At 37.9% G+C, this 110,153-nt stretch overlaps 6 protein-coding genes across 12 annotated transcripts; 4 read left to right on the forward strand and 2 right to left on the reverse strand.

Moving 5' to 3' along the window:
* Nucleotides 1-10,601: 10,601 nt before the first annotated feature.
* On the forward strand, nt 10,602-11,447 carry LOC141902170 (MAM domain-containing protein 2-like). Its single transcript, XM_074789810.1, has 4 exons — nt 10,602-10,745; nt 10,857-10,956; nt 11,135-11,266; nt 11,374-11,447. Exons 1-4 carry the CDS (start codon nt 10,602-10,604, stop codon nt 11,445-11,447), a joined length of 450 nt encoding a protein of 149 aa, XP_074645911.1.
* Nucleotides 10,714-16,271, forward strand: LOC141902172 (MAM and LDL-receptor class A domain-containing protein 1-like). Its single transcript, XM_074789811.1, has 20 exons — nt 10,714-10,745; nt 10,857-10,956; nt 11,135-11,266; nt 11,374-11,609; nt 11,683-11,773; nt 11,996-12,094; nt 12,248-12,483; nt 12,573-12,669; nt 12,855-12,986; nt 13,151-13,386; nt 13,465-13,555; nt 13,739-13,870; nt 14,027-14,262; nt 14,349-14,448; nt 14,639-14,770; nt 15,019-15,254; nt 15,333-15,423; nt 15,663-15,791; nt 15,878-16,113; nt 16,191-16,271. Exons 4-20 carry the CDS (start codon nt 11,466-11,468, stop codon nt 16,269-16,271), a joined length of 2,499 nt encoding a protein of 832 aa, XP_074645912.1. The 5' UTR covers nt 10,714-10,745; nt 10,857-10,956; nt 11,135-11,266; nt 11,374-11,465.
* A 6,520-nt stretch (nt 16,272-22,791) lies between these two features.
* Nucleotides 22,792-30,886, forward strand: LOC141902173 (uncharacterized). The gene is made up of 6 exons (XM_074789812.1): nt 22,792-22,906; nt 23,250-23,323; nt 23,526-23,640; nt 28,892-28,948; nt 30,458-30,625; nt 30,879-30,886. The coding sequence occupies exons 1-6, from the start codon at nt 22,855-22,857 to the stop codon at nt 30,884-30,886; spliced, it is 474 nt and encodes a 157-aa protein (XP_074645913.1). The 5' UTR covers nt 22,792-22,854.
* A 4,498-nt stretch (nt 30,887-35,384) lies between these two features.
* Nucleotides 35,385-67,336, reverse strand: LOC141902901 (CD109 antigen-like). 4 transcript variants are annotated; one of them, XM_074790835.1, is made up of 35 exons: nt 67,222-67,336; nt 65,301-65,590; nt 63,812-63,980; nt 63,403-63,473; nt 63,054-63,105; nt 60,977-61,050; nt 60,669-60,708; nt 60,328-60,412; nt 59,776-59,902; nt 59,118-59,348; nt 58,226-58,417; nt 57,642-57,812; nt 57,053-57,241; nt 56,553-56,702; nt 55,868-56,005; nt 52,049-52,097; nt 51,820-51,951; nt 51,189-51,297; nt 50,791-50,911; nt 50,130-50,243; nt 49,562-49,678; nt 48,519-48,647; nt 48,224-48,395; nt 47,570-47,758; nt 46,989-47,067; nt 45,781-45,970; nt 45,112-45,210; nt 44,407-44,581; nt 43,541-43,776; nt 42,430-42,591; nt 41,735-41,797; nt 41,214-41,362; nt 40,676-40,850; nt 39,621-39,726; nt 35,385-39,168 (listed from the first exon to the last, which is right to left on the reverse strand). In XM_074790835.1, exons 2-35 carry the CDS (start codon nt 65,559-65,561, stop codon nt 38,984-38,986), a joined length of 4,701 nt encoding a protein of 1,566 aa, XP_074646936.1. In that variant the 5' UTR covers nt 65,562-65,590; nt 67,222-67,336; the 3' UTR covers nt 35,385-38,983. The 4 variants fall into 4 exon arrangements, with proteins under 4 accessions (XP_074646936.1, XP_074646938.1, XP_074646937.1 ...); XM_074790837.1 differs by lacking the exon at nt 67,222-67,336 and adding an exon at nt 66,974-67,043; XM_074790836.1 differs by lacking the exon at nt 67,222-67,336 and adding an exon at nt 66,687-66,775.
* A 242-nt stretch (nt 67,337-67,578) lies between these two features.
* LOC141901369 (ubiquitin-like protein NEDD8) lies at nt 67,579-71,903 on the forward strand. The gene is made up of 5 exons (XM_074788565.1): nt 67,579-67,689; nt 68,608-68,625; nt 69,677-69,706; nt 69,806-69,888; nt 70,699-71,903. The coding sequence occupies exons 1-5, from the start codon at nt 67,672-67,674 to the stop codon at nt 70,787-70,789; spliced, it is 240 nt and encodes a 79-aa protein (XP_074644666.1). The 5' UTR covers nt 67,579-67,671; the 3' UTR covers nt 70,790-71,903.
* Nucleotides 71,904-73,471: 1,568 nt separating this feature from the next.
* On the reverse strand, nt 73,472-106,068 carry LOC141901958 (uncharacterized). 4 transcript variants are annotated; one of them, XM_074789563.1, is made up of 29 exons: nt 106,000-106,068; nt 103,536-103,734; nt 102,222-102,391; nt 101,785-101,857; nt 100,971-101,038; nt 99,806-99,928; nt 99,355-99,514; nt 98,222-98,376; nt 95,697-95,867; nt 94,974-95,194; nt 94,530-94,704; nt 93,947-94,152; nt 89,677-89,773; nt 89,085-89,211; nt 88,701-88,911; nt 88,069-88,144; nt 87,081-87,224; nt 86,710-86,982; nt 84,970-85,124; nt 83,618-83,765; nt 82,764-82,898; nt 81,878-82,057; nt 79,968-80,201; nt 79,409-79,555; nt 78,417-78,518; nt 78,233-78,340; nt 77,843-77,946; nt 76,973-77,146; nt 73,472-76,169 (listed from the first exon to the last, which is right to left on the reverse strand). In XM_074789563.1, exons 2-29 carry the CDS (start codon nt 103,690-103,692, stop codon nt 75,650-75,652), a joined length of 4,614 nt encoding a protein of 1,537 aa, XP_074645664.1. In that variant the 5' UTR covers nt 103,693-103,734; nt 106,000-106,068; the 3' UTR covers nt 73,472-75,649. The 4 variants fall into 4 exon arrangements, with proteins under 4 accessions (XP_074645664.1, XP_074645667.1, XP_074645666.1 ...); XM_074789566.1 differs by lacking the exon at nt 106,000-106,068 and adding an exon at nt 104,589-104,704; XM_074789565.1 differs by lacking the exon at nt 106,000-106,068 and adding an exon at nt 103,995-104,505.
* Between the last annotated feature and the right edge of the window lie 4,085 nt (nt 106,069-110,153).

Raw genomic sequence — 110,153 nt, forward strand, 5'->3', positions numbered from 1 at the left:
ACTCTAGACATACGACACTTCGTCTGGACTTAATGCACCAAAAGACTTTTGGCGTTGCCGTTATCATGGCATATGTGTCGTTTGGTTTCATCTGAACAAGGAAAATTCATACAGGCTAGGTATTTTCAAAATCAAAATTATGGCTGGTTTAGCAAACATGATTAGCTACCCCACATTCGGGCTTCAAATAATTGATTCGGAATTTATGTTGTTGAATGCCCTTGATCAAATTCCGGTTTCCCCATATCAATTTCATTACAGACTTTACAAAGGATTTTATGTACACCAATGTTCAAGGGTTAAGTTTTGGAAGATATAGGATTTAGATTTTGATGAAGTTTAAGGTAAAATGATTTATCTGTTAAGGAGATGATGGGTTTCAGATATTACCAGAAAAGCGATAAAGGGTACGACAAGTAGGATACGATAAGCAGAAATCCCTGTTCATCAAAAGATAACAAAAGGGTTTTCTGTAATCATTTTGCCCAATGCCAACGGAGTTATTGACGATTTTTCGACTTGAATCCTAGAAGGTGAAGATTCTCTAAACTAACACTGTTTAGTTGGACAAACTATAAAGCAAGTAATTTCTATTTATTGGTGGTTTCTCGGTATTATCGAAATGGAATCAGTATTAAAACTAAAATAAAAGTTCGAAAGTATATTGTAACAATACTGAGGAAATAACAAGATTTTCAACGAAGTAGCAGAAAATACCAATAATTGAGAACAATAGTGTTTTCAGCGAAATCAGCCTCTAATTAGACTTCTTGGTCTATTGGCTTACGTGTCCCAAGTCGGCCGTCATAGATATTTCAGCGGTTTCGTACCCATAGAAGACAGTTACAAGCAGCTTATTATACGGTTGTCAGGTTTCCCATCTACTCATTTCGAAACTGAACTCGAGCAAATATGCCTTGGTTTTTATGACGGTGGCGTTGACAACTGTGTCTACAAGCGTTCTAATATTAACACGTGGGTGCGCTCACAAGGGCATTCATCATTTACAGACCCTTGGACTGAGGTGTAATTACTGAAATACTGATTAATCTAATCATAAAAGGAAACACTTGATACGTAAGTGAGTTCTTTTCTTGGGTAGAATGTCATGATACTTTTCCGCGTTAGTTATTTCAGCTCTTCATTTTAGTTTAACGAAGAACATGAAGATTGGTTTGTTAATACTTTTAGCTCTTATTGCTGGTGGTAAGTACATAACCGCATCAAACGGGGCCCCTCCCCCAGACATTTTGGAAAAGACAGTGTCCTTTTTGGTTTCTCGGTACCTCTGCCCCCACCCCAAACAGAAAATTCAAATTCTAGGTATGGTGCACCTTTTTACACTTTTATGCTACACGCGTCATTGCTCAATGAATACATTTGAATACAAGAAAAATGGAATCAACGATATATCAAACGTTTTATGCTGTTCCTTTGAAATGAGATGACAGCTTACCATCATGTTAAATCCACAGATACAAATGAAGAGTCGAAACGTTTCCTTAAATCGACATTATCCTAATAGTCATCTTCAGAAATTCGTTACAATGAAATATTATGAAGGTTAGAATTATGCTTCTTAGTTTTGAATAACCGCATTCACCTTCATATTTCTGAAATTAAAACTCGTGATCCATTTTTCATTCTACACATTTCTAAATAGACATTTTGCAGCACTCTTTATTGACAACTCAAGACTCTTTTATAAAGATGTTTTCTTAATTGGAAAACCATACGTATCACTAGGTTTTTTAATTCATGAATCGAACTTTCATTTATTTTTCTTAATTTCCTTATCGTACGTATTTCTGTCTTAATTGATTTGATTTGGAATGTACTTATGATTAAATGAAAAAAAAAGATTTAGCTTTTTAAGCAAATGGGATGAAGTTATTCAAATTACTAAATCCCCGAGTTTCTGAAGTCTCGTCTCATCAAAAATAGCTGAATTCGTTTTTTCGAGAGGCCAAGATTGTGGTACAGATATACAGGTCCTAATTTCATTCTTCACTATTACAATGACTAGTTCCCGTCACCTGTTTATCAGCGCTACTTGTATTCAGCAATTCTTCGCATTCGATGTGACTGCTTGAGTGCATCTGGTGCACACACTTATGACGATGATGAAAATAATCTGCATAATCTGTATTTGTCAAAATTACAGGACCTATTCTCATTCTTCGTGGACACAATGACTAGCTCCCATCACCTCTAAATCAGTGTTATTTGTTTCCAGCAAATCCTAGCGTATTGTGTGACTGCTTGAGTGCATTTGGTGCAAACATCTTTGACAATGCTGGAAATAATCTAGAGAATCTGCAACACTCAGAATGACAGATCCTATGCACACTATTCATAAACACAATTACTGGTTCCCATCACCTATTTATCACCGCTATTTGTATTAAACAAATCTTCGCGTATTGTGTGTTTGCTTGAGTGCATTTGGAGCAATATCTTTGACCATGCCGGAAATAATCGACAGAATCTTGAACACTAAGAATGACAGATCCTATGCCCATTATTCATAAACACAATTACTGGTCCCCATCACCTATTTATCACTGCTATTTGTATTAAACAAATCTTCGCGTATTGTGTGACTGCTTGAGTGCATTTGGTGCAAACTTCTTTGACAATGCTAGAAATAATCTACAGAATCTGCAACACTCAGAATGACAGATGCTATGTCCATTCTACACGAACACAATAACTGGTCCCCGTCACCTGTTTTTTCATCCTGCTTGAACTGAATGCTCCCGTCACCTGTTTATCAGTGCTATTTGCATTCAGCAAATCTTCACCTACTGTTTGACTGCTGGGATGCATTCGGTGCACTCACCTTTGACGACGATGGAAATAACCTGCAACTCACAGAAATACAGGTTCTAATTATCATTCTTCACAAACACAATCACTGGTTCCCATCACATGATTATCAGCACTATTTGTATTCAGCAATTCTTCGTGTTTTGTGAATATTTTTAATACGAGTGCATTTGATGCATACACTTAAACAATGCTTAGATAAAAGAATGCATGACGCATTCTTCAGCTGATGTCAGCGATTCTGTTGTGTATTTAAGGTGGTGGAATTCCAAAGCAGACTGTCACACTCAACGCTGAAAAGTGACAACGATGTATTTCCACCAAAGTAAGTTTCATAACCATTTTCTCGACGAAGAAAACTGGTATTTACATTGAAGTCGAATTCGTTTCGAATTTGTTGGTTCTCAGAATATTTCTGAGCACTGGTATCAAGAGGATGGTGTCATAATGAACTTTTACTGTAGGCCCTACTGATCTATTTCGTTTATGTGCTCAGACTATTTCAATTGTGTATTTTTTTCGACGTTGAACAAGGAATTTTAGTTTATTTTGTGGGATCTTTACAATCATGTAATTTTTTACAATTTTTCAGGTTGTACTGTCTCGTGCATAGTCCTCCTACAGATGTTCATCGCTTCGTCCACGGCGTTTATCTATTGGCCTGGTAAGTCCATTCTTTAACTCTTTTTGCACATTTTACGTCAAATGTAAATGGGGAAATACATGTATTATTAATGTATTATAATAATCTAGCTCTATTATCCTGTATCCAATTCCTTCAACAATTATATCGATTATAGTTAATTTCTCAACTAACTTCAAATCATAACGATTTTTACGGAAGCGCCGACAGTACATGAATTTCAAAAAATACTTGTGGAGATAAACTATCTTGGAATAGACTAGTTTTTTTCATCTACAAATAACTTAGTTCCGAGTTCGCTAACGTAAACACCGAACCTCATGATGGTGTAATAGACCAATAAAGGAATTGTGGCCAGGGTTTGTATTGGCATAAGCTTCGGCGGGACGAAATCAAACCCTGACAAGCGAGGATCCAGGAAGAAAGCCACTAAATATTTGGATGGATATATGAAAGCTGTGGGTACTGGAGTGTGTAATGGGTATTGTAGTGTGCTCTAGGTGCATTTGTGGCCAGCACACAGATCACATTGTTCAATAGGGTTTGGTCCAGGACTCGCGAGATTTTCAACAACACGGAAGTCACGTGTAATAAATGATGACTTGAATTGCATGGCTACCTACCACCCCTCATTATTGTTGGAAAACTAAACGTTCCGCACTGACTAAAAATTAGTAATAATAATAAATAACATTTTAGAAATGGCCAGAATTTTAACTTAGGTTCTATCTCATTTTTATTTTACAATTGCGATTGGTATAATTTTTTTTAAACAGCCGTTAAGGCTTCATGTTTCGTCTGCAATTCACTGCAAATAGTTACGCAACTACGCACATTTCAGTGTTTTTGGCAGCTATACACTCAATCGGCACCGTTCGTGACTAGCTTCACTGCGGAATTATCATTACTTAACATCGCCATATCACATCATCAACTTATATTGTGCCTTAAAACCCTAACAGCCGAAATAATTGAAATGCACACACGATTTCTATCATTGAAAATTGAGAGAGTGGCCGTGTTTGTGTTCTGCTGCTTCGCGTAAATCCCGCGGGGTGGCGCCACCGCGCGGAGTGGGGCCGATACGTCAAGTAAACTGTTCCGCTAGAATATCGTTGTGACTTTGGTAGACAAACTGTCACCCTCATATAAGTCACACGAATAATTAAGATAAACATATACTTCTGAATATGGAAATAGTGATGATAGTTTAAGTATCTTACTTTGATGAAATATTAAATCTTGAAATATTTAATATCTTATTTAATCAACAGGTCAGACTAGTATTTGTATTCATGGTAATTAGCTCTAGTCAGTGCTCATCAATGATTAATTTCTGTCAATCATGTAACCAGGGGCCAGTTTTATAGACTGGTATTTACTTTAACCAGGGGGCTAACTCAATTTGTTTTTAACTGGATTAACCCCGGGGTTAATGGCTGGTTTTCACGAGCGTGAAAACAGCGAAAACTTGGCCTCGACCTGGAAAACGCGAATATAGGTAAAAATGTCCCGGGGAAAAATGTTCCCGGAAAAAGATGTCCCATAAGGAAGAAAAAAAAGATGTCTTGGTCTGTCATTACTAATTTAGTGAATTTCACATCAAAATAACACCAGAGAACAAACTTGTTAATTGTGTAAATTGCACACTAATCATAAAAAAAGAATTCATCGAGTGACCATGAGAAAGGCCTAGAATTTTGGCATCAGTCAATTTTGCCTATTGAGAATATGTGAACTCATTACATGATACTTCAAATTTAAGAAGATGTTACAATTATAATACAAAAATTACATCTAAGTAGAGCTATTATTTGTAATCAAATGTCAAAATTGCTGTCAAAATATATTACCATGTTTGTTCCCTGGTGTTATTATGATGTGAAATTAACTACCGGTACTACTAAGTTAGTAATGATAGACTGGGACATTCCGGGGACATTTTTTTCCTGGGACATATATTCCAGGACATTTTTTCCGAGGACATTTTAACTGTATACCGGAAAACGCGGCAGCTGGGAAAAGCTACTGCAAAATCTCTCAGCTGGAAATTGCTGGCTGGAAACCGCTCGTGAAAACCAGCCTCAATGGATTTAATGATTTTATTTTATTTCCTGTCGAAATTGTCTTGATTATTATTAAATAGTGTCACAGTGACACAGGATAACCAAACTGCTGCAAAAGCTTTAATGAATTTTGTGTCAATGGACGTCATTTGGCCGGAACGATTCCTAATTCACCTAAATATGTTACTGAGTATTTGAGTAACGCAAGAGATCGGAGTTCATTTTCCTGGAAACTGTAAAAAGGCTTATCAAGCCTTTTTACAGTTTCCAGGCGCCATTTTTTTGGGTACCCGCCGGGTCCGCATTGTTGAATTTTTTGTCCCTATTTTTCTCCGGTTTAATTTTTTTATTTCGTTCATATCTCTGGATTTGATTAAGATGGAAACAAAGTAGAAATATCGATGAACTCGGCTGATAATAAACTTTTTTATGATATCACTCATTTATAAAGTTAATGCAACAATGTGCGCTGGTGAAGTTATAAACATTGATATCGTCTTCCCGATAATTCAACTTGAATTATTGCTCATCTCATTCAAAAGTTCGTAATTCTTACAAATATTAATCTACATTTTTGAAATTTTCAGGATCAATAGCCATCTATATGTGGTCTTATATACGTTTTACCGTTTTCAATTATCTTTATTAGTTTTTAAGTAATTGCGAGTCAAACTTCCAAAACACGTTTTCTAGAGTATCATGTGTGCATATTTATATCAAGAAATTTGCCAATTTAACCGGTCCTACATTGTTAAAATCAAAATTTTCAGTAGCTATGGAAACAAGGGCACCTAGTTATTTGAAAAAAATGGTAAATAGAGATATATTTCTAGTAACACAGGGACAGACTACGGGTTTGGAGGGTCGGTAGTCCGGACCCCTGCTCCTTCCCATTAAGATTACCATCTTTGTCAAGACAGTGATCGCATAAAACTTACAAATCTAACACTCATCCTCTTGCAAATTAAATTGTTTTGGACGTATTTGTTTCAACACCGAGGGGCACCCTACTCACAGCCTTAAACCACGGAAAATGTCCTTATTTTTGGACCCCTCTCCCAATCATCTAAGATAGTCAAAAAAGTCGAAATAAGTCTTAGTGTCAGGCATTTAAGTTTCATTGATCTCCCGTCTATATTATATCGTTTCACAGTATATTGCATCAATGAAATATGGCCGTTGGCAGGTGATTCTGGAGCCAGTTGCTCAAAAGTTAACCATCAGAAATACCATGGTGTAATGGCGAGCACTCGGTCTTCAGTTAAATACCGGTACCCGATTTACATTTTTGAATTTTCAGCAGCAGCTCCACACAAATGGAGGCAGCCACGGCCGTGTCAAACTTGACGCTTGCAAACCGTTGGATCGGCTTTGCTTTTTTGAGAATGTTCGATGTTCGATCTTTATTACTGATCGTGACAAGAGCTGGAAGGTGTTTCAAATTGAATTTGAATATATTTGGCTTAGTCGATTGTGTTGGAAAGATTGGAACTTTGGAATATATTAGTAAGGAACATAACTTTCGTTTACTTTCTGTCAAAATTGATCTCGTGTGTTTGATAGTTGTTTTGAGATTTGGCACGAATTCCAAGTCAGTTTTGATCACACAAGGTCTGTATTAGCCCACTTCACGTAAGTAGCCATGCAAATTTGCGACGGCAATGCGACGCAGCATTGAGACTGTGGTCCTCATACATGTGCCACATAATGTCTGACTTTCACATTTGCAATCGTATACCCGTACGTGCAGTTTTGGAATCGAATGAAACACGTTGGACAAAATGATCTGTTGTGAACCTAGGTAGCTGGTTAAAGCAACACCTGGGTTATTTTGTTTATTTTGACAAATCCTAGAGAATATATATCTTTAATAACCATTTTTCAAAAACCTAGGTGCCCTTATTTCCATGGTTACTTAATAAATTGATTTTCAACAAAGTAGGGACCGGTGAAATTGTGAAATTTCCTGATATAAAGATGCACCCAGGGGACCCGGGAAAACGTGTTTTGGAAGTTTGACTCGCAATTACTTAAAAACTAATAAAGATAATTGAAAACGGTAAAACGTATATAAGACCACATATAGATGGCTATTGGTCCTGAAAATTTCAAAAATGTAGATTAATATTTGTAAGAATTACGAACTTTTGAATGGGATGAGCAATAATTCAAGTTGAATTATCGGGAAGACGATATCAATGTTTATAACTTCACCAGCGCACATTGTTGCATTAACTCTATAAATGAGTGATATCATAAAAAAGTTTATTATCAGCCGAGTTCATCGATATTTTTACTTTGTTTCTATCTTAATCAAATCCAGAGATATGAACGAAATAAAAAAATTAAACCGGAGAAAAATAGGGACAAAAAATTCAACAATGCGGACCCGGCGGGTACCCAAAAAAATGGCGCCTGGAAACTGTAAAAAGGCTTATTCAACCACTGCTAGCGAGATAGAAAACCGAGCTGAAATGCAAAGGTACATCTGGTTCTAATACCAGAATAATATATCTTTCTCGTGTCATAGTCAGTATTTATTACTTCCATAAAACAAATATTTCTGGTTGGAATTTCAACCAAGAAATATCTTTGATTGGTATATCTAATATTTTGATTGGCATGTTGATTATTTTGAGTGGAATCTGGACCAGGAGGTAATTCTGGCATTTCTTATTGGCATGTAAATTATTTTGAATAGTATCTCTCATTCGACTTTTTAAAAGTAACATTTTTTTAGAGAACTTGATTTATGATAGGGAAGTGTATAATATTTAAGAAAGAATTCTGAAATATCTAATTTTGGTGAATTTGCACCAGGAAGATAGATCTAGTCTTCGTGTGTATTATTATAATATGACGATGACGGCATCGTTACAAAATTTTTCAAAAGGTTCTGAAATCAGTAATTGATTTGAGAGCATCTCAAAATTTCTATAGTTCCGTCAGTTAGGATAAGTGTCTAATTGGTTTTAACCCCGCCCCCCTACCCTCCCCCCCAAAAAAATACCATCAGCATCTAAAAGAGAGACGGTTCAATCTACTGCTTGTAAGATATATATATTTGAAACTGCAATTCAATTCAATTTATCTCGCACCGCTAGTTCAGCAGTCGTGATGAATCCGCGGGAGACCTTAACCCCTTCCGCGAGTTATTCTAATTGAAGTAACCATCGAAATTTTGAGATGCTCCCTAAACATGTTCTTAGTAATAATATCAATTTCTATTGTTCCGTCTTTATCTAAAATACTTGGAAAATTTTGACACTAGTGCACTAACGTACTTACGAACTAGATATGTTACTCAAAGGGTGAAAAGTCAATTTTGTTTACCGTTCATCATCAGAATTATTTTGGCCTCTCTTTTAGGACAATTGGCTGCCGATTTTGAAAAGGATAACGGAAGGTGGATCTCGCGGAGAACAACTGCATGGACGAGACGGTCGGGCAAAACAGTATATAAATTCGGTCCAAGTGGAGATCATACGACTGGAATAGGTACGAAAAGTTTCAAACTCACACAACACCTACCATACACCCCTAACCTGCCTTGATCTCTGAGAATATGATGTTGACGAGATTGTTAAGTTGAAAGTGGTTATACAATTAAACTGTAGTAGATTTTAATAGTTAGAAAGTTAAATAGTGTGCAGTTGAATATTTACTCTCCTTTCAGGAATGTATCTGTTTGCCCTAGGTGGTCAACGCAAGCTTGAAGCAAATACCATATCACCGTCTGACGCCTGCGTTATGAAATTTTATTATCACATTGGTTCAAAAACTGGGAAACTAGAAGTTACACTCAACCGAAAAGTTGCATTTAATATATCTGGTTATCGGGGAAATAATTGGAAACCGGGATCAGTTAACATTGCAAAAGGAAGGTCCAAAGTACGTACTCAGCGCAGTACCCTAATATTTCTTTAGATTGTTTATCTTTAGTCATCAATTCCAAAATGTATTTTCTATGTTTTTTCAGATCCAGTTTGTTACTAACCAAGGAGTCACTGCTTACTCCATTATAGCTATTGATGACATTACATTTACTGCGGATTGCAATGTGGCACCAGGTTTGTTAGGAGGAAGTTACTACACAAATACAGCCGATCGCAATGAAATAGCGCAAATTTTCGTTGTAATCTAAAACTAATTACCAATCACTGACTCCTTCATGTAGCGCTATCTCGCGGGTCCAAAGATATGATAATCAAAGAGTAGGTCTTCTGCAATTTATATCATTTCTATTACGTAGGACTATTGACTAACGATTTTGAGACAGATTACGGAAAGTGGATCGCGCAGGGAACATTACGATGGACGAGACGATCAGGCAGTACACCATCTTCAAACACCGGTTCAGATGGAGATCATACTACTGGAAACGGTACGAGCAAGTTCGAACTCATAAAACCTCATCCATATGCCCCTCACCTCCCTCAATCAATGAGAATATGAAGTTATGGATATTGTGAAATTTTAAATTGGCGGTCATACAATTTAATAGAATGGTAACAAGCAGTGTTCAATATCTACTCTGATTTCAGGAACATATTTGTATGTGATAACATCCGGGAAAAAGCAAGGATATGCAGCCAGTTTTTCAGCATATACCCATTCAGTGTCTAATGCTTGCTTCATGAACTTTCATTATCACATGTATGGATCAACGATGGGGAAATTAGAGGTTAAACTCAACAGAAACGTTGTATTTGATAAATCTGGTGATCAGGGTAACGAATGGAAACATGGATCAGTTGCAATTGGAAAAGGAAACGCGGCGGTATGTACTCAGTGTACAGCTTAGAATTTTTGATTTAACATTGACCAACAATCTGAGTAATTGTCTGTATTTGCAGATCGACTTTGTCGCTACTCGGGGAAGCGGTGAAAAGTCTGAAATAGCTATTGATGACGTTCAATTTACTGCGGGATGCAGCCCGACAGTGTCACCAGGTTAGTTTTACAAAAAATTTAATTTTCGACACAAGTTAAAGATGAAGACAAAGGGAGGTGATCAAGCCATTTTAAAAGCAAATACCCAATCAGCATCTGACGCCTGCACCATGAACTTTTATTATCATATGTATGGTAATTCGATGGGAAAATTAGAAGTTAAGGTCAACGAAAATGTCTTATTCAATAAATCTGGTAATCAGGGATATTTTTGGAAAAAGGGAACAGTTCCAATTAGGCAAGGAAACGCCGCGGTACGTACTCAGTGCACACCTGTCAATTTGTCAATGTTTGTAGATCAAAATTGCCTTTTTGTAGATTTTACCAACAATCTGAGAAATGTATTTTGTTTGTTTTTTTTTCAGATCCAGTTTGTCGCTACTTGGGGAAGCGCAATTTGGTCCGACATAGCTATTGACGACATCGAATTTTCTACGGGATGCAGCCCGACAACTGTGGCACCAGGTTTGTTACGTACTTTGAATTTGCAACACAGGTATAGCTATCGCGATAAGATACCGTATTGAAAATGATTGTTAGAATCTGAACCTGTCGCATTTGAAAAAGGACTCTAACGAATCCAAAGATATAAGCAATGAGAACGACTAGTCATTTTGTCTGTAATTCATTTTCTATTTCATAGGACAATTGACCACCGATTTTGACAAGGATGATGGAATGTGGATATCGCAGGGAACAATACAATGGACGAGACAATCAGGCAGTACATCGTCTTCAGACACTGGTCCGAGTGGAGATCATACGACAGGAAATGGTACAAAATCTGTGAGAATATGATGTTAGCGAGATCATTGAGTTGAAAATAGGTGGTTTTACAATGGTATCATGATGAACGATGTTCAATATTTTCACCCATTTTAGGAACGTATGTGTACCTGGAAGCTTCCGGGAAACGCGTAGGTGATCAAGCCAAATTTGAAGCAAATACCCTATAAGTGTCCGACTCCTGCTTCATGAACTTCTATTACCACATGTATGGTTCAACTTTGGGAGTATTGGAAGTAAAACTCAACGGAAACGTTGTATTAGAAAGATCTGGAGATCAGGGAAACGAGTGGAAACAAGGATCAGTTCGAATTGCAAAAGGATACGCCGATGTACGTATTCTGCACAGAGCTAATTATTTCAACTTTCACTGAATATTTGAGAAATGTCTTTTATTCTTCTCAGATCAAGATTGTCGCTACTCGGGGTAACGGTGATATGTCCAATATTGCTATTGATGACGTCAAATTTTCTACAGAATGCACTACGACACCAGGTTTGTTAATTTGAAACTTTAACACGAGTATAACTGATTGCGAAAAGATATTAACCCTTGCGATTAAGTGGTTTGAATCGAATAACTAATCACGTTTGAAAACAGACTCCTTTTTCCAACTGGTTCGAAAACATGATAATGAAAATAGGCCCGTAATTTTATCTATAATTATTTTTATTCCTTACGTATGACGATTGACTACTGATTTTGAAACGGATGCAGGACTATGGATATCGCAAGGAATATTAGAATGGACGAGACGATCAGGCAGTACAGCATCTTCAAACACCGGTCCAGATGGAGATCATACTACTGGAAATGGTAGAAACAGTTTCTAACTCATGTTGGCCATACACCCTACATCTCCCTTAATCTCTGAGAATATTAGGTCAACGAAATCGTCAACTAGAAAATATGTGGTTAAAATGGTATTACGACAAGCAGTGTTTATTGTGATATATACTCTCATTTCAGGAATGTATGTATATGTAGAAACTTCAGGCAAAGATCCTGGTGATCAAGCCAGTTTTGGGGCAATTACCCAATCAGCGTCTGACGCCTGCTTTATGAGTTTTTACTATCACATGCATGGTTCAACGATGGGGAAACTAGAAGTAAGACTCAACGGAAAAGTGATATTTTCGAAATCTGGTGATCAGGGAAACCGATGGAAACGTGGAACAGTTGTGATTGGACAAGGAAACACCAAGGTACGTCCTCGGTGAATAGCTTTGAATATCCTTAATTTGTTTATGTCCTACCAACAATCTGAAGACAATGTACTTGGTCTTTTTTTCAGATCGAGTTTGTTGCTACTCGGGGAAACGGTTTTATGTCCGATATAGCTATTGATGACATCAAATTTACCACGGGATGCACTCTTACCGTGACACCAGGCACGTTAGTTTCAAGTTGGGACATAGGCATATAGCTGACGGCAATAAGATATTGAAAAGGGTGGTTAGGATCTGATAACTAATCACGTTTGAAAACGGAGTTTCCTTTATGTTAAGGTCCAAAGATATGTTAATTAGATTAGACCTAGTTAATTTACGTCCATAAATCATTTTCTATTACGTAGGACAATTGACTACCGATTTTGAGACGGATAACGGGAAGTGGATATCGCTGGGAAGGTTGCAATGGACGAGAAAATCAGGCAGTACACCATTTTCTGGCACCGGTCCAATCAGAGATCATACAACTGGAAATGGTACGAACAGTTTCTTCCTCATAAAACATCGTCCATACACCGCAAACCTCCCTTTACTTATAAGATTATGAAGTTAATGAGGTTGTGGAGTTGAAAGTAGATGTTCACACAATTAAATGGTATTAAAACGAGCGGTGTTTAATAATAACTAACTCTCATCTTAGGAACGTATGTGTACATGGAAGCTTCCGGGAAACGTGTAGGTGATCAAGCCAAATTTGAAGCAAATACGCTATCAGTGTCCGACTCCTGCTTCGTGAACTTCTATTACCACATGTATGGTTCAACTATGGGAGTATTGGAAGTAAAACTCAACGGAAACGTTGTATTTTCAAAATCTGGTGATCAGGGAAATCAATGGATACAGGGATCAGTTCAAATATCAAAAGGATACGCAACGGTACGTACTCTATACACAGCTAAATGTTTTATCTTAACTTTTACTGAATATTTGAGAAATGAATCTTGTTTTTCTCAGATCGAGTTTGTCGCTACTCGGGGTAACGGTAATAAGTCCAGTATAGCTATTGATGACGTCAGATTTACTTCGGAATGCACTGCGACACCAGGTTTGTTTGTTTGAAGTGGTGACACGAGTATAGCTGATTGCAATTAGATATTGCAAGTATTGGTTTAAATCTAATTACTAATCATGTTAGAAACCGGACTCCTTTATCTGGCGGGTCCAATATTATGATAATCCAAGATAAGGCCTAGTCAATTCAATCTTTTAATCATTTTGTTTTGCGTAGAACAATTGGCTACCGATTTTGAGACGGATACTGGATTATGGAACTCGGAAGGTATATTACAATGGACGAGACGATCCAGCAGGACACCATCTCCAAAAACCGGTCCAAATGGAGATCATACGACTGGAACTGGTACGAGCAGTTTCTAATCGTCCATCTACCACCCCCTAACTTCCCTTAATCTGTGAGGATATGAAGTTAAGGAAATTTGTGAAGTGGAAAGTATGTGGTTGAAACTGATATTTATCACAAGCAGTGGTCAGTATATATTATATACTTTCATTTCAGGAACCTATGTATATGTAGAAACATCCTGGAAAAAACCAGGTGATCAAGCCAGTTTTGGAGCGATTACCCAATCAGCGTCCAACGCATGCTTCATGAGTTTTTACTATCACATGTATGGTTCACACATGGGAAAATTAGAAGTAAAACTCAACGGAAACGTTGTATTTTCGAAATCTGGTGATCAGGGAAACCGATGGAAACGTGGAACAGTTGTGATTGGACAAGGAAACACCAAGGTATGTATTCAGTGTACAGCTTTACATGTCCTCAATTCGTTCATCTTTTACCAAAAATCTGAAAAAACTATTTCATCTGTTTTCAGATCGAGTTTGTCGCTATTCGGGGAAGAGGTGTTAGGTCCGACATAGCTATTGATGACATCAAATTTACTACGGGTTGTACCCCAACAACTGTGGCACCAGGTTTGTTAGTTTAAAGTTGCGATATAGGTATAGCTGATCGCAATATAATACTGAAACTGGTGGTTAGAAAACATGTAATAACTAGTCATGTTTGAGAACGGGGGTCTCCTTTATCAAACATATCCAAAGATATGATAATCAAAGAGAAGACCTAGTCCATTTCAGTTATAATTAATTTTCAATTACGTAGGACAGTTAACTACCGATTTTGAGACGGGTAACGGAAAGTGGATTTCACAGGGAACATTACAGTGGACGAGAAAATCAGGCGGTACACCATCTCCTGGCACCGGTCCAAGGGAAGATCATACTACTGGAAAGGGTACGAACAGTTTCTTACTCGTGCAACATCGTCCATACACCCCTCGCCTGCCTTTATCTGTTATAATAAGTCGATAATGGATTAGTTAGTTGAGAATAGGTGGTCATTCAATTCAATTGTATCACGACGAGCAGTGTTCAATATGAACTCATATTTCAGGAACGTATGAGTACCTGAAAGCTTACAGGAAAAAGCTGTCTTACAATGGTATCATGATGAGCGATGTTCAATATTTTCACTCATTTTAGGAACGTATGTGTACCTGGAAGCTTCCTGGAAACGTGTAGGTGCTCAAGCAAGGTTTGAAGCAAATACCCTATCTGTGTCTAAGTCCTGCGCCATGAACTTTTATTATCACATGTATGGTTCAACTATGGGGAAATTAGAAGTTAAACTCAACGGAAATGTTGTATTTTCAAAATCTGGAAATCAGAGAAATAAATGGAAAAAGGGATCAATTAATTTAACAAAAGGAAACGCCGTGGTACGTACTCAGTACAAAGCTCACATTTCTTCGTTTTGCTTATTTCTTCCTTATTGTATTTTACATCTTTTTTATAAGATCCAGTTTGTCGCTTCCCGTGGAAGAGGTTTTGGGTCCGACATTGCTATTGATGACGTCAGATTTACTGAAGAATGCACTGCGACACCAGGTTTGTCAATTTGACCTTACGACACATGTATAGCTCACCGCAATGAGATTCTGAAAATGTTGGTTAGAATCTAATATCTAATCACGTTTAAAAACGTACTCCCTTAAACAGGTCCAAACATATTGTGGTTAGAATCTGATCTAATCTAATCACGTTTAAAAACGGACTCCTTTATCCAACGGGTCCAATAAGCAAAGAGCTTGTCCATTATGTTTGTAATTCATTTTTCTCTCACGAAGAACAATTGACAACGGATTTTGAGACGGATAACGGAAAGTGGATTTCGCAGGGAACGTTGCAATGGACCAGACGATCAGGTGTAATATCTACAGACACAGGTTTAAGTGGAGATCATACAACTGGAAATGGTACGATTAGTTTCTAACTCACACAATATCATCCATACCCCTTACTCCTGTTGAATAGTATTATTCAATATCTACTCTCATTTCAGGAACGTATGTATATGTGGATACTTCCAGAAAAAGTCCAGGTGACCAAGGCAGTTTTGGAGCAAATCTCCAATCTGCTTCTGACGCCTGCACCGTGAAATTTTATTATTACATGTATCGTTCAACGATGGGAAAATTAGAAGTTAAGGTCAATGGAAAAGTTACATTTTCGGAATCTGGTACTCCGGGTGGTATATGGAAACAGGAATCAGTTCCAATTGCGAAAGGAGACGCGGTGGTATGTACTCAGTGCACAGCATAGAATTTGTTTAAGTTTTACTAAAACTCTGAGAAATGTATTTCTTGTATTTTCAGATCCAGTTTGTTGCTACCCTGGGAAGCGATGATAAGTCTATCATAGCTATTGATGACATCTCTTTTTCATCTCACTGCTAACGATCTATCTATACATATAGATACGATATGTATTCAGTGCATATGATAGATAAATACAATATCAAACATATGTAATATATGCGCGTGTCTTATTGTTCAATCACTGAGTCTCTTTTCAATTTGCCTTTCATGTCTAACCCTAGGTGAACTAGCGAAACAATATTACGATTCTCATGACGGCTACCCAAAGTTTCCAAATCCCCATTTGATTTTTTGGCAAGTCTTCACTCATTGGGCAAACTATGTACGTATATGTCTTTGTCAGTTCTCCAAAATCGTACATTGGACTATCGCTAACACTTGACTATTCCAACTGATCATGTATTAGCACAATCTAGTTACCAGTTATAACCGGACATTATGAAACCTAAAAAATGTTAACCATTAAGCGTCATCTTACAAATCACAACCGTAAATCGATGTGCAAAACGTCACAGGTCTATACACATACAAGCGATTTGGCAAAATATTATTGACAAAGATGTAGAATGTCCTCCTGTGATTATATAATGAGGCTTATTTCAACGTCGAAATATTATATTGCATTGAATATCATGAGAAGGCGTATTGTAGGAGTGATGGATGCATGATTATATCAGAAGCAGCAGGCATAAATAGAAATGATAAGTAAATTGGAATATTCAGTAAAAATTGCGGATGTATAAACGATGTGGAAGTCTGATATAAAAGTAAGACCCTAACATGGGGGTGCTGGTGGAATGACGAAGCTACCTACGATCTGTGTATGGCCGGCGTGAATTTTATCGGCGGCTTGAAGCGGTCAATATAAAAATGTGTAAACACATTGACATCGATATTAGGGGGTAATTTTGCAGGTTACATGAGAACGATCCCGATAAGCAATTTGTAATAGCATAGCTGTCGTATACAGCTCCGCGTCCTCTGATTGCATGTGTATCTGGTGACAATTCAATTCAATTCTTTATTGATCCTTATGTTAAACATTACATATAAAATTCCAAAATTCAATAAAGTTGATAAGAAAATACAATATACAGAACAGAAGTTACAAATTTAGAAATAAGAAAATACAACATACAAAACAAATGCGTAATTCAAACCGTATTACATAAACAAGTTATTTCAAATGATAATGTCTTCTTCAACCCACACTCAGGGGATATCGAGTGGCAGCCAAACCGACTGGCCTAGGCCGCACGATATGCTCCAAAGTCATGATGAAGCAGACATCAGGAGAGCTCTTTCTCCAACCATTTAGGCTAAACAAAAATGATACCTTGTTTCTCCGCAGCGGCCGGGTCATTTTTGTAAAATATGATAAAATTTATAAACAGTTCATTTCTATAGCGGCCGGGTCTGTCATGGTAAAATTGATCACGATTTAAAAAAAAGTAATGTATAGGGTAGATAGGCGGGCGGCCGGGTCAACATTTAAGCTCAGCAGAGCGGAGAAACAAGGTATCAATTTTTTTTAGCCTTAGGCAATTGAAGTTGCAGACCAGCTTTTAGAGGCAAAAGTGAATGAAGTCGGTCGCAAGTTATCATTATTGACAATTTTCAATAAAAAAATTTAAACCACTATTTACAGTTGAAGATCTTTATCGCCTACCCGATCGCCAAATCTCATAATTCCCCAAATTTCTTACAACTTCGATTTAAAATTCTGCAATCCCACATAAGCTTATCCCCATTTTTATCTACATTTTTTCGCGATTTCAAATGATTTATTAAAATTAATTTTCTTGTTAAAACCTAAATTCATTGATACATGCACGGTTTATTATTTTCTATTCTACATTCGCTCTTAACATAAATTCACTTCAAAGAACATATAGTACGCGATCATTCAGTTTCCGAGATTTCAAGAAAACGAAGAGGATTCTAAAATTTCTAGATACCTCCCCCTGCGCAGAAGAAATCATATTTTAATGAGTTGGGTAAGCTGCCTGGTGACAAAATGCAATGAAATCGAAACGAAGGTACCGTAACCAGGTATTTAAATGAAATGTGTTAAAACGGAGTCGATACGATCAAGTCTTGTGGTTTAATAGAGCCGATCGTTAATAAACCGCAGATAAGTTACTGACCAGTGGGTTCGTTCCTTTCAAACCATATGAAAAAGATTTTGTTCTATTATTGTTGTTGGATTAAATCAGTCATACTATCAATCCATAAGATCGTTGAGACTCAGGTGTCGTTTCGATCTAACGCAGAGATATTTTCCTCAACTAAGGTTTTATTTTGACATCAGTAAAAATGTTTCCAAATGACTTACGTTTTCAATGACGTATACAATTATTGGGAGGGTAGCTGGGATGCCGTAGAAAGAGAACAATGAGAACCTACCACCTTGAAATTAGGCACAATTGAAGGACACAGCATTAGTTTAGTTAAGGGAGTTCAAGCAGAATGCAACCCATGAAATATCGGAGTTAAAACATAGATTAAAATCACTGGAAGATAGACTTAATCAAAAACACGAATAGAAATTGGGTCGAGCAATTAGAAAAATTCAAACGAGATTTAGGAGAAATAGACAAGCGAAAAACACATCATACAATGCACAATGCGAAGGAACCTGAAATTACTAACAGTATCGATCGTGAAAACTCTGAATTGAATGTCATACAAGACATAATAAAGGTATTACGACTTGAAAGAAAAATCCACAAACCCCGGCATGTATAACACGGTTAGGTATTTGATTTGAACACTTTATTTTTCAAATATAATTTACAGTATAGTGTACAAAGCATAATACAAAATAGAGTAAATTAGACCTGGAGGGGCCTGTAGAAACTAAGGAATAGTTTGTATAAAACAGGTTCCTCAAAAGAGAAAAGAAAAAAAGAGAAATGCAATAAAGAAATAAAGAAATTAAAGGTAAACGCAATAGGGATTGTGAATTTAAGAGCACAGGAATAACTCCGATACAAGAACAAAGACGGCAACAACGAAAAAGAGAGGCATGTCATATCATCAACAAAAGGCTGAGAGATGAGGAAGGTAGCACTAACGAACTGAGAATTGGTACCGAAAAGCCCGAAATAAACAGTATATTGAGAAATGTTGTCAGGTATCAACCAGACGTTACGTCAGATGATGAATGGATTGACATTTTTCGATCTTAAAATAGGGATTGTCCCCATTATTTATCTATTTGGCTGGTAAATTTTGTTTGATTTTTCGATTGGGTGTCCCTTACAGACCCACCACACCTGCCGGGAGTGAAACAGGGGGTTTGATTTTGAAATCGGAAATCGAAGTACAGATATAGATGTGTGATCGGCGGTCGAGTTAACAGAATATTTTAAAATCGAAGTACATAATTGGAAATTCGGTTCCGGTTCATCCAAACAATCTTCCATTCAGTCTGAACCGGCAAGCGACTGATTGGGATGAATTTTCCTGGCTGCCTAATTTGATACAATGAGATTCTGGAAATAGCTATATTACAAGATCATTTTGTCCATTTTTATATTTTTTTGGTAATTTTCTACGTGTAAATAGTCTGATAGATTATTGTGGTTTAATTTGTTTTTCTCGGGTTGATGTTGATGTAGAAGTCCTCTAAGTTGATGATCCCGCGTGTTGACTAGATAGGAAGAAAGCACATTTCGAAACGCAAATTTTCCAGATGAGAGTATGGCCCTGGGGTATCCGAAGTGTAGTTGTATGACATCGACGGTGCAGCTCCAATGAGGATGGGTTTCTCCGTCAAGGGGTGCGCAGTTGGTACTTCACATCTGGTGCAACGCAAGTGAATAACGAGCGGTTCCTCAACCGAGGAGACTGAATCTACAGCCATAACTTTGCCATCCACACCACAGAACAATCAGGAAACTTAAAAGCACAGAGAGCGCTAGTATTTTCAACAGCAACAACAAAAATTATTTTATAGAAACTTTTATTAGACAAATCGTTGCGTCGTTACGTAGGAGTTATTTGAGACGTTACGTAGGACTTACGTACTTCTTTACCGGTACGGTACGACACGATACGATATGATGACATGTCAAAACGGGACATAACCATTACTCTGAAGTCCCATTTCTCCGGGGTACCATTACTCCAAAATTGCGTTTATATACCCCGGCATTATGTTATTGTAAAAATCAATAAACATTTTCAGAGAGGTAATTTCAGCGCCTAATGGAACATTTATTATTACTGTTTCCTATATCAGGCCTAGCTTTCCTGATAAAATCTGAGTTTATTACTACTTTATTGACTCTCACAAATAACATACCCGTAGCATTGGGACTCCGGGGTAATGGGATCGAATTCAGAGTATTAGGACTTCGGAGTATTGGGACTTCGGGTTAATGAAACTTCGAAGTAATGAGACGACCTTGTCAAAACTCAACGCAAAAAAATTACGGAAAGAATCTACTTAATGCAAATAGAGATACATAGAGATGATCAATTGTGGAATGTACGAAGTTTGCAAAGATTTCGTCAATGCCAAATTCACCCTTGCGACGATAAAACTAAAAGACACATTTTGGCATTAATAATCGAAAATTCCAATAACGTTGGACCGTAAATCTTAACAATGGTTATTCTCCCCATAATAAACATATCTAAATTCCTTTGTTAACTGGTTAAACTCAACTCGTGATTTCCCCTTTGATCCTTTGTTCCTCTTGTTATACGTCGCTCGTCAATTAAAATCAAAGTCTCTCAACTTGTCTTCACTATCGTTTTGATTTAATATGAACCCCCTAGTTTGTCTCTTTACTACTGATTCTAATTTACAATTTATCTTCACGCTTGCTTCTCTTTAATCTGTTTTAGCGTATAACTGTTTCTATGCTAATTTTCCTTTAGTTAGTATCATCTCTGATTATTTAAACCAGTCTATTTGTCTCTGGATTTTAAATATATTTCATAATTATGTTGTAACTCAGTATTCCTGAAGATGACTATTATATTGGGAAATAGTCGAAACGTTGAATAAACTACTAGTTTCAGTTACGTTTTCGGAATGTTTTTTTTTTTCATTATCATTGTGGGATTCTCCCTACATTATCGTCTCAAGGCGGATATAGTGTTTTATCAATCGGGAGTACACCCTATAGTTAGTCTTCTTGGTATTTAGGCCTACGCACGTGGCCCCCGAGTCAGTCGCCATATATTTCACCAGCTGCTTCGTACGCGTTTGTGACGGTGACAAGCAGCTGATGTTTCGATTGTCCTCTTCAGACATTTCGAAAGTGAACCTGAGCAAATATATTTTTTGGTTCTCATGACGGCGATATGAACAACTGTGTGTACAGGCGTTCAAATATGAACTCGGACTATCATAGGGTGCTTTCACAAAGGAATTCATTATTTCTCGATCCTTGGACTGAGGTGTGGTTACTTAAACACTGAATAATCTAATCAGAATAAGCGGACACTCAGTGAGTTGTTTTCTTATGGGTAGATTGTGCTAATACTTTTCAGTATCGATTATTTTCGCTCTTCATTTTGTTTTCATGAAGAATATGAAGACTGGTTTGTTCATACTTTTAGCTCTTGTTGCTGGTGGTAAGTACACACACAACGCATTAAGATGCAATTTCAAGCTCTTTGGTATTACGCGTAATTTGCTCGATCAGTCACATTTAGACCGATGGTTGCTTGTGGTTGTAGCTCTTAAAAGGTGACAGCCATCAAGCGGAAGCTTTGCATTTTATTGAACTACCCATACCCTCTTTTTATCCCCACCTCGCTCAATGCCATCCTCCAAATGACCCAAGTTCGTCTGAATAGAATATATATTTTACAAGTTGTTTATCCCGCTCCGCTCCTACGTATCATTTAGAAAAAGGGAAATCATCGATCTATTTCACTAATCTATGAAGTTCTTTTGAAATGATGATAACATGCCGTCATGTTAAACGATACGTCAAGCGAAGAGTCGAATTATTGTTTCCGTTAAGTCCACGATGTGCAGTCATCTTTAGAAATACTTACCTTACATTGAAATTATGAAATAGAGGGTTCGATTACGGTTAGATAGGCCTCAGTTAACCATTGTACATGTTATACATTTGAAAAGAAACATTTTGTGCATATAATATCCAGCCATACATTTTTCTACAAAAATTTATTGAAATTTTATTGACAACTTTCTTCCAGTTTTTGCTTACTGTACATTTGGTGATACACGCGTTGGTAATCATTGTTGAAATCTGCAGAAAAAAACCCAATATAATGGCCGTGTAACCCGTTCACGGCGACGGCGATATCGTCGGTTGACTCAAACATGTTTGATATTTACGGGCGTTTATTCACCCCGCCGAATTCGCTCGTCTACCCGCATTTGACCAATTCCGTTGATAGGATGCATTTTGGATTTAACGTGATGTGTTAATCCTTATAACGGTTCGATCGCTGCGTTTGCCCACTCGTATCGGGTGTATTAATTTGCAGGCGTAAACTGTAACACACTGAGTCAGTGAAATATGTTTTCATCACCGGTAACCGGTAGGCCTATGCGATAATTATTACTATCGTCACTCAACAAATTAACGATACTTCCCAACGAAAAAAAATGGAGAACCTACGTAGGCCTATCGACATTGACTGGTGACCCCACAGAGACTTGTGTATAATGCCTGTACCCTGTTTAGTGCGTCGGGTGAGACCACACCTACGAGTTCTGCGTATGTTACCATTCATAAGCCGTTAATTATTTTTAAATTAAAGCTGAATTGTAAAAATGGATGAAAAAACGATGGTGTATTAAGACTGCACTGTTTCCCTGGTCTTATTATGACCAAACTAAGGTATCTGTTCAAACGATCAAGAGAAATATCCCAAAATGATGACGCAAAGCTTAAGTGGAACTGGATTTAGAGTCTGTGTATTGCAGATTCCTTCCATATCGATATCAAACCACATAGAAAATAGTACCTGGGTAGACTAATATCTGTTACACCCACAACCTTGTATAACTGGTTAATTCAAACGAAGAACTGCTGGACGGAAATCAATTCTATTCAACAGATATATTAATTCGGCGTGGGGTCGATACTGCTCAACTGGCATACAAAGAATATCAAATAACCACTGATTTTATGGTAAGTGCTTTAATGGACATCTCACACCTCCCTGGTTCTTGAAAACAAATGAACTTGCGAACACTATTTGCAAAAACTGGCCTGTCAATAAAATCTTTATCGGGTAAGATTACTTCACTAATTATTATTATGATATAAAGAGGATTATCAATTATTTTTCATGAAACTGAACTGAGCCCAGATGTTGATGCTATATTTGCAGAAAAAACGATTGGAACACAGATCACCATTGTTTGGCAGTGATGCTGATTGTGTCGGTATAAATAACGACGGGAGTTGGAGCTATATTCGGTGTCATAGCCCACTGTCTTTACTCTGTATGTACGACGTTTAAAAGATTTATAATGATCAAGATATAAGAATCAAAGCAAAAAAGAATCAATGATATTCAAAATGTGTCAGGGATATATTTGTCTATAGTTATTTCGATTTTGACCATCTCTTTTGACCACTCATTGGCTGAATTATTGATTGGCCACGTGGTCGAGTCAAACTGGTAATTCAGTGAGTTAAATTGTTTTCCTAGCAGATTCGTTCTCTAAGTGGAGAATCCAACACTGATATGACGAAAGATGATGTCCGAAAAGTGTCCTTACAGCTACTAGTTTATTGATTCAAAGTTTCGACTATAACCTAATAGCAACAATTCATAAATACTAAGTCCTTACGAATTTTTGCTAATATTCATCTTCAGGAATACTGAGTTAACAAAATGTTGAAATATTTATATATGCTACCAAGAAATAAGGGACAATTTAAGTTATTAAGATTGAAGTAAACCAGGGGAATTACAACATAGATTAATTGCAAATTAAGGCATAGCAAAACGAGTGACGTTGAATGAGTATAAAGAAAGTTAGGCGTGAAACAAAGGATCACAGGATACATAAAAGTTTAACCAAATTGCAGAGATATTTAGAAATAAGTTGGTTATGAGGGGAGAAAGCATTATTAAGGTTGACACAGTTTTCAGAATTTTCGAAAATCAAAATGGATTCTGAAATATGTCTTTAAAGGAAACATGCGGATTTCGTCATATCAGTGTGGGATTCTCTATTTATCGTCACAAATCGGAATAGTGTTTCTTTAATGGTAAATCGTTTCTATGTTTGAATTCTTTTCGAGAGTCACTAGTCATCCATAGAGTGTCTAGATTTTTAAGGCGACAGTTCTCTGATTGTGTCATATTACTAGGCCGCTTTAACAACGTTCCTGGCCACGTTTTGACGCGATATTTTTGAACTAGTTAACTCGATATAGACGACGAGGACTGGAATATTTCAGTTGCAGACGATTTTCTTCTGCACTTAGTATATGTCTGGATTTGATACAGACTTAACAAAAGTGAGTTGATTCTACTGAATTATACACGTTATACATGTATATATATATATCAACTTACCCATACCACGCATTTCATTGGCTATTGAAATAAAGACTGATGACCGCTGAGATGCAATCTTTCCACCCAAGGAAATCTTGGACAGTGTGATTAAGGGTTTGCGGCCAGGGTTTTTGTTTTGTACATCTCCTGGTGTAAGATTATTACAGTGCTGGTGATTCGGGAAGCGTTCTTCTGTACATTCTGATCCAAAATATGACCAATGCATCTAAAAAGATGGGTAAACAGAGTTTGGCAAAAAATGGCCGCCTGTTAGCCATCTTGATTTTGACAAGACCAGTTTTTTAGCTGAAGATTTGACGAGGGTAGATACGTACGTGTATAAATAAGAAACCTGTCGGCTGGGCTAGCTCCGTTGGGTTTGATTCATAGCAGTAGAAAGAGTGAAGATCGGAAGAAAATCGAAGGACTAGCAGTGATTGAAAACAAAAATACCTAGTCAGATTGGTTCAAGACAATCCATCAGATCGAGAAATGTCTCCACAACTTCCGAAAATAACTGGATTCAATCAAAAGCCCGTTCCTCATGTTTTGCAATAGTGGATTCATAACTTGTACCAAGTTTTAGAATATCTGATGTCCTGTTACGCTATTTCTGTTAAAAGAACTTAAATTCATAAAGATAGTCAATGTCTATAGGACATAAGCCTACTACAGGAGGTGATTAAGATGATGCTGATGGTGATGCTGAACAAGGTGATGGTGGAGATGGGGTGGTAATGTCGACCAGACATCCAGGCGACCAGTTACCCAGTCGACCAGTGGGACAGTCGTACAGTCACCCAGTCATCCAGTCATTCGGTCATCCAGTCGACAAGTGGACCAGTCATCCAGTCACCCAGCCTGTTTACAGTCGGTGGGTCATTGATTCACGTCAAAATAAAGAACCGAATCGCGCTATCAATGTATGGAATATGTTCCTACACCGTTGCACTATAAGTTGGTATTCTTCACTTTGGCCGTTATTTCCATTCACTTTTCGAGTATAAATATGCCGAAACCCATCACGGAAAGTGTCTGTAGGTATAAAATTGCAATGTACAGCCAATATTATTTTATTCATATACGATATCGTTTATTTTGATAGTTTTCTTCACACAAATGCTGAGAAATATTCAAACAAGTATATCTGTCCGTTATTACAATGTCGCATCAAACACAAACATCACTAAACCAGTCAACGAAGCGCAGGACAAAATAATTCAATTAGGATGCAAAGTGATGTGATCAGTTATCAGATCAGTGAATTAATCATAGCCTGGTTGATGTTAAATAGGAATTCACATCGTCTCTGTTAATGATACATAGGGAGGGGGCTGTCATCGCATTTCTTAACATTGAGTTTTCCATCAAATGACCACGCACTTTGCAGGATTTTGCTTTTTTCAATTTGAGGCGACTTTTCAGCATTTGATATCTACACTTGGTGAGGTCTTCATCGATGTACACTTTTTTGAGGGCCGGGATATCTCTAGAATAGACGTTCTTTCTTCCGTGTGGGCGCTATAGGTTGAAAGCTTTACGGCTATATCTTTCTTCCGATCGATTTTCCGATCGGGTGCGACCAACCAATATCAGTAATTTTGAGAATCGACCCAATTTTTATCGCCGTATTGTAAATCAACTATCTTTTATATTTTGTTAACTATACAAATTATTGTGGAGAAAATAAATCATATTTATCATTGCCTCGTCAGTTTCCTATTGTTAAAATTGAAGCCCTGATATCTACGGCTATGTTGTTGCTATACTCAACCTGGTGATAGAACAACTGTTCATCTTTCATTCGATGGAAAATATCCTTGAAAAATGACCTTCTTCATAATATAAAGAGCTTCCTAAATCTGCCTGCTCAGTGACGATCTGAACCGTCCGCCATATTTTATTCTTTGGCCTTAACAACTGTAATATAGACCAAACTGACCCACCGACTCCATTTAATCGAGAACTAACTTGAAAACCCCTTTTGCCCTCTTCTCTGCCATCTGTTAGTCCGATCCTTATGCTATGAGACCCGAAGAAGAAACCGAAATATCGTGGGGCCCAAGCCCATAGCTCTTTTTAAAGTCAAATCTTCTAACTCCATCTTGTCGGTTGAAATGTGTTGGTTTGTAGAAACGCTGGTGGTTGTCTAGGTTGTCGTTTCTCATTATCCTCGTGTTTTTCGGTCGTAAGCGGCTATCGATGCACGGAGTTGAATGCTCTCGATTGAGCGTTGAGAGATCTCGAATCAAATCTCGATGGGATTAGAGACGCTTCTAGCTTCACGCCTGGGGAAAAGTCTTTGATTGTATGTACTGTCCATCCTACGTACGTATATCAAACTTGAAATCACTGACAACACCGGCGGAAATCTAGCACTGCTGCGAATGCCTTTACAAATGCCAAGGATATTAGCCTTCGTGACATCGTTCATAACTTAATAAAAAGGATGTTTCTGGGAATCTACAAATCATGGTAACGTGCAGTCGATTAAAGATCTGGTGATTATTAGGTTGCGCAATGTGGAAAGTCGGATTGAATCGTCCTGACTTGATGTAAGTAGCCTGCAAAACATTGCAACTTACTATCGATCACGAGCGATTGCAATTCATATAAGATGTCTTTAAATTTGTTTTTGACGGATAAATAAAGAGTCCTTGGTTATCACATATGAAGAAAATGTTTGATGATTGCTGTTTAATCTACATTTGGAAGCAGCAACAAAAAAGTTTTTAATAACCAATTAAACATTTCCGTGACAAGCACCTTCAAGAAACCGTTTCTGCCATAAGTACTTATCCGATACACACTAATTTTGGGCAATATAACAATTATAACCTTAGTGATTGAACTTGGTGATGATTTAATAAGTAGTTTATTTGAATTTGTGTTCGGGTCTTATGTTTAACCTGCATATCAATTTTCAAACTTTCATTTAGACAGAGCCGATAGAAGTTGCCCCGCTTATAATTAATTGCTCATATAGTGAATGTAAGGTCATTTTCAATGAAATTAGAAATTGATTTTTAAGCTGCCAAATCCGAAAATTATCAAACATGTCATCGAATAGATATAAGATTGGCATTTTCACTCGCGGTGTTGTCATATCGCGGAATCACGGATTCGCGGAATTTTCCAAAAACACGGAATTTCTTCACTTTCACTACAAATAGTACCGTCACCGGGTTTTTTCTCTTCACAAATAAAGGAGTTCAAAAAGGAAACTATTTTGTAAGTTATGTATCATTCAACTTGTATCAACTTTTCTGGATACATCACACTCGCATAAATCACAATTTAGATGCACGTCTCGCATAGAAAAAATCTAAAGCCAGAATGCATAATGTCTATTCATTTCCGTGCGATCATTTGGGATATTTCTCTTGATAGTTGAACACATACCCAGGTTTCCATTTTCTCGTTGGGAAGTACCGTTAATTTGTTGAGTGACGATTGTGATAAATTGTCACAGGCCTACCGGTTACCAGTAATAGAAACATGCGCGCGGTGCCTTGTCCGAAAAAGGGGTATTCCCGTGGAATAACCCGGTAACTATTCATAGTGAAAATGAGGAAATTTCCACATTTTTGGAAAATTCCCGATTCCGTGATTCCGCGATATGACAATTACACCGTCTCACTCGACGTATGGTGCAGATTTCGCTGAAAATGTATTAACTAATGAGAAAAATAGATTCAAACTCAATCAAAATGTAGAAGAAAATTGAAGCGCAGTAACCCCGTACCACTAGCGATCCAGATGGTTCATCGCTGAATCCTCGCTTGCCATTGTAGCATTGCCACTATTCCATTGCCCGCAGGTCCGAGTCAGCCCTACAAATGTTTAATCAGCTGCTCTGTAGACGTGAATAACAGCGAAAACCAGCTGGCTGTGCATGTAGTCGGTTTTCACTTTTCTGGTATTTCAAGATGAACTGAGCAAATATACTTTGGTTCTCATAACGGCGATGTTGACAACTGTGTCTACAGGAATCCAAATATTAATACAGTCATAGGGCGCTTTCATAAAGGCATTCGTTATTTTCAGATCCTTGGACTGAGGTGTGATTACTGAAATACTGAACAATCTAATCAAAAGAGGTGGACACTAAGTGATTGGTTTTCTTATGGGTAGATTGTGCTAATATATTTCGGTGTTAGTGATTTCTTTGCTCTCCATTTTAGTTTTTACGAAGAACATGAAGACTGGTTTGTTCATACTTTTAGCTCTTGTTGTTGGCGGTAAGTACATTGTACAAGCGGCTCGTGGTTTGTGTCTCATTAAATTGGAAAATAGGAATTCGATCTAGTCACTGTTTCCTTCGAAACGATACCAACTTACCCACAATACAAATGGAAAAATAGAGCCCCGAAAGTTTCTTTGAGCTTGTAATCATGAATTACCAACGATATTAAGACAACCCCAGTAATTAAGTAATAAGATGTGATACAAAGTTGGGTTATACACATCCTCGCTTGCCAGGGGTCCGGTATCACTCCCGAACTCGCTTTCACCAGCCCCCTGGCCTCAAGACGCGCGATGTCATTACTGGCGCTTTTGCGCGTGACGTCATATATCAACGCGCGACAATACTTCCGCGTTCGCTACGTGTTCGCTGATTGGTCTATTTACCGGGAAATTCCATAGATGCCTAATGTCGTTTGTAACAAGCGCTATGATTGGCCCGACCGGATTCTGGTCGTCTAGTAATGACTCCAACGACTCGTGAGGTCAAGGGGTTCGGCGAACAGCTTTAGCGTAGTGGGTTGGAATCCCTTGACGGGTGAAGATGGGTTATACATAGAATCAGATTCAAAAGAAACAAATTTGAAGTAGACCATACTTGGGGAACTTAAACCTGTATAATACACGGTCATATAAGTGATGTAAGTGATTATGCAGTCAAGCTCACTTAATTCTATCTCTTGGAACCGTGATTTCTTCTACGAATTAGACATTATACGGATTATTCTTATTTCGTATTTTCTATGAATTATGTATAATTCGTAGAATTAACGATTTATCTATTCGTATAAACTACGAATTAAAACCTGCTATTCGTTGTTTAGACTTTGGCGGGGAAATGCGTCGCGTGGCGCGGCACGCTCAGTGGCTGACGAGTAATTGATAAACTTTCCTATCACCGCCGGCCGGAACAATGGGATACAAATTACGCGTCGCATTTTCAATTGCTTTCAAGAAAAGGGACCGCGAAATACTGCTACGATTTACGAATCATCCGATGGAAATTATATGGAATAAATAAGGGAAAAGTCTGGACCTTTTATTTTCATACGAATTAGGTAGTTATACAAATTAACCGACGACGCCGTATCAAACGAGGTTGACTGTATAAGGTGGACATCATTAGATAAAAGGAGGGACAATCTATGTATGGTATTTATAGACCCTGCTCATAGACCCTGCTTATATAACTCATAGACCCTGCATTTTAGAGTCCATTGTTGTGTCACGGATTTCTCCACTATTTTGTTCTCACTAATGCTGTACCGCTGGATCTTCTATGTAACTGATTCCTTTCGCTGTAGATATTAACTACTAACACTTCTACCTGGTATTCATTCTTCATATTTCTGAAACTAAAACTCACGATCTATTGCACGTTTTACACATTTCGAAAGAAATATTTCATTCATGATAAAAGGCGAAGATTCGGTCTTTGTTAACTCATAAAAGCACGATCTCTAAACCAAAGCACCTATGATTTCGTATGAACAATTTTTTTCCAGTTTTTGATGTTTGTGAAGCTGTCTGTGAAGGTCGTACGCGTGTTGGTAATCACTGTTACGGACTTATCTACAGAGATGTAAATGACCGATCGCCAAATTGTGGTTGGCTCCATGCCAATGCAAGACTCGCCACCATTGAAAATTATGCTGAGAATGAGGGCGTAAGAGGTAGATATATATCTATAGTAATAAATCTTTATTACAATCAATATCAATGGCGGTAACAGGACGAGGATGGTTATTACATATATGTACGGTATTTTCTTGATTTTTGGCATTCGTGAGCTGAAAACTATTACGTACATGCCCCCAATCATACCCGAAAACATATTCTAAGTATCTGCGGCGCTGTGTATGGGCATCATCAACATCAGAGGTTCAAATACTCTGCGAATGTGGAGAACATTTTTTTCCTTTTCAGCTACATAATCTGTTTAGGTCTACTTCCAATTTTTCGGCTACGCCGTTGCCTCCACGCACGGGAGATCCGAGTGTTTCTCCTTGGCAAAGTGATAAATTCGAAAATACTCTACTAAATCCATGGGCAATCAATCAAAAGGTTGGTGGTCCTGCTTCGAAAAAACTCAGCAGTTTCCACGACCATTGCATTAGTAGTTAAATTCAAGCTGATTCTGAAGTATAGTTTTATCGCAATAATGATAATGGCCGAAACTATATAGGATCTAATGGAATTCAAGATAAAAAACTGTGCAAATATGGCCGGACCAAAAACGTTGGACCAGGCCAGAGTCAAATTTTAGCATGAGTCTCATTTATGATTGACTGTGAATCGCACTGGTTCCGGAAGTGACTCAGTCACTTCGCTTTGTTTGAGCATTGTTTAGTATCGAGCGAGTGGTTTGGGCCAAATTTGATTTGGTCATGATCCGGGCCGAATCGTCTCCGTGTGATCGCAGTTTAATTAAACTAACAACCTTGTATATTAGCTTGCATGGAAGGTGGTTTAAGAACCGAATTTTACTCACAAATTTAACTTCTGGACTACGGGTGAAACTCATTTCATTCAACAGAGCTCATGGTTATGTTCGAGACCCAAACTGCTCAACTGGCATACAGAAAAAATCAGATAACCAGTGATTTTATGGTAAGTGCATTCGTTCTTCGTTAAACATCTCGCGCCTCCCTCGTTCTGAAAACGAATAAACTCGCGAACAACACATTACAAAAATAGCCAGTCTACAGAATCTGATAAGATATGACCGGGCTAATGTCTAAGAACTCATCTCCAATGGCACGTGAGCTTCAAAACTTGCAACGAAGGCCATGAACCCTTTCGTATGCAGAGACCAGTCTTAGGTTGTTTATGAACCTCATTTGCGAGTGCAGAGCGACAACAGCCTCAGATTCTCAGGTGTCTGCTTGTTACCAGCACTGGCTACAGGCGGGTAACCCTCTTGCAGGCAGGAAGCCAATATTGGGGTAATCATGCTCCAAGTTTTGAGCGAGCCTCCAGAACAGACCTTCACTATCAAGTACTGTGACTATTGTGTCTTCCTGCTTGATTTCCGGGTAATTTTTAACCCCCCTCCATATGTACGCCCTCTGTACGTTTTTATAACCCCCCCTTGCGTAAATACTTTATGAATGACCCCCTGTAAGATTGAATTTTTCACGATCCATGCATGGTTTAAATGAGGCAAAATTCACCAGCATTCGATCCGAGCACTGACGACGACGAAATGAAAGTACGAAAGTAGGGAATTCCCGGGAAATCCTAACAAATTTGTGAAAATCACAGTGTGTTTCGTACCTACTTAGGGCGTTCGATTATCCCACTCGGATTGCTCCGAGTGAATTCGGGAAAGCCTCTGAGGCGTTCGTTTTCTGTCACATAGTATAAACGAGCTCACCCGGGTAAGGCCTAGTAACTTCTTCGGCGAGTGGGTTACTGGGAAAAAATGGCGGCCGAGTGAGGCAACAGTAGTACCGGTATAACGTATTTACGACGTGGAAAATGTAAAGTCGGTGAATGTTGAGTGGTATGCCTTATTCTCGGGCGAGTCTTACCCCAATATCGTTCGTTTATTTGCGACAACCAACAGCGTTCATTTTACCCGAGTAGTTCCGAGTAAGCCAATCGAATGCCCTAAAAGTAACATTAACCCTCCCCCTTAGAAAAGAGTGTATGCTTTGAGCTCACCGGTCCCCTCCCCCTGTACGTTTTGTACGGATTTTTAACATGGGCGTACGTACTCTATGCACGGCGCCTTATCTGTTGCTGTTTCAGTTTCACTCAAAAGGATAAACCATTTCTTCATTAATAATGTTTGACTAAACCGGTTAGAAAGTTCATCTTTTTGTGAAACTGGGTCTATGTTAATGCTATCTTTGCAGAAAAACCGATTGAAATATACAATATTATCATATGGCGATTGTGTCGGTATAAATTCCGACGGTAGTTGGAGATATATTCCTTGTGACAACACACTGTCTTTAGCCTGTATGTACGACGTGTAATAATATGATAGTGATAAAAAAGCAACAGAATCAATGATATTGAAGTGCCGATATTTGTCTGTAATTACATGTGTATTTCGATTTTAAATATCTCCAACAAATCGGTGACTCATCGGCTGAAAATACTGAGCGATTACGTTTGCATAAATCGTCTGTCCGTTTGGGAAATCACCTGATCGCTCAGGCCGACATTAAGCCCGATTAACGAAGAAAAGTTTGAAGGCGATTGCATTTTACGCAATATGCGACATTTTACTTATTATGGTTTTATGGACTGGTATTACCTTAAACCCGGGGGCTAACTCAATTGATAATGAAATGAGTTAGCCTCCGGGTTAAAGGTAATGCCAGTCTATAAAACCCGCCCCTGGTCTTTGGATGGATCCTTTCGCGATCGTCACAACGTTGCCGGTAAATGAGGGAAAAACCAAGCCAACAAAACCTTTTGATCCCTGGAATCTATCATCAATCCGAAAGCTTGATGGAAGAAAATTCATTAAAAATGTCTCTAAGAATGCTTGACGAAAAATTGGCAACATTTGTTTTAAACGGTTAAACGACGAAATAAAATCACTTGCAAGCATTGTAATAGCGTTGTGAATTACCGACAAACAATATTATCCACGAAATGGTTCGATGAAATAGGTCATAGCACCAGTACGACCGGCCCTACATGACATGAATTGATTTTGCAGTGAATCAGAATGCAACCCTTTGTATCCCTCAGGTCTATTGATAATTCACCACCGCGCCAAAAATCACGGTCCCAAGATAGAGATATGAATTAAGTGAGGTTGAATATACTTGAGCATCATGAGCCGGTGAAAAAGCAATTCCTCGATTCATACTCGTGGATTCTGCGCCGCAATTTACGGAAGTGTCCTACGCGGTGTAAGAGGACTGCATACATTTCACATGGTCCGATCCGTAGTTGAATCGTGTGGTATCCCTACCTGACCGCTGACCAAGATCGTTTAGAGTAAACCCAAAGTTGCGCATCTAGATTCATCACTGGTGACTACCATTCAACAACACCTGGCTGGGTCACCCAATAGTTGGTAACCTAATCATTGGTGGAAGCTTTTATAATCGGATGGGCTTATACCTTAACAGACAGACAGACCACACAGACAGGCAGGCAGGCAGGCAGGCAGGCAGGCAGGCAGGCAGGCAGGCAGGCAGGCAGGCAGGCAGGCAGGCAGGCAGGCAGGCAGGCAGGCAGGCAGGCAGGCAGGCAGGCAGGCAGGCAGGCAGGCAGGCAGGCAGGCAGGCAGGCAGGCAGGCAGGCAGGCAGGCAGGCAGGCAGGCAGGCAGGCAGGCAGGCAGGCAGGCAGGCAGGCAGGCAGGCAGGCAGGCAGGCAGGCAGGCAGGCAGGCAGACAGACAGACAGACAGACAGACAGACAGACAGGTTACTGACTAGTCACCCAAATGCTCGAAAAACCGCTAGAGCCACCAAGTCTACAGGCCGGACAGAAGAAACAACGGTTACTTTTCTGTACAAAGTGGTTAATGGATTGGTTCCGGCTATGTCCCAATCAATTCCTTGAAAAGTCGCGAAACCAGGTAAGAGGGCTTTACGGGCCAAGACTTTAATACAGACAACATTGTCCAACGATCGATTTCATACTAAAGGAAATCTTTCGCCGTCCCCCAAAATCGAATACAGCGCAATACCGAAATTCGTTCATCGTGAGATCCGTCCTCGTCTGGAACCAACTGGACGAACAGACCATCCAGGCATCTAGTTCCAGCGTATGATCGCCCTGCGCTCAGATTAATAAACCAACGCGCTCCTCCCCGTTGCCAAGTGCCTTATCAAGACCAGGGAAGTGTGATGAGACTTCCCTGTCAAGACTAATCGTGCAACTGTCAATACAGAAACAGAAACAATCGGACACATAATCGCATTGGAAAGGCCGGTTCAAACAATTCCAAGAATCTACTATAGTGTTTTGTATGGTGGCTGAAGTGGGCCATACTAAAAAAATTTTCTATACGGCTTGAACAACGATAAAAAAATTTCACATTGGCCTGTTTTTTAGTTTCTCACGCGTGAATTCAAACAGTTTGGAGAAAATAAAAAGTGCGAGAAAACAAAAAATATAGGGCAATGTAAAAAGTATTTATCCAGCTGCTAGCCTATCAGAAAAATTTTCAAACCAAAAGTTTTGAATTCTCGCGCGAGAAAACCATAAGTTTTAAACCAAAAAACAGGCCAATCTGTTAATTTTTTCCTGCTCTAGCCGTACGGAAAAAAATTTTCTAGTATGGCCCGAATCAGCCACCATAGTTATACGTTGTTTCCAACTTTTTGGCAGCATTTTGGTCATTTCACTAATGGTAAATCGCCAATCGATGACCCTTTATCATCAAGAGAAACTCGACGCAACGCTGAGAACAAAAACTCTGGAAATAATCAATATAAATGAATTTATTTTCCATATTAAAATCATTTACATGTTTACATCATCGTTATTTCTATTATCAAATTATTTTGTATCAAATTTAATCATATTCTTATATATATATATATGCGCATGATTGAACAATATTATTACAAAAAATGTATTTAATTACAAGATATAGATTTATTAAATAGAACGTGATATTCTAAAATATTCTCTTTCATTGGTGGATGGAATGTTTATTAACAGAAAAAAGCGAGTGTATTTCATCTTATCGTGGATTCTAAACTAATTCAAATTCCCTAACAAGTCGCACAGTCCTTGGTGGAACGAAGTACGTGTACAGTAAATTTGAATTCCATTGTTCTTTTGCACTAAGGTGGTCCCTCTTCAGATACGCCAACCGAAGTTCTTGTACTAATTATAAGTTTAAAACCGACTACATACAATTTTTTTACATATAAAATAAAAATCATCATTCCCAACGGTGATCTCGAGAGAATATGAAACATTGCGTCATTCGTTTATAATATTCTTAGATTAATAGATTTCATATTGACTCTTTTCAATTGATATATAGGTTTTAAACTCATAAACTGTTCTCAAAATCGTGAGTGTGACTATACATTATCGTACCGATATTTCAATCAACCAGTTCATCGTTAATGCCGCTTTACGCCGGAACTCAATCTGTAGCCTGGAACCAGCCCCTCAGACATTCGGATTTTGAAAGCGGTGATAAAATGTCTCGTGTTCATTCAATTTTCGGTGAAGTCGATAGAAAGTGGAAGTATGTTTGATTAAGTCTAGGGCATGGCATCAGGCGGCAGATGATAATACGTTGTATATCAGGCCCGTGCCGAGCTTTTTTGAGGGGCAGTTCTAATTCAAGAAAAAGGGCACTTTTTCACTGTAAAAAGGGCACATTCTTATCGAAAAAGGGTAAACTTAAATATGAATTGACCGGGTACCTGAATAAAATCATTTGAGAATGGATTACTTCTCATTATCAAAAAATGAAAAAATGTCGAAAAATCATGACTTAAATTTTTTTACACCGGTTTTGAAAATTTTAGGGGGTTCATTCGCTACCCCCAAACCCCCCTCGGCACAGGCCTGTATATACCACTTCTCAATGGACCAAACTTATTACATTATCTCTAAAAAAAACTGAAATACACTGTACATCAAACACTACGATCGAAATAAATATATAAATCATTAAAAATAGACACGTTTTCTATATAGACAGGACGTTTATAAGACGCTTAAAACAAATAGATTTATTCCTAGAAGTAAAATGAATAGCACGGAGATTTTTTTCAAAAAGGAATGTATATCTGAAGTCTCATCACATCGATCACTCATAAAGCTGAAACCTGAAGATTTCCGCTTCAACAGTACAGCGATCTACACGGAATGTTAATCGTTACTCGCGTAAATGGAATGAAAACACGAGCTATCACGGAAGTCAATAATCGGACGCGTCAACCTTCGGGGTCAGTCGAACGCGAAAAACCGTTCCTTCATCACCGATAAGAAAAAAATTATCGTCATTAATATAATCGAACGTTTGGACGAATTCTAAATCGAAAACCACCGGGCCGGTTTTACAGGCCGCCCTAACTTCAACCCGGAGGAGTTAATACTAGGTCTATAAAACTGGGCCGTTCACTTACCCCAAACCTGCGGATATACGTAACACTCTAGCGAATATAAAAGCGGTATAAAATATAGAATAGAAAGCAGTCGATTCAATCTGACCACCGATTCCCTAGATAGTAGTTATTATATATAAATATACGTAACACGTTCAATAAATGAATTATTATTTACATCAAACTTGAGCCTTCGCTCAAAAACGCTTATAACTCGCAATAGTGGAACCCTGTTTTTAGAATGTTTGTTTGGAAATGTAGTGGATTCATCCATGCTTGTCTCGATTGTATTATTGGCGAATTGCATGAAGTCAGCTGCATTTCACATAGTCTTAGTTACCAGACCATAAGATATCATTTTTTATTTCCTGAATATATATGATAGAATTCCCATTAAATTCAACTGAAATTTGTCAAATCCGCTGAACCATTTTTTTCAGTCGCGATTCAACTAAGTAAGATGGAAACCACTGTATTTCTTTAACTCGTAATTCCATTATAATTTAACCGAAGCAAACAAGTGAATAAAATAGAGTTGACTGTTTTTTCCTCATAACTCTTTGTTCCAATTGACTTCAACTGAATTGGACTAAGTGACTGAAGTCGAGTGAACCATTAAGCAATATTCAAACCCTGACATATTCAAACAGTTGACTTAATATTATAGAGTGCTTTGGATCCTACAGGGTTTCTCAAAATCATAAATAATTCCATTCGAACTCAGCCAAATTCGACAAGGCGGAGTTGAATCCTGTAACTCGAGGCAGGAACACATTCCACAAACGGAAAATTCTGTGTTCATTTGACGCAATGGGAATTACCAATATTTATACATTGAATACAGGGTATACCTTGTGTAACAAGGTTCCACTTGAAAGGGCTTTGGTATTCAGCCCCATTCTACATTGAGCGACAATGCAAGTGTCAAAATTTTCAATCGAGCAATGATTTCTTTTTAACGATTATCTAAGTTCATTATCGAGGACGCAATGATCATGATCAATAAATTATTAAGCATTGATTTTTTGTTTCTAATAACAGGTTAACATAAATGGTATAAACACAATTGTATGTATACAATCGTATGTATATATATATATATAATATATTAATAATAATAATAATAATAATAATGATAATAATCGTTATAATGTATAAACTGGAAAAGGCGACGGATATTTACAATACTTTTACTTCGAATCGAAAAATCAGTTTCAACGAGAGGTGCCAATCACTACGCGCGGTGTTGGGTTTTTGCATAAAATCATCCAGCAATATTCTCACTATATACGGTATATACACGCTCAGTCGGAGGACCACCACCTCGTTTAACATACGTGGAATTTGGTCTATTTTTCACCGATACATCCATAGCACATTCGTTCCCGTCGAGAATGGAACGAAGGAACGATGGTGTAGCGAAATGAACGGCTGAATTGTTTCCAAATGGAAATTCCGCCGCGGTACGTACAGTAAAACCAGCTTAATACTGACGTGGAATCCAGTATTTTTTGAGTACCAACCCTATAGATAACGAATTGAAATAAGTTGAACTGAAGGCGAATACCATAATTACTATATCATAACTATATTCCTTGTTATAACGCACAAACATCCGGGCACACTACCTAACGTATTGCATGCGTGTATTGTAGGCAGTCCAATAGTTTCTCTGCGGATTAATTCTACTTTCTCATGAACTAGATTAAAAATTCATTGGTTTCAAGACGGTGATCGGGATTCATTGGTCTCCAGACGGTGATCGTATTAAGCAGGTTTAACTATGTACCGGGTATTTGTTTAAATGTTGCCCCCATTCATACCCAACATCGAAAACGTTTTCATTTCTATATCACGAATGAAACGATCGACTAAGAATTGATATTTTCTAATGGAAAAAGAGTGACTAAACTCGTCGAAACACAACCTTACAAAACGAACCCATCAGATGAGCGAGGGGCGAAAGGTTAATAGTTAAATGTGTCAGGTTCGATAGATGAACCGCGTGATGAAAATGGCGATTGTAGTCGATAGAAGAGCCAAGGAAGCTCGCACAGCAGTCGCCGCGTTGTAATACGGACAATACGGACACTGGAACGAACCGCACGATAAACAAATATTCAAATTGAATAAATCCCACGTGATGTACATCGTGTTGTTGAAACGACCTGAAAAATAGTAAAACAAAGCAAAATTTTGAAAATGAATATATTTCATATGAATCGAAACTCGTATAAACTTTTTTCTATGCCCTTTAACTCGCAATCCATGTTTATAATTCCAATTTTCTTTTTTTATAGTTCCATTTTTATAACAAAACTAATTTAAGAATCTATGAACTCAGTCTGATAAGCACACTCCAACATTACAGCTTCGAAAACTCTAATTTTTACTTAAAACCATCTGATGACCATAAACAAATAGGCAGATTGTCTGTTGAAGTGTAGTGGTGTGATGAATACTGCACTGTATGTGAATGTAAACCGTTCAAGCAAACATATCATAGATATCTTCCCAGTCTCTTAAGTGATACAACATTAACTTATTTGGCTATAGTTTGGATACGGCGATAGATTCTTGACACAATAAATGGGTGATTTATACCAAATAGTGTAAATACCTGGTTCGTAATAATCGTATATTCGAACGCTGTGCTGTATAGTCATATTAGCGACAGGATACCAACGATCAGCTCGGAAATCTACGCACGTTCTCTGTTGATCAATCTACACAATGAAACATCAAAAAGAAATAGGTGAATTCGTTTTCAAATAAGTTCAGCGAAATTTATAGAAGAGAGGATATCAATATAGACAATGTTGCCATCTGTGTATTCAAGTTTAACCACAACACCTCAAATAATATGACTGAACCGTAGCCATATTTATATTTCTGGGAATCAGGTCACATGTAACAATATCGGTGCCATCAATACTGTTAAGAAGTTTGATGCAGAGGGTATCAGACAATAGGCAATGATAGTGTTGCCATCTAAATGGTAATATTCAATGTAATCAGACAATGCATTAGTCCTGTTAGCAGTGTCGCCATGCAAGTGTCCATGAAAGCAGTGTCGCCATCTAAGTGGTGAGGTTAAATCTAGTGAATAGGAGACAATCCATTTGTACCAATGACTACGCAATGACACAGAAAGTGTAACCATCTATACGATAAAGTTCAATCTAATGGGTAGCAGGTGATCTATCTACTTGTAACCTACACAATGATATAGACAGCGTTGCCATCTTCAAGTTGAAGATTAATCTAGCGGGTAGCAGACAATCACTATATACAACAGTTGAACCACTACACAATGAGTTAATAATGGACACATAACATTACAATACGTTATGTCGAACAATAATTTCAAACTAAATGTTATGAATTAATAGAAATACAAGTTATACAATTGTGCTATATTCGAAGAGTAGCCGTGTTAACCAGGTTTAGAATAAGTAATGAGACGAGTAGTACTATATAGGTTAACTATTTATTGATGCACGAGCTTTCGCTTCTAATTTATAGAAGCTTCATCTCTCATTCACCTGATGAAGCTTCTATTCATTAGAAGTGAAAGCTCGTGCGTCAAATAAATAGTTAACCTATACAGTACTACTCGTCTCGTTACTTACAATTGAGCTATGAAGCCAATATCGTACGTCGATCTGCACTTACGTATTCAAAGTAGAAGCGAACTTTCTTGCCGTAGAATTCGGCGCGACGAAGATTCTCGACGGTGTTCGACTGCACGTATTTACGCAGAACGTCGTTGGTTATCATATATCCGGTCGGTAAATCCATCTCTATAACGGTCATTCCGCTACGCGCCGCCAACGAAACATTCGTCCAACTGAAAAGCGAATTTATGATATCTAGAATTCGAATTCGGGTCGCTAGTCCCTACTATTATCATTCCCGCTGTCCGTTTGGGTCGGGCTTTTTTGAAATCTTATCATTAATACTTAGATATGAATATGCAGATTCATTTTTTGATAATATATATGACTTTATTTGACAAAGAATAATAATATGAACGGTTTGCTTAGATACTATGTACATTAATAGCATTAGCAATAGCAAGTTATTCTTTCTTTTAGTTGTAGGTTTTCAAAGATAGAAAGCAACTCAGCTATGAAAACCAAATTGTCTAATGTCCGCTGTTCGGATTCCATTTGTAAGCCTAATGATGGCGAATGAAAATTTGTTTACAAACCTCGCACAGAGTTGCGTGTGCATGATCGAGAAATTCTTGCCGGATAATTCGATTCGTGGAATATCCAGTGAGAAATATTGAGTATCACTTTCACGGTCTCCTGGACGTCGCAGAAATTCTCGGTATTCAACATTCACCCAGACATCCAACTAAAAATTATAAACATATGCTTTACAACTCATAGGTTATGAGAGTGTACATATAACATGTATACATAACACCGCCGAACATTTTTTTCAATGTATTATGGATGTAAAACAATGTATTGCGTCTTGTGACCAATCATCTGAGTGTTTAAGATACACTATTTTATTTGATTGATATCCTGATGTTGCTGGAGTCTTCATTCAAAACAAACATGGCATCTCAGGGAAGGCCGAATGTTTGGGAAGTGAAAGTCATTAGTTTTGTGCAGTTCATTGAAACCCTGGGATAACCAACACCAAAAATTGAAACCCTTAAGGGGTCAAATCGACTGAATAATCAGTAGTCTTTTAAAACTTGAACACAACGATTCTTACCATAACATTAACCAAGCCGGTTCCTTCAGCACTAATTCGAGTGTTTCCCCAAACCACCGGAATCTGAAGATTTAAAAAATATATACATATCTTACACCAGCATTTGCATCAGGCACTGATTCTTATATTTTGCCTGATATTTTGTGTCTACAGGGCTAATATTTATCAGGTCTGGCTGCGAGACTATTTGTGGAGCCACAAAAATGCAAAAAATTGCTTTTGGTGTTAATTTCCAACTTTTTGGCCCAAACCGAAAACTGAAAAGACTACTTGAGGAATCGTTTCCGGATGGTAACAGGTATGTAGCAATAATATAAGTAAATATGACAACAATAGAAAACTTTGAAATGAGCTCTAAAATTCTCAAGTTGTATTGTCAATATCTGAGTTAGAAATATGTGAAAAATTTGATGCCGAAAGTTGGTTTGGCAGGGGCCACGTTTGGGGTATTAAGTTAACATCGAGTCAAACAGAAATCCCAACTGTGAAACTGGAGCTTTTAGCTCCTGTACGCAGATACGTTTGTCAGAAATTTTTCACTAATTTCAAATTTCCTCTCGGAACATAGGGTAGGAAACTGTAAAGACCAGTCTTGAGGATTGAACTCTAGTTATGACCGTGCAACTAGCCTATGCTATTAGAAATACGGATCTACTAAATGAGATCCAACGAAAACCGTAATACCCGGTACTTACATCAACTGTTTGTAGAGTGAGGAAATTTTTCTTGTCTAAATCGATAAACTGCTCGAACGAAGAATCGGACGACGCTTGCACCGACAGTTTAATATCGTAGAGAGCCCGACTATCGCTTTGACGGGCGTATTCCGCCAGAGCCTGCAACGCGACGATAGAATCCTGGAAAAAAAGATGGACGATGAAGAAAATCACATTTAAAATTATACAGTTCCTCAGTTCTGAGTTAAGATTTGATGAGAATGTTATTCCATTTTTAATGAAATTTGAACTGGATTTTTAGGCGTCCAAATCAAAATATCATCAAACAAAACGTAAAATGATTGACTTTCCTACTCATGTTTCCCCGAAAATTGATCTAGCAATGAGAGAAAAGGTGATTCGAATATAGGCCTAATTGTAATTTTAAAAAGAAAGCTAAGCGTGGTAACCAAGTAATCACAAGTGAACCTGGTGCAACATCACTTGCCACAGTAGTGGTCAGCAGGGGATCCGAATGACCCCCCCCCCGCAAAAGAAATTTAGTTCCCCTCAATTTCAACTCATTAAGAAATATCATGCAGAAACGCTAAACGTATTACTATTTACAACGTAATACATGAACATGTACATTACATTCGTTCATTCATCCAATCAACAGAAATCGTTCCGAGCCTCGGCCAGACATCTGAAACCCAGGTCTGGCTGTGACCGCACATCTATACCTGGTGTTGGGCTTTCCGTATTATACGTATACACCGTAAAGGAGATGGAGAAAACACATACAATGAATACGCTTTAACCCTTTCAGTGCGTCTACACTGCAGTGCGGTGTATGAATCGGTGATGGATTCTGCTAGTACACCGCAATTAGTAATTAGAAATTTCAAATATAAAAAAATTTTCAAATTATCTCCAGCACTATAGGGTATTGATTAATCAGCACTGAAAGGGTTAACGGTTCGCAGAACTTTTACGGCCGTTCATGTGATCTACCGATCTCAGAAAAGTAATGTGACCCAAGTCTCAATAACACTCAGCCCTACCCCTAAATTTCTTTAAAGATGCTCTCTGATGGAACTGAAGCGAAGGTTGGAAAGATTTTCATCCCTAATACGTGAACACATAATACCTGAGTAGAAGCGAATCCACCGATCGAGTTACGCATCGACTGTAGCCAGGTCATGCTTTCGTAGGCGCGGTCTCGTTTGTTGTTATTGAGTAAAACCATCAATGCGTAAGACGTCGCCTGCACGGCTATTCCTTCGTTCGGGTAATGGTTCTTCGGTTGAACGTGCGGTAACGTGTCTAAATTGACAATATCCAGTCCCGAAATATAATCATCCGCCCAATACTGATATTCACCAACTGAAAAAAATGAAAATCAAAACATCATCGATTCACTTACAATATCTGCTAATTCATGATTTCTGCTACTTAGAAATCTATTTAGCTAACACATTCGCTGTCAGCTAAGAATTGTCCCATATTTTTTACCAAAACCATTGCCCATACGAGATAAATCAATACTTCTGAGTAAGGCACTGTTGCAACTATGAGATATCTCATACTTCAGGTTCTACCATCATCGCCACTTTAGAGATATGTCATACTTTTGGTCATACCACCGTTACCACTATGAGATATCTGATACATCTGGGTCTGACATCATTATTAGTATAAGATATCACAATTTTGTCCAAAAAATCTTCAAAAGGGCAATTTCTGTATAATAAAAGCACAATTTTGACAGAAATTCTAGGAGGGACTCAAAAGCGTACTGCCAGAATACCCTTTTCTTGTTCATATGCCCTAAAAATATAGGGTATGACCATAAGATCATTTCATTGTATCTGCCCTCATAATGATATTGAATAATCTACGAATTTTGATTTCCAATTAGTTAACTTTTCACATATTTGGTGTCATATTGAGGCCGACATGGATAGTGTACATGTCTGATCTTGAGTGGATTTTATTTCGGAGTTCCAAACTCACCGGTTTTCCTAGCATTCCACAATCGGTTGAATATGTCTCCGGCTTTATCGTGGCTAATACGTTTTAACGCCCACGCAGTGATCGACAATTCATACGCTGAATACATTTTATCGATGTTATCGCCGAGGTATTTACCGGCTCTAGTGATAGCAGACGTCACCGACGTACGAGCGTCCTGCAAAATAAAATGTGCATCGTTCAAGTTTCATATAAACCTTCACAGACTATTGAGCCTGCTTTTTCTAAGAATCTCATTAATTCTAACTTCGATCGAGGGCCCAGTTTTTAGAATGCCTACTAACTATGTAAGATGGTTTTCAACACCCATCTAGGCCTGAGCCTGGTTTCATAGACTTAGTATAAATTCCAAATATAGGGCCTAGTTGATTTCTATGGATAAGTCACTATGTATATTTGAATTGAAGTTAAGGCCACAATGAAAAGAAAATTTACAAAATTCGTTTAATTATCCTTGTGAATTTTTCAGTGTTCAGGACAAAGTACAATTTCTTGATTAAGATTTGCTGTTAAGAGTGAACTCAGCTTAGCTACGTAGGTTCATACACGCAGGCCTGCTCTCGTTCAAAGGCCTGTAGCAACTTCGACTTTCAAGTCTGGTCTTACTGTGTAGCAAGTTTAGAGCCTAGTTTAAGTAATGGAGCTTGCACGTCTTCGGGAACACCTAATTGCAAATACAAAACTTACCCCGGTAAGATCTTTCAGTTCGCTCAACGCAATCAGCACATACGCAGTCAAACTGAAACTCGTGTGTTTCACTTTGCCATTTTCCATTGTAACATTTGACTGAAAGAAAAATCAATAAATCGTTAACCAAATACAAAAAGCAGTAATTATTTCTTGAGTATTTATGAATGCCAATATCCACAACGAATGTGACCAATGACACTCATATATTGATACTATTATCCCAAGCCTATCTCTAATATCACCATTGGCCTTTATCATTCATAAAGCAAAAGACTGTCATGAATTTTGTGCACTGCTATACATGTACAGTACGTACAGGATTCTTTCATTCTCAATTGTCTGTCAAATCAAGCTCTCGCAACGCGTGCTGGTTATAAAGACAATTATCTCACTAAACTTACTCTAAATGTCAAAATTCTGAAATCGAAGTGTATCACCCCGAGCTTATTATCGCTTATAATGCCCCTAGCCTTTATCTCCAACTGTGAAGTCACCTCTCACAGGAGAGGAGCGGTATTGGGTATTCAATTCTTCTCGGCTCGGATAACCATTCAACTTGGATGTTCTTCGAAAGATTTTCGGTGATACTTTATATAAAATACATGACATCCAACTCTGACATGACAGAAGTCAGACATGTATTATAGTTATCTAGGTGATACTTACAGTCATCTTCTGATCGTAGATTCCTCCGATTTCCTTGAACACGCCGTTGTCCGGATTATTAGCGTCGCTAACTTGCTGATCGATCAACCACAGCGCCACCTTGTTGAGTAGATCTAACGGAATGAACACTTCGTATTCCCAATCCGGATTCCTCGCGTGGTGCAACGTTTGTAAAATGAACGCGGTTAACCTGTGGCGAAAAATTGTCGTAGAAACGTCATTAGTTCAATTTCGAGCCCTCGCCATCATTACAATACAGTCAGCTTTAGAGCTGAATTTCTACTAACAAATGATACCACATCGTAGGTAGTTGAAAGGGGAACTTGTTTCATGGATTTCATGAAAGTTTACCTTTATGGTAGGTACCAATGCAAACGTCAGCTCCTGGGAGTACTCAGGCAGAAAATTTTAGAAAATCAGATGCAAAGAGAAACGATTTCACAATTTCAAGCAAATTAGGGACAAATATTTTGCTACAATTTGGTCTCAAATCGAGTAGCTTAAGAAGCACGAACAAAAATGAATGATACATAAAGTGTTACCAAGGAGTGAATCTTTCTTGAAGTCAATAATCAAATTTTCTCAAGGTCATCATCTGAAGCCCCTTAAATAAGGGCATGAATAACCCAAATAGCTCCGCTCCCCCTTAGTAGCAATTTTTGTAGTCATACCTACGCAACTCCCCCTATAGGTCGATGTATGTTGCTATCAGCTAAAGAGCTTCGCCTTATTAGGGATGGGGTTTAAAGTCTAACTGCCAGTTCCAATGAAGGAGTCAGTACATTCCGGCTCAAATGTACCAAAAGCAATAGAATGATCGAATATCAAAAATGCCCTATCATATCATTGGATACCATCTAAGAAGGCCATTGGCCTATATACCGACAGCTTAGAACAAGATGATTACCAATATTCAAATACATTTACTAAGCTATGATTTGAGTAATTCTCGATTTCCAAAGCTGTTAAATTTATTTCCAAGGGTATGACATTCAGTTGAGGCTTATCCAAACATGAATAATGTTCTTCACCAATTTTGATGGGTCAATGAACCCTGCTAGGCTTGTAGTGGAATCTATGTAACTATAATCCTAACTGCAAGGTGACTTAAATTCGCCTGAATGAAACCTTGTAGTCACCCCCCTAGCGCTGCATTTCAGTTGCTTCATCTCGAAAAGCTCCCCCTAGTGGTGAATGTATGTACTCACCAGACGCTCGGTTCTTGATGGTCCCGGAACACCGAGAAATATCCAGTATCGTTGTAATAACTCATAATCCTCTGCAAAGCTACAAAATGAAAACAATGGACAAATATTGAGAGACATGATTTACATCAAAATATCATATTCCTAGTCAATAACTTAGGGACTGGTAATTGATTAAATGGAAATCAAAAGAATATTGGATGAAGCACATGGAAATAATAGTGTGTGTTAAGGAAATGCAATATATACACTAGATGCTGTAACTGGAGCACGAAGATCAGCAGACTTCTTAGTTCTAGTATGTATACTGTATAGCTATAGTGTCTGGTACGTAATGGCAACGAAGTCGCTATTTACTATGCAAAAATGAAGTCCCTATTCTTTGGTAAGTTTAGGACAATGAGTAATTTCCAGGATTGAGACATCTCTCGTATATCGAGCAATAGTTATTTGTAGAGAAGAAACATATGCGAAATAGCACTCTCATGAGTGCCCAAGTCCAGTGACACCAGTTTTGTCACCAACTTTTGAAATGTGGTAATGAGAACTGTAGCCATAAAACGGATTGACGAATAGATATTTACCGATATTCATGTATTCGAGAGCGTGGGCTCTCTCCTCACGTTTTAGAGCGCTGACTCTTTGAAGGAAGTACATATAATAGAGATTTGTGGCGAAGTTAAATCCAGCCTGTTCCCCGCAGCCATACGGCAATGACATCAAATTCTCCGAATCCAAATGATTGACAAAAAATCCAGGACCAACCACATCACCTGTAAGTGAACAAAGTATGTTTTTCTGTGAGACTAAAGATAATAATTGACGTTCATATAGGCCAAAAGCGCAAGAATCTGATGATGCAATACAGTTTTGAATCATCTATCATGCCAGATACCAATTTGAACCCACAACCTGGCATCCCAGAGAAACACACTGAAACAACTTGCCCAGCCCTCTCCTCGTGAGAAACAGTTGAAGTCTATAGGTTTTCTGCAAAGATTGGTTGTTAAGGACAGCAAACTGTGTCACTCTATTAACAGGTGTTTCAATTTATCTACAACATCCTATGCACATGCAAGGTTGATTATCAGGCCTGAAATCCCGCCAACGATATTACAAATCTTTTCCCTTCATTTCACGTTCAGTACACTTGCTCTTGAATTATCAACAGCGGTGAGTGGACTGACTCGCAAAAAAAACTCTGAAAATCTGAACAAATCGAAAACCATTTTACTCACCCACAGCACTAACTTTAGCTACAGGTGAACCAGGTACGTATAAATGTTCAATCTGTTCGGGTAACACAAACTGTTGCGGAACGTCGATGATCATCTTCGGGAATATATTCGAACCAGTTTTCAACAGATCGGTCATCAATGGCGTATGGAAGTGCTTCGTCACGCCGTTATACTGGAAAATAGTCGATGACCTTCATGAGAATGCCTCAAGATTCGGATGCCATATAGGCCTATGGCGTTCATGCAAATCGAACCTGAAGCCCCGATGAAGTTGAATGTGTGGAGATGTACTTACGACAATGTAAATCGAACGAGTGATTGTATCTCCTCCCATAAACGTAGCAGACGTGATCGTAACGTCGACTTTACCTTGTACGATAGGAACAATCGGAAAATGTAACATCACTGTCTTACTGCTCTCCAACTGAAAATAAGAACAATATCAAACTCATATATCAATATAACTGCCGCAATGAAAAAACGAAAAAAACACAATTTGGAGGAATATCGACCACACTAAATGAGGCCTTAATAGAGCAGAGCTGCTAACCTAGATTTTATCTTTTTCTGAACACATGTCCAAGTTTATCAGTATTTTCAAAATTTTTCCAGCAGTCCCACATTTTCAAACCAAAAGTCCTTTTCAAAATCAGTATTGAGGCCTTAAAAATCAGTATTAAGGTGAATTACGTCGAACAAAATTTTTGTTTCCCATGTTCTGACACTGTACTTGTGCGCCGTCTTCATCTTAGTACAGATGGCACACTAGTACAACGCCATATTGAGAGTATAATTTAAGTTGGCAAGAGTGATTCTGAGAGATTTAAGAGGAAGAAAGATGCAATTTGCCATGAAAATTGTCCGTAACTTCTCAAATTTTTTCAGTATTCTCAGGTGAATGTAAATCCGTAACAATTTTTCTAAAAACGAAACGCCGTATTTTCACGGAAAATTTTTACGGAAATATCAGAACGGTTGGCAGCTTTGATAGAGTAGTAGCTACTTTCAAATAATGCTGTACATACAGTACAGTAATAGGTGAATTTGCCTTGTAAGGCAAAATAAATTAATGGATTTTTTTGGCATTATGACGTGCTATTTCCATTTTGGCACCCCACCAAACATTCAGCCACAGTATTATTCTTTGAAAAATTTTGATGTCTTTTGTTATTTTGACAGGGTTGCTACGTTCATCTTGTTTCTTTGATTTCGCGCATCGAATGGATTTTTAAAAGAAATTTCGACATTTTTTCAACATTCTGCCTTCACCAAACCAGCCAGCGTACAAATGCTCCGCACTATTCAAAATGGTCAAGAGTTCTCAATCGGTTTACTTACATAGACTAACGTTTGGACGTCACCATTAGATTGTCGAGGATTATACGACTCCACAGTTCCCATCCATTCAACGTGTACAAAGTTAAACTGAGATGACTGATGTAATGTCACAAGTACCTGCAAAGAAATCATACAAAAATATATATCGGTAAGAAGCCGATTGGAATGTAAGGATACCAAACAGATCCTTTGAAAAAGAACCCCCTCGGGTCTAAATACTGAGGAATATGTCCCTTCATGACCATTTTAACAGGGCTGCATTGCTATCAATAAGAAGTTAGGGTTTTCGGTTAAATCTAATATTTCCAAATAATATCTGAAAGATTCAAAACAACACTACTCAGGCAATTAAGTAACATAAACTGAATATGGGGAACAGTTGGGGCAGCTCTGCTTCAGTTCTATGTCATCTGCTTTTTCCTCCACTGAGCATTCGGATGACTATTGCATACTAAATGAGGGATCACAAATAGCGATGACTAAGTATTCGGGGAAGCCCACAATTTGAGAAGCTCAGTGAATTTCTGATCTTGACAAATAACCAGTCTTTGGGAAGGGAATTTCTTACCTCATAATAGTCGTCGGCATAATTAGACAAAACAACTCGAACGCCAAGTTGTTCGCCTTTCACAGCATGGGTCGGCATTTCCATCGTCATTATGAATGCTTGTACGTGATCAAACTACAAAACAATTATCATTACATTAGAAAACTAGATCTTTAAAGAACTCGCCAGCCATAAGTGGCTTAAACATTGTACATTTAATTACGGAGCAATCCAGGGCTGGGTAGAGCATTAACAACATCAAAAAGTGTTGACAGGGAATCGAAGCGTTGAGAATGGTATATTCACAAAAAAACAACCCTATTACAGCAGGGACATAACACTTAAGTAAAAGTACAAGGAGGGACCACAAATCTTGAAAAAGACAACATTTGTATCCAGGAAAACCATCAGTCTCATTGCAGAAAATGAAGGGTAGAAAGTATCCAAAATCTAAATCACATTTTGTGCATTGTGAGACTTGGTTGATTACTCGATTCAGTTGAAATGCCTGTGGAGAACAAGGGCACTGGAAAATCTAGAAGTTTAGAAATACAGTCTGGATCCACCACTGCTACCTATGTGACAGTGCGTTAACAACTCACTTATCCCTGGGTTGGAGCAGCAAAATCGTTCGAAATCAAAATGCTAAGCTATAGTGGCTATACAAATAAGTTGAACTTACCATACGAGGTTCTGTCATTATACCCAATCCCTTCTCCGGACTCATTGCAAACGCGTTCACCATCCAAGCAAATGGTATATGTAGTGGAACTTTCGCATTAAATTCAACCTGCCCATTCGGCCTAAAAGCAATCGAACCATACATAATTTGTAGTGTTTCTCAGATACAGTCACACCCACCGAAGTCAAGAGATTTTTTAGCCAAAATTTCTACATAAATCTGATTTAATGTTTCGAACGATTTACTATATACATGTAATGATTGATTTGTTCCATTAGTCAGACGAAACTGCCCGTTCAAAATAGATCCAAATTGAATGGATCTTTGCTGTACGTTTCGTAGTGGGAAGTTCAAAGGTTTTCTCGATGATGAAAGAGACGTTCAGAATTAGAAATTACTTAGTAAAGAATCCGTCCCACATGAACGAAGTATCTTCGTGATGGCGGCTGAGCTGATTGAAATTTTCGAACGGATCTCTTCGTTTCGGATTCAAATCTTCGTAAATACCTAGAAAAAGATCAATCACGTGTCATTTTGGTTCATATTGATTTCGAATCACAAGCACGGTAAAACCTGCTTAATTTGTTGCTGTTCAATTGATCAAGGTTTCATCTAACCCTGACATTAATTTAACTCAATTTGTCAGAATTAACAGTGAAATATGGAACAGTCTCCTGTACGGTAGACGCAGCTTCATGCGGATCATTAGGGAACATTAGGGTAATCAATCAGATTCATGTGAGACCTGCATTGAACTGATCCGCATTAAAAGGTTTTAAGGCTGGTTTTCACAGGTAGTTTCCACCTAGCTTTTTCGTGCAACTTTTTTCCACTCCTTGAAAATGCTCTGAGCCGAAATGTGTAAGGATTTGAGTACCAGTGGCAGACGTTTTCATGAGCCTAAGCAGTAGCTTTTTCCTGCTGCTCCATTTTTTTCCAGCACAGGGCCAGTTTTTTTGCCGCTTTCTACAAAGCTAGCTGGAAACTAATCATGAATACCAGGCTATAGTGTATTATCAAGTCACTTACATCCCATTTCATCTGTCGAGTCACCGCAGACAGGAACACCATCGCACTTTTTAATGATCGGATAACACCTTGTACCAGAGCCTTTCTGATAGGTCAAACACGGCAATAATCCTTGAGATATATTACATCCTCCTGTATAAATAAGACGGCATGAACAGTGGGTCAAAATTTGTTGTCATATTATAATATTAGCGATCGGCACAGTTCTGACAGGGGGTGGTTTACTCACGGTGAGAGCCAGTAACATTTGCATCAGTAAATGCGAACAATCCAGCATACTGAAATATACAAACAACAATCACTACCTCATAATCCAAATCAAATGCCAGCAACTAGTTCTGAAGTAGATCTTAGGAAGAGAGTTCAAATATCCGAATAACCATAGAAGCGATAACATTAAAAACCTCATTTTCTAATGAGTAAATACAGTTTATTAACACGAACGTTTTCGGGATCATATCCCCTCATCAGGTGAAATACAAGTGAATCAAATGATTAAACTACAGGTTTATATACAACATAAGTTACAAAATTACAAGTGCTAAATTCTAAGCTAATTACAAACCAAGTATTTAATTACAAACTAATTATTTGAATACATTTAGGATAAAGGATGAGCCGTTTTGAAATAATTGTTGATTTAAAGAGGGTCGTTGCGCTTTAATAAACAGGGCCTCCCTAATTTTACAGTCGAGATCAGATGAACCTTTGTCCAGAATTTTGAATTTGTTGTTACTGAATTCCTGATCACAAGTGTGACAAATTGCGAGATGTTGTCCAATCGCAGAAGTCTTTGATCTGTGTTCCTTAATCCTGATGGCCAAATGTCGTTTAGTTTTCCCAATATAGGAAGTGTTTATATCACATAAACAATTAAATTTATATATGACTTTAGCCTTCAGCGATTTAGGGGTAGCACATTTCAAAGAGAAAAAATTCTTAATTTTGGTCGTAGTGAATGCACATTTCAAGTTGATTTCAAAATTCCTTTTAAATAGATATTTTAATTTTCGGGCAAATAGGATTGACGGGTTACCAATATACGGTAATGAAATGAATAGATCAATACCATCTTCAACAGGTTTCGGTTGAGGTTCTGAGTTCTGTTTTGATTTCAAAAATCTATTAATACATTGATCGATGACATGAATAGGAAACGCATTAGATTTAAACAGATTTTTCAAGAAATTGATTTCTTCTGAAAAGATGGTCCAATCACTGCAAATATTGTAGGCACGAAAAAGCATGGTATTGCATGGAATTACGAATCTGCCCGAAGTTTTTATTATTCAAACCTCCGAAACTGAGAGCGTATGCAAGTAATGATAATCTCAAACTCGAAATCTTGAAGAATCAAATCGAAAATGTTAAAACCGAATTATCTAAAACCAACAGTAAATTGAAGAAAATCAAATCCGATTTATGCGAGAAATTGACCTGGATTCAAACAATCATTTGGCTCACTAGACTTAACCAGAAAGGCAGGAAACTAACTTCGGAAACACAGCAACGTCATGAACGCAAGCTTTTAAACTTGTGGAAAGATCAGCGTCACCCAGCACCGGATTGCTTAATCAATAGATCAAATTATCAACTATCCCTAGAAGAAACTGAGATACTACGTTACGGCTTAAAGCATCACATTCTTCCGAAAAATATCAACGAAATCGACCTTAAATCACGTATTGAAAAAACTGTTTACCACAAAAATAGGACTATATCTGGCGGCGAACCGAATGTGAATAACTCTTTCCTTGAAAGTATTAGACATGCGACCATCTCATTTATCAACAGCGCTAAATCAGTATGTGGCTCGACCTGGAACCGACGTTTCTACCGTACGATTGAAAAACTTCGAAAAAACAAGGACATTAAGATCTGCTCATTTGACAAAGGCAACGGCATTGTTATTTTGGACTCTAACGAATATTTCGATAAATTAGATAAAATTGTATTTGATAAAAGTAAATTTACTGAAATCAAAAATGTGAGAAAGAATCACCCTGTCATATCTAATGAAACCAAAATCTGCGGATTTCTGAGAAAACATGTGAAACAGTATGTAAGTTCAGAAATATTTGATTCTATCTACCCAAGCGGTAGCCAACCTGGTAAATTATATGGTTTGTGCAAAGTGCATAAAGATAACTTTCCATTTCGACCCGTTGTATCAATGATCGACACTGCTGAATATAACCTGGCCAAATATCTCGATAAAATCATTAAACCACATATACCGTCTAAATTCATGTTAAATAGCACTTGGGAGTTCCTTAAAAAACTGAAACAATTCGTTTTTAAACCTTCTGATATTCTAATAAGTTTTGATGTAGAGTCACTTTTCACTAATGTTCCATTGAAAGAAACCATTGATATAGTTTCCGATTATATATATGCTTCCGACTCTAAACCTACATATGATCAGGCTACATTCAAAGAATTACTTAAAATCGCAACTTCGGGTTTGTTTATGTACAATGATCGTATTTTCAAGCAAGTTGATGGGGTCACCATGGGCAGCCCCTTAGGCCCAACCTTAGCGAACTTTTGTCTTGCCCATTTTGAAAACTTGCTCCTCTCCAAAACTAATTACAAACCGACATTATACCTGAGATACGTGGACGATATTTTCGGCATATTTCGAAATGTATCCAGTTATAGACTATTTTTTGAAGAATTGAATCGCCTCCATTCTAACCTTAAATTCACTTTTGAACTAGGTCCTAATCTATTACCTTTTCTCGATACCGAAATACAAATTCCGTTAGAAACCGGTAGTGACTTTATATCTCGAGTGTACAGGAAAGCTTCCAACACAGGCCTACTTTTGAACTTCAACGCCATGTGTCCGTATAAATGGAAAATAGGACTCATCAATACCATGCTTTTTCGTGCCTACAATATTTGCAGTGATTGGACCATCTTTTCAGAAGAAATCAATTTCTTGAAAAATCTGTTTAAATCTAATGCGTTTCCTATTCATGTCATCGATCAATGTATTAATAGATTTTTGAAATCAAAACAGAACTCAGAACCTCAACCGAAACCTGTTGAAGATGGTATTGATCTATTCATTTCATTACCGTATATTGGTAACCCGTCAATCCTATTTGCCCGAAAATTAAAATATCTATTTAAAAGGAATTTTGAAATCAACTTGAAATGTGCATTCACTACGACCGAAATTAAGAATTTTTTCTCTTTGAAATGTGCTACCCCTAAATCGCTGAAGGCTAAAGTCATATATAAATTTAATTGTTTATGTGATATAAACACTTCCTATATTGGGAAAACTAAACGACATTTGGCCATCAGGATTAAGGAACACAGATCAAAGACTTCTGCGATTGGACAACATCTCGCAATTTGTCACACTTGTGATCAGGAATTCAGTAACAACAAATTCAAAATTCTGGACAAAGGTTCATCTGATCTCGACTGTAAAATTAGGGAGGCCCTGTTTATTAAAGCGCAACGACCCTCTTTAAATCAACAATTATTTCAAAACGGCTCATCCTTTATCCTAAATGTATTCAAATAATTAGTTTGTAATTAAATACTTGGTTTGTAATTAGCTTAGAATTTAGCACTTGTAATTTTGTAACTTATGTTGTATATAAACCTGTAGTTTAATCATTTGATTCACTTGTATTTCACCTGATGAGGGGATATGATCCCGAAAACGTTCGTGTTAATAAACTGTATTTACTCATTAGAAAATGAGGTTTTTAATGTTATCGCTTCTATGGTTATTCGGATAGTTCTGAAGTTCTAAATTAGATTTTGGCTTAGCTTCAAGCTATAATCAATTCAGTTGCTATGATTCAAGTCTGTAGTAAAATTTTTCAAACAAATTTTTCACAACCCTTCACAACCCTTTCAACTCAAAGTAGAATCCTCAAAATTTAACATTGCAACTAAAAGTTTTGGGGGCTCAGCTGCTCAAAGTCCTTGGATAACTGACATGGAGACATTCAAAACCGGCTTGTTACCATAGTAACCCGAGCAACTAGCCCCAGTTGATACACATATATACATATTTGTTTACCTCAAACGTAGTGTTGGCATCCACTCCGTAAGTTGGCGATGGGAAGTAAACAGTATGTTTCAACTCATCTGAATATCTCCAGGTGTATGCGAAACTTTTATTAGCGTGGCTGTCGAATGATGACAGTTCATCGATTATCTGAAGTAAAACAAAATAGAATCTTCCTCAAAGATCTGGAAAAGCCAGGATGCAGCTCTTTCTCAATCTATCTGTACCCAGCCTGATACTTGACTGTCTGTAACAACTCGCTCAAATAATTCTGCTGTCTGTACCCTCCATCAGCTGTCTGTACCCTACAACCTGCAGACAATCTGCCATCTTTAACCACCCTCCCTCCAGAAATCTGCTGTGTGTAACCACTCCCTCAGACAAATTGCTGTCTGTAACCACCCTATCCCTCTGACAATTCACTGCGGGTAACTGCACCCACCCGCCAGACAATCCAGACTCTATCGCCATGCTCACTGGTCATCAACACTTCGCCGCGTTTCCTCCGTATGGACCTAAGGAAATCTTATTCGAAAATGAATTCTCTAATTTTTCCCCTTGACCCGACTGGACATTCTATAACCATTCATGGAAAATCAGATACAGACTTCAACTAACAGATGGCAATTGTCTGAAGGGGTGGGTACAGGCAGCTACATCATAAATTCTAATTATACTTCGTACTAATTATACTTACATCCCACTGCGTTAGGAACGGATTACCACCATGTATATACTGATCTCTGTCTATACCGGAAAATGAGATAAATACTCCGGGATCCGTCATTCCAATAATCTCTACTGTATGACCGCTGAAATCTTTGCCTTTATTGATTTTCAAATCGACCTTGAAAATAAAATGCAAACTAAATCTCGCACCTGCTTGAAAGGACTACGTCGACTGTATGACATACACAAACGACCAAGTCATGACTTTCAAAAACTCCTTCCTAATTTGAATTCAAGAAATGGATGAAACTTAATAAATGCCCCTCTAACCAATTCCACAGTTCTGGGTTAAGATTTGACACTACTGAGGTTTACAACATTGGAAGTGATCTCAATTTTGCTTGGATGTAAACCCAACAGGAAACTGCAGAACCATGACCTGACCATTACATTACGTAACTTTGTCTCCAAAAAATGTCCATCGAAAAACTGTGATAACAAAACGCTTCGAATGTTCCCAAGACTTACGTGGTACATGCTGGTTCCGTTGACGAAGAAATTCAAAGCATCCACGACCACTTCAGCATCTGGCCTGATATAGTACGCGACGATATGAGCCATCGGAGACATATCTCGCGATAAGGCGACCGAAAACGTTTTCACTTTCGATTCCATATTCAACCGATCCCCGATAATAATTCTGCCGCCGGAAACGATCTACAAAGAAGTTGTTGATTCCATTTTTATTCAAAAGAACAGCGCAGTTTGGATTCGCTCCTTAACTTGTCTAGCCCTTGTTATTATGATCCCGCAAAGGAATTAAAATCAAATTATTTCTGTGATTTTCTTCCATCTTTATTGATAGTTCTATTCTTTTGATGTGTTCTTTTGATTTAAGTGTATGGAAAGGGATAAACCTACGGGTGTCCTCTTTATAAATTATGATGCGTTAATGTTCCATATTGAAATTATGTTAACATTATCATTACTATGTTAAATTATGTTTACATTTGAATACTTAATGAGAAATTCATACATTCATTCAAACTCTGCAAACACAGAATAACAATTTGGATAATGTAGTCACCTAATGAAGCCGGAAGCCTGCAAGACGTACCTGGTAGTAAATCTGTTTCGTGTAGTGACTGCTCTGTATTTGGAATATCATGTATTCGTTGACTTTAGGCGCATCCGTCATCGTGCTGATCTGAATGTAACTGTTGGTCGGCGAGTAAGCTTTTACCGCTTGCTGTTCAGCTCTTTCTTCGTTATCGATAGCGAAATAGGCCTGCAAAATATTTACGTATACGTATATTAAGAGCAAACTACATAAGAATTTTCAGTTGATTGTAATTACAAAATATGCATGGGTACCAAATTGAATATGATTCAATATTGAATATTCAACTCCCCTTGGGGAGCAAAAAAGACATGGTTTTCTAACTCTTAATTAAGGGATTGCCCCTCTTATTTATTTGATTTGGCATCCGCTACAAACCCACCACACCTAAAGGGAACAAAACAGGTATGATTTGGGGTTAGGTGTCTCATGACAATGCAAAAAATAGCAATATACCTGTTGATATTTTCCTTAACAAAATTTTGTAAATACTCGTCTGATAGGCCTACATCTAAGACCCAAACTTCACACATGTTGAAAGTTACGAAACAATGTCTTCAGGCTAGAAATAATGTACGTACCCTTAATGTAAACATTTCCTCTCTATCCGTAGGTATGAATGTGTATCTGATGATTCCGTCATTGGGAATATTGATTCGTTCCTCGATCATACCCGACGATCCTCCCCCTGATCCTCCAGCCATTCGCTGTATACGCACAAACTGACCCGAATACGCCGGCATCGGTGCGCCATCTAGCCGCGCTACAGCCAACTAAAAGTAACACGGGAAACACATTGACGGGATGGGTGCAGGTGCAACATAATTCTTCAAGCATAAAACGAAATGATCATCTTTTGATTGTTGTACTTAATGTGGTGAAGGAACTAAGGGCTTGCAGCCATTTTCGCCATGACTGACGCCATATTGGTTGGCAAACACAACAAAGAATTTACATGATAAAGTAAATCCCTGTTTGTAAATCACTGATTATCGTGCAAGACCTCAAAAGCAATACTAGAAATGCCTGCGTTTAGTTGATTAAAACCACAGCAAATGCTGCACAATTCGAAAGACCTACACAACAAGAAGATTCACTACATAGATAGATGCCAAAATGGCCACCAGTCAGCCATATTTGATATTATTGTAAAATCAACGCACGCAACTACATACCAAACAGTTGTACCAAGATTCATGAAAATAAAACCTAGTAGTTAACATCGCAAGTTTAATGTACTCAACAGATGCCAACAAGGCCAAGCCAACAGGAGGTAATATTAATAACCAATAAGTTGAGTTAAAACTTTTTGAAACGTGGCCCATTATCTAGTTTCCCCTGGGTAACTAATAACCCAGTTGACTACAACAGATGTCTAACTCAATTGAATTGAGTAAGTTAACCATCAAGAGTTTATACCAGTTAAAACACCACCCTACGCTTTTTATTACAATCAATCCGATGTATACTCACGTAAGCCGTGAAAATCATTCCAGGTTTAAAAGTTCGAACTTTTCCACCGAGGAACGTCAAGTGAACCTCGCTGCCGTAGATATACGAATACGCCCAGCTCGTTTGATTCTCGAGTAGAAACCAATCGCGAACCGTCGCGTTCACCCAGACCTCGTGATTCTCCAGCTCGTCCGTTCCGGTGACGTAGCGTAATTCATCCATCGTGAAAAACATTTCGTGTCTGCCGCTTGTCTGTCAGAATGAAACGATAACAATGAAATATTTCAAATATCCGGGTTTCTCGGAATAGGGTACCGGCACACATCAGATAGAGCATTTACAGGGCTGCCAACCTCTAAAAAGTGCTATCAGTAACGAATTGAACTTTTTTCAGTAACATTTCCTCGAAATATGTAAGAAAATGTTCAAACTAATCGGTAATCGGTAGTAAGACCCTCAGTAGCATCTTTCATATTTCTGTATGAATCAAACAAATCAAATCAGTATTTCTCAATATAAAATAGTAACAGATACTGAAAAATCAGGAACAGTAGGCAGCTCTGCGTGTAGTCGAAATTAGTTCATTTTCCATCAAATTTGAACGGGATTTTTAGGTAAAAGATTCGATACATTATCCAACGAGATTGAATAATATGTTCACCATTAACGAAACACTTACAAATTTTACATCGCGTTGAATCGTTTTAGGTTCAACCGGTTGAGCGGAGAAATCACTTTTGCCTTGTCGACGAACGATTGTCAAATACACAGTGGCATTACCGCGAACTGGATACCCAGACGTTAAACTGAAAATATTGATTATTTTGCTAATGAGGACCTACTTTCAGCTGACCACAGAGCCGATTCAAGAATCGCAAATCAGCTTTACAATTCTTTACTCAACTTTATTAAATGATTTTATGAAGTTTAAATTCTGATTCTTTTTCTTCATTGAAATGGAGTGTACGCAACTCTCTAAAAGCATGACTAACGCACTCAGCCCCACATAAATGGATTTTGAAGAATCAGTTGGTTTTATCAAAATTCCCTTACGATAAATACTTTATCTCGCCCTCTACTACAGGTCCCGAGACTTTCGACAGCTCTTACTTTCGACTCACTTTGGCTGCCTCTACCACAGCCCCTAGTACTACAGCTACCCAGACTTTCTTTAGATCGCTGTACTTAATTAATATGGCACCCCAGACTAACTACAGATCCCCTTACTTACTTAGCAGTAATAATGACAGGTAAACCAATTCCATTGTCACGAATGTAGGTAGGAGTCGTAACATTTACATCAAACCTTGGACGGACTGTTCACGATAGGAAATACGAAACAAAATCTTAAAATAAGTTCTACTCACAGATATCAAGTTAAGCCCATTTACAAGAATTCTTGCGGTAACTTTTTTCCAATTTACTAACAGAGTTCATTGTACGTATTGGAGTTACAGTGACATGGTTATTATGGTAACACAATGATTGTATAATCTAAGACAACTCTCCTGAACTGATAAATTGCCAAACAGGACATCAATTCGATTTATCTGAATTACTAAATATACTTACAATATTCAATGACTTTAAAATCATTTGTATATGTGCTTCCCTGAAATATGAATTTAAAATTTTGTGAGCCCAATATCTGAACAGCAAGGTAGAGTACAGGGCCTGTGAGCTCTTTGATAAAAGGGGCTGGTACCGGTAATAACTGGTTTAAGTTATCCAGTGGATAACTAGTTTAGTGAGTATCAAAGCTGCATTGTAACTGAATTTGTCCACTCATTACCTATAATCAACCTCTGAGCAACTGGTCTAGCAGGAAAATAGGAAAGATAAGGGTCAGAAATTATGAAATTTTCACTACATGTACTTACAAAAGCTTCTAACATGATTTGCCATGTTCCATAAGCAGGTTGATCGGATAAATCGAACGACATACTTATTACACCTGGAAAATGAAATACAGAATCAGTTAAAATAAACTAATCCAGTTCATAGTACAAAAGATGACAGATCTTCGCCAATATTTGCAAGGGCTGGATGGAATAAGCAACCTATGGTCTACTTAACCTAGGCATGTAGTACAATCATTTTATTCTAAATGATTCCCGCGAAGAAGTTCCTCTTTAAGTTTTAGAAGAAATTTTTCTATCTACATGTACATGTTTCTAGACAACATGCGGCTTGCGTCGAAAAAATGTCTATTTAGACAAAATTTTCAAAATGAAAACCATCTAAATATATATGGTACATAATGTGTATGTATATAATTCAACAACGAAATTATGTAAGATATAATATCCTGTTAAGTTTGAACAAGTGTTTAAACTTCAGTGTAATAACATGCAAATTTCTTAAGAGTGCTTGAAAAAAGTGCAGAGTGCACAGGAATATCGTGGTGAATATTTAGTCAAAACTGCTCCTGCTCTGATTCAATTATAACCAATCGCAGACCTTACATAGCTAACGTTTTCATAATTTGATAGAGCCAATCACTCAATGATCAGCTAGCCATGAATCAGAGCCCATGTTCTGAACTGGATATACATGCAGGCCTAAGAACAATTATTATTGTATCTCCGGACAAGCCAATTGTTGGATCAATTGTTTAATTTGCGTCATTCGGATCTTGGTTCCCCAAAACTAACCCTATTGAATTGTTCAATTAACCTCATGATGGGATGGCCTTATGAAGCGTTGCCCGCACACTGTAAGCAGCAGCCAGCAGGACTGGTCGTCACTGCTAAACTATATCTGTACTTCGATTTCCGATTTCAAAATCAAACCCCCTGTTTCGCTCCCGGCAGGTGTGGTGGGTCTGTAAGGGACACTCAATCAAAAAATCTAACGAAATTTACAAACCAAATAAACAACAGGGACTATCCCTATTTTAAGATCAAAATATCCAACTGCGGCACTGAGGTCACATATATGTATTGCTTATAGTCAGATATTATCTCAAATGACTGGATAAAACTTAAAGTATTATGCGTAGATAACTGAACAGAAAGAACAGTAACAACAGATAGAATGAGAAAGTGCAGATCAAACTCATCTCAGTCACAAACACTCTATGAACCTACTGCCTACAATTAAAAAGGTTTAAAAAAAAACTGACAACAAACAAATCCTATAAAAACTGAAAATCTAATCAAACAGATCCAGTTGCACCACAGTTGCGATCGACCAAATAGGGATCATATAAACTGCTAATGATTTGGACCCAGTTCCACAGTTTTAAGCAGGCTATTCTCCCTGCCCTAAGTATTGCCGGGGCTGTTAAAATTCTCCTGAGTTGGAAATTGCATAACTTGAAAGTGTTTAAGCAGAAAGCATCACGAGAAAAGGAGGAGTCTATTGTATAGAATATCACTCAAGAATCAATCAGTTGATCTTCGTTGTTTGGTGTTGATGATTGGCACTTAAATTATCATCGCACTCCTAGACTAGAATCTTATCTACTCATAACTGTGGAGTCGAGTCCAAAATTATTTGTTCATAACTGATATGACAGTGGCCATGGGCCAGGCTCCACTTCACACTTAATAACTGCCCGACAATTGGAAAAGCTTCATGTTTAAGCAAATAGACTTGAGAAAATTTCTATTTAAGCAATGTATATTCCTTTTCTATACTCCTTTTAGCCAATTGGATCTTACTCTCATTTCAATCAAATACTGGTATCAGTGAAAAAGATTCTAGTGTAATAAGGTCAATAAGCACAGCAAAGCAATCGGAAGATAGGCTCACTAGTTAAAATACAGTATAACTCGTTCAATTCGGATTTTCACTTTATTTCGTACTAAAATTCCAGTCCCCACTAGGTTATTTCCATTCAAATGAGAGGACATAATTCGAACAAAATTTTCCACTTCCAGGTGATCCGAATTAAACGAGTTCTACCGTAGAAGCAAACGTAAGTAGCTGACTTCCCCGACCCAAAAACCTTACCTGCATTAGTCTGTTGAGACAACCATCTCCTGACCACAGTTCCAGTCGCATCCTATAATACGATTGGATACAACATGTGAGAAAACTATTTCGAGTCTCAGGCTTCATCAATTGGGAACTCTTAAATCAACTTATCTCCATATTTTCAAATAAATATCGGTCATCTCGAGTTCAGACAGTCAACATGGACATTCTTAACACATGTTTCTTACAATTACGACAGAGCTCGGGCCTGACTTACAAATTTACAAGTCAGGATCCAGTGCCGCAGTTGTCGGTAAGGTTTAACTCCAGTCGAGATTTTTTTAGGTAGTAGTAGTTAAAAAAACATCAATATAGGAACACTTACTTTAGCGTAAATATCAACCATTCCAAAAGCCGCCATTAAATTCTGCTGAACGGGAATCACTCGAAAATACACTGAAAAATGAACCAAACAATAACAATCATTCACTAGTCAATATTCAGTATCAAATTTAATTAAAAATTCCAGTGATACAATGTTTCCCACGCCCCAGCCCACAGAAATGAGGCCATTCAGCCTAATCAAAAATCTGCCTCAATAATTTTCTACTCGCCCACCCACCAGTTATTTCTGAGAGATTCAGGGCTCAATTCGCAGAATTAATACATTACGAACAATTTGTGTGAGTAAGCAAAACCATGAATATACATAACAGTAATAAGTTAGGCTTAATTGTCTTATCAGCGCTAGTAAAGTGTATTTATAGAAGATAATTAATTATATAAACAAATACCTGTTTGTCCTTGAGTGTAGATTAGTTTGTTGAGTTGAATGAAAATAGAAACGCGTTTATCGTCAAATATCAATTCCGTTTCGTTCGAAAATATGACACCGCTAGCGCCCCCATCAATCGATCCTTCTATTCGCATGTAATAACGACCTTCACCTGCTTTCTCCGGCATCTGAAATCAACGTACGCAAGACACGTCATATACACACTTCGTAGATAAAACACATACACACACACACACAGAGCCATCCAGTGGCTACAGTAAATCACCCTAACTTGGACATGACAGGGTCCGATCTAAGCACTTGTCCGATTGCCCAGGACAAGTATATTCTCATCGGGGCAAGTAGATTATCATTATCACTTGACCCCCGGGCTAGTGCAATTATATGTCAAAAAGCTATTTCCAACTCGATACAACAGATGATAGTGCCACCAATCGGACTGCCTGTGAGGGAAAGTAGCTTTTGGAGGGGGCAAGCGAAATTTCAGATGTGCTTGCCCCCCCCCCCCCCCGGGCAAGTGACTTGCATTCCTTAGATCGGACCCTACATGACCAACTCAACAAAAATGATATCATTTTTCCGACTTTCTTTCCTATCCTATCCTTAATTCAAACTTTGCTTAATTTTAGACTATTGTTACCGAGTCCCAGTTTGTCCGAGTGAAGCGAGGTTTACTGTAGACTCGACAAAAACTTAAAGATGAAATCTAACGCCAAAAAAAAACATACAAGCAGTGGATATCATAAAATTCCATAAGAACGACTAAGGGTCCAGAGACACTGTGGCCACTTAAGAAACGGTTTGACTGCACGACCGGAGACATGTCCTATGACAACGCTAGGCTTTGAAAGTGTACAAAATGTTTTGGATTCAGCATTTCAGTAATCCTGTTCAAAAATGACTACTACTAATACTTAGTCCAATACATTGAATAGACATTAACTCGGGAAACACTTCAGACATATATTCTTATCGTGGGATTCTTTTAAATGGCTATCGTGATGATCTCATATAGCATCCTAAGAAGGCCACGGGTGACATATTGCCGGAGATATTTTTCTCGAATTTCCACTGCAGTGCGATGTATAACCGATGTACTGCTACGTCGCATGTACCCTGCAGTTACAAGATGTTTGACAGGGGCCGCCAACGGCATTGCAGGGTAGAATGAAAGCTTAACCCTTTCAGTGCTGACTAATCAATACCCTATAGTGCTGGATAATTTGAAAATTTTGAAAAATTCCACCCTAGTGTGCTGAATAACGGGAATACCACTATAGTGCGTCTACACCGCGGTGCAGTGTATCGTTAGTTACTAGTATTTCATTATGTTTGAAAGGTGCTGCCATTTTTCAAGAGAGATAATTACTAATTACTAATTAAATCAAAACATCGCAGTGCGGTGTACTCGCAAAATCCATCATCGATTCATACACCGCACTGCGGTGTAGATGCACTGAAAGGGTTAATAATCAAAAAGCACCAACCCTCATCTCAACGAGTTTCGTCGTGGTCCTGTCGAACACCTCCGACGCGCTGGCGTACTCCTCGCGGTTGTTTCGTATCGACGCGCGAATCGTAATCGACGGATATTCCAGTTTCAATATCGACACGAGCAGTTTCACCTCGCTGCTCGGGTGAACTCGTTTCGGGCCGACGATGAAATACGTCGGGTCGTCCCACAGACGCACGCTCGACGTAATCTCCGCGAGCGATATCAAAATCGCGGCACAGGCCAAAATCTTCATCTCTCTTTCTCTCACACACGATTTTCTGTCTGAAAAGAGTGAAATCAAACAAAGATTATCATCAATACTTAACCATTGCTTACTTAACCATTGTTTTTCAGTTGTTATGCCTTTACTTTAATCTATTCCCCTTTCAATATTTTAATCACTCACTCCGTTTTCTTTTGTTTTGGTCTTGTATAAATATCTTGTAATATTCTCCTTTCTCAGTACGCCTGATGATGGCTAATAGTCTTTAGCCGAAACGTTGCGCAAATATAAATATATACTCTTCTACTCAAGTTTCTTGTTTTGGCTGAAGTTATTGTGGGATTTCTCTCGTTATTATCATCAATTTCGACAATGTAGGTTTGGACAAAATTAAGTCAACAGGGTAACAACAGCTTACGGCCAGATGACTGAAGTAACTAGCTAAATAATCAGTTTCACACATATAAAAGTAGTTGTTGTTGTTAAGGGCCAAATTTAAGGGTTTTGGAAAGGTTAGGTGAAGGTAGAGAGTAGAATAAAAAATTTGTTCCGGTAGTTATAGGCCTAGCCCAGCACATATCAGGCCAATCCCAATTTTCACTGGTTCCTTTGGTAGGCTAAGGTTGAATTTTTTTTAAAGTCCAGCACCTTAGCACCCATGCCCATTATCGGTAACCAATCGGAATAAGCTAGAGGCAAATACAGTTCATAATTTCAACCTTTAGGCCTAACCCAACGCGCGGCATTTTTTGCGGGTTTGGTTCTTTGAGGCTAAGTGAAGGTCTAGAAGAAGACCGTTGATCATTAAACCGCCTTGATTGGAACCCATGAAGCCTGGAATGGTGACATCAGCAAGTGGCAGCTTTAGCCACTAGATTCACTTAAGTTTCAGCCACTAGAGCAAATTACATAGCAGTGTTTACTAGATACAATAACACCATATTGGCAAAATGTCCACCTAAATATTTCGCAGCAGCCATACGCCTAGTTAGTTACCAAATCATAGGTGGTAAGCTTTTAAAATCAGATGGGATCCGATCGTGAAACTAACCCACAGACAGGTTACCATAGGCATAAAGCCAAATTAAGAGATCGTGAAATTAATTCAGGCCTACTCTAATAAATGTTGTGGGTGTGTCTAAACACACCACTTACTTGAATGAATGATAATTTTCTACATTAATATCATACAAAGAACAAAATATCAGAAATTGTGATATTCGTCTTTATGCTGTAGTATGGCGGTAGACCTACAGATAACGCCTCTTCGGTCTACACTAATACTATACAATGACACACATACTCTACAAGACCTGCCCTTTAGTAATAGTAGTGCATAGCATACAATTGATTGATTGTGTCAATAATAAAACCCGACTACGACTTTTTGACATACCAGACTTCTAATTATTTTGCTACAGAAGACCTTATGACTGTTTTACCTTTAAAATTACAAGGAAATATTCATCTAAATGACTATCTTTTGTAAATCAACTTGTTTCTGACAGCAGTGTCCGATTAGTGAATCAGGTAGTTTGATTACGAAAACACCCGAACACTGACTCACTCACGAATGTATTAATAAAAACAAAATGGCGTCTATTTAACTTTTCATTTTAACGACTTTCGAGCCAAATCTAACCAATTCTTCCTCACCTGTTCCGGACATAATATACACCATTATACTCACCGCTAATTGATAAATGTATCCACAAGTAAACAAGGGCGATTTTAGGCGCTATGCGCGTATAAATCCTACTTTAGACGGCGCAGTTTTATTTAGCGTGGCGTTATGGAGGCCGCCATGACAGTTAGAAGCTGGATATACAAGCTCGTCTCTGATTGGCCAAATTCCCTAGCAGAAATAATGACTTTTTATGAACAAAAAATGAATTTGATCGAATAATTTCCCATCTAAGCTATGTCGATTGTTAATATGAACGGTATTGGGTTCTCCAAAGTGAGAAGCGGTGATTCGAACACGGAAAATAGCCGAATTCTTTCTTTCAGCGAAAATTTGACATTGACAATTAACCAATCAGAGACCTCCTTCCAAATTCTTACATGCCCGGAAAAGTAGCACTGATCTAGACTCGATAGAAAATCATCTTCTCTCAAAAATCTCATAAAAACTGCAAAAATGTTGATAAAAGTGAAGGTAAATATAGTTGAAATGCATCTTGTTGATTTTATTGAATAAATCTCATCGATTATAAGCGACGTATTGTTCTATAGGCCTATTGTTAAATTAATTTTCTAGACAGTAAAATTTACAAATCAAGTTAGTTTCGTCATGATTGCCCCTCTTCAAACACTTTCTCTCTGTCAATAATCGTTACACGATCAATAACTTGCATCTTTGTAAATGATATCGATTGATGCCCAACTTGACCAACTTGACCAAAAACCAACCGTTCACTGTCACCACAGTAAACGATGACGTTAAGTCAGAACGGAGGACGTCACACATTACCCTGTAAGCTGTATGAATACCTGAGGTTGTTACGGTTTTTGGGGAACAACGGCTAAATACTAGACCAATGTGACCCCTACAACAGTGGTTACTAGTCTTATCCCCCGCCCTCCATTTAGGCCGGGTAGTAGGCCTACCGGTGTAGAGGTTCTGCAAATGACATCATTTCCAGTTCAAGAATTTCCGCCATTTTGGACGGAACGCTACACAGTTGATTTTCTATAGATATGAAAAGACCACCTGAGTTGAATTATATTAGTAAGATACTGCCGTCTTCTGCATATTAAATACGGTATTAAAACGTTGACAGTGTGTGGAGACTTCCTGGTTTTAGGAATTAAAATTTTTCACAATATTATTGTTACAAGCTTGCATTAAAAACAGCAGAAGGCTTTCCATCCAACATGGCGACATTAATCAGTTGCTATAGTGACATGACGTCATCAGAGAACCTCTTATTAGGCTAAGGCAACCTACGGAGTCAAAAGTAGTAAAATGATGGCCCAATAAGTTTTTTCCATTCATTTTCTAGCCTAGTCTAGTTAATGTTCTTTTAGGCTTATTGACTTCAAAATCTTATTTTCATTTCGTTCTATTTTTCAGACTCTCACAGGAAAAGAGGTAAGATTTTCTTTTGAATGAGTGAACACGCTGACCCGGGCTCAGTGGCGTTGGAAGTGCAGCGGCAATAATTTACTGAATGATGTTCTTTTTCTTTGAATATCATGTTTTTGACGGAATTGGAGTAAATTTGTCGCGCCAACATGAGAATCTGTCAAAAATTGACAATTGGCTGCGGCAATCAAGAATTGCTTCCAACGTGCCTGTCAGATCACAGCAGAACAACTTAGTTAATAGTCATTAAAACCTGAAATGTCAGGTCGAACTGTGAAACAAATTTGTTGAGTGTTTGGAGTATATTTGTGGATATCATCTTCTAGATACAAATCTTCTTGTCATTGGGTTCAGAATCTTGTGTAGTTCAGGGCTAAGGGATGATGGTCTATGATCTTTCAATCTCTATTAGCTGACTTCAATAACCTGACAGTACTTGGGGTTTTTATGCCTAGAAATAGACCACTAAAATTCTATATTTGTTATATCCGATGAATCGTAGGCTATCCGAGTTCATCGTAACAAGGTTCCACTGTGTACGCAAGATATTTCTCATCAATCGTTGGATTTTTATTTTGTACACGGTAGCGTTTGGTGGAACTGGAGAAGTGAAGTCAATTTTGAAAAATATTTGATATGATATCCCACATTACAGCAGAGCCGTCGGAAGGAATTTTTCAGTGGCGAGGCTTATTTCTCAAGGTTGGTCTGGGGGCCCACCCCTAGAAAAATTTTGAAAATTCAATCACCGGAGATGCGTTTTGGGGCCATTTCACGGTCTCATTCACAGAAGCATGAGAAGTCGTGAGCCAACCACCTAGTACAGAGAACGACGAGCTGCTACGCGGTACAGCGTGCTTTTGAAAAAATTTTTGTTAAGCAAAAAAGTGGGGTTGCTTTGGTTGCCCCTGCCGCCCCTGTTCCGACGGCCCGGTACGGATAAAGATTTTGAAAAATATCTCTTTTTATTCTTAGTTTGCGATTTTATATAATTTTTACAACACTGGACAGAGTGTTTCATCAATAACTATTGGAAAGTATGTATTTGTCATTTCAGATCGAAATAGATATAGAACCTACAGATAAGGTATGACTAGAAATGCGCCCATATTGAAGTACAATGACATTTAACGTTGAATCGAGAGAACAGTCAATAACTTAATCTCCAACTATTTAAATCTTGTAGGTTGAACGTATAAAAGAAAGGGTAGAAGAAAAAGAAGGGATACCCCCTCCACAACAGAGATTAATCTTTAGTGGTAAACAAATGTAAGAAACTTAAACATCTTGGTTGAGTTAGTTCACGTATGACTGTATTTCAACTTTAAGAATTTTAAAAATCTAGCTACATTAAATCATTCTTACTTATTTCATTGCAGTATACGAAACATGAACCTGGTTATTCTATTTTTTTAAGTTTTTTGGTCGTGCATGTTACAGCAATAGTACGGTGCTGCACACCCCCCCCCCCCCCAACTGCCACTACGAGTATACTCATAGTGTGCACTGGAGCTTACAGCCTTTGTTCAAAGTTAACCAATAAGCACTGGGAATGAAGTAGAGTTGTTAGTTCACATTACCAGCTGACCAGGAACTGTGTCATTCCTGTGTGCCAGAGTGCAAATACCTATAATAGTGAATAGGAAGGATAAGCTATGCGTGGTGCGGGGTGCACACTGCTCCCCTAGAAATGTTACCCTGAAATTTTACAGGAAAATGAGAAACATTAAACTGATACCTAAGTTTCAGTTCATAAGCTTGTTTTCTGTTGTTCCAAAAATGAGTTGATGTTTTGCGATGAGCTTTCTTTCGGGTTCCCTTTCGATTGATTAATATGTCCTATTATGGGAATGCACCCCCAACCTGAACCGGACCCTAGGTCCACCCCTGCTATGCATACATTAAGTGGCAATGGTGGCTGCACTTTGCAGTAACATTTCAAGACCGACCTACAGCACAAAATTGCAACACCCAATATTTCATGAGAATTTCAGTCCATATCGAATCATTATCACTCACTTGCCTCGATCTGTAATTTTGACCATGAATTGAAAATAGTTTATTTCGTATCTGTTTCAGGAATGATGAAAAAACTGCTGCCGATTACAAAGTCCAGGGAGGATCCGTATTACATTTAGTGTTAGCTTTAAGAGGCGGCAGAAAACAATAGGAACAAATGGAACAATAGGAACTATTTATTATACCAAGCCGCGTGTCGAGGCGAATAAGCTTCAGCTACCCTCGATTGATAAACTTTCTTAAATACGTTCAAAGAACTCTTGTTTCGTTATTTGACTGTGAATTAAAGTAAATTAAGTCTGTAAGTGTCAATCTGCAGTCTGGACCAACCCTTCAGACTTTTAAGCATCGATTGGTTAAGTTTTTTTGAAACTATGATATAAAATGTTAGCGGTTTATAGTTCATTTGTTAGTAGATTTTCGATTACAAATGTCTTGAGGTGAGGTCCTTAAAACTGTGCGTTGGAAGTCTGGACGATCGAAAATTGGAAGAAAGCCGTTGAGGTACCCCGAACGTCGTAGGGGTTGGGTGTAGGCAGCAGATTGATACCTGCATGAATTTGGCAGCAGTCAAATTATGAACTCATGACTGAAACTTAGCGCAAGACTTACGATATACATTAGACTCCGTTTACCCCACGTTCGCTTGCCTCAGATATTGCGTATCGCGGACAATATATTACTAATTTTCCAACTCTAATTATTATTCATAACCCTCCCCTGTTCAGACTGCCCAGAAATTTGCATAGCTTGAGAATTTGTTGGTCCTGCGAGATCTGAGGCAAGCGGGGGTCTACTGTATTTCGATAAATATTTTCACGTGCACTTTAGTATCGGTCTATTATTACCATTTGTACAACAACTATTTATTTGATTTTATTTTTTAGTTTCAATGTACATTACGCGCATACGTGTACTAAACATTGTATGAAATATTGTAAGCTACCAAGAATATGCCCCCGAGAGCATGGTTTCAACGGTACTTAATATGATTGTACGTTAAATTCGTCGCTTAAAATATTGGAAGATGATTTGCTGGGTCGTACCTCTCCACTCCAATGCGCCTTTGAATAAAATAAATACATGTACTACCAAAAAAATGAATGAAAGTCATGTGCTTGATGCGATCGAAGACTACTCAACGAAAATGAATGTGATGCCTATGTATGTATGATAAAAGGGTAGGGTGTTGAAAGGGGTGGGATATTGACTAGATGTGTGGGAAGGGCTCTGGTGTGTAGCTCCGTCAATTTATGTATAATAAAAGGGAAATTTGTAGTGTATTTACTGGGTCTTGTTTGTTGTTACTTGTGTTAGTGATTCAGTTCAATTTCTCGGTAAAATTCTCGGATGTCAGTATTGTATCTATGGATTGTGCCGTTATCTGATGGAATCCTTATAGTCGATATGCCGGCAGCAGATAAAAATACGCTACAATATTGTCTGTGTAAGTGTTTAGACGGTTACAATGTAATTTTCTTGTGACGTTGTCTGCGTGGTGCATGTGGCAGCTTTAATTGATTGTAGATTTCGGTGATATAGGATCTGCACCGTCAGCTCAGGATACGACCGGGAACATGACAAACTATGCTGGAATCCGAGCGTCATATACATCGTATTTTCATGGGTTATTCACGGAATTCGTATAAAACCACGACTTATAGATAACTCGTAAAAATACGACTTACACGTGACTCGTATCACGTAAGTCGTAGAAAAATCGTCAGTCCCGAGGGCTACGACTTATGGAGGGTTGACTGTACATAGTAAAACATCCTCGATATAATGCTATACTCCCTATACCGCCGAAGTGGTTTGGCACCAATGTGGGCGGTATATCGGGGGTTGACTGTATTTTGGTAAGAGATATTTATTTTTAGACCTACAGGGTTTTCCTATGTTAAGGCATTTCGTTGTACCAATTCTGGAATACTGGTGCATTTTTTTCGGCTTCATTAGAATACTTCTACAACCAGTAACTATTTAAGAATAGAATAGCGTGTTGTTTTCCAGATTTCTATCGACTGGAATATATTCAATCCAGTCCTCGTGTCTGGGAAGACTATACAGTACAGCCTGGTTATTACAAATCTTGTCGCCGACAGTGAATTCGTATCTAAGAGGTTTTGTACCTGGATGTACATAGGGATCATTCATTTATTACATACGCATTAGAGGAGGGGGAGGGGTAAGGCAATTGCGAACTGTACTACTTAATGTATATGAAAAAATGGCAGATTTTGCGTACAGGGGGTTGAAAAAGTCAAATTTCATGCTTACGCACGCATGAAATTTGACTTTCGTAATAAATGAATGATCCCATATATAAATACTGCAGCTGAGACGTGTACCAATCATTATAAATCAAATTCATCGAGGTCACTCAAGGCTTTATGATCACTCCGGAAGTCTCCATAAATCAATGCGGGTAGCCTATACTATGTTACACAGATAGTCGTTTTCAGCATCAAATTCAACCATCGGGACAAAGTTCTGAAATTACCTTAACTCTGATATCACTCAGTCGGACACTATAAGTTTTAGTTTTAATACAAAAACGCATTTTCGAAACATCAACCAGAAAATTGTAGCGTGTTTCTCTTCATACATGAAGTTTCGATCTCCCACTAGAGATCATCATCAGGTGTCGGGGAGGGTTAATGTTGGCTATATCCTGTGACGAAATAAAGAACTGAAAAAACCAGGCGTTAGGCGGGTTGGACATTTATCAAAGGCTAGAACATTTTTATCCTGGCTAGAACATTTCCTAGATTATAAATCATACAAAACTGAAAGTTTTCTGAAGATTAATTTATTCAATAACCAACCGACTGAAAAATATTCAAAAATTCATCATATCAAAATCTGAAACACGTTTTAATAATCGTTTCATAATAAGCACCAATAGTTTTAATCACTTCATTAAAATATCATACCAACATTGATAACAATATAAAATACGTTATTCATTTATTAATAAGTTTAATCCATAAGTTAAGAAAAGTCCATTTACAAAGACAAAGAATTCAAATAGGAACTGGGAATGGATAGTATCAACTATCTTTGATAATATGTGTTCACACATTTTTAAGCTACATTCTTAATTGAAGTAAAGTAAACCCTGTTTACCCCCGAAGTCAATTGCCTTGATTACCCCAGAGTTAATTGACAGTATATAAGAAATTTTTAACTCCAATTCATTGCCACAACAACCCATCCCTGGAATTTGCATACCTCAGATAATCTAGGTCCACAAGATTTGAGGCAAGCAGAGTCTACAGTATACAACCTTCAACTCTTATCCCATTCTAGTATGCTTTTCTAAGCACACAGATACACATGTATAATCTCTAATTTGTCAATCCATTTTTAATAAAGATAATGTATGGGGCGAGGTCCTGAAAACAGATGAATTCCTAAACAATAAATTATTCCTAATACTCCAAAACTATTGTTACATGTGTCAGTCAGATAAATTTTCTAAGTCCAAAGAGATCTAACTTGAATCTACTTTTATAGACACATATCGGTATACTAAAATAATCTTCAAAACATGGACTCTCTTTTCTCTATTCAATTTCATTAAAGGGGATTTTTTTGTAAATGCTTGAATACAGCACATGTACAACATGTATATGGTACGTACAGCCTAGAAGTAACTTCATCTGCGTTCCGATTTCATTCAAAATGCGTTTTCAAATGTGTTCTGATGAAAACGGAAATTGGAAAGATGACAAACTCTGATGAACTGAGTTTCTTCTAGACTGTAGCCTACAGTAAAATGGATTAGTTTAGTTCAGCTGCCCATCCATTCTAATGATTTGACAGGTGTTTTAAGCCGGGCGTAGGTCATCCTTGCAACGCGATCGTCGCGTTGCGTCACAAGTGGCCGCGCAAGTCGGTTGCGATGCGGTTGTCAGCGACTGTGTGCGACTAGTTGCTGCCAGTCGCAACAGCACGCAGGTCGGTTGCGACGGTCGACTGGCGTCGCTGGCAGTTGCAACCCGTCGCTGGCAGTCGCAAGGTAGCGTAGGTCGGTGAGTCGTTGCGACGCGATCGTCGCTGGCGGCCGCAGTGAGTCGCGTCGCAGTGAGTCGCAAGCCGTCGCAGGGCCGACCTACGCCCGCCTTTAGAGTTATTGCACCGGACATCTGTGCACATGAATATAACTGGACATAAGTATTTCAATAATACTCATAACGTTGATGAAACACTATGTCCATATTGTTATGATAAATTGAGAATCCCACAATAATGAGAAAGATGATTCATGAAGATGACTATTAGACAAATAAAATCCCACAATAAATGAATCGATCTCTGTCAACTTTAACAAAGGTTATAGCCCCCATAATAAACCCCTTTCTGAATATGTCAGTACTTAAGTCCCCATAACTTTATGTGCAGTGGTTCGTATCTTATTTCATACATATACATATTTATGTACATACATATACCGTGTAATCATTTGGCAAGTAATTTTAGACCGAAGAAGGGTGGTAGCAACATTTTAGATCAATTCATTAATTGCGGGATTTTACTCATCGTTTTATCATACCTGATTCATGACTATTATCGAATCAATGAATTATTAGCTTAACCCTTTCAGTACTGGCTAATTAATACCCTATAATGCTGAAGATAATTTGAAAATTCTGAAAAATTCCACCCTTGTGTGTTGAATAACGGGAATAGCACTATAGTGCGTCTACACCCTGGCGCGGTATATCGTTAATTACTAATATTTCACTATGTTAGGTGCTGCCATCTTTCAAGAGGGATAATTAGTAATTACTAATTAAATTAATACACCGCAGTGCGGTGTACTAGCAAAATCCATTACCGATTCGTACACCGCACTGCCGTGTAGACGCACTGAAAGGGTTAAAGGAAACTCTTCGGAGTCCATCTTCCACGTTATATCAGTGTGGGATTCTCAATTTACAATAATACTGGTTTATCAATACTGTTTAAGCATGTACAGCACATGTATGACTGAGTTTTTGACAATCTACTTTTCAGTAGCCAGAAATCTAAGCACACACCTCGGACAAGCGAGTGGATAAAACTTCTTATCACTTTTATAAATTTTCAACATAACTTCCGCCGTTTTCTTAACTCTGGCTAAATCGCCGAAAAATCCTTCACTGAAATCCGGAAGGATTTTTTCGTGGAATTGTTCGCGCGTAAAATAATGCCCACACGTGAATGCGAATACGCCAGCGCCCTCTGAATTATCGGAATGATTTAAAGCATTTATTTCGTTGTTCGTTAGAGCGATGTGATGTCGTTTGTTTCGACCTTCCTCGAGATGATTGTTTATTTCGTCGCGAAGTCTGTCTGTCAACTGCTCAGTTTTCTGTCGAGTATCGTTGACAGCCGCTGACCCTACGTCATCTACGCCTGTCACATTCAGCGTGCACTCACTAACGTTGCCTTCTCGGATATCAGCGACAACGCGAGTTGAAACCGATAAGCAAAATTTAACAGAAAACAATCTGCATATTTCATCCCCAAGCTCCTCTTGTCCACTAAAAAATGATTATATACGTTACCGAAAAAATGAACAATTTGACACCACTTGAAACCATATTCAATGAATATCAAGGCCAAGATGAATATTAAGGTCAATCACAATTGCCAGGTACATTTGAATTAGATACCAGAAACAGTTTCCTGATATGAATTGCATTCAGACTCTAGAATAAAATTAAATTAAGCATTAAACATGGCCAACCCATTAGAGCTATAAGTCTGGTTTTGTTAAGCAGCTTTAAGTTCAAACTGAATTGACAGATACCATCCTCCCTCGGTAGGGATTCGAACCTGATTGTATCGCTACATTTAGCCACGGTATGAAACCCTGCCAGACCAGATGCGTAGGTACATGCACAGGTTTGCCGCACGTGTTTGCCAAACGGGCGGCAACAATTAGATTGCTTGTTGCATAATCGCTGAGGAAAGTTTCACAGAAGAAAAATAAATGGGAAAACCTGGGCTAATTTCTGATTGGCTAATAATGACATCATCAAAGCTGCCCGTGTAGCTGCCCACTCGGTCTAATATGGCAGGGCTACCAACCATGGCGAGTCTTTGAAACCCTGCCGGGGAGGCTGGACCGATGCTTGTAGTGAAGTGAGGAATATATCTCCCAACAGAAAATAATTCTAACATCTGTTTTTTTATTTCTTGCCCGAACAATCTAGTGCTGAACACAAGATTTCGTTTTTGGATATTACCGGTATTTGTGGTATTTGTCAACTTGTCAAAGAGTCTGGATTTGAAAATTGGCCTATATAACTAGTCTTTGGTAAACTGACCCACAAGCAATTACCTGAATAGGACAAGTGACAAGGGAACAGCTAATGTTTGAATGAATGGATTCAGCAATTCTTCTAGTTTACAGAAATCTAGATCCTCCTGCAGCCAGAACTTGACCATCTGCTGTAGACATTGTTTTAACTCTGAGTGGTTCTCCACGATTATTTCACAACTGTTCAACATATTGCTAAAATACAACAACAACTTACAGGTTATGGCACACAAAACATACAACACCTATCAAATGTGTCCAACCCTCAAGAATTTGATGAAAATTTGAAAATGGACTTACAAATGAACTTAATTAAAACACCAGAAATTAGTCATTGTATCACCACACTTTCAGAAATGATCATGACATAGTGAATGTCTCAAGAGAGGTACTGGTAGTTTAGGGCTGGAAGGACTGCTGTTATGTAAACATTGATATTAACAGTGTCTGGTTCTGTCAAGTTCAATGCAGAAGATCAAATAAATTAGGTAGGGTGATATTTGATACCAGCACTTGGCAACTATTGACCCCAAAATGACTGCCATGGTGGCCATATTGATAAAGTGAGAACTTCTTTATGGTAATCGCCAAATCAAAGAGTATTAGTTCTTGCTGGAGATGAGAAAATAATGCTAGTGCAGTGAAGGTCCAGGCTGTCTAAATGCACTACTGGGCGATACAGTCTATTTCTAGTGCCCTTTGGAAAATATAGAGCTATAGACTATGCAAGCATTTTCAACTCAATACACAAATCAGTAAATGGCCCTCACAATGCACAATATGTGACTAAGATTTAGACTTGAAGCCAGGACCTTGACGTCATCATAAAAGGGTAAAATCTAACAAAATTTTTCATGGAGTGGCTACAGGCCTCCAATGGATACTACTTACTTCAATCCAGTTTTGATTACTTCCGCAGCAGTTTCCAGTAGTTTTGATTGCTCTATAAATCCAACCCAATTATTGGCTATTTCTAACATCGAATAGAACAATCCCTTCAAATAGATAAAACCAAGAAACACTAATAACTGTTCACAATACAGTAGAATACACGCAAGTCAGACCACTTGGGACTGTAATATTTAGTGCGACTTATCTGTATTTCAAGTTATACGAATCCGGATGTTTTTGGATACTTGAAACTTTACTTGTAAATGAATATGATATTATGTTACATGAAAATACTGGGGTACATATTTCTGCGGGATACATATTATTGCTAATAGTGAAAAACTGACTTCCAGTCAATCAAAATTATCATATAACAGAGTTTAAACCGACCTGAATGTAAAGTTTCTGGTTATTATAAATCTCAGCAGTTACACCCCATTGCTTCTCTTGGTTACAAATGCTCACTACTTTCTCCCAAACGATGAAATTCGGTAAACTCTGAAACGAATTGTAAATCAAAATTAATAAAAACAGCACACACTCTTGATGACTGATCTTGATGACAAGAACTTACTTCTACAAGTATTGGGATAACCTGAGTTGAATATCTTAATGTGGTTAGATCCGGTAGATTTCCGACAAGAGGTTCATCTTTATTCGTTTCACTTCCATTCACCTATAGAAAAAAAAACAGATGAGTGGTCATCCAGTGATGTCCACTGAAAAACAACATTTCTATATCCCCCATGTCGACTAAAAATCCATGTGACTACAACTCCTTTCCCCCTGTCTGACGGACACTTTCCATCCTTAAAAGTCCCAATTCTCAAGCAGAGGAATTGAATCAGCAAAGAAATACTTAAACAATATGCACTGAATGTACGGCACATCATGGACGTATAAACTATAGTTTATACGTCGTCCATGGGCATATATATCATGAATATGTTCAGGTGTTAAAATGAAACATTAATGCAATCAATAGACCACCAATACAGCACATGAAGCAAATATTGATGATGAATTTGTTCACAAAGGACAGTTGTTCCATTGACATACCCATCCCATGAAAATGATATCCATTTTTCATACCCCCTTGCCTGCATGTGCACCAAAAATCCAATTTTAATTGGTAGACCCTGCTCCCCATCAGGGTAGACATCATTAATGAAACATTTCCAAATTTAATCTCAAGCCAAGCAAATTTTCCAGGATGAAGGTATACTGCAGTCTGCAGAGTGCTAATGGTTGTATCTTTCTTCTGTAGTCAAAATATGTTGTTGGCTTTTCTCTTTGGCTGGAGTTATTAAGCTATTCAAGTAGGCATTTGAATCATTGAATGGTATGGAAGGAAGTGTTATTGTATCCAGTGAATCAGTGTAGCACGTGCAGCATGGTAATGGTGATAAGATGACTTAATTGGGCAATTTTGGTTGGGAAAACTTCCCCCAAGATAGCTGCATTCCATTTACCAACAGATGGTTGAATAGTCAAAGTATGGACAACAGGCAAAAAGTTAACAGAATAGCCAGCTGCATCTTTGCTCTAAGTGAGCTTAAAACTCACCCACGCTTGTGTGGTACTGTTATGCCGCACTGTTCTGCCAGATGTATTTGGTGTCGAACTTGGAATCAAAGTTAATCTCATTGGTGAAGTGACTAATGTCATGGCTGGTGTTTTTTCAATAGGAATCATTTCTTCACTTAATCCGAGCTACAAAAGATATGTTAAAAATATAAAGTTAAGCACAAATTGAATTCATCTAAATATAGTGAAACCTTGTTACAACTAATTTCAGGGGGCCAGAAATATAGTTCACTACCCATAAGTTTGCTATATCTAGTAAGAAATTCATCAAATCATCTTACTTGGGAAAAATTCTAAGTTTGTTACATAAAATATATTTTTATGCCGATATCCAAGTTCATTAAATAAGGTTCCACTGGCATAATCAGAAATCAGGATTAAACTTAAATATTTCTAAATCATTCCATTAATACTAACTCGACTTAAACTCAACAATGTTCATCTATCAATTAACTTAATGAGCTTTAACTCTCTCACTGTAAGCGTCAATTATCTCTTAACCATTCAACAATACAACAAAGTACAAATTGAGACAAACCTGTGAATAGTCATTTTTGCCAAACGCCCACGTGTCACTATCATTCTGTATTAGCGAATGGTAAGAACCACAAACTGCTCGACGGATATGTTTTCTGCACAGACTATCTACACGCGTGAACGTCGACGCAACTTTAGTCGATCCAGTTCCTAACTGACCGTCAAAATTTTTACCATACACATAAACAAAGCCACTATCGGTGACTAGTAGCGTATGAGCTGTACCGCAAGATACCTATTAAACAAGCATCATAAAGATACACAAGATTCATAGTTGTAGGTGTAATTGACTCTAATCCGGCCCATACGCAGACTCTACTTTGGGTGGGTGCGAATTCAGATATGGCGGAACGTATTTGAGGACGGAGCAGGCAATAGCAAGCCCCACAGGCGCGAAAGCTCCCTGTAGGGGTTTGGAAAATTTGAAGCGTTGTGGAGATATTTCCAGCCAATGTTAGTGAATATTTCATACAACTTAGTCAATGAAACACTTATGCGTAATCCAATCAATTTTCTTTGACAAAAAGGTTGAAACTCTTGTGGGGGAGGTATGTTGGCACCCAAAGCACTCCTCTGGTATGGGCCTGAATTTAATGTTTTTGAGTTTAATGAGTTTATTTTCAAGCAAATCCCAACTCAAAAACTTATAAATAAGTCTTTCGAATAATAGAAATAAAACCCACAATTATCGATCAAATATTCATTCGATCAGGAGTTTCTATAAGACTTATTTTCAGGGAAATGAAATATGCAGACACATCACCTGCATACTGTCAAACTTTTGAAAACATCCACTAACATATAAATTCACTATCCCACAAAAAACTAATTTCTAACTGGCAAAAATTGCAGGCGAATGTTTCTTTTGAGAAAATGCTACAGATTAACTCTTTGCCTGTTAGGCCTATTTTTCAGGTTATGCTGCGCTTTACCAGGATTTCCGTGTTATTCAGAGATTCATAAAACAAAAACCAGAAGAGATATCTTCATCAAATTTTTTTTAGTTTGTTCATCTGGTCTTGCTTTTCCATGTAAAACAAGCGCCATTTCTTCTAAGAGTGATAAAATCTGCAGCAATCACCAGTGCAGAGGGGGTATTTTGCAGAAAATATGTCCATTCATGTGTGTTCAGCCCCCCATTTCAATAGCTGATGTCATTAACACACTGCATAGAACGACTGATGTATAGTTTGTTTTAGTATTTAAGGGCATTAAACTAACTGGTGTTGTGTGATGAATGCGCCATCTATCGTTAAAGTTAAGAAACAAGTCAAGCGTACCAGTACGTTTTTGGCAGGCAATGAGTTAATTGTCAACAAATTATAGAAAACAGGCAAGATTTTAATTGTAGTGATTAAAGAGCCTTGTCGGTGCAGAACTTCCTGTTAGTCAATTTTATATCACGGATGTGAATTGCTTATTTTCGCATTAACAGCACTGGGTTATGGTGCACTATCGGAAAGTCTGATGCGTTCCTAAGTAGTATATGACAAGTGGTAACTAAACCGAGACAACAATAATGTCCGTAGATCTTACCCTTTTAGAAGTGCCAGTCTCAAAGTATAACCATCACAAATTTCAATGAAAAATGGCCTACCATTCGGAAGCTACAGGTCTTGAGGGCAAAAATGACCTTTTTGGGCATAAAAAAGGTAACACTACGACAATCTTGTGCCCGATTGACCAAATTTGTATTATGCTGATGCTACAAGCTTAGGAAATGGTACTATCAACTGGCATAAACTTTAGACTCCCAAATCCAAATAGAAAACTATTTCTTATTTTAAGATCTCGAAATCCTGAATTAGACCAAAAATGTGCCCAGTAACCCAAACGACTGTCTAGTTTACAAAAGTCAGAAGTTACTTCCCATTAGAATTCTATAAATCTAACAAGATTTGTCTTGCCTACCTTAATGATTTTTCCTTCGATCTTGCTGGTATCAAGTATTTTCGGGTACAAATAATCTTCCTGGTTTCTTAGTACAGGTTTGCCATTACTAGCTATTTTCATAGCGTGCATATAATGACGCAGCCACAATGGACTGCAACCCCATGTATACAATGTACGCCCGTCACTGCACAGAGCATACTGTAACAACAAAGAGAAATTTCATACAAAACTGAGAGCATTTTAAAAACATGGACTATCTTGACATCCTGAGCGAAAATGAGAACTTTGCTAGTCGAAACGGTGGGAACTAATTATCTAGCGCACATACTTAGATCTTACAATTTTTCTCGCTTGTTTCGTTACTGTATGCGTTGCTTCGAAACAAGAAATATTATTCAGTAAAATGTTATTTATTGAAACAATTTATGATTGCTGTGTGCTATGTCAAATCGCCGTATGTTTCTGCATCTTTTTAGAACCGCTATAAAAAAACTTTCATTTTTTCATTCATAGCCAAACAAGAAACACTATGATCATGCAATGACCATCAGAGGCAAATAGCGGATTATGTCAACCAATCAAAATCACGGCCATTTTGATATCATGCATTACAATTACTACTTTTCAAATTGCTAATGGCGCTGAATATTTCTCTTCAGTTTTCTCATTTCACTGTGTGCAAAAGCAGGCGAACTAAATATCAAAACAATGTAGCCTATATGTTAACTTCACAAAATCTGATGATTGCTTCAATTATTTTCCTGCTGTACATGCTCTGCGCGATCAAAGTCACATCACATTTGAAATTTCAAATGCAGTATGCAGTAGTGAATAATATGAGAAACATCTAGCTGTCTGGAGAAAATCAAACGCTTTTAAACCAACAAATAATATGAAAACTTACCGTGGTGAAATACTGTGTCGATATGAAACTAACTGGAAACTTGATTCCATCAATTAAACGTGGAGTCGTCTGTTTATTGAATCTACCCATGCCCAACTCTCCAAACATATTCAAACCAAATCCGTAAACAGTTCCCTGAAACAAGAAACCCAACAAGATCGAACAAATTTAATTTCATCAAAAAATAAGAAAATTGGATATATATATTTCATGAAAAGTTGAATTATGAAAACCGACATGAAAACATCTTCACAAAAGAAAATAGTGTTCATGAAACCATTTCACACAAGATAGCATTTTTAGAAATTCTGAATTACCTGGTATTTTAGTTTTGTAAATACTGAAATAATTTGAGTCAAAATGTACTGCGTATACAGAATTTCTGAAGTTACTTTTCCTTATCACGCAAAAAAACTTTTGATGTTTAAATTTCTTAAATCATGGAATGGGAGCATTCAGTAACACTAGAATGTGCCAGAAAGTTGGGGTCATCAAATAATTTTTTTCTGAATATTTTCATCTTGGATTAAGATTTAAAAGTACTCATACATTCATAGTAGGGATTAGAGTTCTCCTTAATTAGTCCTACTGATTAAAATGGTGAATTTCCAAAAATACATTTTTTCTGATATGTAAGTCTGTTATTCTCGACTAGTGTCTAGTCTCAACTCAGGTGCGAGTCCCAATGCTGCATAGTAAGGCAGAGTTTACTCTATATCGGTATTCAATCATCAATGGGTCATTGGTAACTTACTGAAAGACTGGGTATATGTCAGGATGTTTAGACTTATAATTTTCTGTTCACAATAATAATCTTTTTTTTGAATCAAAAGTCACTTTCATGACATGCTGACCTGTTCAGTGAGAATGACTGAATGCGCATAACCAGCAGCAACACTTATGATCGGTAGATCTTTCGTAACGATTGCGGTCGGTTTATTACAGTTAATTACTGTACCGTGACCAAGTTGTCCATGCACGTTCCAACCCCACGTGTATACTCTACAACGAATGCAAATACAATCTTTCAATTCAAATGAGGTGTGCGCAAAACCAGCTATAGCACAAGAGCCGCGTTCACACGACAACTAGTTAGACCGGTCTAAATGGGTCCGTACCTGGTCCGGTCCAAATTTAGACCGGACCAAATTTTGGTGAGCGTTCACACGGCGTTTTGAAACGCGGTGATAAAATCGCTTGTCGCCAGGCCCACAAGATGTCGCCATCTGCTAAATAATGAATTGCGCCTGGATGAAGTCTTGCTTCCAGATTCGAAGTATAGCAAGATATTCTTCATTTGACCAATTCGATCCTCTTGTCAGGTTTAGACATTTTTGCGAATTCGATTTTATTCTATCACGCTGAAACTCTAAGTGTCGTTTAAACACGGTTCAAAGCGGGGCAGTAAAACGGATGATGATCGCGATATACGAATACGAATTACGCTCCAAACCTTTCTATAGTATAGGGAGGAAAAACAGTTCTTAAGAATAATTATATAAACGGTAATAAAAGCATTTAAAACTTAATAAACTGGACTCATACTCTGCCGCAGAGGTCGCGACATCTATAACGCAGGGATTCAGAATTACGATTTAGACCGGACCTGGTACCAGTTTCTGTCCACACACACATATTTAGACCGGTCCAAAATTTGGTCCGGACCTGGTTCGCTCTTTTAGACGGTGCCAAATTAGACCGGTCTAATTTGGAACGGTATTTTTGCCCGTGTGAACGCTTGGTCCGGTCTAAATTGGACCGGACCAAATTTAGACCGGTCTAAATTTCGTCGTGTGAACGCGCCTAAGGACTTGATTTCATAGTCCTTGGTTACTTCTGACTCTAATGGGTTGAAATTATTACATTTCCGATGCGTTAATCCTAGTTTACACATAACTATGGAACCAGGCCAGATGCCTGACTATGGACTAAAGTGAGTTTCACGTACTCAAAATCAGTTTCATCTTTTGACCAACTTTGAGCTTGCTTTCTAGGCTTTTATTTCCAAATACAATCATATGAGTCAAAAAGTTAATTTTTATATCCATTTGAGGGCTGGCTACATAATATTTAAATTCAGGAGCATATTAGTTCACTACAAAGTATGTAAATGTAACTTAGCTGGTTTTGAGTAAAAATGCTGAAGAAATTGAAACGTCTAAGACCCACAAACTACTAGTGAACCTTGTCTGTGTGAAGAGCTTACCGATGTTTTGAGGTAAGAATGATGTTATGGTATTGTCCACATTGTATGCGAGTTATCGGTTGATTAGACACAGTTTCTAACAGCATCGGTCGAGTGTAAGTTTTATAATTACCAACACCGACTTGTCCGTATGTAGAATCACCCCAACCATATAACTATCGAAATAAACAGGAGAAATAAAATGAATCATTAGAGAAAAGTCAAATTTAATAATCGTATGAATACCAGGACATGGTTCCAAGTTAAAGGAGGAATGTGACCAAGTCTGACAATGCCATCTAGTTAAAATCCTTGCGAGGGTGGAATGTGACATCTTACGTTGCAATCAGGTTAAAATTTCGGCATGGTAGGAATGATTTAATTCCTTTGAGGGAGGAATGAGAGACTCCCAATGACAAAAGGCTCAAATTTCTGGTTTGGAAAATGAGCTTAGAGAATTGTTTTCAGACTCAAAACTAAGCCCGTCTTTGTTTGATAATTTATTTTCTTCTATAGCCTTTGATATTTTGTTTGTAGCTAAACTCGGCTCAAGTAGGGTATTGCATAGTATAGTTCCTTCGCGTATGCTTACTGCGTTGTTCGGTTTATGTGTATCCCAAAGAGAGTTGTCATGTCGACACATTCACATCGCCAGCCATTAACATTCCATGTGTCAACGTGTCGACGTATCTACCAACCGACGAATTAACTATTAACGATGTATTAACCTCATACACCAAACACACCACGTGACCAAACACATGATAAACCCCGTACTTAAAATACAAATTGCATTTCTATTTTTCTTTAGTCAATTCCAGTTCTCTGATATTTGTTTCAACACGGTTAAGCATTCAAATTCACAGGTGATTCATTTTTTATTTTCATCACTGTTATCGTGAGATGCGCCTCCCAAAAAACAATCGTGGGGACGGTGAAATATGGCATTGTTCACATTGCTACAGAACGACGTCGATACGTGCCGGATCTTTTTCTTTCAAAATCAAAAATGAAACTTTCGCAGCTGATGCTTATAGTTTACTGTTTCGGTTTAGATTTACTTCTCTTGTTTGTTTGTGTTTTGTGGTCACCCGTCAACCAGTCAACCCACGATGCTTGTACATACATTGGCGACAACATTGCGACGTGTCGTCCGTCGACCGTCAACCAGCGGATGATATAGGTCTATGCACTCTATCGTCTCTCATTTTTGTCACCACGATCCTTTTACATAAATTGGCGACAACATTGCATCGTGTCATCCGTCAACCGTCAACCAGCGGGTGAGATATGCACTCTGTCATCTCTTCAATGGGCCAACCAACAAACAACCAACAGTAGTCAACTGTCACTAGTCGTCGGTCAACCTGTACATGAACTGTTCCTTTGCCGCGCATTAATACCCAATTTTCAATGTATTCATGCGCCAATGTATTAATGCGCTGATACATTAACCGCACAACTTATTAACTCTACGCCAAGGCACTGTACTATGCTATATCCGACTTGGGCCCTAAACTCTAAAGAAAAATGGGGTATATCTAAGGCTATATCTAAGCAAATTCAAATTAAGAACTATTTCCAGTTACATATAGCTAATCATTGAAATCATTGATTAAGAAGATGTAGAAATCTAAATTTCTTATTGAAATTGGTTCATTCTTGAATTGTTCAAGTATTTGAGAATTAAAACACTGTTATTAGCGACTAATAATAATTATGTTCCTTGTACGCCGCATTAATAGTATACATGAAACTCACCCCTTGTTGAGTAAGAGCTAGCGTATGTTGATTACCACAACTAACTGATAAAACTTTTATACCCATCATGTGTAACGTTTCCACTCGACAAGGTGGATGCCAGCTATATCTTTGCGTGATATTGCCGTGGCCTAGTCGACCGTTATCCGTACATCCCCACATAAACAGATCACCATTTGTGATAAGAGCGCTATGTGAATATCCACAAGCTATAGGCTGAGTGTGAATAGTATATTGATGTCCTCCTTCAGTGCTCATTGAATCACATTCACTCTAAAAAATATAGACAAATATATTTCCATGATAGATAGATACAAAATCTGTGAAGCAATAATTCTCATCCCTGACATGAAATACACTCAGTTACTTACGATGGATTTTTTACGGTGAACCGCCACAGATGGAATTACCGATGACAAACTGCAACTTCCTTTTTTCCTTGCCAAAACTAACACAATACGAATAAAGAACTGGATCATATTGTTAGTTTTTTCGACGAGTGAATTTGTTTCCTCCTACAAATAGTAGTATATAAACACTAGTTATGATGGATTACAAACCTATGCTCAGTTTCATCGACACTGCCAGGTAGATATCGATAGATATAATATCTGCCCATTCCGCTGCAATAATCTTGTTTATGAGAAATCTGGACTAATCACCATTATTTTACATATAGATGCACTGTAAATAATATCTGAAATAATTTGAAGTTCAGATCACACATTCACCGCCACTATGATTAGGGCCATTGCGAGTATGCTTGTAGATTGGCACTAGAGCTATAACATAACCAGACTTTGTTAAAAAAAGACCAATGAGCATTTTAGAATAAAGTAGAGTTTGTTCACATTGCCAGCCAATCAGGAACAGTTTCATTCCTGTATGCCAGAGCTCAATTATCTAACAGCGAATAGGAAGAATCAGGTATGAGTATACTCGTGTAGTACTAGTGACAGAACTGAAACTACGAGCGTGTTCATAGCCAGCGGCGACTTGACTGGTTTGACTGTACAGCTAAAAAGCTGGTTTGACTTTACAGTAATAGAGATCTATAGATCTATAGAGCACAGGACTGCTAGGTATTCCTAACCTTAAAATGGTAGACTCCATTTACCCCGGAGCTGATTGCCTCGGACTATCACATGGCCTGGACCAAATATATGTAATACAAATTTTCTTACTCCATTTCATTGTGATAATAACCCATTCCTGCTACGACCACCCCAAATTCTGTGTAACTCCAGGAGAAATTATTGGTCCTGCGAGATCCGACGCAAGCAGAGTCTACTGTTCATGCAATACAGACAGATAAGCTTTGTTGAGACACGAGATTGTATTATAAATAAGGTTTCGTACCTCAGTTTCATCAGTAAGAGTTTCAGCTAATGAAGCCATAGAACTCACAGATAATAAAGAACTTTCACTACTTGACCTGAAAATCATAAACATTAAGTGCTCACTAATGACCCAATATTTTACAGCATTTGGAATAACATGATTGCTCCAAGAATCAGAGTATAAAAGCTTGAATTAAGCTCGACAGTCTACAGCCAATCCTCAAATGAACCCAAATACAATGATCTGGGTAAACCGTTTTCTCAAACCCAGCTCCGACCTTTATAGCCCTAGTCATTAATCTAAAACAAACACAACCTAAACCTCTCCCTACGCCCATCATAACTCAAACCCCTCCCTAATGCCAATACAATCACCTCCCTAATTCCTATACTTCAGTTAATCAAGACAACACCACCAATCATAAACCACTCTCCCAACCAACCCATATACAACCTAATCCGGAAGACACCCATCCGCCAGCTTGCAATCAAGAATCCCATCAAAAAGGTGTCATCAAGATTTCGTTTTGTGATAATTACCAACTCACCAAAATCGATATAGGAATTATGATAATATCATTCAGGTATCATGGTTGATGCATCTCTACACACTGATACGTATAACATTGTATCCATGTTGTTCTTACTAACCTGGGTATATTTTTTACATCCTTCAGTCTCTGTAGGTACATCTGAAGTAAAGGTTTGGATGGATCAAAAAGGTTCGCCAGTTGAATTAGATTCGACTCGGACATCGAGCTTAACTGATGAAACAATGGCACAATGAGTTCGGCAGCAGTCAACGGTTGATTCATCAGGAATAATAGATTATTCTTTACGTCCATACAACGAACAAAACTACCTGCAAGCATGATATGTAGACAATAGTTTCTTCAATCAAAATACATTCTAGTATCAGCAGATGACCAAATAGGGGTGGAAAAAGGGAGGAAAAAACCCTCACTGTAGAGAATGAAAGACAGAGGCTTAATTAAGGAAAGGTTTATGAAAGTTGAAATTAAAAAGCTCTCTTACCACCTCCAATTTTTATCATTGACATCGATGACCCACGATTGAGTAAGCTTTGAATCCGGTCAGAAGACAGAACTAGATATCCTTGACGGAAAAACGTTTCTAACACTTCACCAATTAAACCACGACTCTGTTAACGAATATCGATAAAAGTGATGGTGCCAAGAATAAATAGGGGGAATGGTGAAATTGTCACTACTTTTATATTGTCCCTCTGTTTCCCCACTTTTCAGATCTTTTTCGTCATGAAAATCCTGGATTTTCTGCACTAAACTGAATGAATGAATGAATATCTTTTACATAGAACCGCAGAGTTTACAAATCTAAGTAAATCCAACTAAAAATCCCAAGGCATAGTAGTCTTTAAACCGACAGGCTATAAAACCAAAACAATAGGTACACCACATATTTCTGTAAACAAATTACCAAAACTATTACACTTTCTGAAAATACTTACAGAAATTTCAACTTAGCATTTTTTTATATTAACACATCAATTTAAACTCTGAGCCATCTTCAAATTGTTGCCATACAAAAACGTGACACCAAATTGAATTATTAGGATATAACCCAGATCTAATCATATCAAGGTTACCTTGGCTAATTCAAATAGTTCATTGACCATTCCATGTTGAAACAATAACTCTAAAGCCATTTCCTCATCATAACAGAAATTATTCATCAGGAATTCTCTACAAAAATCAATAAGAGATTGTTCATTTTTTGTTCAACTGTCGACAGCTACAATGACAACTTCACAAATATTATTGTATCAGATTTTCAATTCAGCAAGCTCAATTCTTGAAAAATCACAATTTCCAGTACGAATTTGTATTTCCGAGGAAACTTACTTGTAAAAATATACTAAGTCATTGCTAACTGGCTGGATTTATGCCAGAATAAATCACTTTTAAGAATTGGCAAGTGGCGCCCTCATCAGAGGTGACTTCCAGCTTAAAATGCTCAGCTAAAAAGCCAAGCAGGGAGGATGGGAGGGACTAAACTATATGTTTTTACAGGTAAGTCTTTCGAAAATACCAATTTCAATACTAAATATTTGGATATTTCCTTCAATACATTTACTGTAAAAAATGCAAAGCCAGTTTACCAAAGTTAAGGAGGTGGGATGGTCTCAAAAGTTGTCTAGTAAAGAGAATAGAATAAGTAGAGGCTTAATGTTTAAAGTAGGAGTACTTGGAGCTGATGTTCGATAGAAACCCTAATAATAAGAAACACACGAATATCAATAGGGTTTTCTGTGAAGTAACAGAAAACCCTAATAATGGCAAATACACTTGCAGTTCAATGCTTCCTATGGCGTTCAGTGCCAGTCCTATGTACCTGTAGGCCTAATGGACCAGGAGTACAGAGGACAAGCCCAAGATTCCGTTCGATTTTTGTTATTTCATTTTTCAAATGCAGACTTTTTAAACCAAACCAGATGTCATCACAAACCAAAAATGAAGACGAACATAAACCTATCGATTGGCAAAGGGACATCTGGCATGGTTAGAACAAGGACCTAAGCAAGACAACTGAGCTTTAGTTTAGCTCTAGCTCTAGTTCTTACTTTCAAATGTGGTGACCATTCCATGCGTGACTATTGCTTCTTATAACAGGTCCATTGCCAAGATTTTTCAAAGGCAGATTTTTGAACAAAAATATTCACGAATTTCTCTGCCCAGTAAAATATATATGTAGAAATTTACCACATAGTTGCAAACTTGAAACTGTGCAAATATATCAAAAAGGAAATTTTTGAGTTCCCCAGAGATCGGTGAAATTGTAGTAATAGTAGTCGGAAGTGTGAACATTGCAAACGCGAGTGAAACTATAACAAGCATTATTGTTGTACGCTTTGATTTTGTAGTTTTCTTATCAGATGAAACCATTTTTGAACCTCGGAATAACTGAATTATAACACAATTTGATTGAATGATCAAATTTAAAGGTAGAATATACGCATAGATGACACCTATAAAAGGAGATTTGGTTTTGTCAATGAATTCATAGTAACACCCGAAAAGTTTGTCGGAAAATTGTATTGACGAAGAAAAGAGAATCCGAATCAGTAAATTCACTGCAGTTATTATCAATGTAGCAATTCTAGCAAATTTCGGTGTACATATCAAACGAGATGTGAATGGAAAGAGCACAACCGCAACACGTTCAAGAGATATCGCTACTATTAACCACGAACTATTGATAACTGCAAGCCCCATTACAAATTCATAGACCTGACAACTGATCAGCGAATTCATCACAAATATAGCATCATCCTTAATACGCAAAAGAACAAACTGTAAAACAGGCATCAGTGTATAATTAATACAGAACATAGAATCACTGACTGCCAAAACGATGAGATAGTTAGGATAAATTGCGGAATCTGCGACTTATCATCATCAGGAACGTAGCTGAATTTCCAAAGGCTCCGAACAGGAAAAAGATAGGCAGAATGACCAGTGACACGGTACGGTAGATTCCAGACCTGTTCACCACAGACATGAGAATGATGTAACTGTTATAAGTTCGACCGATTTGCACCTGAGTTAAATTCATCATTCATGAGGATCAAATAGATGTGAACTGAATGTCCGAGTGTGTACTGACTACCTGAGAATGATCTAGAGCTGATCTTGTCTTCTCCCATAATGAAATACTAATCTCCCTTTAATATAAAGAAATCATTTAAGTCTTTATCACAGCTACAATTCATTTGTTCGCAACAAATGAAAAATCTATTCTCAAAAATCTAACACAATCTACTCAGATATTGTGAAAGTTTACTATAAAAAATATAAATGTTACTCAATTTAAGATCAATATCTGTTGTACATTTATTGATTGTAAATGGTGAAATATATATGTAGATATGTGGTAAAAATAGATGGTATATTAAATGGTAAAATAGATATATTCCATTTCTATTCTATGAAAAATCTTGAAGCTAACCTAGATTCAACAAGGGACATCCAGGATATTAGCGCAGGTTGGTTAGGACGCTGGCAGTGTGCTACAAATTGACCCCTCTAAGCTCTAAACAGTTTATAATCCCATTACCATTATTTTTCAAGGCAGATCTTAATTATCAATTCTAAATAAGGGTTATTTCCCACTAAAATGAAACCATAGTAATGGATTCAAAAGAAATTCATAAGTGAATCAATCTTGAAATTAATGGTTATGTGACTGAATTTCTACATTGGACTCTCATACAGAAATATTCACAAATTTCTCATACCAGTTAATGATGTAGACATCAATTCAACTATAGTCATCTTTAAGAATAGGGTTGACCATTTTTGGTATACGACATGTCAAGGTTTTCTGTGTGCTCTATTTCAGTTGCTTGAACTTGCTGCACCAACAAGCCACACCAGCCTGCAGAATGATGTCTGGACAATCCCATTGGAGTACAGTGTAGACTCTGCTTGGCGGGACCGGGCAATGAGAACTCCTTTAGCAGCGAGTGGTGCGGTAGCAAGGATAAGTTAGCCTGGATCCGTACCATAAGGGAACCTGGTGACATAACACTCTGGCAGAGGACTTAAGTAGCCTCTCTAGGGTGGCCACTTTGATGACCCCGTATCCCATCATCTGCATCTAATGTGCAGTTTATTTAAGAACTAAACCCTAGCATTTCACAATAGATGGGTTTTAACCTAGTGGCTGTATGGGCAAGAGGTACTTATCCCTGATTCAAGGAGGTTATTTGCATTCTCGCGCTATGCAAGCAGCAACCCACACTACTGAGTCCAAGGACTCCAAGCATTGGTAGGTTTTCATAAGTTGTTTATTCTGGTAAATTCCAGCCAGCTATGGCTATGTATGTTTTCACAGGGAATATATTATCCTTGCACAAAACGATCCAAGTTGAAGGGTATGATTGGCTGATACCTTACAATACAAGAGTAAATATTTCATAAGGGGTCTCGCTATCGGTCAGCTTCCAACATAATCTATTAGCCCTTTTAGTATTTAAGAAAACAAAATATACTGTTTCTTTTTTAATTGAGCTACTTCTTTTCAATTGCCAGGAAGCCCGCATAAATGACAGCATGTGAAAGAATATTGGCTTATATCAGTCATATGTTTTAGACTCTGTTGACATGAGAAATTGGATTTTCAAGCTTTTGGATGAAAACTTTGACTTAACTAAAAGTCCAGGGAAACCATGCCCACTTGGTGAAATGCTTGTCAGACAGTGCCCTGTCGACTATCGTCGACATTTCTTATAGCAGTTTTATTCTTCGTTTTTTGTATAGAATTCAGCAGAGAAACCTGCCACTAGATGGCTTGATTAAATGGCAGCGCCCATTAGTATGTTTTATTATGCGTTTTTGTGGTGTTGCAATTCAAAATATGAGTTTTTTGCGTTTGAAAGTAGCGGGTACCTATCCGGAGGTCACGTGATCTAATTATAAACTCATTTTCTAATAATGATTAATCATATGATTTATATTTCTGACAGTAGACATAAGATATTCCATTGTCAGCTGTTAGCTGAGGCTAGAAAGCAGTTTGTTCATTCTCATACCTGAAATTTAGGGGGGGTTAACAAATAAATAGGTCACCAACTATAATCTATGCAAATAAGCTCATTTCCATAAGATATACGTCACTTTCAGTAAGAAACAATATCACCAATTTTCTAAGGGTCATACCCTACAAACTTTTCAATTACCATAAAGCTCTTTCTCTTACAGTTTTTACTCTATGGAGCTCCAAAGTTAGTACGGATTTTCCTACTTATAAGTTAACAATGACAGCGATCTGAGGGTTTTTCTCAAATCACTCATGGGCACTAAAAGAGTTAAGGGGTCTTTGAACCCAATAACACACCTATCATTCGGTCATTTTACCTGAAATGTTTATAGAGACTGTAGCTATCCGAATCATCGGTATTCAGTAAATAAATGTAACAATACAACGCCATATCTGAGAGAAATTTCATTTCAGCTGTTGACGAATCCTGCTTAATGCCTTGAAGAATATGTTGCAGATACGTCATAACTTCTTTAATATGACCATGTCTAGCGAGGCAGGCTACCCGATGACCATGAGGACACTGAAATATAACCAAACAATCCAAAAATCTTTGAATGGTAGCACATACATCGATCTACACATTGTTCCCATTGCGAGTTGCTGATGATAATTAATCCCAAATTTTAGGCAAAACCTTTGATATGCTTAAGTCCACGTACGACAAATGAAATGCTAAAACAAAAGCGTTTTTCTGCAAAACACGTATAGACCTTCCTGGTTAAGAGCTTATACCGAAGAGAAGCTCAAGCTAGATGGTATCATTCTTCAAAATATGAGTGGATGTTAAACTACTTAACCAAAAATAAACATTCGTCATATTAGTAAGAAATTGGTAATCCTGCATGAAAATTTCTTTTGATTGGATAACTGTGACATAACTGCACATAAACTACCAACCTTAGACATTTGAAATAGTCGCACTGCAGTTTGAACACTTCCTGTCGATAAATTCAGTTCGGCAGCTTTGACAAACAGCTCATTGATGTCGAGTCCTATCATTATTCCTAACAGTTCTGCTCGTTTCAAATCCCCTCCCATACAAATATCCAGAAACAAATGTTCAGGCGCTACTCTATATTAGAAACAATAGAAAGACTATATTTACCCACCTCTTTCCAGTACAAGTTTAGAATACGGTTGCAAATGACATCTCAAAATAGATTATTTCAATGGCATTTTTAAGCAAAATGAGCTTTTAACTCGTTTTTAACTGCCACAATCAAGGTAATAAGTTGCCACTATGCTTTTTACAAATACTGGCAATGGCAGAAATGTAAACTAAACATATTTCAAAGTAGCAATGGTGGTAGAACCAGAAGTATGAGATATGTTTCAACTAACCTGGGTCTACATTCATACACTGCAGTTTGCGTAACTATCAAACATCCATCTAACACAGTGTAATTACCGAGTTTCATCTCTTCTGCGAATGGCTGAATTTTATTCGAATATTCTCGTTGATTTCGTCGGTGCCAATAGAACGGAAATGAACGTTTGTAAACATCAACAAGAACTCGATCGGGAATACGAAATACTTGCACCGTAGAATCAGCGTTGAACCCCTGCAAACAATATTGAACATATACTCCCATAGCAATTAAGTGGTTACTTATAACAATGTGGGCCTTCAACGATGCTAGACAATTTAGCAAAGTTTCTGATTAAGAATCCATCCAGACTACACGAAAATTAAGCATTTTCTTCAAAGTTTCTGGTGAAGGACCACCAGACAAAAAGTTTTTTGCCACTCGCATCTTCAGCCCTTTTAATCATATTGCGTTATATGTAAGTAAATTTGAAGTCATATTAGTAGACCAAAGGCCAAGATAAAACTTATTTCAGCCACTTCAATTTACATGTTATACAATAGAAAGCAAAGACTGGAGGTGTAGCATAGTAGCAATGGGTCTTTCGCTAACTACATCAATGCAAGGTTTATTCAATTGAATTTTATAGTCGGTTGATGGTTCTTCCACATGCTAGTTCCACAAAACTGTCTTCAATTAATTTAGACATTTAAAATAATTGTTGTGAAATCAGGCTAGGTAGACGAGATCTACTTACAACACTTTGTTCAGCGCATGTTTCAGCCATTTGATTCGAGATGAAATTCAACTCAATTCCATCCTTCCACTTCGAATAAAATATCAATCTGTCTGATAAAATCAGGTTATCAGCGTTGACCGGAATTTTATACACAAATAATGGTAAATGTTCAACCGTGCTGTCATAAACCTGCATCATACAGAAATAAAATGTTTTTTTAGTCTTCATCCTGTTTTCCTTTTCCAATTTGTTCATTTGAAAATTTTACGACTTTTTGAAGGGAAAATAAGCAAATTCGAGAAGGTCGTCATGGTTATATTGATTATTATGACAAGATATAACAAGAAAATGCACAACCATCAACAGAAGGGCATCCTCACATGAGACTAAGAACACATGTTACAGTAACATAGAGAGATAATTGTCCCAGATTTTTTAATAAGCACATTAAAATTTTTAGGGCCATTATTCAAGGTAGCCACGCATAAGAAACTGCACGCTCGTGAGCAAATCAAGTTGTTATTCTTTATTGAGCCATGTGCTATTGTACAGTGAGCAATTAGTATACTATGAATTTATTGGTCCAAAAATGCATTCATACTATCACTACTTAGTCCATTTTATTTTGGTCCAAACCTGGAACTGACCAATTAAGAACATGCGAATCAATGCGAATCACTCACACATTATTGTAAATTCACTAACACTAGTCCCACTAGACATAAAGGCTGGCTTATGTCGACAAGCAACACGACGCCTACCAACACAACTAAGAGCAACCGCGATTCGCAGCAACTGAGGCGGACTCTCGGGATACGAGATTTCCCAGTTGCTTCCCTGCTTATGTCGGTTACGATTACTGGCAATTGCAACGACTCAGATGGTCACGTGATAAGCATTATGAGAATAAATTTGATTTATTGAGAAATATATTTCTATTAGAAAAGCTATTTCTTTAAGATCTTTATCTTTCTGATTCTGTTTTGAATACAATGTGCTAGAGACATCATATAAAGATGGCCGCTCACACCATAATTCTACCAATTTTGCTTCTAGATCTTTGGTCCAGTCATCTGCCGTGCTGTAGGTTTGGTTTACGTTTCGAAATACTTAAATTTGAAAGTTAATGACTAATTACGAATGACGCTAACTAGCGGTCATAATTTGTACTATGTATATGCGGTCTCTTATTGGCTGGAACCCTTGCGCTCAGTTCCGTCACGTCGCAGATGAGCTTATGTCAGTTGCGATCGAAAGCAACTGTCCGCCTACCATAGGCCGGAGTAGAACATGGGCAACTAGCCGGATACGGCTTGTGACGAGTCGGTAGGCGTCGGGTTACCGTCACAAGCCGGCTTATGTCGAACCGATAGAGCAGCAACTGGCGGCCTCTCGTAGGCCCCTAGTTGCCGCTAATCGGCGATAAACCCAGTTGCGTCGGTAGGCGTCGCGTTGCTTGTCTACATAAGCCAGCCTTAACACTGATTAACAGGCAATTCAAGCGAAGTTTCTATTCACGCACACAGAAATAGCCCATTCTAAAATCTACAATGGACCTGGATCGTTCCTTTTGGTCAATCTGCTAGAATGTACTTTTCACTAGCATGAAGGCTTGGTCCATTCTAAATTGGAAAGGTTGGTCCATTCTAAATTGGAAAGGAACAAATTTAGTTAAATAATGAAGTGTCCTATATGGTACCTTGTAGGACAATTGCCCCCCGGACAACTGCCCCTGGACAATTGCCCCCCCCGAATAAGATCCTTTTTGATTTGTATTAATACCATCTAAATTATAAATTATTGAATATAGATTTATAAGATATAGAATTACTGATGTTGAGTTCAGATCAAAAACTTTAAATCAGTCCTCGTGTAATTATAATTCACTTACCGAATTAAAGGAAACTTAATAAGTCCACTTATTAGTGCATTAGTTAACGTTGGCTGATTTATTGGAATTAGTTTTAGTGTTACTTTAGCCAATCAAAAACTTTAAAGCAGTCCTAGAGTAATTAGCTAGAATAAGTTCACTTCACTTAGTCTAATTACTTTGAAATAAATATCTGTGTTAGGATTTACTTTAGTATCTACTTTAAGATTAAAAAGATTTAATTTGGGGGGAATTGTCCAGGGGGCAATTGTCCGGGGGGGATGGGCAGTTGTCCTGATACCACCTTGTAGATATGAGTACATTTACTCTTCAGTTACTGCTCACTCCAGGATTTAAGTAATTGAAAATTACCAAAATTGTATGCATTTGACTGTGGGATTGGGTCCAAGAGAATATAACCATTAAGATGGTGACAATGAGATAGCATGGATAGATCTTCATAAATTTGGAAATAATGGAATAGTTGAGTGCCTAGAAATCTAATAAGCAGTCTACAATAGCTGAAACCCATCATTAAAAATGTTATTCGAGGGCTGCTAAGTATTGGGAAAGAACTAATTTCATCTCCAAAACTGGGTCCTGAAGTTTTCAAATCTATGATTTTTTTTCAAAAACAATCAAACACATTGATATCGTATCAACGAAAACTTACCTGGAACGTTCCCCGCGATTTGTCGAAAGCCGAGATGAAATGTCGACCACGTGAATACTGCGGTTTTAACTGAACGGACACCGGGAACTGATAGAATTTCAATGGTTGTATTTGCGATTCGTCTTTATCAGCAGACGAAAGAGGAGTTGGATTCACTGGAATTTAAAACAAGACACTTTTAAAAATCTATTTGCTCCAATAAATCCAGGTTGCCATTTCAACTCGACTCAATTTGTCTATATTCACATATTCAACACCCAGAATGAAATAACCTATTTTATCACAGCTGTGAAACTAGGTCCATGAATGGAAGATGTCAATCAACATAAGGTATTGTCACAAGCCTTCTGCTACTAAAATATTAACTTTGCCACCCACGAAAAGAATTCTCAAGAATTTCATCAATTCACGAGGTCATCAGTAAAGCCCGGCGCACACGGGCGACAGTTTCGAGCAATTCTCGAGTAACCGCCCGAATTGCTCGGCGTCGAATGAAAAAATCGCTCGTCTGCGGCAAGGGGCAACAGCGATTGCTCGTTGTCGAAAGGAATTGCTCCGTGTCGCCCAATATCAAACATGTTTGATATTGGGCGACGGAAAATTGCTTGTCGCCGAGAAATTGCTCGGCGATCGCTCGGGAGTTGCCCGTGTGCGGTAGCTAGAGACACCAAGCGACAAGCGACTCATCAACTAGCCAATGAGAGAGCGAATAATTATCATGTGATTTAACCAAATTCGGCACCAGTCGAGGCTGTAGCGTGGCCATCTTGACAAGTCACATGATACAGATGTTTGCCGGGAAAGATAATCGCTTGTCCGTCTCCAGTGGTAGCACATGGGCGACACCAAGCGATCGATTGCTCAACGGTTGCTTGCAAATCGGTCACAGCAACAGGCGACTAAAAATTGCCTCGTGCGCGCCAGGCTTAAGATACTGTGCTTCAAATAGGTTTTATCTATTTTCAGCTCTTTTGTTCTAGAAAACTTCAAATTACAATAGATCAGCAGTAAGCTATTTTGTGACACTACATGGAGGAAGTTGCCTATGAATTTTCTTTATTCTCCCGTTTGGCTTTCAATAATAGAAAAATCTAAAAAATATGAAGACACAAAGCAAGTACAAATCATATAACCTGGTGGAGTTTTTTCAGCAATAATGTTCCAGTTAGGTAAACTGTTACTCGTAATCTGATCAAATCCTAAAGTTTCCAATTCGCTGTCCAACTGCCATACATGTTCCTGATCCTTCTTCTCCAGTAACAGTCTCCACTGTTTGCCACCACGGCCTGTAATCTAAACAGATTAATATCTACCGATGAAAACACTTTAACTGCAGCCCCTTGAAAATATATCAAATATCTGCAAAGTTGGAAGCATAAATCGAAAAGGTAAAAATGCCAATTCTAATATGATCAGTTTATGCATTTAAAGGCAGGCATGGATCGCCACAATTCAGTATCTACGTATGCATAGGAGCTGGAAACATGGATCTCCACAAATCAGTATCTACGTATGGACGGGAGCTGGATGGAGTCAATATCTCATTCGATTACTATAGAGACTCGAAGCATTCGAGATACTTACAAGTGCGTAACTAAGGGAATGTGTATCATCTATCACTACTTGTATATGCTGTATTACGCCATGTACTGAAACTTTTTTCATTGTTTTACCAGTCAACAAATTCACAAATACCAGCTCCCCTTTCTGAAAATAGCAATTCACGATTTTTTTAGTGTGTCTATTGATAGTAGTGTACGCAGTCAAAAAGAAGTTCCAGTTTCAATTGCTAGGAGGGCTCAGACAGAACCAATTCATAAATTGATAACTACCACATTGGAGCTTGCAAAGAACCACAGAAACTATTGCCACTGCCAGAATCATTAGGCTTTGAAATACCTACGAGCAATTATCTAACAGGAGGTCAGGAAGCTCGCCCTATATCTCTGTACATAAGATCAGTAACGCTGTCAATCAAACTGTTGGCGTTGGGCTAATTGATGAGGCTATTGCTAGCCTATTGTTCGGATTTTTGGGTGTGATGTATTCACCTCGACAGACATGGATAAAATAAGCCAGGCTATAGAATAACATCAAAATTCATATATGTACAAATTACAAAATAAAGTATTTCATGGTCCAAGAAGTAATTTTCATCTTTTATAATAGTATAATGGAGGTAACTTCTCTTTCATATTTTCAATGTAATATTTTCGGTATATTTCTGTTTTAATTTTTGAGATTTTCTCAAAACTGCATGTTTTATTCACAGGAACCGTCAGGAACATACAAAATATGTGATTTATAAAATATATTTATTGCAGAACGTACTAAAAATCTCAGGAGATGCAATGATATCGTAAAAATCTTAATTATCAACTGATTCTCAAAATTTTTTCACCGAGCTGTGGATTTCGTAAGCGCGGTCATTATGGTGCCATATACGCATGCCTCAGTTGGCTACGTCATCTTAAAGCTACCTCTATGGATTGCTTTTAGAATCAACGCACAGCGCTGCTATCCAGCGATGTTGAATCCAACACACCCCTGACTGTATGATTGAGAGCATTACTGATCGTACCAGTGTGTAGTACACTGATATAGGGCGAGCTTCCTCCTGTTAGATAATTGCTCATAGGAAATACTATACAATTCAAACTTCAGGGATGGACAGCTCAGAGAAGAACTATTTCAAAGTGTTAAACCAGCATTTCTAGCAATGAGATCAAGTACCTCAAAACTTATTTACCTTAGTACCAATAATACTGATTTCATCAGCTTCCAGTGTATGCCACCAGGTTATTGCTGTTACTGACCCTTCAAAAATAGTGAAAAAATAATGAGTCCAGTAGTTACAAGAATAGGTCTATATATTGCACCATATTGCACTGAGGAAACGTATTGCTCAACAGCGATTGCGTTTTCAGAATAGCATCTCGGCCTTTGAATAAACAAAAACTAAGTTTTCACGATTGACATTCTTAGCCGGAGTACAAGACATAAGTTCCTGCAGCCACCCTTTGAAGTCGGCATATAAGGAAATCTTCGCTCCTGGCCATATTGGATACATGCATGAAAACTAAAATATGTTATCAATTGTTATCAAACTGTGTTTAATTTCAGAATTCTATTACTAGGAACCGATCATCGTAAACTTTGGCATCATACATGAACAGTTAGAGAATTAACCATGCTCTGATAAAACATCAAGGGCCAGTTGCCCGAAAGTGGCTTAAATAACCTGGGACCATCCATGAGTATGTACTGTCTAAGCATGCAACTTTTTAAAGGCTCTACCTTCTGTTTGCATGATATTCCAGTGCCTTACAGGGTCAACAGTCAGTACCAAACATTCGCTTGATTACGATCTGGTATTTGTTCACTTTTAACAGGTACCATGTAGTTTACATGTTTTCAGTTAAGAAGTCAGCATGCATGGATGCCCCGATTAGATAAATATTACAGTAACAATGCAGTTTTTACTGTCACCATGTCAGTACTACAAGGTAACTTTACTTGACTTTTGAGAATATAGCCCCACAGACAGTTGACTTTGTACTGACCGATCTTGTCCTCTATTTCGATGATTGTTGCATCATTCAACCGCCAAATTGGTTCAACTCGGGCTTTCGGATCCTGATAATATATGGATATATTGAAGACATCAATTTCAATCGAATAATAATTTGTAACAGAAAGTAATAACCACAAGCACAAAACAATATCAGTTCCATTCAGTAACCGAGGGTCAGTTGCTTAAGTCACCAGGTAAATCACTATATTACCTGAGATGCCTCCATTTTCAATCCGAAATTAGTTTGTATGTCCAGTTCAATTTACTACTGGTAATTGTAAGTTATAATTTAGATAATTTAGCAGATATCTCTATATCTTTTCAATAGAACTGAAACAAGTTTTCATTCGAATTCCATTGATACAAATGAGCCCTGGATTTCACCAAAAGTCAATGAAAAAGTTTTGTCCAGATAATCCAACATACCATGATAGCTTGGAAGGGCAAAATATAAAGTATGGCTTTCTTGGACGTGCAAAGCAACCATTTGCCTTGAATGTTGAAACACATAGCAACAATCGGTTTGTTCATCCACGGTAGATATCTAATAGCTGGCACTTGACTGTGATTAGGCGAATTACGAAATACCAAAACATCTGAAAGAAAACATTGATTCAATATTTGTTCGCATATTGTTCTGTCTATGCGTGTATCATCATATTCCGATTTCATTCACTTTATGTATGGCAAGTGAAAACTTTGAGTGAGCTTTTATTTCATTGCGCCATACAATACGAAAATAACATGGGAAATGATATGCAATAAAATATCAACATAAATACAAGACTACAAAGGAAAAAGAATGATGAACATACAGTAAAATAATGAATGCTATCCAAGTTGGATTGTATATTATAGCACATAGCGCATAGAGGAGTAGAATAGCCGAACTCAAACATAGAGAAAAGATAAGGACCCACAATGAACAAAAAATACCTGCGAGACATGTGTCCTCTGTTTCTGATTTTCAATTTTTGAATGAATTTCCATTTAAATTTGTATACAGTCAACTCCACTTGACTTGTATCTTTAGGGACCGGTGATTGTTATACGGATTAAGTGAAATACGAGTTAGATGACTTTCAATTTTCCCACATCCCCAAAGCGGTCATACAACCCATATTATGGTGTTTAAATTATAATAAAGCCTGGATTGATTTTAAAAATACTTAGTTATTGAAAATAAACTGCGTTATACACATACATTGTACTGTATTGGTTATTGAAGATAAACCAAAAATCCTCAAAAGCATGAAGCAGAGAATGACTCATGAAGTGCTGTGGTTTTGGATACAGCAGCACGGATTAATTGGTTTGATTACCATGTCATTTCAGTAAATGGATCAAAAATCAATATAATTAATTATTCATTAAAGGTTTGAACTGAAAAAATCCGGACTTGCCAACCTCTATGAAATGGGCTAAATTAGCAGTAAATCATCCCAGAATAAAGCAGAGTCAACTGTATAGTGGCGGGTTTTGTATCATATTACTTTTCACTGCATCTACCCTGCTATGTGGCATGTAATCCAACCACCTTTAATGCGTGCACGGGCAAAGGGCAGCTTAGTGAAACTAGTTCACACAGCATTTTTATCTAGTGCAGAGCCATTGCAATAGGCAGCCACTGCAAGAAATTTCTTTTTTCTTTCCATTTTCACGTCACTGGTATAGTTCAAGGCCAATATGTTTTTATCACGTAAGTTAAAGGGTTAAACGGAAACAATGCATAAATCTTACTATTAGACATTGATAATGCGAGCTGACTGCTTTCACCATATTCCGAGAACGCCGATAACAATACGCAATATTTGCCATCTTCACTCAGGGCACCACCACGGTTTTTTGTGTTGAATGTAATGATTCTGGACAATTCGAACAAAGGAAACGCAGGCATTTTCACCACTCTTCAAGGGTATTACCCGAAAAGACACAAAATCTACAACATAAAACGGATTATGATATATATCATTAAGTCAACCCTCAATAATCTGCTATCTGAATCCGCCACCCTCAATTTTCCTCCCAAACTTTGAATTCCTGCTTCCAAATTTCATTCATTGTCAAATAGTATGACGTTCAGTCATCACCCACCCTCGATTATCCACCAATGAGAAGACTGTAGCAGGTAAGAAGGTGAGCAATGGCAGTTGGTAACATTGTACAAGAGCCTCGAGCTGTCCATCATAGATTACGCACCTCCAATCACTCAAGGTTTCAGCATAGGCTGTAACCGTGGCAAAGTCACTGCAGAACAGCAGTCATCCTCTGCACGACAAGGTTAGGGACGGATTCCTGAAGTCCATGGAACAATCTGCACCATCCCAGTGCCACAACCTGCAACCACACCAGCCAAAAAAGTCTCAGCATAGGCTTAACCCATGGGTAGCTGCCTGATAATCTCTGCAGCCAACCACCTACCTGGGTATCCAGCGAAATACATGAGGAAGACGCACACTTCACCACTATTTTTGGCAGGGAGTGCAGAGAATGGCCAGAAGCAATGGCAAACGCCCTGTGTAACCACCTGTTCTGGGAGTTAGGAGGTCAGTCTGTCACAATAATTACTACAGATGGCTCCTTCAAACCTAACATGAATCCGGCTGGATAAAGATCGAAGGCAAGAAAGTGGCAGAGGGTCTGGCTGCGACACTATCTACACCAGCAGTAAGATTGGAGTTTTGATGCCATTCAACAGGATCTACTCAGGCTTGCACATTCGATCTCTAAATGGAGGAGCTAGACAGCAATATTCGCCACAAATTCGATGGCTGTGCTGGGCAGGATCCTCACTGGGAATTTATCCTTTAACTGGCATGCTTCACGTCACAAGCATTCAACGTGCAGTGTTCTGGACATGGGCCCGGCCATGCAGGAGTTAAACTAGGGGTCCAGGGACACCATGCCCACTTGGGAAGTGGTTTCAAATGCTCAACAATCTAACAATTTCAATATTCAATGCCCCCTGGTGACCATATACAAAAACCAATGACCTTGAAACTCACCACAATCATAGAACATGTCATGAACTACAACTTTGCAATTGATCATGGTAATCAAATATCCCTAGGTACCAATTTGATAAGGAAATACCAAGTTCTTCTACTATTCAACGCCTCCTGGTGACCATATAGAACAACTTATGTCCTTGCAACTCATCACAATCATAGACGATGTCATGAGCTACAACTTTGCAATTGATTGTGGTTACAAAATATGCGTAGGTACAAATATAATATAGAAATACTAAGTTATTGTATTATTCAACGCCCCCTGGTGGCCATACACAAAAACCAATGACCACGAAACTTACTCTAATCATAGAACGCGTTATGGGCTACAACTTTCCACTTGATTATAGTAACACAATATGCTTAGGTACGGCATCAATTTAATGTGGAAAAACTTTTTCCCACCTACGAATGAGTACTGATGACACCAAGATGGCCGCCAATTGCATCATAATTGGATAATCAAAAACACCTGTCTCAGGTATAAAACATCCCTTTCCAAAGAATACCAATCACAAATTGCAACAATGAGAAATAGTATACCAGTAGGAAGCTACAGGACTTAAAATTCGGGCCAAAATAGACATTTTTAGGCACTTAATAGGTCATAGGATGGCCATCTTGAGTCTGATCAACCCAATTTTTCCTATGCTAATGGGCCCTTGGGGGATTCAGATCTATACGAAAGATCAAGGTAATTGATAATAAAAGCGTCTCCACAATTTCCCTCAAAAAGTTCAAAAATGTGTAAAAAGTGCTGATTTTGGCGAACAACAATGGCTACCAGTCGGCCATCTTGATTCTGACAGGGCCAGTTTTTGGGCTGAATGAAGATGTGTCTAGACTAGGGTAGATTCATGTGTTACCCAAATATCAAGACATTACATGGAAGCGTCTTCAAAACTTCCCAAATAACTGGATTCCGTCGACAGATGGATGGACGGATGTAAAGTAAACGCAATAGGCCTAGCCCGTAAGTGGGCTAAAAACTGGTAAACTGTCCAATGAAAGTCATTGGTTTAGGATAATATTCACGAAGTACTGAAGTACCAGTGTATTTCCAATAAAATAAAATTGAATTGAATAGAAAAGTTTACAACAACTCAATTATAATATGCATTGAATGACATTTAATATTGGAACCATTTATTACTAGACCATAATTATGATTACACTGATATGAAAACATTTACCTTTTAACGCTGCATTGATGCAAGAATTAGATTTTTATAGATATTTTCAAACTGTAACCAATAGCGGGTGGCTCCGGCAATGTCTAAATCGAGACATATATACAAATACAATACAATAAACCTTTATTGTACTGACAAATTTATCATAGTATACATGATTGTCGATGAAATACATGATGATTAAAAAAATCTTTAAAATGATGTGATACCAGACACGGATTTAGGGAGCGGGAATAGGCACGAACCTGGTTCCTTTCATGCCAAGAAAATATTTTCACTTCGGGTCATTCGCTTATAATTGAACGGATGATTATAGAAAGTGGCCGTTTAGCGAATTCGACGGATATGATAGAAAAGTGGCCGATTCGCGAATTCGACGGATACCGCACCCAAACTCCGGTCGGGCCTGGCTTTCCTACTGAGCGTGCTATCTGAAAATCATATTGATTAATCGTTTCTGATGGTAATTGTGAAATAATCTTTGAGATACGAGAACCTCTGCGTCGGGTCACAAGCAGCGGCGCTGGTCGATCGCCCGGACTCTTGGGCTCCGCAACAACCAGCGCCGTAGTTCTATATTGTGGACTGTTTATTACGGATACAAGCGCCAAATATTGTCAGTCAAGGGGGTGATCAAAAGAGATGCAAATCCGTCGTATTTTGATCAAAAGCCTGAATCAATCTCAATGATTCCCACGATGGATGGATATAAGTAAAGCTAATATTGTGGACAACTTGTGACGTCACTGGTATGGGGGATACCAATCAAACCGACACAACCAATATTGTTTTAAAAAATCATACTTAATATCAAGAGACCAGGTGTTGTGTATTTATTTTTTCCAAGATCCCCCAGACTTTCTGAAAACAAACTCACTGCTGACTGAATGAAAATTCGTATCGTATTGTATGTTTGGCTGGGGAGTCCTTTGCCAAACGGGAATTCTTGATGTCCTTGGTCCGTTCTTGAGAAATAGATGTCTTAGAAGATCCAGATTCTCATAACTAAACTCCATTCTTCTATGATGACATTTCGATATATTCTACTCTTGACGAGATTGATACAAAAGTCGAGGCTCGTTAAAATACATTTTGACCCTCTCAAGATCTCTAGCTCGACTCCCTTTTGTCCCTTTTCTCTAATATCTCGTGATGCAACCAGCACTTGGCTTCCATTACTGCCCACATATCCTGTTTGCTCGCATCCTGTTGATCATATCCGGTGACCAACGATCCGTAGTTATAATTTATGTACCTAATAACTATATAACATTGGCAACTACCTAGTTCTGACGTACATTCTAAATTTTAGACAACAAGGACATAAACTGCCCAGTACAAAAACGATATGTCTTGCACTCTTAAAATTTTTGAAAGCGTAATAAAAGTTTGATAATGGGGATATGTTCTAAAGAGGACGTTTTATTGATGATTCTGACAGCTTTCTTCTGAAGAAGAAATGGTTGAAATTTGGTATGCATAACCCCAAACTATATTACAATAAGAATATTCAAAAGCATTTGTCAGCAAAACGACCGATAAACGACAACTCGGAGGAAGACTAGTAGCTTCACTGAAATCTGAATTTATTCTTACAATTCTCAAGTCGTACATGCTTTTATACTATTACAGAAATGCATCCATAAAATCCCCATTTAATTCCCATTGAAAAATAGTGCCGGTTTAAGAATTATAACAGTAGCCTTGCACTCTGTGACTGTGAATTCCATTGAATGACACAATAGACGTATGAAAACCACTAGCAGGCATGGCTAGTGTCCTTCTCATGAATACAAATTGTAAAACAGGTATGACACAGGTGATGTGATAATACACATAACAGCATTAAACGCTGGTAGCCAAATGTAGCAAAAATGAACTGGCTTGTGTTATTTCCAAGCCACTTTCCGTGGAACCGCTAAGAAACTTGTTTAAGTTATTGCGACAGGTCTTGAGGCATAATTTCTTCCCAGCCGTGCTAATGATCAGTGGTGGTTTAATGTCGCTGCACTTTCGGGTTATAGTACCATATGGCGGCTGTCCTCTGACGGTGGCTGTCGGGTCACCAGGGACAGGAAAAACTCTGTCATTGAAATCGCTTCTTGGGATTTTCGGGCGACCGAACAAGTAGCTTTCCCGGAACCAATGAGTAGTTGTTGGATCTCATGAGTGAAACGGATATTCCGGTTGCAGTCGAATGAGCTGGATGATCTGACGATTGCAACAACGGACCAGTCTCTAGCACCGCACAGAAGGTTCATCGAAATCTTGATTCTCGTCTTATTGATGGTGAACGTAATTAATGGTGCATCCGCGTCTGTGTGTAAGTTTGCTCGGATATGATATAGTGTGTGATCTAGTCAAATCGAAATAAGTGTCGCTTTTAACCTAGGTTCAACTAATGGTGCGGATGTCCAAGTGCGACGGCATCGATGCCATTTGTATAAAAAAAAAACAACGCACCTAAATGAACTTACGGAGAACTTCGTTACAGCAGCAAAAACATTTGGAAATGGGAAAACAAATGTTCCGAGACGCTTTTTACTGGTAGAATCACCTGAGAGCTCCGTTTACTCTGTTAGTATGATTGTTTTATTATTTCTCTTAACTTCAATCGAGGATGGCCTATCAAATCATAAACGATAATTTCAACATTTCCCTTCATTTTATGTCTTAGGTTATTCCGTCGACATGCGCCACAAGTAAATTCAGTTGTATTTACATCAGATATTTTGACGCTGATACGCAGACTGCTTTAAAGAAAAGTAAGTTTTAACACATATTTCAAAATTGGCACATGAAAATCATATTAAAATTCAACAAATTGATCATTTTTTCTTCAAAACGTCGAAGGAATTAAAAAAAGGTAAAACTTTTATCAAGAAGCCTACTCAATCAACGTATGTCACCTTGAAAATTGCTTGATTGCAGTTTTTTTTTCTATATGCATTTCAGTGTGTTCGGTCACGGAATTTATCGACGATAAACAGCCAAAGCGGATAAGAGCAATTGAGAAGGTATTGATAAAAGATAGCTTCATTTAATTAATCTATTACCTATAGATGGGGAAGAGTGAAATCATAACACATGAAATCACAACGTTTTGTTTTACATTTTAGAATCAAGAAGTGAAAATTAAAGAAATTGAAGACGTGCATCCGAAGCGGGCTGGAACAATTGAAAAGGTAATCTTGATTTTTTCTCAATCAATGTGTTATTTTGTCTTCTTGACTAGTCTTGGATATATAACCATTTCTGGCCTTCCCAGGGTTTTGCAATAACGAGTGCACCGATGTGCGCCATTACAGATGTTGCATTTACCTCGTGGTTTCCGACATTATCTAGACCGATGCCTAGAAGAGCGATTAAAGCATAGAGCTTTATCTCTAACGAATTTCACCCTTCTCTTCGTAGGTAAATCTCCCGAAAGCACTACAATCTACCAACAAGTGTTCGTTACTGCAATGTGGACATCTCAACGGCTTCTTAGTCGCTGGTAGTAGATTTACGGTCATTTCTGACGATGGACCAATTGTTCCTTCAGATTGGCGCGTGATGAATGTCTTCCCCTTTTTACCTGTATACTTGTAGTCCTTAACATCAAAGATATTGCCAAAAACTGGGTTTGTTGCTACTCTTGCCTCTTTCTCTACAAACTCGGCAACATCACCAAAGTTGACATCTCATTACTGCTTCTCATTAACTGTATCAGCTGTTTGCGCCAGCGTTTCCTCAGGTCGTAAGGCAGGGGACTCACTACCTTTCGTAGAGAACCTGGGTTCTCGATCTTACTAAGATAGCCAACTTCCTTTAACGAATTTCTACAACTTGTCAACGTTATGGAAAACTTCTTCAAACCATTCCTATCTTCTGATCTAAAGGCTGGACCCTTGGTGATTTCATTGACGTATGCTGTAGCAATTCGACCATAACGCTTCTTCAGTGCATCTTTAGCTTCTGAGTATGCCAAATCGTCACTTCGGTTAAATAGCTTCTTACCAACTCGTTCACTTCACCAGACGTATACTGGGCAAGATAATAACATCTCGACGTATTACTCGGCGTTCTAGTCTCGATCAGCTATTCGAACGCATTAATAAACGATATATACTGCAATGCATTACCATCAAATATTGGCATTTCAGGTTTTGGAA

This window comes from Tubulanus polymorphus, chromosome 3, assembly GCF_964204645.1.
Source record: "Tubulanus polymorphus chromosome 3, tnTubPoly1.2, whole genome shotgun sequence".
Classification (NCBI taxonomy): Eukaryota; Metazoa; Nemertea; class Palaeonemertea; order Tubulaniformes; family Tubulanidae; genus Tubulanus; species Tubulanus polymorphus.

Bases quoted from the DNA above. Each gene is read 5' to 3' on its own strand.
- LOC141901369 (XM_074788565.1), top strand. The intron at 69,707-69,805 runs GTATGACTAGAA...TAAATCTTGTAG, and splicing joins ATATAGAACCTACAGATAAG to GTTGAACGTATAAAAGAAAG. The intron at 69,889-70,698 runs GTAAGAAACTTA...TATCTGTTTCAG, and splicing joins ATCTTTAGTGGTAAACAAAT to GAATGATGAAAAAACTGCTG.
- LOC141901958 (XM_074789563.1), bottom strand. From the start codon at position 103,692: ATGCCTGCGTTTCCTTTGTTCGAATTGTCCAGAATCATTACATTCAAC. The intron at 102,392-103,535 runs GTAAGATTTATG...GTTTTCTTTCAG, and splicing joins CGCATTATCAATGTCTAATA to ATGTTTTGGTATTTCGTAAT. The intron at 95,868-98,221 runs GTAAGTTTTCGT...TGTATGATGCAG, and splicing joins AATCGCGGGGAACGTTCCAG to GTTTATGACAGCACGGTTGA.
- LOC141902173 (XM_074789812.1), top strand. From the start codon at position 22,855: ATGCCTGTACCCTGTTTAGTGCGTCGGGTGAGACCACACCTACGAGTT. The intron at 22,907-23,249 runs GTATGTTACCAT...TCTATTCAACAG, and splicing joins ACCACACCTACGAGTTCTGC to ATATATTAATTCGGCGTGGG. The intron at 23,324-23,525 runs GTAAGTGCTTTA...CTATATTTGCAG, and splicing joins AAATAACCACTGATTTTATG to AAAAAACGATTGGAACACAG.
- LOC141902170 (XM_074789810.1), top strand. From the start codon at position 10,602: ATGAACTTTTATTATCATATGTATGGTAATTCGATGGGAAAATTAGAA. The intron at 10,746-10,856 runs GTACGTACTCAG...TTTTTTTTTCAG, and splicing joins TTAGGCAAGGAAACGCCGCG to ATCCAGTTTGTCGCTACTTG. The intron at 10,957-11,134 runs GTTTGTTACGTA...TCTATTTCATAG, and splicing joins CCCGACAACTGTGGCACCAG to GACAATTGACCACCGATTTT.
- LOC141902901 (XM_074790835.1), bottom strand. From the start codon at position 65,561: ATGAAGATTTTGGCCTGTGCCGCGATTTTGATATCGCTCGCGGAGATT. The intron at 48,648-49,561 runs GTAAGTAAACCG...TCTTATTTTCAG, and splicing joins ACGTCCAAACGTTAGTCTAT to TTGGAGAGCAGTAAGACAGT. The intron at 40,851-41,213 runs GTTTGTAAACAA...TTCGCTTTTCAG, and splicing joins CACACGCAACTCTGTGCGAG to TTGGACGAATGTTTCGTTGG.
- LOC141902172 (XM_074789811.1), top strand. From the start codon at position 11,466: ATGAACTTCTATTACCACATGTATGGTTCAACTTTGGGAGTATTGGAA. The intron at 12,095-12,247 runs GTAGAAACAGTT...CTCTCATTTCAG, and splicing joins AGATCATACTACTGGAAATG to GAATGTATGTATATGTAGAA. The intron at 12,670-12,854 runs GCACGTTAGTTT...TCTATTACGTAG, and splicing joins CACTCTTACCGTGACACCAG to GACAATTGACTACCGATTTT.